At 39.9% G+C, this 110,456-nt stretch overlaps 10 protein-coding genes and 3 pseudogenes across 13 annotated transcripts; 3 read left to right on the plus strand and 10 right to left on the minus strand.

Annotated features, from left to right (window-relative positions):
* The first annotated feature begins 4,751 nt into the window (after window positions 1-4,751).
* Window positions 4,752-12,010, plus strand: pkmb (pyruvate kinase M1/2b). Its single transcript, XM_068723572.1, has 11 exons — window positions 4,752-4,818; window positions 6,145-6,322; window positions 6,448-6,539; window positions 7,835-7,966; window positions 8,100-8,286; window positions 8,405-8,675; window positions 8,759-8,909; window positions 8,992-9,144; window positions 10,038-10,204; window positions 11,089-11,270; window positions 11,421-12,010. Exons 2-11 carry the CDS (start codon window positions 6,172-6,174, stop codon window positions 11,525-11,527), a joined length of 1,593 nt encoding a protein of 530 aa, XP_068579673.1. The 5' UTR covers window positions 4,752-4,818; window positions 6,145-6,171; the 3' UTR covers window positions 11,528-12,010.
* Window positions 12,011-12,867: 857 nt separating this feature from the next.
* LOC137881801 (potassium/sodium hyperpolarization-activated cyclic nucleotide-gated channel 2-like) lies at window positions 12,868-28,451 on the minus strand. The gene is made up of 8 exons (XM_068723927.1): window positions 27,769-28,451; window positions 23,213-23,636; window positions 22,391-22,552; window positions 21,233-21,451; window positions 19,264-19,410; window positions 18,317-18,557; window positions 17,070-17,234; window positions 12,868-16,160 (listed from the first exon to the last, which is right to left on the minus strand). The coding sequence occupies exons 1-8, from the start codon at window positions 28,416-28,418 to the stop codon at window positions 14,602-14,604; spliced, it is 3,567 nt and encodes a 1,188-aa protein (XP_068580028.1). The 5' UTR covers window positions 28,419-28,451; the 3' UTR covers window positions 12,868-14,601.
* Window positions 28,452-32,408: 3,957 nt separating this feature from the next.
* LOC137881735 (neuroplastin-like) lies at window positions 32,409-45,086 on the minus strand. Of its 2 annotated transcripts, XM_068723812.1 has the most exons (8): window positions 44,598-45,086; window positions 38,294-38,462; window positions 38,068-38,162; window positions 36,909-37,042; window positions 35,512-36,684; window positions 34,769-34,790; window positions 33,508-33,584; window positions 32,409-33,346 (listed from the first exon to the last, which is right to left on the minus strand). In XM_068723812.1, exons 1-5 carry the CDS (start codon window positions 44,686-44,688, stop codon window positions 36,241-36,243), a joined length of 933 nt encoding a protein of 310 aa, XP_068579913.1. In that variant the 5' UTR covers window positions 44,689-45,086; the 3' UTR covers window positions 32,409-33,346; window positions 33,508-33,584; window positions 34,769-34,790; window positions 35,512-36,240. The 2 variants fall into 2 exon arrangements, with proteins under 2 accessions (XP_068579913.1, XP_068579912.1); XM_068723811.1 differs by having other exon boundaries at window positions 34,769-36,684.
* Window positions 39,017-39,900, minus strand: LOC137881737 (neuroplastin pseudogene; annotated as a pseudogene).
* Window positions 45,087-46,551: 1,465 nt separating the features above from the next.
* Window positions 46,552-50,698, minus strand: LOC137881734 (UDP-glucuronosyltransferase 2A1 pseudogene; annotated as a pseudogene).
* An 837-nt stretch (window positions 50,699-51,535) lies between these two features.
* LOC137881733 (UDP-glucuronosyltransferase 2A1 pseudogene) lies at window positions 51,536-53,911 on the minus strand (annotated as a pseudogene).
* A 4,042-nt stretch (window positions 53,912-57,953) lies between these two features.
* On the plus strand, window positions 57,954-65,794 carry LOC137881296 (ubiquitin-conjugating enzyme E2 Q2-like). Of its 2 annotated transcripts, none has more exons than XM_068723180.1 (13): window positions 57,954-58,183; window positions 60,031-60,135; window positions 60,273-60,395; window positions 60,490-60,546; window positions 60,652-60,804; window positions 61,509-61,593; window positions 61,692-61,752; window positions 61,845-61,935; window positions 62,027-62,085; window positions 62,590-62,638; window positions 62,724-62,819; window positions 63,312-63,378; window positions 63,464-65,794. In XM_068723180.1, the coding sequence occupies exons 1-13, from the start codon at window positions 58,025-58,027 to the stop codon at window positions 63,493-63,495; spliced, it is 1,137 nt and encodes a 378-aa protein (XP_068579281.1). In that variant the 5' UTR covers window positions 57,954-58,024; the 3' UTR covers window positions 63,496-65,794. The 2 variants fall into 2 exon arrangements, with proteins under 2 accessions (XP_068579281.1, XP_068579282.1); XM_068723181.1 differs by having other exon boundaries at window positions 60,655-60,804.
* Window positions 65,795-66,761: 967 nt separating this feature from the next.
* scamp5a (secretory carrier membrane protein 5a) lies at window positions 66,762-73,802 on the minus strand. Its single transcript, XM_068723767.1, has 7 exons — window positions 73,576-73,802; window positions 72,618-72,690; window positions 72,342-72,461; window positions 71,171-71,327; window positions 70,972-71,073; window positions 70,362-70,479; window positions 66,762-69,716 (listed from the first exon to the last, which is right to left on the minus strand). The coding sequence occupies exons 2-7, from the start codon at window positions 72,622-72,624 to the stop codon at window positions 69,528-69,530; spliced, it is 693 nt and encodes a 230-aa protein (XP_068579868.1). The 5' UTR covers window positions 72,625-72,690; window positions 73,576-73,802; the 3' UTR covers window positions 66,762-69,527.
* A 2,544-nt stretch (window positions 73,803-76,346) lies between these two features.
* On the plus strand, window positions 76,347-80,604 carry parp16 (poly (ADP-ribose) polymerase family, member 16). 2 transcript variants are annotated; one of them, XM_068723950.1, is made up of 8 exons: window positions 76,347-76,394; window positions 77,322-77,518; window positions 77,846-77,983; window positions 78,064-78,270; window positions 78,353-78,524; window positions 78,612-78,756; window positions 79,277-79,382; window positions 79,999-80,604. In XM_068723950.1, exons 2-8 carry the CDS (start codon window positions 77,330-77,332, stop codon window positions 80,041-80,043), a joined length of 1,002 nt encoding a protein of 333 aa, XP_068580051.1. In that variant the 5' UTR covers window positions 76,347-76,394; window positions 77,322-77,329; the 3' UTR covers window positions 80,044-80,604. The 2 variants fall into 2 exon arrangements, with proteins under 2 accessions (XP_068580051.1, XP_068580053.1); XM_068723952.1 differs by having other exon boundaries at window positions 79,277-80,604.
* A 1,889-nt stretch (window positions 80,605-82,493) lies between these two features.
* si:ch73-330k17.3 (IGFBP domain-containing protein) lies at window positions 82,494-84,520 on the minus strand. The gene is made up of 4 exons (XM_068723384.1): window positions 84,033-84,520; window positions 83,134-83,221; window positions 82,848-83,043; window positions 82,494-82,722 (listed from the first exon to the last, which is right to left on the minus strand). Exons 1-4 carry the CDS (start codon window positions 84,364-84,366, stop codon window positions 82,663-82,665), a joined length of 678 nt encoding a protein of 225 aa, XP_068579485.1. The 5' UTR covers window positions 84,367-84,520; the 3' UTR covers window positions 82,494-82,662.
* A 1,631-nt stretch (window positions 84,521-86,151) lies between these two features.
* ctdspl2a (CTD (carboxy-terminal domain, RNA polymerase II, polypeptide A) small phosphatase like 2a) lies at window positions 86,152-94,388 on the minus strand. The gene is made up of 13 exons (XM_068723622.1): window positions 93,974-94,388; window positions 92,396-92,607; window positions 91,620-91,755; window positions 91,337-91,483; window positions 90,998-91,225; window positions 90,611-90,704; window positions 89,238-89,349; window positions 89,045-89,131; window positions 88,895-88,957; window positions 88,706-88,785; window positions 87,749-87,875; window positions 87,558-87,653; window positions 86,152-87,325 (listed from the first exon to the last, which is right to left on the minus strand). The coding sequence occupies exons 2-13, from the start codon at window positions 92,582-92,584 to the stop codon at window positions 87,260-87,262; spliced, it is 1,425 nt and encodes a 474-aa protein (XP_068579723.1). The 5' UTR covers window positions 92,585-92,607; window positions 93,974-94,388; the 3' UTR covers window positions 86,152-87,259.
* Window positions 94,389-95,029: 641 nt separating this feature from the next.
* Window positions 95,030-99,698, minus strand: LOC137881613 (sulfide:quinone oxidoreductase, mitochondrial-like). The gene is made up of 10 exons (XM_068723624.1): window positions 99,521-99,698; window positions 98,633-98,831; window positions 98,250-98,420; window positions 98,070-98,123; window positions 97,457-97,651; window positions 97,149-97,358; window positions 96,829-97,012; window positions 95,842-95,909; window positions 95,574-95,752; window positions 95,030-95,481 (listed from the first exon to the last, which is right to left on the minus strand). Exons 2-10 carry the CDS (start codon window positions 98,828-98,830, stop codon window positions 95,424-95,426), a joined length of 1,317 nt encoding a protein of 438 aa, XP_068579725.1. The 5' UTR covers window position 98,831; window positions 99,521-99,698; the 3' UTR covers window positions 95,030-95,423.
* Window positions 99,699-99,763: 65 nt separating this feature from the next.
* Window positions 99,764-106,920, minus strand: LOC137881612 (sulfide:quinone oxidoreductase, mitochondrial-like). Its single transcript, XM_068723623.1, has 10 exons — window positions 106,731-106,920; window positions 106,059-106,257; window positions 105,670-105,840; window positions 105,490-105,543; window positions 104,888-105,082; window positions 104,580-104,789; window positions 104,260-104,443; window positions 102,215-102,282; window positions 101,947-102,125; window positions 99,764-101,854 (listed from the first exon to the last, which is right to left on the minus strand). The coding sequence occupies exons 2-10, from the start codon at window positions 106,254-106,256 to the stop codon at window positions 101,797-101,799; spliced, it is 1,317 nt and encodes a 438-aa protein (XP_068579724.1). The 5' UTR covers window position 106,257; window positions 106,731-106,920; the 3' UTR covers window positions 99,764-101,796.
* Window positions 106,921-110,456: the final 3,536 nt, after the last annotated feature.

Consider the following 110,456-nt stretch of genomic DNA (forward strand, 5'->3'; position numbering starts at 1 on the left):
TAGCCTTCTTTTTAAGGCTGAGTCTGGACCAGTCCATGAGGCTGTGATCTCTGGTGATCGTAGACTCTCTGGCTCTTCTCTCTAATGTTCGTGGTCTGGAAGCAAGAAGCGCTGAGAGTCGTTCAGTGTGTTCAGTGGACTGCTGTGGTGCTCGGGTGTCCTGGGATGATCGTCTGGTCCACATCCACTCTCAGATGCTCCAGGAATGCCAAAGACAGGAAGACTCCTGTCCTATGAAATCAACAACAAGTCATGAGTATTGTCATGAATATATTCAAACAGAATGAAGGCTGTTTAGTTATTTTAACAAATGTTATGGCACCTCTGCAAGTATAGTCTTAGTAAAGGCTTACTTACTTCGTAGACTAAATCACAGGTGACCATCGCTCTCCAGCTCGTCTTGTGGTCGGCCATCCTTCTCATCTGGTCAGGAGGACGAATTTCTTCTTTGTCATCAAGGAAACGGTTGGATGTACTAACACACACAAAGTGAGTAAGATACATCACTAGAGTTTTTAAATAAGTTGGACTTGGATGATGCTTTTGAAAATGTTAATTATTACCACACCTCAGTCAGAGAAAGACATGTGTCGTAATAAACTAAATAAAAACAAAAAAATAAGATGCAATATCCTGAGCAAGATAAATAATCACAAAAATATTAAATAACTGATAAAAAGAAATGACATCTTCTGTTACTGATTATCGTCTTGCCTTTGTCTGGTTCAGAAGTTGGTGGAATTGGTTCTCCAGAGCTTCCTTGCTCTCTGAGGTCTACTCACAAAACCTCCTTGGCCTCTTGTAACTTACCCGCTCCCAGCTTTCTTCTCTACTCCTCTTTGTGAAGGAGCTGCAGCCAGACGTTACAGAAAATGATTCTTTAGAAGAGTCATTTTTAAAAATAAATACACATATGGTTGCATACACACATTTAGAACCTAAAGAGTGGTAAAACAGTGTCTCTGACAGTTTTGTGGAAACCTCACGGTGTCAACAGAAGCAAAACTGATCACACAAACCAGTTGCTCGGGTGAATTCCATACAAAGTGGTTGGCTGTTAGCACTCTCTCTCATCATGCCGGAACGAAATCGACCATGGAATCCATTCCGCCGCTCTGGTGGTGCTTGTGTAACATTATGTATAATTCTTCTGATGTTATTGAACTGTCCTTGTCACATATTTTTGCAATATTGTGTGAATAGTGAATAATCTTAAGAGTGGAATGTAATGGTAAAAATATGCATAAACAACTGTGTCCTTGCTGTGAACCCAAAATTGGAAATAAATGTATCTTATTCATTTTTAATATTCATGATGAAGCGTTTTCAATGTCATAAGGCTTTCCTTACTAAATTTGAGACTAATCTGGTCAACTGGCTAGGAGGAGTAAATAAAAATATAAAATGTGACATTTCCTTTTGCCAGTAGGTGGCGCTAGGAGTTATTGGACATTTTGGCATTGATATATGCTCATTCTTGAATTAGCATCATGCATATGTAATTTTTTGCAGATTGAATAATGTACCTTGGAGTTATAACAACTTTATTGTTCATGCCGAATGAGACAAAATGGCCGCCATGTCAAGGTTCTTCCATGAAAACTCACCAATTTGATAACTTTTGACAAAAAAGCACAACATGGCAGGTTTACTGTAGTGCCCCCTAGTGGTTGAATTAAATAAAAATGTCAGGGTATATTACAGGATGCGATGTGCACATACGCTGCAAATTTGGTGATTTTAGGACAAATGGTTGAGAAGTTGTGTATTTTGATATATGAGCCACACCCCTATGAAGTGTATTGGTCCATATCTTGTAAACACAAAGAGATATCAAAAAGCTTTTGATAACTTTTGATGATGTAGATCCAATAATGATTCAGAGCAAATTTGGTATCAATCAAAATCAGCGTGTAGGAGAAGTTTGCAAAAATGGGTTTTTCACAAAATTCAAAATTGCAGAAAATCTAAGTAGGTGGAGTTTAAGGCTTTTTTTGTAGATCTAGAGGAGGTGGACATGTGTGTTGAATTTCAAGTAAATCGGACATACTGGTCCAAATTCTACGGGGCGCTAGAGAGCCATTTATTTACACACAAATATGCAACTTATATCAGATGGCTATATTCACCAGGCCTGACAAGTGTGCAAAATTTGGTGAGTTTTCGAGTATGCCAAGTCCCCCAAATATGCGACCGATGCACTATGTGTATTCAAATTTCAATAGGGCCTTCGCGGCCCGACGGTGTCGGTTGTTCGGGCCCTAATAATTTACTAAAACTGAACACAGTTGCAGTGAACACGCAGTTGAAGTGCAAGTGAACTGAAAACTTTGGCATGTTTCTGCCACCTGTAGCTCAACACAAACACTGACAAAACATAGCAGTACTGCAGAAGCAGTTAATTAATCAGTTTTATTGAACACAGCGTCGTGTTTCTCACAGCTGGTCACACATTCCCACTTCAGAAAGAGGAAGTGAAGACATAGTGTCTTCTTTTTCTGTTTGGCAAGTTTGAGAAAGACCATAAAACCATCACTGTCTCCCAGTTAACGCACCTGGCATGTGTTTAGATAAGAACGATAACCAGGGTACGAAAACGTCTACTCCCTGTCTATGTTTATCCCAAGGCGTGAACTCATGTGTGCATAAAATGGTTTGGTATCTTGTACGATGTTGAACTTTTCACCACAGACACTGACTGAGGTGGCTGTGGTGCATCTTTCCCTTGCAAGCGAAATAAAATAGAACAGGACAACTTTGAATCATTTGAAGACTTCATTATTTTCTTTGAATTTGTGAACAAAACTCTTCTATAATTTATATATAAATATTTATAATTAGAAGTTTTTCCAAAACACTCTACTGGCCTAAGCCCATCTTTGGGTTGTACATTGATTGTTACATAAGCTCACCTCATACGGGAGGAGGGTAAAAGGCAGTTTGGAGTCAGATGTCCGCCTCTTGAAGGATCACGACATCCACACGTTCCAAGAGTATTTAGGAGTCATACATGACAGATAGGTCCATGTGAAATATGACACCATTTATCTACAGTATTTCTAACAGCTTGTGGGGCACAAACTTTTATAGACAGTATTTAGTTGTTTAAAAACTTTTCTCTCAGGACTCACTCACCCAATTAAGGATATTATTTAAGGTTTGTTTAAAGCATTTTTTAGTTCAGGATAATTAGCTGCCTAGTCAGCAAATGAAGAATCCAGTATCTCTTTTTTAACAACTCCAGTAGAGCCTTCCAGTCAAAATAATGCACAGTGACAAATACGTTTTTGTAGAATCAATATGGCTATGACAACATGAGGAATTAAAGAAAAATATGCATCTGATAAAGAATTACACACCTAAACACAGAGAGAGACTAAAAAATGGACTATCCCTATCATTACATAAATCATTATTGGATTACCAAGCAGGGCTGAGAAAGCACATTTTGATTGTATTGAATAGCTTTGAGGTGAGCTTACATTCATGTTGAGCATGGCATTGCGTGGATCTAGTTCTATGTTTTTGTACAGTATGTTCCAATTATGTTCCTCATGCATGGAGCTGGACATGGCTCAACTATATATAGACCTTTACCATAACATACATTGGCAGACACATATGGTGGGGTTGCACTTATGTACTTTAATAGATGTGTGACATGGCTATACCTGACTAAGCATGCATTTGTGCATCTGTGTATGTGAGTAGGTGGATATTAAGTTTGCGTCTGTGCAAGCATTTACTGTTGTTTTTGACTCATCTGCTGTCATATCCTCTAATGCATGTAATTTTCAGCTTGGATGCACATTTTTTTCAAATTTTGGAACATCATAACTGTATATCAAGCTCTAAATTTGGACAGTGCAATAATGCTGACACGATCCCACCCCTACTGAGCTCATGAAACAACCTAAAATTATGCAGCCCTGCAGATCCAAGTTTAACATATGAAAATAAAAAATAAAGAGAAAATTTGTCAGCTTCAAAATGAAAGATTATAGGGCAAACAAAAAAAGAGGCGATATTATAATTACATTTAAGTAAAACATAAATAAAGTAAAAAATAATAAAATGCATGCAATTATAAATAAATTCTTCTTCTTCTTCTTCTTCTTCTTCTTCTTCTTTTTCTTCTTCTTATCTATACATCCTTTAGGTGTCGCATGATATTGATGGTAATGTATTCTGGAAAGGAAGCTAAAGGGGAACAAATCAAAAGTATGTGAATTTTGTTTTTCACACTCACAAAATGTCCTCAAAAGAACAGAAAACTGATAAATACATTTGCAATACACTTATTTAAAGAGCTTTAACATATTTACAAATTGTGTTTAATGTTCAAGTTAAAATTGGGAATATAAATTAGTATAAGAATTGTGTTTAAGCATGGGTCGAGAAGTTTGGGGTCAGAGGAAATAAAAGGCTGGTCCCGTATATATCAAAATATTTGCATCGGGTCCAAATTGCAGACCCAGGCTCATGTTCGGTCTTCAGCGGAGAGTTTTGGGATTGGCCAGGCGAACAACACACGCGCCTGCGCTGTGTCCTCTCACATTATTTGTACTTTTTTGATTTTATCTCGAATTTTGACATTCTGTTTATTATTATTTAAGTAATAGAAAACAACTTCCGTATGAAAAACATACGTTCAACTCGCTGTCAAAACGGTAAACGGTACTTTAACTCTCGCGCCCTATATCCTGAGTCACTGGGTGTTGTTCGCACAGGAAAGTAGTCCCGGTCGTTGAGGCGAATAAAACCTGTCGCTCCTACTGGGCCAGTGGCGTCTTGATCCCTGCAAAGTTCACCCAGTAGGTGAGTAGCAGCAAGAAGACTCAACTATATGACTGGAGAGGAGATTTTTACTTCAGTAGAAATGTAGTTTTAAGTGAATTTCTGAATCAAATTATCATTCTCTAACAGGTTTTTTAAAAACAACAACAATTAAAACTAATTTCAATCACTGATTAAACGTTTTCTTTGATAACTTATACAACATTATTAATATATTTGAAGTTGTTGTGCATTATAATAATAATAATAATAATAAATATGTAACGAAATTTAACTTTGATCTGAAATATGGGGAGAGTACACTGGTTTGCACTTACAGTTCGTTTATGCACACTGTACAAGGGTAAAGTCCCATACAGCTCTCTAATTTTGATTTATTTGTTAATTGTATGTATTTTATCTATTTATCAGTATCCTGTTTTGGTACATCTCCGCTTTGCTTCTTGTACAGACAAAGATACAATTTGTTTTTACTCAAACTGCATGTTTTTTAAAACTTTTCTTTCTTAATGAAATGAATAGCAGCCTAAAGTATGACCTGTGACTATGTAAATTATTACAAAACTATTAACTAGCAATTATATTTGTTACATAAAGCTTCTGTAGGCGGCACTAGTCACAAATACCTTGAGGTGGCTTTGGCCTTGTCTGGTGTATATTTATATAATAACTCTGCATTTTTTTCATGTAATTATGAATATGGTCATTTTCCTGATGTGTTTTTTCTGATATGTCTCTAAAGTCCATAAATGCTCTCAGCTGTCCGTGTTATTTTAGGTTAATGCTGGAGACAGGATTGGGTTCCCATGCACTGACTGACAATACACATATGTCATGCATGTTGCATACCTCCATCATAGTCGACTGTAATCTGAATCCTGATAACTATGCTGCTTTATACTTTTTAATGTCCACTGTTTGGCTTCTCAATAAGGATCACAATGTTTTTTAGCTTCCTCCTTGAGTCCTGGAGTTGTTCTTTTTTTGTGTAAATTACATTTAGCCTCTGTCAAGTGACCAGCTCCTCTTCTTCAGCTGCACATAAACTCCCATTGGAATGTGGGAGAGTGCAGTCAGATCAGGCGCATACTGTTGTTGTTTCTCTTTACACAGGCTGTTCGGTCACTCTGGAGAGGTCACACCTTCCTATAAGTGTACATTTCCCATTTAGATATTCATTAGAACCTTACTATAGTTTCTAATTTACCTTTCACACTCTTTCAATATGTATGTGCTCCCATTTATATGATAATGTATTATGTTACTTATTTTCAGGAGTGTTTGTGTCACCATTTAGATTCAAGACTCAAAGTATCAATCATCACGTGTTTCTTCTGTTTCCACAAGACATTTCCTGCAGACACAGATCCAGTCATGTCGAAGTCAAAAGATATGGGCTCTGCCATCATTCACACCCAGCAGATGCATGCTGCCATGGCGGACACTTTCCTTGAGCACATGTGCCTGCTGGACATCGACTCTGAACCCGCTGTGTCTCGCAACACCGGCATCATCTGCACAATCGGTCAGATTCATTAACAAACTCTGTTGATCCTTCTCTTGTTACACACTTGTGACAACACAAATTATCTCATTGTCATTTACAAACATCATATTTAGCCTTGCATTGATTCACCTGTCTTGATGCAGGACCTGCTTCCCGATCTGTGGACATGGCCAAGGAAATGATCAAGGCTGGGATGAACATTGCAAGAATGAACTTCTCTCATGGCACACATGAGGTGGGTCAATTCTTGCTTTTTAAACTATTTGCATCTCCAAAACGTCACCTTAGCTGTGTAGCCTGCTGAGCAACACAATCCTAAATGTTGAAATCACATTTAGTCAAAGCCAAAAACATCTGCTGTGACATCAATGATTCAAGTGTCTGCAGTGTTTGAACCCAGACGGAGCAGTACAGCAGTAGCTTCTTTACCCTCTGCAAGTAATTCAGAGTGGATTTGCCCTTTACAGCTACAGCCGTCAGTGTGACATTTCACTTGGCCTGGTAGCTGTCTGTGGCTGTAATGTGATCTATGAGCTTGTACTTGCCCCTTCAGTACTGGGTCTGTGTTGTAGCTTGAGATTTGGTGAGCCAACTGCATCACTGCCAACTGTTTGGGCGACCTTATGCTACTGCCCCATCACCTTTAAAAGTCATGCCTCTTTACCTTTTTCACTGTCACCTGAGTGGATGAGCCTTCAAATCTATCCTCAGCTGTAGTATGAACACCCACAGTTGATATTTGGATTTTCAAAGGTTTAAAGCAGTGCTTTTTTTCAGTGTAGCACAACTCTTAGAGTTGCTTTTGAGTTGTCTGTCCAGTCTATGTTTTGGTCAAAAATCAGAACTACAGAAAATCACTACTTAATTGATATATGATTTTGGACAAAATAGATCTGATTGTTTCATTGGTGTGTCAGTTGTCAGTTTAGCTATAAATAGTTCTTCTGTGAGAGTCAGCATTGCAGCAACAGTGCGAGTACAAGGCATGTAGCGAAACCACAAAGAGGGTTCATTATTTACTGAGGACAGTGGTATTGTGCAGATTAGACATTGAACTTGTTGTTTTTGCATGTATTATGCATTTACTAGATCCTAAGCTGTAGGCAGACAGCGTAGCAGTTCTACATGTCAATCACATGAAGTAGAAAATTAAAAGTATTGGGTTTTTATTGGATTTGTCAAACACCCCGCTTGAATTAAATCAAATCAAATCAAATAATATTTAATCAGATATTTTGGAAACTATTTATATAATCCCTGGCAGCTATTTGTGTACAGTAAAACTGTCATGGGCTAAAAATATGTTGCAGTTGTCATTCAAGATTTACTGCATACAGTTATGTGACCGTGCTGCCCTTGTGACTGCATGACTACGTTTGTCCACCTGTTGTATCTGCATTTTAGGAACCTAAATAAAACAAGGTATTATGACTTAGGTCACTAATGTAAATTCTGCCCCTTTTTATGCTATTCTAGATCTATTGAGGTTTTCAATGTGATAACATTTGTTTAACATCTCACGTCATGCAGTACCATGCTGAGACCATCAAGAATGTCCGTGAGGCAGCTGAGACCTTTATTCCCGGATCTGCTGACTACAGACCATTGGCCATCGCTTTGGACACCAAGGGACCAGAAATCAGGACTGGACTTATCAAGGGCGTGAGTTCTTGCCAAATTACCAAGGCTCAAATGAGGCCATTATTGATTAATTTCACAAACAATTGTATGAAGGCTTGATGCAGAGGTTTTCATCCTGAGAATAAACAAGCTCTCTCTCTCTGGTCTTGTTTAGAGTGGCACTGCTGAGGTTGAGCTCAAGAAGGGTGAAACCATCAAGCTCACACTCGACAACCAGTTCATGGAGAATTGTGACGAGAAAGTTCTGTGGCTCGACTACAAGAACATCACCAAGGTTGTGCAGAAAGGAAGCCACATCTACGTTGACGATGGTCTGATTTCCCTCAAGGTTAAAGAAGTTGGTAAGCACACAAACAATCATCTGTTTGGTTCATCTTTTCTAGCTTTCATGAAGATTTTGCTTTCACCTTTCTGCTTAATGGTGGAAATTAAGTTTTGCTTCATTGCGTTTGTCCTAAGGCAATGACTTCCTGATGTGTGACATTGAGAATGGCGGATTGCTGGGCAGCAAGAAGGGCGTCAACCTGCCTGGAGCTGCCGTTGACCTGCCTGCTTTGTCTGAGAAGGACATTCAGGACCTGGAGTTTGGTGTGGAGCAGGGTGTCGACATGGTCTTCGCCTCCTTCATCCGCAAGGCTGCTGACGTTCAGGCTGTCAGGAAAGCGCTGGGCGAGAAGGGCAAGGACATCAAGATCATCAGCAAGCTGGAGAACCACGAGGGTGTGCGCAGGTGGGTCACGTGACTGGTCACGCTTTAATCTGCATAAGTCTGAATCTTTGAAAAATTGTTAAACTGATTTTTCTGTCCTATAGATTCGATGAGATCCTGGAGGCTAGTGATGGCATCATGGTGGCCCGTGGAGACCTGGGCATTGAAATCCCAACAGAGAAGGTCTTCATCGCACAGAAGATGATGACTGGCAGGTGCATGAGGGTCGGCAAGCCCATCACCTGTGCAACACAGGTCTGTGACATCAGGTGGACAACTGTTTTGTTGAATGCATTTAAAAAAGAACAGTTTATCAGAGAGTCTTGATTCTCCTCAGATGCTGGAGAGCATGACCAAGAAACCCCGCCCCACTCGCGCCGAGGCTAGCGATGTCGCCAACGCCGTGCTGGACGGCAACGACTGCATCATGCTGAGTGGTGAGACCGCCAAGGGAGACTATCCCCTGGAGGCCGTGCGCACACAGCACATGGTAAGAGCACCATTGACTGGTCCCAGTCCTTAATTTGCATGGTTTGCTCAGTTTTCTTTTAATTCTTATTTGACATTAAAATTGTGCCAGCACACATGTGTCTCATCTGTTCATGCGTTTGAGGCTGTGAGAAAGCCTGCATAATCAGTATTAAAGTTGGCTGCTGCCAAACAGCAATGTTTTAATGACAAAAGCTACCAAATTCACATGATCAATACAACACATTGGTGCTGGTAAATTAATGGCTTTGCCCTCTTTGGCTTTATATGCATAGGCATATGTTTTGTGCCGACCTGAAGCAACTTTTTGCACTTATTTGTTTTAGCTCTTTTACTTGTCTAATTTGGTGTAATTTTGGTGGTATAGTTCCATATAGGTGCATGATCAACATCATGAATAAAAATAAAAAAATGGGATAAAATATGTTAAGCTAAAATGTACTACTCACGACAGTAAATATGAATAGTACATTTCTAAATTATGTAGAAGGAAGAGAAAATTGGCATTTACATCATTGGTACCAGCTTGGGTTTCACTGACAGCTTGTTTAGTGTTTGTTTAACTTGCTTTGTGTATCCCTGTTGCACTACCCCTCCCTCTGTCCATCTGCTGTCGTCTCGCATTGTGCTTCAACTGTGTGTGTTTAATTTACTCAGTTAGCATGTGTCTGAGGATCTGCAGTGCACAGCAACAGTCCCTGGACATCACAGCCGCCGCTGTTGTTTAGCTTCATGTCTCAGTGTGCTTTCAGGTATGCAGACCTCTGCTCTGAGGTTAACTGCCCCTTTGTTTTGTGCTTTGAAATACAAACTAACTCCTGCAGTTGAAACTGGCTGTGTGACTACAGCCTGACTTGACTGTAATCAGTTCTTTTTTTCTTTTCTCGTGTTCAGATTGCCCGTGAAGCCGAGGCAGCCATGTACCACAGGCAGATGTTCGAGGAGCTGCGTCGCACCACCCATCTGACCCGTGACCCCACAGAGTCCGTAGCTATCGGTGCCGTCGAGGCTTCCTTCAAGTGCTGCGCCAGCGCCATCATCGTGCTCACCAAGTCTGGCAGGTGAGACTTGAAAAAGAATAAATCCATCCTGTAAATCTCCTCTGTAAAGCTCTGACTCATAATATCCTACACGGTGCCCACTGTGAACAAAGAAACTGGTGCATTATAACATCTCTCTAGCTCGCCGCCTTCGCTCCTTCTCTAACACAAGCCCTTGGCTCAGATGAAGTGTGCCAACTTTCACAATCTGTGCTCCACTTGTGACCTTTTCAGATCTGAACCCTGACATTTTACAAGTTAATTTTAACTCCCTGTTCATTCCTCTCTACTTGAGAGATCATCCACACAACACATGATACAGAAGGCGTATTACTGTCAGCTGGATGGATTTCCTAATGATAATGGCATAATTAAAGCAGCTATAATTAACCTTTCCATATTCACAATGGATCACATGACTACTTATATGTAAAAGGAGTGGCACAGAGAATTATTACTCATCTCTACGGTTCACCTCAATACTTAGGGGCATTATAATGTCTTTCAGCTTATTGTTCAGCTGCATGTGTTCTGTGTTGGTTCATTTTCTCTGCCCTTATAACATCGTATACATCTGCGAAAAAGCTATAAAACCCAATGTACACGTCTACTCATCACTAAACAGCAGACGGACACATATAGAAACTAGCTGGTGAACATAGTGAACCATTTAGACAAAATCAGAGCTAAAAAAAAAAAAGTGAATATTGGACAATTGGACACAGACAAATTAATGCTAATGTAGCTATGTAGCTTCTGAATGTACAAATAAGCAACTGTTTACTATAACGTTCACCAAATCCATTTGAAAAGTGATATGGCAATGTTGTATTTTACGACTGGCTTCCACTGCCCACAAATTTTAGTTCTACGTATTTGAAATAACTTGTACCTCCGACCTGCAGATCTGCTCACATGCTGTCAAGGTACAGGCCCCGTGCCCCCATTATTGCTGTGACCCGCTGTGGCCAAACTGCTCGCCAGGCCCACCTGTACCGCGGTATCTACCCTGTGCTCTACACCAAACCTGCCAACGATGTCTGGGCCGAGGACGTTGACCTGCGTGTGAACTTTGCCCTGGAAGTTGGTAGGTGTTTAAAATTAGTCTCAAAATAGAGGATTGTAAGACTGTTATGGAGCAAGAGGAATGGGATACATTTGTTAATTGACAAGACTTTATATCTAATTAACGGAGTCCTTATTTTTCCACTAATGCCTCTCTTTCCTCTATCTATAGGCAAGCACCGCAAATTCTTCAAGTCTGGAGATGTTGCCCTTGTTGTGACTGGCTGGCGCCCAGGTACCGGTTACACCAACACCATGAGAGTTGTGCTGGTGCCTTGAACTTCATCAAAGGACATTAGTAACCGCTCCCCCTCCCCTCTCCTGTAACCTGGCTTGCCGTTTTGGACGTTTTTTTCCTCTCGGTCTTCATCACCAACAGAAAATCAAAATCAGGCCACTCCTTCAAAAGACTTTTGAAGGTGTCGTTCAAAGACATTAACTCCTTGCTTCCTTTATCCATAAATGACATTTATTGTCTAAATCCTGTTGCCAGAGACTGAACTCAAACCCTTTTAATGGAAACTCTTCTATCGTGTCTGTGCCGACTCTGTTTGCATGTTGAACAGAGTGGTAATCAGTGTTTCTCTGCATTCACTGTAAAGTACATGTTTTGTCATTTCCTTGATTTTTGGTTCATTAATTATCCAGGGATAAACATAAATATGTACTACTATTGTCTTTCCCAGTGTTTCATGCTGAACTGAGAGTTGGCACAAAGTCATCTGGCGGGTTTCAATCCATTAAAAGGAATTCTGGGGTCAACTGTGTTTGTTTTCCTCTCGTGATCACCGTCACATTAAACTGAAAAAAAGAGTCATTTTTTCATTCAGCATCTTCAATGCTAAATATTACAGCGAGTCATATTTGTATGCCTCATACTGAATAAAAAGTACAAAAGTATTAGTATAAAATCTACCTAAAGTACAAAGCGTAAAATGTAGAATTACCATTCCCGAACAATGTATATTATTGATGCATTCATGCATATCACTTTAATGTTCCATCTGGTAAATATGGGGCATATTGTTTACTGTATATATTGCCAGGAAGCGTGCAAATTTCATTAAGTGATCGATACATTTTTTTTTCTTATTCATAATAATATATCAGAATTTAGCTGATGATTATATTTTGTATTATTAATCTGAATCTGCAAAGTAACTGAAAAGTAACTAAAAGGTATCAAATAAATGCAGTAAATTAGAAAGCACAATATTTCCCCAGTTTAAAGTAGCTGAAAATGGAAATACTCAAGTAAAGATGAGTATCTCAGAATTGCACAGTGCTTGAGTAGATGTACAAGTTCTGTCTGCTTTGGATCAACCTTAAAATCTTAATCAATTTAATTTGAATCAAACCTTGCCGTAGCTCTAAATACTCACTAATCCAGCAGTTATCAACCCCATGAACATAACAAATAATGTTTGTACTGACGAGCCAAATATCTGACAGATTACAATCCTGGCTATTTTGAATTTCGGCATCATGTAGTTCTCAATTCATAATCCGGCTTAAAGTCTGAAACTTCACCAGGGTTTTATCAGATTCTCCTTAAATTCCACACTCTGCCCTTGAAAAGAAATCAACAGCTAAGACGAGCATCATTGACCATGTTATTTTATTGCACTGAATTCAGTAGCTAAAATAAAATATGCCTAACATACATAGGTGGTGGATTCCTCACATTTGTTGGTTGAAAGGCAGCAAAATGAGAAATAAATATATAAATAAATGAATGACACGTCCTCTCCTACACAAATTGAATGCACTCAAACTAGCACTCACACTCAACCCGAGCTGATGCCTCTGGCAGGCGGTGTGGTGGTGCGGGGTTGGAGGAGAATAGCGATGAGGAATTGATCCAGCCCATTGACAATGACTGGCTAGTGACTGATAGTATCTCTCTTTTCTCGGGGGTCAGAGTCACAGCATACGTCAGGTTCAATAACCAGGCAGCTAAAGCCACTGGACAGGATCCTCCGATGGTTTGACCTGCTCACAGTTCCTTGCCGGCAACAGGTCCACACAGAGAGAAAAAAGGGATCATCTAAACACATGAACATATTGACAAGAATAAGGATTTAAGAGTCTGGTTTTAAAAAAGCAGTCTGTGATACATGTCGTATTGATTCAGCATAGCATCACAAAGCAGCAATTGTTCAACAACAGATGTCAAATCTTACAATCAAATAATGTAAAATGAAAGAGGTAAATATGCAGCAATATGTGACCCATCAGGGCTTCTCGTTAACCACGTGTCCAAGTAACTGCTTTTAGCCCTTTGACTGGTGCAAGAAACATTCAGATCAGTCTTAGTGCATTGCTGGTTTCAGGATGTTTGATTATCCACAATTGCTTTTATTCCATTGAATTCCCTTGTTTTAATATGTTCTCACTAAAAACAGAATCTCACTCATTGACTCGAGTACTTCTATTCACAGTATCTTTGTATACCTATAAAAAAACACAATTATTGCATACTATGCTGATGGCACACAAACAAATGTTCTGTACCGAAGTTAGTGTCAGACTGAAATTAGTTGGCATCAGTGGTGCGTCTCGGAACGGCTGTGGAAATGTGTGTTTTCTCTTAAACTGGTTGCACCTTCCAGTTCTCTACAGAAAACCGTAAACGCCCTCGAGTTCAACACATTCAAAAATTAATCCTACTTTTCCCACTCAGACAAACAAACATTACATTACATTCATTACTTCAGTTTTTTTTTTAGTGAGATCTGATTTGTGTGACCCATTTGGGCGTGCAATATTGCTGAAAAGCTATCTTGGAAGACATGGCGTCATCAAACCATTATGTTAGGTGATCTCTGAAACAAGCAAAGTGCACCATCTCTCTATCCTCTAATCTCTTAGTAACTTTGCATTCACACGACACACTCGGGGGTGGGAAAGGACATAAATGAGGACAATAATTTTTGGTTTCAATCATAACGGGATACAGCTGTGGACAAATTTCCAACTAAACGGGTGTAGCTAAAAGGTTACACAAAATTGGCAGAACAATGAGGTTCAAACAAAATACTTAATAACAAAGAGTGGTTATAATACAATACACAGAACAATTTATATTTTAATGAGGTGCTATATATATCCATCAATAGGTTTTGGGATTTTATTACTATATTCAAAGATGCATTATCCTGTAGAAAAAATATCCATCATTGTCCATGATTATCCCCGATCCATTCAGTCTGATTAAAAATTAAACCACCAATCTCCAGTCTAAAATAACACACCCTCCTACTTTAAAATTTGACAAAGTAGTGGTTAAAACAATGCCAATAAGGAGGTGATCTTCCTTTTGTTCAGGCATTAAAGGAGGGTGTGTCTGAACCTCACAAGTTAGATGGAAGTTTGGACTGCTTGTGTTCGGTCTCTAAGATCTCAGCAGGGGATCTAGCCTGGGAAGAGTGAACACCAACGGACTGGTTCTGAGGTTCAGGCCCTGAATGTGTCCGACTGACAGGAGCAACTTGACCCAGAATTGGGCTGTAGGGTTTGCTGACAGCCATGGGGGAGGAGAAGGGGCTGGTTCCCCCTGCTACCCCTTCTGAGGAGCCGCTCATGGCCAAAGGCCTTTCCTGGTGTAAAGAGCTGTAAGAGCCTGAGATAGTCTTTATTTCCTGGGTAAAGAGATCCACCGAGGACTCGGCCCTCTCTTTGAGTGTACAGGCCACCCTGGCAGGGCATGAGGTCTGAAGGATTAGAGGGCTGCAAGAGCCCACAGCGCTGGGGAGCTCACTGTGGTAAACTGTCCTTCCCATCACAGGACTCTGTATGCAAGGACTATGAACTGGAGGTGTGTAGCAGGGCGAAGCTTCGGCGGAGCCATACTGGGCCAGGGAGGCGAGGGCCGAGTGCTCGGCGAGAACCTGGGGGAGGAAAACAGACTGGAGACCTGCAAGGCTTTGCTGCGCCAGGGAGGCTGCGGCCCCAGTTACAACTGCAGACCCTGGCTGAATAAATCCAGTGGGGGACTGAGTGCTGGTGATGAAGGGAAAATGTGGGAGGTTCAGACCACTGGATGTCCTGCCTGCTCTGTCATAACTGTACCCCATCTGCTGCACGGTGGCGTGAGAGGGCTGCTGCAGATGGCTTAGTATGGGGCTGACTGAGCTGGAGATGAGAGGGCTTATGGTGGAGGCAGAGGGGGCTGGGAATCTCACTGCAAGCCTACCTGTCGCCCCCTGCTGGAGTAAAGCTATTGGGTGTGGTGGGGTGGTCATAGCACCGTGGAAGGGCTGAGAATGGAGCTGAGCTGAGCAGGTGTAGGAGACAGTGGTCTGGCCAATGGGGAAGACTGAGGCCATGCCAGAGTAGGGAGGGTGGTGTGGGAGATGGTGTGAGGGCAGAGGGGCCAAAGGCTGCAGGCTGCTGGTGAAGATGGGCTGGGACGTCAGTGTGGGTGACACGGGCCCAGCTGCGAGATGCTGTCCCCTGAGCGACGCCAATGTGGGAGACTCAATCCCCGATCTGATTTTGTTGGAACTGACAGGAGAACTGGGCCCTGAACCACAGCTACTGGTCGTGTTCGCTCCAACATGGACTTTCTTTGGATGGCCGGTGGGGTCCTTCAGGGAGCCTGGAGCCAGAGGATGGTGGAAGAGGATGGGGGGCAGCTGGGAGTGATGGGCTAAGGCCAGAGCCAGCGGGGTGGTGGCAGCAGCAGCCTGAAGCGGGGCCTGAATCAGTGGGGCCCAGATGACCGGGGTGGGTGACGGGGGAGCGGGGAGAGGGTGAAGGCTCTGTGGGCTGGTCTGGATCAGCTGCGTGCATTGGGCCATGTCACGGTCATGTTGCACTATTCTTTGGATGATCTCGGTTTCTTGGAAGTTTAAAGTGCCAGAACTTTGGTGATGCTGGACTTTATTCTGCAGAACAGAGTTCCTCTTCCCTGTTAAGAAAACACAAATAAGGTCATGCAATCATCTTTGTAAATTATCTTTGCGTAATATGAGGATTACTCCCCAGCACCATTGCCTTGCGGCTTTCAACTAGAGAGTTTAAATGTGATACACATAAAATTTCCAAATATCAGCAACCAATTTACATGGATGTCCGGTTCTTATGTGAGGTGTTGCAGTACAATGTGGCTGAAACAGCAAAGACGGAGTGGGATCAAAAACTTAGTACAGAGTACAAACCATGAAATGCATCTTATTCTACACACACAGCTCAGACAACTCCTCCTCTAACTGAAAGAAAAATGTTTAATAATGAATTGTCCCTCATAAAGAATTAACTTGATAAAAACACTTTCAATGGAAAATGGTGACGTTTGTACTCCAAAACACAAAACACTGTTTCACAAAACAGTTGGAAAACTGTGTGGCTCAACTCTCTACCTGCAAGCATCTAACTACCATAAAGTGCTTGTTAGGTGTAGTAAAATTGCCACTTGGCCTCAAATGGGCATTCATGTTTTAAATCACCACAAAAAACAAAGAACAAAGAGATAGAATGTGAATTGTATGTATGAGTATGTTATTGTTTAGTATTGGATTCATAGTAAGTTTCTGTCTGAAGAAGATTGTTAATCCAAAGATTATGGATGCATTAATTATGCGAGAATAATGATAATCTGATTTACTTTAATCAATCGTGAGTTGTATGAATGGTAATATTTTCTTTGTAATATTTCATTTTCGTGTACCTTGACTGCTATAAACTATTTTTTATAGCGTTGTTTTTAAATGTAATATATGAAGAAGAAGAAAGCAAAGCAAAATATCAAACTTATATAATTAATAATATCTAACTGTAAAACATGAAACTAGCTTCTATGTACAGGCAAATGACTCACCGATGCGGTCCAGGCGGTCGAGAGCCACGGTCTCAAAGGCCCTCCTCATCATGGGATACTCCTCCAGCACCTCGTTGAAGTTGTCCACCGACAGAGAGTACAGCCGACAGTAGTTTTCGGCTCGCACGCTGGCCGTCCTCCTGCCTCGGGTGAGCAGGCAGATCTCTGCAGGGGGGAGAGGGGAAAAAGTTGAATTATTTGCACCATTTCTTTAAAACACGTCCTGCTGAGTGAAAGTCAGAAACATCAAGGATTTTTTTTAAATGGGTAATTAATATGAAGTAATGTATGAGGATTTTCCACTTCTCTCCGACATGTTCTGTGATATATTACAGACACATGTATATTTTTTTGATCCATTCATCAAAGGAAGGGCAAAAATAGTATTATTAGTGTGAGACGATAAAACATGAAACGGCCGATGCCTCTGAACCCCACAGATGGAGCACTTAATGCAATTTCTGCAGCTTACAGTTTGTCCTGACCTCATCTGTCGTGCCAGAGATCAGAAAAATAAAATAATGCCCCATTTAAAAAAAAAGAAAAAAAGTGGACATATTATTCAGGACGGACATATTGAGGATATAGACACACACAGACTCACACGCTCTCTCCTTTAAACACATTTCCTGTCCTCATTTACCATTGTCATATCAGTGTGTGTGTGTGTGTGTGTGTGTGTGTGTGTGTGTGTGTTCAGCTGCGTTGAGTAGCTGTAAGCCAAAATATTTAATGTTTTGTGATTACCATATCATCAGGTTGTATCAAAGTGTAAACATTAAACATAAAAATATGGTTAGAAATAATTGCTTGAGTTGTTGGATCACACCGCCTTAAAAGTAAATTATGCATTTATATTTCCTGATAGATATTTGATGATGACATTTCACTTTTCTACACGGTTGTCTACCGGTTAGACAATGAGACTATGTAACATGGGTGACAACAAATTGAAAGTTCTGGATTTCAGCTTTAAATATGGCATTAACAACGGGGAAAACCCCACAAATAGAATCAAAGATCACAAAGCTTTGCCCCTCTTAGTCCAGAGCCCTTTTAAGGAGATGATGTGGACAATTTTTCCCATCTGTAATAGTCAGGAAAGTTAATCTGCTGAGTGCCGGAGCAAAATAAATCAAAACAAATCACACTATCAGCACTCCTTCACATACATTCATACTGACTCAGTGTCAGCTACACAATATATTAGCATGCAGTCCACACAGCAGGTTGTGTGCAGACATTACCTCCAAAATAAGAGCCATCAGACAGCTTGGTGTCATTGCTGTTCTTGGTCAGGACACTGACGACACCGTGCTGGATGAAGTACATCTTCTTGCCGATGGTTCCCTCTCTGATGATGTAGTCGGCCGGCTGGAAGACCTCGAAGCGCAGTTTGGTCAGCATGGAGGTGACAAAGTTCGGATCAGCGTTGGCGAAAAGAGGCATGGAGGCCACCAGTTTGCGACAGTTAAAGTTGATGATCTCCTGCAGAAGATACAAAACAGTGTTTTAGCTGTTAATTAAGGCGAGGCCTTCGCATCAGAAATGTGTACATTTAAATCATAATCAAAGCAGGGCGGTTAACGGCTTAGCGTTCCGTTAATGAGGTTCTCTGTCCACATAAAGTCTCCAGCCATTACTAATCAGATTATATGACGATTAACATTATCGTGCAAAGTAAGGGAGGCATTATAGATTGAATAAATAACTAACTGTAAACCATTTAGATCAAGCATGCTCACTTCATAAAACTAAAATTCTATTTAGCATTTATAAGCTGTATGTACACACGTAATACATGTTTTAAGTGGATATATATAAGGACATTTGAAGTGGTGGTTAATGCACAGTGTTTCTCAGTAATTATAAATGATCCTATGAATAATAACCACTATACTTTACTATATTGTCATTCATTATCTGTTTATACGGCAGCCTCCATTTAAGGGTAACAACAGGAGGAGTTATAGTTGTTGACTAATATAGTAATTAACACTTCTATCTGCTGACACCTCCATCGCATTGTGTTATAAACCATTTACTGTTTTGTACTGCTTATAAATTTTAAATAGGAAAAGTAAAGTGTTACCAATCGTTTCTTTAGTCGTGATACATGTTGAAGCCAACATTACGATGACTCAGCACTATTATCATCAAGACAACAACCACAACAAGTTCGATGACTTCTGACCTCTCGCAGTGGCTCATTCAGCTCCTCCAAAATGCTTTCCTCGTCAAACATCTTGCCCTGATAACGGTGTTCGTAGTATTCGTGGATCCTCTGCCGCATGTCGGCAGGGAGCTTGTGGAAGGACATGTACTGCTCAACCTGCTTATACTGAAACAACAAAACAATTATTACATTTATAAAATAATAAATATAACAACAATAACAATCATAATAATTATTATATCACTTAAATAAGTATTAAAGTAAACAACTGCAAGAGAAAATGCAAAGTCATGTCAGAATGAATTATTAAAGTGATTGATGTGTTGGCTCAGAGGTGGACTGTAATGTGTCTCATTATGTTAACAGTCAACTGTCGGGCCATCTGTGAAACCTGCCCACAGAGCGATGTTGTGCCTCTGTCCCATCTGACAAATACAGTTGCGCTCTGCAGGCTGCAGCTAATAACATTAACTACTGTGTCCTTCAGCGGTGTACTCTACCGGCAAAGCACCACGAATGGTCCATGTATCCAATCTATGTAAGCTATGTCCTGCTGTAAGTTACTGTTTAGCTTTTATCAACTCGCTCTTTAACTCTCCCAAATGTCTCTCTGTTAGAAATCCCCAACAGCAGCTCACAAATCTTTCAGTGATCACTCTTATATGTTGCTCTATCCCTTCTCATCTATTTATAGTCTCCCTCTGTGGGGCTTTTTCTCACTTAAATGCCTAAAGATTTGTGACAGGTGGGTTAAGTATTCACACAAATACTTTGTCACTCACAATGTAACTTATCATTGTTACCATTTAAAGGTATAATATCTAACAATTTCCAAAAAATGTATGGACCGATATATAATATAAGTATAATCCCTCTCAATCATCCCTTCACTTGAAGTGCGTGGCAGTGTCTGTATCTGCCCTCTGCCTGTATTTTCTCTTTATTTCTTGTGTTGCATGTTTTCGGGACATTTCTGGGCGTCAGCAGAGAGCATTTGGACCCCAAGTGGAGGCGTAACCCCCAGCCAATAAGCAGGGTGTGCAGCCTGTTCTCATTCCAAGGTGAAACACCGCCGCTATGTCACGCTCCTCAGAGTACTGAGGCTCACAGAACTAACAGGCCTGACTCAGAGCAGACAGGCCACAGCAGGATGAAGCGTGCCGTGGGCTGCAGTCATTCCATATCCGGCACCTTCCCGCAGGTTTGTGAGGAGGTGTAGTTGTGGTTTTTTGTGTGCTTTGGAACATAAATGCCGTGACAATTCAGAAAATAACGTTTTATTCTTTTGATTCATGGCTTTGTTCTCACTAATGCCAGCCCCCGTCTCTTTATTCGCCCTCTAGCTCACGCAACCACTGCTGCTACTTACTTACTCACTCACTCACTCACTCACTCACTCACTCACTCACTCACTCACTCACTCACTCACTCACTCGTTAAGCTGGAGAGGAGGGGTGAATTTTCAATGCTGTATTTACAAACAGCAACCAATAATGTGAGTACTTATTATACCTTTAAACTGCATTTAAATTGCAATTAAAAAAGTTATAGTTACATAAAAGTAAAACACCTGCATTCAAAATCTTACTCAATTAAAAGTATAGAAGTACTGTCAGATGATTGTACTTAAATGATTGAAAATAAAAGTAATCATTAAGCAGAAAATGTGGCCCGTGTGACTGATGTATTGGTTTGCATTATATTATTGGATTATCAATATTGATGCATTAATGTATTGTAGCCAAATTTTAAATAATCATACTGTTGGGTAGTTAATGCATAAGATCATATAAACTGATCATATGTTTTTAAAAAGTAAATAAAGCTGTTAAATAAATGTAGGGGAGTCGAAGTAAAAAGCATAAAATGGAAATACTCCAGTGATGTACAAGTACATCAAAATACTTAAGTAAATGTTTTCCACCACCAATTTCAACTCACTTGGACCTAAAGAAAGATATAAGCTATGCAGAGAGCAAACACCAACCTTTTCTTGGTACTGCCTCCTGGAGGAGTCCAGAGACTGAATGAGTGCAGTTGCATGCCCCACAAACATGGCAAAGCAGGTTGCGCCCACAATCATGCTGAGGATGGTGAGCCACACGTCAGCCATGCCGATAGGGGGGTACAGGCCGTACCCGATGCACAGCATGTGACTCATGGCCTTGAACAGGGCGTAGGAGTATTGCTGACCCCAAGTGTCATTCTGTAAGAGACGAAGAGGAGGAAGGAGAAGGTTTATCACCGCAACATTAATGCTGCAGCAAATCTGTGTCAGCCTATTCACAGTTTAAGATCAAGACAACAGGTGATGACAACTTCAATTTCCTGGTTTGTTGGGTTTGAAGCGCTCTGCTTTGGGGCTCACACTGTCAGAAAACAACACCTTAAAAAATGCATGCTGACTTTTGCATTGACATAACTGTCCTGATTTATTCTTTGGCGTAAGTCTATTTCAGCTACTAGTATACCTAATAATATATTCTGTACGTAATACTGTATTGAATATGATGCAACTAATGATTATTTTCATTATCAATTAAATCTGCAGATTGTTTTCTCAAATAATCGATTGTTTGGTCAACAAAAAGTTGGAAAATTATAAATTATAATTTCCCACAGCCCAAAGACATGCACTAAAATACCTTGAAATGAATGTTCTAACAAATCGATAAATTGAATCATTGTATCTCCACACACAAAGACATCTGCAATATGTGCCTTGAACGCGATCTTTTTATTGTTCTTCTTATAAGGATCTCTTTATTAACCAACCAAAATAGTTTTTGTTTGGTTTTTAGGTACCTGAAGACTGGGTTTTCAAAACTTAAGTATTTCTCAACAAATTTTAAATATCCACAACAAAATAAGTTAGAGTTTGGAAAGAAAAAATACCATTAAATATTATTTATTAAGATTACCATTTAAAAACGCTGTCTTTGGACTGTGATCTAATTGTATTAACAGCAACCAAACAAGGTCGACAATTACGTCAGATTATTTTGATTTAAATGTTGCTAACTCCTGATTCATGGAAGCATGAGACATAAGAGACCCACCTACGTCTAACCAGCAAAACAAGCACAGAAAAAAACAAAAAGGTTTGTGTTCTTGCAGGACCCCATCGACTACTTAGACCACTTACCACCATCTTGTTTCTAGTGACCCAGCAGTCATGAGGGAAGTCCTGCAGCATGGGAACCAGGAACTGCAGACAGCCATCCCAGTGACACAGCAGCAGCATCATACCGATCAGGTTCATGATGCGCACCATGGCACTGGCCAAGTCATAGGTCATATGGAAAACCTGTCACACAGATTATCAGCATTAATAAAACTGAAACAACAAATTTTATTTCTCTCTCATGCAATCAGAGGATTTGAAATGTACAATAGGTGCTTTGTGGGCCGATGGACACAGTGGTCCTACATCAGACCATACTGTTCTTAATCTTCTATAGATCACCAGAGGCTGTTACAGTTACAGTGTTGCGTAACAATCTGCAAGCAACGTTAATGGCCTGTGGGTGCAGCCTCAGCTGGAATCATAAAAATAAGATAATGCAGAAAAAGATATGTTATTAAGTCAGTTGGTTGTGTATGAGCCTCAGAGGGGAACCAACAAATGAACTCTACAGCTTTAAGAACATGCACATTTGTTTTTACAATACACAGTATCAAGTGTTTGCCTTGAAATAGAAAAAAAAGAATTTAGTAATCCAGACGAGATTACAAAATTGGAGAAATCTGATAATGCAAGGGAAACCTCACTATGTACAGCACTTTAGTCAGAGGACAACATTATTTTGAATGAGAATTGAATTTGGGGCATTTTTCTTCTAATACAAATGACTAAAATGATTAACAAAATTGCTGCTGACTAATTTTGACTAAATGTTGCAGCTCTATTAGCCGGTGTAAAGTTGTGTATATGAAGATCCAGAGAGCCTTTCCATGCAGGATCTACCTCTTCCCACTGGTGGATGTAGCGGATGAGTCTGGAGAGGCGCAGCAGCCGCAGCAGACTGAGGATCTTGGTGAACCGGACAATCCTCAGGGCTCGGGCCGTCTTGTAAAAGTCTGAGTCGATGCGTGTCTCCACGATGAGAAAGATGTAGTCCACGGGTATGGACGAGATGAAATCCACCACAAACCAGGTCTTCAGGTATTTGACCTTAATCTGATGCGGGTCGAGGATGATCTCCGTGTTGTCCTCCTTGACGATGCCCGTGCGGAAGTTGAGGACCAGGTCCATGAGGAAGAAGGTGTCCGAGACCACGTTAAAGACGATCCAGGGCGGCGTATGCTCGTCCTTGAAGAAGGTGATGCCCACGGGGATGATGATGAGGTTCCCCACCATCAGCAGCAGCATGGTCAGATCCCAGTAGAACCTGTAACACACGGCCACACGCATAACTCACGTTGTAGAAAACAGCGGGCGAAGGCCATTCAGGGTCACTCCTACCTTTGACAAAATAACTGTGTTGAATGCTTTATGCATGGATTAATACGTTATTTTTGTCGGTTGTTTGTCATTTGTATGACTTTCATAGCGGTTAGAGCAAAAATAAAATGTTTTTCTTTCTCATGTGTGATCGTAAACTGAATATATTTGAGTTTTGATCTAAAACTTTTTAGACAAATTACATAGGGCATTTTTCACAATTTTTGTAGATTTTACTGACAAAATGATTAATAATCATCAGCAGATGAAAACGTTATGGTCTGTAAAGAGTGAAATGGTGGAAATATCCTGACATTGGAAATGTTCTGATTATGAACAGAAACCAATTTGATCAATGGTTGCCATTCGGTTCACACAGGAGACTTAAAGCCAGAGTCTGAATGTGTGTGTGCTTACTAAATATGTGCTGCATATTCAAAGCAATTCTGGACATGTAGGAACTTCAAATAGAAATAAATCTATGTGCAACTTGAGGTCTAATTCTGGAACTCAAAATCCAGTACATTTGAGTAGATTTAGACTGTTCAAATTATTAGAAACAATGCAAACAAACAGTTTGAGCATACACAGTAACAAAGCAAGAAATGACAAACAATCTCATTCAGTTCAACACTGGGTTTCTGGATGCAAGGATGGAGAGGAAAATGAGTTATTGGTATTCATCTGAATTGCTCATGAGGAAATATTGATTTTCACAACTAACTTAATCCTCGAGTACCAGCAGCAGAGTGTTCAATTTCATCAGGAATTGCTTGAAAAAAGGCGTTGTGTTAAGTTTTTGTTCACAGTTAAGTCACCAAATTGGATTTGAAAGTACTGCAAAATATTGATATTCAAATTCATAGCCTCATTAACAAATCTAACAAATATTTGCCAACAGCTTAATACCTAGCTGTTTCAATTACTCTCTTTACTATTGTGATATTTGCTATTTTCAGTTGTCTTTATTATTTATCTTTTTAGACTGCATTAAAATTCTCATTGCAGTAGCTGATGTATAGCAGAGGACGATATCAGAGCACTTCAATTCACAGGAAACATACAGCAATGAGCAGCTCGGCCAATCAAATGAAAGCCAAGAAACGCAGAGTGTTTCGTTTACCAATTACAATCTTAAGGGTGTGTATGTATGTGAGACGAGAAAGCATGCATTCATGTAATCACATTTTCTGATTTATTTCAGAGACTTTATTAACCACCGATCGATCCAGCAGGAGCCTGACACACCTACGAGGCCAGCACAAACTGTGTCGGGGGGGGGTGCATGCATTACACCAATTAACTAACTAAGGCCGCATACAGTAATCACACTGTATGAGCTGGACTAGAGCGGCAATCAATTTGTTGTCAACCATCGAATTAAAATTGCCAAACGATTAATCAGTTTGAGTATTTTTAAACTCTCTGTGACAGTAAACTGAATATCTTTGGGATCTTTAAGTGGATAAAACAAGACTGTTGAGGATGTCATCTTGGGCTTTGGGAAACACTGATGACGAGGGAATGCAACTTTTTCAAAAGTGTGGATTGGATAAACGCCTCACCATCTTGTCAACAGGTATAATTCAAAACTTCAGTTCATGATTGACTGAGAGAAAAGCATTTGACTAAATGTGAGTAGCGTGCTATAATTATTATGTCGATGGATGTTGCAGTTAAGAGCCACAGGGAGCTTATCTGTGTTCCTGTCAATTTGGTCAATGTGACACTTTCTGGGCTCAAATGGGTTTCCAGGAAGTATGCCACCAACAGTAGAGATGTGACCAACATAGTGTTACCTATTCTAGTTAATCACACCAAAGCTTCACAGATGAGGATCATGAAAAAGAGGGAACCAGTGAGAACATTGTGACCATTTGTTCTTATCAGCTTTCCGTTGTTCTCTGCCAAACAAAGCATTTGCGTTCCTCTCTTCATCTGCCTGTCTCTGTGGTGACACACTGGTCCTAATTGCACTTCCCCTCTCTCGCTAAATCCACCGTTATCTCCTGGGAATCCATGTCATCTCCAGAAGTCAGCTCCCATCAGCCAGATGTTGAGTAGTTAGCATTACCGCTCTGCACACGTCACCGTGCTGCAGAACCCTGGAACAGCTGGACCAAACAAAAAAAAATGAAAGGTCTGCACAGGGGACAGTGCATTACTGCCCCTGCAGAACATTTCACTGACTGTGATCAGCTGACTGTGCACACAGCATTCAGGCCACAAAGATCAGACAACTTGCTGGTACAATCTGGTGTTACCATCAAAATAAAGCTGACAGTTATGGGGTCTCAAGACCTCTACTGGTCCAGAAAGGAATCTTGCACTATTTGGGTCAGAGTGCAACTATGTTAAAGAGCATGAGAGCACAAAGAGAGGGGAGTTACAAGCAAAGTGAACACAAAAAGGCTTAAAATGGTGAAAGGAGCTTAGATCAATCAGGACAGCTGAAAAAGGGATCACATTTGTACTAGAGATACTTATCTCTTGATGCCAGAGCGCAGCTGAAGCACAACAGCCTGCATGCAGCTCAGTGGCTTAACACACACCTGTACTGTGGCTCAGGCCCACCAGCAATCATATTAACCATATTTACGCAGCGTGCCAGTTCAGTATGTCCGCTGCTCTATCCACGAACAGCTTTACTAAAAGACAGCAGTTACTTATGTTACAAACAACACAGACTTTTTATAAAAGATACAAGATGAGGGTACATGGATTTGCTGAGCCGATGCACAGTGGTCATGGAAACAGAGGGTGAAGATGACCGTTTTAATGATTGGTTACAACAGTTTCTCAGAAGCTAAAAAGACCCAAATAACCTTTAAGGTTACCGGTAACTTAAAATGGAAACTGCGGGATGAAGTGTCCTCCTTAAGAGGCCCAGAACCCTGCTACCTAAAGCTCAGAGAGTGACCCAAACTGAGCTTTAAGTAATGACACCTCATAACACATGTAACAGCTGGATGTCCTGATTCCTCTCAACATCATTTTCATTTCAACCTCTCAGTCTCTGTGTGTTCGGTGTTTTGTGGAGTGTCCCCTCCCTGTCCACACCATCTCTGCTCCATTAGACTAATTGTACTGTAATAATCTCCACTGATGTGTGCTTCTAATATCTCGAATGGTCATGTTACCCTATTTTGATTACCCCTTTTCCAAGCCCCTGCTGCACTCTTTGTAATCCATTGCCCTCGCTAAATGATCAAAAAAAAAAGTGTAATTCAGATGAGTGGAAAAAAACTGCAGTGACACACATCGGCATACAACTGGCCAGTGGAAATATGATGACAGTGAGCCTCAAGGTTAAATGTCATGAAAATCCCTTGATGGCGGTGATGAACAGAATGCTGGTTTGCATGCAGCGTTCCATGAAATGTAGAACATGCATGTATGCATAACACAGCACAGCGTGTGTTAAATTAGAGAATCCAGGTTGGCTTAGTTTGTTGTACAAATTAAATTTATAGACAGAGACAATTGGTTTGTTAGATTGTCATGAAGCCTATACTTATGGGAATGAAATCATGCACACAAACACTCCCAAAGGCCAAACAAAATATAGATTTATATTCCACATCTGTATGATTTAATTTGACTGTCATTGTGCTAATAGGACATTTTGTATGCCAGTCAACTCCTTTACGATACATCAGATGTTTCCCTGTAAGAATGGCCTGTACAGTGCGAGTGGTTAAGTTTTTAGAAAAGTATAATTTTTTAGAAATGAAGCCATTTATCTATTTAAGGCGTGTATGGATTAGCTTACCGAGGCACATTTAGCTTATGATATCTATTCTGCACAGGCTCACACACCTGATTATCATGTTATCATAACATCATCACAGTGATGAGAAAAAGGGGATCAGTGTGTGTCTATGATATTAAGTTAATAGTGACCTTATCATATTTGATGGCATTTTATGTTTAATCAAAATGTGGATGTTCTAAAAAAAATGTCTACATTTTTATGTCAAACAAGACTAAAAATGTGTGACAGGATCACTGCTGCACTTTTTTTTTTCCTTCCCAAGACTGCCCTGTTTGTAAAGAAAGGTTTTCTGCACACAAATTACCTAAAATCACTGTACGGATGGATTATCCAGAAGCCAGCAGACTTTACTCGCTCCCTCTCATGCTCCACGGCCCTCTCACTCCCCAACATCCGCAGGGAGAACTTGTTGACACCCGGTTGGAGCATCGCCCCAAACTGCCGATGCATGAAGCCGGCTTGGTACAGCCGGTCGTCCTCAGGTATGATTTGCTCGGTGCCCTCCAACTTAATAAAACTTGACTGGTCAAACACATATCCTTGCCCGGCTGCGCCACTCAGACCACCCGTTGCTCGCTGCTGGGCCCCGGGGCTGTGCTCACCGGGGTAACTCTCTCTGACGCCCGCCTCGGGGATGAGGCGCTGCTGCTCCGCCGGATCTGACCCGGGAGGATGCCGCCCGGTGATGGAAGAGAGGCTGCCCCGAAATAAGCGACAGTCCCCGTTCAAGTTGGTCTTCACAGTAACGTTTCTCTCAAAGTCTTCGCTCCTGGCCTCCTCAATACTCTTGCAACTGCTTGCAGGAGACAGAGAGGACAAATGTTTTAGCCGAATACTTTTCCTCTTAGTGTCCTTGTCGCCGTTGTCTCCTTCGTCAATCACGATGGCTTTTTGCCCAATGTTTTGCGGCAAGCTGTACAGCCGTTTGCGCATGGAAGACTGAAATATTTCCATTTTGAAGAAGGAGAAGAGAAGCGCTCTAAGGACAGTCCGTGAAAACAGAGGAATGAATCATGAATCTCGTAAGGGTGCCACTGGAGGCAAACAGTGACGGCGCATCCGCAGGACAGGTTGTATCTTATTTGACACTTGGGACGTGCCTCTCTCCCCCGGTTCAAACATTGAAATGCGTCAACGATATACGTGGCCGCTTCAATCCGAAGGTCATGTGAAAGCGGTAAACGGGAAACGCGTGTAAATCCAGGTAAACCCACAGCGTGCAGACGAGAGCGCATCAGGATGCAGCATGCTGAGCGTCGGACGTGCCGGAGTGGGAGAACGCTGCTGCTGAGTTCTTCAATGACAAAGCATGATCTCCACCTCCCCAAAATATGTGAGCTCTCTGTCAGTGCGAGGTGATGACACTCATGCACGCAGCCAGCACCGGCGTCCAAAGAGCGCTGACATCACTGATCCATCAGCCTCCCGCTTTCTAATAACGTGAATATCGATGGAGCTGATCCATCGGGTTGCCATATGAGTCTGGACGGTACATGCGCTCACCCCGCCCAGTCAGGACAGCTGGAGGAGGATTCAAGGATGCGATCCAGCCTTGGAGTTGATAGTTCACTAGCTGAGAGAAAGCGACGGGGACGCCAGAGAATAAAGTCATATGCATCATACCCAACAAATGTTTGTCGACAGGCCCTGCACACTGAAGAAACAATAATCGTGTCATAGTCTGCCAGACAAATTTGTATATTATTAATATTGTTTTAAGCTTTTAAGACACATTGCGATATAATAACACCAGTCAGCCTACAAGTGGTCATAATACTCAATAGTCTCAGAACTGGTTAAAATCCCAGACGAGCCCATAACTCTTTAGATTGACTACTATCATATATTTATCAAGTATCAAGAGCTGTGCTGACAAATACCCACACAGTGTTGTGTGTAGTGCCAGTGATTTAACACTATTTACATTATTTAAATCAGTCATGAACTCTTTTAAAATTAGGTTTTGGGGGGAGTTTTTCCTTTTGCGAATCGAGGGCCTTAGAATAAAGGGTGTCCTGCTGTACAGATTATAAAGCCCATTGAGGACAATTTGTGATATTGGGTTATATAAGTAAAATTGACTTGACAATATATACTACCTTTCTCCAGTGACCTACTATAGAGAACACGTTTTATCCATATGGTAGTCCTCATGGGCTGAAACATCTCCAATAAACTGAACAATTGTGTTCAAATTTATATTCCCACATCTTCTGATCAACTTTTGAACCTACAGCTTGAGGAGAGAAGTGAATGTGAATAATGTCCAATACTTTCCTTGTTAATGGGGGATTAGTTTCAACCTTCATTACTTACCGTGATAATATTACATCGAGGTACAACCTGTTTGGCCAACTACTCACTTTATTATGGCAGATGCATTAATACTCTTAGTGTCTGCAGTGTTTCATTTTTATTCCCCAAAGAAGACATTTTCAGTCGGGTAGAAAATAGATGAAATCCTTCCTGGCAAAGACCAATACTGCAAATTAATTTGGTGAAAGGTTGTTGACAGCTGGTTGCATTACTGTTGTATGATTCAATACAAACCATGTAGCAATTTCATATGGCCTAAAGCCATAAGAAAGAGGAAAGTGAACAGTTTGTTTCTGCTGTAATAATTCCTCACGATACAGTAATAAATTAAAATAAATGTTAATCCATCATAGGTCAAGAGTCTGTTACTATGCAACAGATACTTTCACCTATTTTATTTATTTTCATCAGTGGTCAAACAACATGGGAAAATAAAATTACATGAATTGAATAGAATACAATAGAAGTAAGAAAAAAGGGATTTGTCCTTATTAAAAAAATGAATGTAACCGCTTCTCTCTTCGGAAATGTTCCTACAGAGATCCAAACAATCTGTGTCTTGGCATCAGCACTTCAAGCTGTCAGTCTCCTGATCATGAACTACACAGATTAGGAGTTCACACTCTGTGCCTTATTTAGCACACTCCAGTCATCACTCTCCATTATGTTTGCAGGCCCGATTATCACCAAGTGTAGGACGCCATCTCAGATCACATGGCTGATTTGCACAAAGTTGCCAGTTTTTTTAGGTACACCTACAGTAAAACCAATGCAGTCAAACATAACCATGTTTTGTTTTTTAAACAGTTGTAACAATGGTTGAGTCAGCTTTAAGGTCATTTTGGATTGTGTAGTTTGTGGTGCTGTTGATCTGTGTTGTGCCATAGTGTCATGTATTTCACCCCTTTTATGTCAATGAGGGTAGAATAAATATTAGTTTTAGCTACGAGTACATAACAAACTGGTCACTGAATGTACATGTTGTGTTCCATGCTTTTCTTGTTGTCATGAACTACATGTGTAGTTTGAATGATTTGAACACTATCATGGGATATCTATTCACTAAAACGTGAAACACAGACTGTGTAGTAGTGAATCTCAATGCCCAGGTGGTGAACTGGTAATAGTCTTCATAATGTTCGGAACATCTGACAAGAACTGATTATTATGTTGTAATATTGCAGATGTTTGGTTATGTTGTAAAACATGACCGGAGATGATCTTTTAAAGTAGGCTCAGTCTGGTCACAGAGGAGGCAAGTAGTAGAACACGTCCAAAAAAGGGCTATGGTGAATTATTTACAACATAAATATTTCCAACAAAGTTTAAAATACCCTCTAAATTTGTTATTAAATACAACCCACTGGCCTGTTTAAGAACTAGACCATCAGATTTATTCAAACTTCACCTAACAACTCATCACCAGAATTAGAGATTAAACCACACAGACAGAAGCACAAATCTTTTTTGTCAAAAGTTGTGTTTTTTTTTCCGGGTTCACAAAGTCACAGATGTCTCTTTGCTTTAGAAATGGACTGTTCTTATTACTGTTTCAATCCTACTGGCATATTAATCGAGGTCACCATTACATCATGTGAATCAGATCCAGACAAATGAAAGACCAGCTTAAAAAAGGTATGAAAAACACATTACAATATTTCATTACTCTCCAGCTGGTAATAGTTAGAAATGTTGATGAAAGCCCAACAATGAGACATGACCACTTGTGTTTCCAGACAGCAGCCACAATAAAATAGCGCCTCCCTTTGCTGTGCTGCTGCAATTTCCTACATAATGTGTTGAATGTGCTGCCCACTACTGTTTGAGAATAACAGGAGGTGGACGTTTATTGGGTACACAGGGCTAAAACAGCCAGATGTAGGTAATATTGTGTCAAACCCATTTATCATATACCAGAGTACTAAATATAAAAGAACACCAGTATAAACAATTCATCAGCATTATAAACTACATTCTCCAAACTAACCATAAAGTTGAATAACACCTTTATAGAAGTATAACTTATAACAGGACTGTTTTAGACCGCATTAGTTTTAGGTAGACCTGATGAACTCAGTTATATGCAGTGTTGCTGCCTTTGTCAAACATTAAAATGGTAAAACTCCTCAGAATTAGTAAGTAATACTGCTACAGCATGGTACAAGTGTTTAAAGCATATTCTAAATTGCAAATGGAAATGCATCTGTTGCCGTGGATAAATTAGGATCCATATTCATATAGTACCTGCACTAATAATCACACATAGCTACTTATAGTGTTGATGATTTGTGAGTTTGTTCATAACTTCAGGCCCAAAGTTAGGATTTGAAATAATCCTAATGTTAAAAAGGGCTTGTGTGATTTTCCTTTTTTTAATACATATTTAATAATCTGAGATGCAAGATTTTCATTGCCAATGAACTGTAGTTGTATTGCATTTCATAATAATTCTCATCATATTTTGAGAAGCCTGAAGTGAGCAACTCAAAACCTCACTAGATGTCGCTGTTCTCAACATGTTGATATTTTTCAGCTTCCTGATGGGACGGCCTGTTTGCATCATTGATGGTACAACTGAATGTCTACTGTGCTCTACAAGGAAATCAACTCAACAGACACACTTCCTTTTTTGAGATATTTATTCTTAAAAATGAGTCGGGGATCTTTGAATTGCTTCACATGTATCAGTCCTGACGTTCGCCACCTCTTGCGTCAGCTATAGAGAATTCATGCAGCTGTGTAGTACGCCATCAACGCTCTACGGTGATCCTACTAGTTTAAAGCTTTGTCACAGAGAAATCAAAAGCTGCGATGGTTTTCAATATATTGATATGGATAATAATTGCATAGGATAATAGCCATGCTATACAATACACATGATTATAAAACAATATATTAGAATGGTTAGTACATATTTCCTAAAGTCGGTCTAAACAGTTTTTCATTATCCTCAACATTTAAGTGCATCATATCATATGAATAGTCTTTATATTAATGGTGATCTGATACATAGTTATAATGATTTAATACATACAGTAAAGAAAATCTTATTCAAATTTAGAGGGACATTGCAAAGCCCTTAAAATGCAATAGATATTTTCTGATAAAATGGTATGCAGTGGTATGATAAAACTGTACACAACTGTCATACCCAATTATGGTGGCATTTCATTTACATTGCCAAGTTTTGTTTTTCCTCTAGAACACACAGTACAGATTCTCTAAATGAAGCCACTCCCAGAGAAAGAGCAAAAAAAAAAGCCGTTTCTGTATCAAACAGAAGGTCAACATCTTGCATGCATTATTTTAGAAGTAGTAAAAATGTAAAATTAGTGGATAAGAGGGGGGGAAAAAAATCTTAACGTCAACAACTGCATGCACCAACAATGGTTATAATGTTAACAATTTCATATTCCATATTCGCACCCTCACACAATAAAATCATAAGGCATGCCTCATTGAACTCCTCCTCAACCATACTTGTAGTGGCAGATACATCCTCTTTACAACTGGTATGGACTCCCTTCTTGTTTACCTTCATATGGTCAATACATGTGTAATGAAACCTGCAAATAAAGAGAACATTCAACTCATTAGAGCAGACTGACAGTAGTCTTATTTCGGTTGAGCGCTTAGTGATCATATGGTGGATCATATTGTAACTTGTGGCCACAGGCTTGTAATACATATTTATCATCAGGCTTCCTCTTAATAATGTAATACTTACTCAGCAGACAGGCTGCTCAGTTTGTATTCCTCTGGCGGAGATTCTTGTCTTTGTGGTTGTTGGTTGAATTAGTTTTGCTTTAGCAGGAAGAAAACAACACTATCAGTTCATACCTCAAATAAAATCAGTCAAATGATTGGCAGAAAATAATTTGATCCCAATTCTAATAACTGTTGAATCATTGTAGTCATTTATCAACGAAAAACACAAAAGATTTGCTTTTCTCTGTTTTACATCATTAAGTCATGCCACCTCGTGATGGACCTTTAGCCTAATTTCTGTTATTTTATAGCATACATACGAATTCAATTAAGAAAAAAAAAAAAAGCGTAGATTAAAGGGGCACTGATTTTACACATAGCTATTAAGCCAATGAAAACAGTTGTATGTCTTCTGTGGCTAAGGGAGCTTTATAAAGTCTGAGAAAATTATCGGGTGGGATGCGCCTTTAAATCAATACTGGAAAAAAATACTTAGTTCAGCTCTAGTGTACACTGCATGAACACAAATTAAACTTTTCACTCTGGGGAAGTATAGCAGACCTGGGTCCAGTTACATATCTATTAAAAAATTCTTAACATTATTTGTATCCTTTAATGGTAACCCTTTACTTCAAGTCCCTTGTTTATAAGCAGAATAAAGACATCTAATAAATGGTTTATAACACACTATAATGTAGTTGTAAGAAGCTATAACAACATTTATAAATTTGTATTCATTTTAAGTATTGTCAACAATTATAAATTCTCCTTTGAACTGTATTTTCTAATAATTACTACAACTGTGTTTTATTACATCGCCATTTATTTTCTTAGTTCTTAGACTTATTTAGTTATAGTTGTTGACAAATATATTAACACTTATTCCTGCTTACAACTGCATTATAGTGTGTTATAACACAGTTATTAAATGTTTGCATACTGCATATGACTGATAATATGGTAAGTTAAAAGAAGTCTATTTTAAGTCTTAGAGCATCATGGGCAAGGCTTCACTCATCAGGACAATTCAGATGATAACTTGTCATTGAGGGCAACACATGTGCGTGCTCGACTTATTATATTTCTTTGGGATTTATATGAATACAGCAAAGCACTATCACATGATGCTCCCAGATATTTGGGACACAGATGTGGGGTGTACTGCACACTGAGCTCTAAAGACAGTCAGGAGTGGATGCATCATGATAAGATACAACAAAACACACACGTTATCAAGTTAAACACAGATAAGTTATTGAAGGTAAATTGTTTATACTTACACCGGACCTGAAGGGTCATCATCTGAGGCAACAAGGAAAAATATGGAGAAATGAAGACCAAAAAATAAAATAATCGCAAGAATGTTGCACACGTTGATGAAGTGTTTTTTTTACAGAAAGCACAAAGCATTAAGAACAGTAAGTTGTGACTGCCACATGGTGCTCTTCAGGTTTACACAACATTTTATGTTAAACTGTACTGCTTGTGCAGTTCGTGCTATGGGATGAAAACATCACCCAGATGAAGTAACAAAATAGTAAACAACAGGCTGTCATGCTGCAGGAAAAAAACACCACATGAAGTCACTCACAAAAACACAGAGTGCAGTTAAATCCAGCACAAGCCCACATTAAAACAATTACATACAGGCAAAATAAAAAAAAAAAAAAAAAAAAAATGCTGTTGTCATGCACAGACAGGCAGCGCTCACAAAGAACAGCTGTTCACTCAAAGAGATTAGTGAGGAGCAGCTCCATTAATATCAGGTAATAACGTCATTAAAGCAGTGTCAAGCAGCGGCAGCCAAAACGACTGATTGTGACTTGCATGCCATCTCACTGCTGCGGTTTGATGCAAAAACATGAAGTTACCGTATAAATAAAATCCTAAAAACTGAAGATATTGAAGGGCATTTGACACTAATGTTGAGGCTGAATAGAACCGTGTACTGTCCGGGGAACTGGAAGAAGATTAGGCTGAATGCTTATTAATATTCATGAAGCATGCAAAGTCTCACACTTACCACAAACATGGTTTTAGGTTATGCAATTTGGGGAGAAGGGGAACAATCTGTTAAAATATTCAACAGCCTAAGCTAACCTATGTAAAATATGAAGTATCAACATTTCATGTAAGAATTTGCTGAATGATTCACGCAATCCACATCCGTTTTGTAAGACTGTGCGGATTCTCAAGGGGACTTAAACACCATGTAACGTACCATAATGACAATATATTTCCCAAACTGAGTGAATGTCACAGCTCTGAGCTGTCAGTCATTCGCTGCACATTGCATCTGATTAGCGTGTGACAACATCAAAATTCAGTTTGAGAGGAAAAGGTCACCTAAATACCATTGATCCATAATTTATGATATAGCTTGACTCTTGGAAATTAAGCACTCAGTAGTATTAGAAAATCCCCAGGCTGGCATACACAGATTGTATAGCTAAATGATGTGTCTCGTGGTTAAGCTTGCAGCAGCTCGGGGACGGCACAAGGTCCCTGGAAAGCCGTTAATAATTGAAACTGTACACCACTGCAAAACTGCAGTATCATATTTCTCATGAATATTAAATGCATGAAATTGTCCTGACAAGGTGCGACCTCCTGCAACAGTGTCTGTCTGTTGGGTCAACCTCGCCAGACTGAATTATTGAATGCAGGCACAGCACAGTGTCAGGTGACTCTGTTAGTGTCTCCTGCTAAAGAATGACTTAAGCAGACAGCTAAAAATAAAGTGTGCCTACTCTCACAGTCGCCTCAGTGCCCAACAGCACACCGACAGGGGTTCGGGATGAAAAAAAAAAAATTTAACAGGAGAGATCCATGACAACTCTGAGCAATAAAACCAGTTTCTCCTCAGATATATTAAAAGCACTGGAATAATAACAGTCCTAAGCGCCACCGCCTGTGACTCACCGTCTTGTAAATCCTCTGGCTTCTTACGCTTCTCATAAACAACGATGATGACGATCAGGATGATGATCTCGGCCAAAACCCCCAGAAGAGGCCATAAGGGGGCCAAGTGGCTGCGAACCCTCAGCACGATCTTCTCGTCACGGCTGCCGAGCATGTTGGTGGCATTGCAGTGGTACTCGCCTGGATCTAAGGTAATGTCCAGGTTCACAATGTGGAGCTCGGTGTAGTTGTCTCTGCTGCTAATGAAGAAACGTCCGCTTGAGTTGTCAATTTCCTATTTAGGGAGAAGAAAGAAATGTACTTATTAATGTTTAGGATTGACGGTGGTTGTTTTTACATGGAAACTGTTGATTTTATGTTCTAGTTAAGGTCATGAGGTTTTAATACACTACACTGTATTTCATGCTATATTACAGCACCATGTAAGGACTTCCTAGACTGGCTCCTAAATTTCATTTATGTTGACTATATCAGGGAGTGTATATTCATATCACATACCCTGGGAATGCCGTTGTCGAACTTACGCCAGGTCCAGACCGGGTGAGGATAGCCCACAGACTTACAGTAGAGAACAGCAAGTTGGCCCTCGTTCTTATTCTCACTGCGCTTGTGGCCTGTAATGTCAGGAGCAGCTAAAACAAAATAACAAAGATCAGGTGTTATAATACATTCAAGAAATTCACAAAATAGAGTGTTACAGGTCTACTGTGGATTCAGTGATTCATGATTGTAGGTATTAGGGTTACAAATTTGTGCTTTTCTTTATTTAAGTATAAGCGGATAATAAATATAGTTCTTTTTATTGCATATATTGTTTACACAATAGTTAAGTAAGCAATGCTTATAGAATACAGCTACGTTTTTCGGGCAGTGAAAAGCTGCTTCACTGTGTTGAGATCATAAAAATTATTATTACTTACTTATTGAGTACTTTTCAAGCCAAATGCACAAAGCACTTCCCTGATTTAGGAAGATGACAGAAAATATAATTGGCATTAAAACAGCTGCAGGAGGGTAAAATAATGCAGCAAACTATATTGTAAAGTAGAGAAACATAAAAGAAATAAAACTCACAATAAAAGAATAATGTTGTTAAACTAATCCACCAAATAAAAGGTAATTCCATTGAAGTTTTTTTTTAGCCATGATCAACAAAGGGAAGACCCACTGACTTCTGAGTGAAAAGAGGTGAATTATAAATATTTCATTCACAACATTTCATCAATCAGGAACATGTGATCCAATTTAACATTGAGCTGCCTGTAGTAGTCTGTGTTTTCTGTATATTATGAATCTGCCTGGCCTGTAAATCTTTTTTCCTTCCCGGATGAAAAGAAATGCCCCATAAAATCCAATTTTCCTCCATAGCGATGCGTGTGACAGCAGAAAAGGCTGACCAGATTTTAACGTTGAGACGTAATCCCTTGCCATCAGACAAACAGGACACCATCTGCTGCCACTGAGCCGGGCATTGGTTGGATGGAGGTGTCAAGGGCGCAGGCTGCCCCCCGGGCAGCTAGCAGAGCCGTTTGAAATCACAGGTCCACACATGACAGCGCTGCTAGTGCTCAAGGCCATTTTTAATCAGGGGCATCTCTAATGTGCCCTTGAAACTGACAAAAAAAATCCCGCCTGCAGCTCACAAATCAACACCTACATTTAACTTCTATGGTGGCGTTTGCTGGAGGAGCCATCTCGAAGGTGTAGACACACATGTACCATCCGGCGTCATCTCCTCTTGGTTTCTTCAGCCTGCAGAGCAGAAACACACCTCACGTGAACCCACAACAGGCAGCTAAACTCTGTGTTTAACACACACACACACACACACACACACACACACACACACACAGAAGTTGCATAAAGTTTGCCGTGATGCCTACTTATACTCAGTGTTCCTATTTGGGCTGCGTGTATCCGGGATCTCCTCCCCGTTCTTCATCCAGTAGCTCTCCTCGTGCACACTGTGGGCGCTGGTCAGGTTGCACTGCAGTGTGTAAGAGTCACCTTCCACAGGAAGTGTGGCGTGTTCAGAGGCGGAAATGGACGGCTCTGTAAGAGAAACACAGATCAGCTTGGACAGAAGTGATGTTTGCTGGGACTCGTGGGTGGAGGATGGAAACGCACAAAGGGTTCGGACAGACACCACAGCCAGCCACACTTTATACAATATAGCACAGGAATAGAGTTGTGAAGTGGGAGGAATTATTTCAGGCATCCAGGGTTCCTTAAGTAGAAGTCATTTTCTGTGTTGGTAGGTGACTGGGAAATGGGAGCACTTCCAAGGTTCGGATGAAACTCCCTCAGTTGAATCATCAGTACAAAAGATATCCATCTATGTTAGAAAATATCTGGTTCTTTAATAAAACGTTATGCTACAGGTTTGTTGATGCTCTGAGCTACAGAAACATTTCGGTCTGTACCAAAAAAGTGTTGAGATTAAACACCCAAATTCAGCATCCGCATGTTTAAATCTTAATCTAGATTTCAGATTCTGGTACAGGATAGTTTGTGGTGAAATATACATCTGTATTAAAATACAACAAAAGCAAACAACAAACAAGTGTTAGAAACACAGAAATAATTCAGATTACTACAATAAAAAATAATAAAATTAAATTGAATATAATGTTATACAGTTCACAGAAATTAGAGGATGAGAGCTAAAGGGGGAGAAAAATCAAGTAAAAGGGAAATAGAGACGGGGAAGAGACTTAAGGCTGAAGGATGTACTGAACCAACGGATGAACACAAAATACTACTCAACTAACTGCTGGTAAAAGTACATAAAGACTAATTGGTGGTGCTTTTCTTCTAGTGGAGTGGAGTGTAGTGGAGGATGATACCGATGGAGGAAGCTAGAGACCCTCTGGAGAGGTTTTAGGGAGGCTGGATCACACAGGAACTGCTAAGTTTGGTTACTAACGGAAGGGAAGAGGGTGTGTCCTCTACAGTGACCACTCACTCTGCAGCACCGTTATAGTGGCCTGAGCACGGATCCAGGTGGTGGCTGGATTTTGGTGCAGGTCATTACGTCGTGGGTCATTGCTGGCTCTGCACTCATAGGTTCCAGCATCGTCCAGCGTGAGATGAGAGACACCCAACACGCTCGCGCCGTTGGAGCCGTAGGCCGTGCTGATGGACACTCGCCGCTTACGGGCGCCGTCCCACAGCTGCCTGAAGGAATCGACTCGGTTGATCTCAGAGTACCACCACTGGATTTCTGGGGTGGGGTTTCCCACCACATCACAGTACAGCTCAAAGGTGTCGCCCGTGAGCTTAGTCTCAGAAAACGGGGATTTCACAAAGCCCGCTAGTGGAGGTGGTGGAAGTTTAGGGGACAGCATGTCCAGAGATAAGCCCCCCGCAAAAAAGAAAAGCAGGTGGAGGATAGAAAAGCAAGAAAATAACAGGGTGAATTGAATGGGAAGAAGAAAAGGAAAGACAAACAGAAAAAAAGATGATATGAAATAATAATAATGATAATAAAAAAAAACACTGACAGACAAATTATCTTAAAGTGAAACAAAGGTTGATTTAAGTAAAACGAAGAGTAGAAAAAAAAACAAAGTTACAAACTCAAAGATATTGAATCAACCATCATAGAAGACTTAAATTACGAAAGTGGAAAAAGAAAATTTTGGCCATTATTTGCATTTAATTGTTGCTGATTAATTCTTTTTTTTCAATCAACTAATAGTTTCAGCTCTAACATACAACATAAAACCCAGAGAGAAAAGAGAGGCAACCTCAGCTCTGCCTAAAGCCATTATTGCTGCTATTTCTAGGAAGCGTTCATTCAAGTCCACTGGGACGTTATACCGAGGTGGCTCTCACTTGATTTTGTCCAATTAATGACATCATATAAATTCGGGCTTGCACAGCCCTCGCATCTAAAAGTCCTCCAACTGACCTTGTCATTTTCAGTGCATCTCGTCTGTGTAATGAAAACAACATTAGTGCTGGTTTATGTAATTATATAGTAATGGGACACAGACACCGGGCAAACTGTGCACTGTTGATTTTACTGGATTGAAATGTCTCCCTCTCTGAACTGAAAGCAAGACAAGTAAAACATTGATCACGGCTGCACAGATTGGACGTGGAGGAGGAGGAGGGGGGGGGGGTGTTGCTGTAATCATAAGCATGGTCTATATGCACATTGAGAAGAGATTTATAGAAACTGCAGCTCTGGGTCTCTGGGGAGCGTGTGGGCGCATGGTGATGGACCCCCTCCGTTTCCATAGAAGCACTCTACGGCAACAAAGTGGGAAGAGGAAGAGATGGCCAACCAGACCAGGCAAATCACCACAAGGCAGAGAGACATGTTTTTGTTTTTTTTGTCCAGCTGACATCATAACCCTGCTGTACAGCCTACAACTGGTGCATCAAGAGCAGAATATCTACTGTAGGCACAAATAGATTCCACCACACTCAGTTTATTAGGTACCCCATATTAAAGCAATGCAGTCTAATACAACAGTCCTGAAATAAATCCTCCCTTCATAAAGGCTATATTGTTGAATTATTGCATTACACTGACAGGTGTTCATTATTTAGCCTCATTGATACTGCTGTATGTGACTGCATCAGTCTTAGCTTGGTGTACCTAATAAACTGGCAACAGAGTGTTTATAAGTAGCAGTAAACAACCGGACTGGGTCTGAAAACTAAAACCAAAACCTCAGCTCTGAACACAGAACTGCTGAGAGACGGTTCCTGCCACCTCGGATAGTGTAGATGTGTCAAAAGTGCTGAGCGAGTAGCGCTGTGCTGCGCGCGCGCGCACACACACACACACACACACACACACACACACACACACACACACACACACACACACACACACACACACACACACACACACACACACACACACACACACACACACACACACATCACTCTCATGTCATGTTGATGTTAGTTTAGTGTTTTGTTGTGCATGTCTCACGTGTGTGATCTTAGAACTATAAAGGCTGCATTGCACTAGTCTTTTTATTTTTAATAGCTACCTGATTAATCTTAAATCGTCAACATATTCTTAAGCTTTGAATGTGCTGGGCTGCAACCAAGTGATCATTTTCTTTTTTCCAATTTATCCATCAATTATTTAAAATCAAGCTTAAAACCCTGTTATTTTCTACTGCCTTCTTATGCTGTTTATCACTTTTACTTTTCATTTCTATGTTTTCTTTTTTTTTGTCCACATATCACACTTCATAAATTCAATATTTATTGTTTCCAGATTGTTTCTTGACATTAAAATGTCTGTAAAGTTTATTCGATCTCTGTTTCTATATCCATGTTTGAAGCTGGATTTTGTTTATTTTCTTGTTTTCTTGGTGAATATTTAGAAGTGTGTGTGTAATAAAACAAAAACAAAAACCACACATAAGTGTTATTTCCACCACCTTTTAGAGTGATACACTGTATTTAGCAAGTTAGAAAGCTCTATCTAGTGAAAATCATTTGCATCATCATTTATAAGACTATCAAGTTTTTCTCTCCAATCAGACACTTTGATGTTTTAGTGAGGACCAATCAAAAGCTGCCTTTCAGTCACATCCTGTCAGCCCCTTGTGACTGTAAACTGAGAGAATGGTTAATATAGTGCGTGTACCAGAAAGTAGGAAATACATTCTCTGACAACAGAAGGCCTGGAATAGTCATGAGTCTTTCCTTGCAGATATTTTTTTTATATCTATATTATTCCTATGAATCCACTTAAACCAATTAATATAATATAGTTCTAGCCACTGTCCCAGTTACTGCAGCAATACATATTGAGTAGCTAATTGGATGCTAAATGAATATTCTATCAGAACAGAAGTGAGTCCTGATGAACAGACAACTATAGATTAGAAAAAGCATACAAGTATGGATTATTGCATATATTTAAGCGCTGAGTATTGAAATTTTCCATGAGTGACATTATTGTGATCTGATGTTGCAGAAAATAAAAGTGATTTTATGTAAAAGGAGTATAAACATTATTTCTAAATAAAATACTAAGATCAAAATACTCCGCAGCCATCTAGTTTTAATGTTCGTTAATAACCAACTTTATCATTTGATTTTAAAAGTTCTGCTCTTACAAACCACGTCTCTAATTGTCCGGGGGTTTTGATATTTTGTGTGCAGGGTATCAGGAAGCATGAGAAAAACCTGAGCTATAAAGAAAGAATTCAACACTCCGTATTAAGATGCCTTTGATTATAAATATGACAGAAACACTAATTAGAACTGAAACTATATTTCTATCAATTGACTAATTGAAAATAATTAAAATAATCTGCAGCAATTTTGATAAACAGTCTTTTTTTCTGACATTGTATTGACCAAACAATGAATCAACAAATTGAAAAGTAATCGGATAATTCAATAATTAAAATAATCAATATTTGTAGCCCCACTGCAAATGACAGATGAGAGCTTATAATTTAAAGCTTGTGATGTATGGTGATATCATATACTTCACTTGATGAACTCTATGTTGATTACAGAACAACTTAAAACCTTTACGCCTCAACTTTATACTCATTCTATAGTATTGAATAACATATCCCTTTAATATTTAAATTAAAGATGTGAGTAACCAATTGTTTGTCAGGATAATTGTACTCTGACCTGCTTAAACAATAATATGAACACAAGACTGATCATTTCCAAAAACTCATTACTGGAGCAACAAACTCCTCAGTTTGCATTGATCCGTTCATTAACTGAGACCTGCATTTATAGAAGTTTTTGTTGTGGCTTGTGCGTGACTTTTCAAAATAAAATAGTTTGAATGATGTAACCGCCTCCTTGGTAAGAGCCACCCTACTTCAGGTCAAACACACATCCTTAGGGAACTTTGGCAGGAATAGCTTCACAAGTGAGCAGCCATTAGCAGATAAAAATGGCTTCTGTGATGAGGCTTGCCGCTGTGCCCGTTAATAGCATTACCAGACTCAACTAATGGTATAATTATCAGTATTTAAAGTATACTGTAGCATTCTCTGAGCCATCCATCCTCTCTGGACTTTTAAGAAAATAAGACAAATTCACACTTACTAGCTGTCTGTCAGTTAAAAAGGCATCACATTTAAGCAGAACTTTATCTGCTGGCGTGCTGATTGAAGAGGAGATGTAATGAGTGGGTGTGCAGTATAGGAGATGTGTAATGCATGGTCAACTCAAGGGAAGGCCCGGGCTGAATAAATTCTCACTTACTGTTACACAATGTTTGTTAATCAGAATTACAGCATCCACCACCGAAGACTCAGCTGAGACGGGTTTACACTGTTTGGTGGGGGGGAGGGATTTATGAGCTGAGGGGTCAATTGGACAAGTAGAACCGTGCTGAGAAATCAATTCCATTCTGCAGTGCAGTACATCTCAGCGAAGAGTTAACAGATTCACTGTTGCAAGAGGACATTAAAGCCATGGTCTCAGTGCAGCATCTCCGCTCTAAAAATAGAAGCATGCAGCAAAACGGACTGGTGCCATTTACAGCACTTCTGAGGTCCTACATCTAATGACATGCATGTTGTGCTCGGTCACAAGGACCTGGACTGATGCAGGGAATGATCTCACCCTGTAGGAGGGGAATTTGGTGGTGCTGGATACTGAATTCCTGAGCCACATCCTGACATACCTCAGTAGACCCACGCGTGACAGACAGCATGATGATTGTGTGAGAACCAATCTCTTAGGAGAGCAGGGCAGGTTTTGAACTTCAGTGTGACACCATTTCCCTACATTCACCTATTGCTGTCCCCCGACCTAATGAGCAGAACTTGTCCTTGCTGCAATCAGCAACCGCTCATGTACATGCAGCTCCAACACTTCAAAGGACATTTTAGGGACACAGGCCTCCGCGTGGCCCACTTTAGCCCAACGAATAAGCCAATTATGTATTTACACTTCTTTTCAAATGCACATAATGCCAAAAACAGCGCTTTATTCGACTAATAGCAGTTTCTTACAGTGCAACGTTAAAGGGATTATGTAATGAAACCTGGTTGCTGGTGAGACACCCGTGATGGACAACGTTGTTAAAGAAAAGACACGTCTTGTAATGATTCATTAGAAATTCCCCACTGCAGAAATGCAGGCGACATCCCTTCCTAAAAGCCCCGCATTTTCGCCATGACGTGAGAATAACCGCCGTGTAGTTTTCTGTAGGAAGAGCTCGGTTCCTACCGTTCTGAGAGGAGACAGACTGCAGCATCAGGGCTCCAAATATCGCCACCGAGAAGGACATGACTGCAGCTCTTCGTTTGCCAGGTATCATCTTCGGAGACTGGGGGGGGAGTGGAAAATGCCGGTAGGACCGAGTGCTAAGGTGACCTGTGCGGGATGCGATGATGCGGCGTGGATTCACCTCCTCACACTCCAATGGTATCACGCAGAGACAGAAGTGTCGCTAGGTAGACTAGCGGGAAGCCCTTTGCTGGCTAGTTACCTGTGCGGCTCTCTGCTGTCAGCCCGGTGCAGCAAGGGAACCACCTTTTTTTTTTTTTTCTTTTTTTTTTTCTTAACCACCCGTTTAATCTTAAATCCCGCGAGATCTTGGAGAAGCGCATAGACAAGCGGGCACATCCACACAACGTCCCGTCATAAAGTAGAGCATAAATCAATTATATTAAAACAGACAAAATGGACGCTATTATTTCTCATTGAACAGTTAAAAACCAAGCAGGTACGAGTAATTCTCAGGTATTGATACAACTGTAACGGCACCCAGAGCTTTACAAACCACTACTAGGCCTGAAACTGTGGATCAAGCAGTCCCTCAGTCTGACATAAGCCCTGACCTTAACAGCACCTAGAGCTTTAAGTAGTAATCCTATTTCTCTTTGAACTAATATAGGGTAATGACAGCCTCACGCACCTTTGACACAGTGCTACCTTGTCCCGAAACTAAATTGAGCCTGTTAAGTGGCCTAAACATACTTTACTTGTGGTAAATGTCATTGGAATCATTTCATACTCATTGGTGTGACTCTTACTGGATGTGGATTCTGTGCAACTCAATGTGACAACATACATCATATGTAACGTTACATGGATCAGCAGACAGAATAAAGCAAAGTGAACAAACTGAGGCCACTGATACTGCAATACTGCATCCATTCCACTTAATTGATATACCGAGGTACAGGAGAAACACCAAACGCAAAAGTATATGGAGGAGGCAGAAGAGTTGCTTTGTATTAGTATGCAAATATTATGCAAGCTGGTCTAGCAGTGAGATTCAGTGCCTTGCTTTTGTAATCAATGAAGTAAATCATCTTTTTTTCAAATATGATGCAGTATGTGTAATAATGAAACGATTGAACATGTTTTTAGATCAATATATCAAGATAATAGAATATATTTTATATTGTAAATGTAAGGTGCATTTTTACAACGAAATAAGCAAGAATATTCTGATCTAGACCATTTCCCAATTCATGGTATTTAAACAAAGGTTATGTTAACTGATGCAAATTTCAAGCAAAAACTGCCAAGATGAAGCTTACTATCACCAGTTTTATATTTGTGTGCTGTATTATTTTATGAATCCTTTTTTTGAGAAATATCCATCTGTACAGAGGCCCTGAGAGGCAAGTGAGAAAAAAGATTCTGGTGATCCATTTTCTATGTCTGATCGAAATTGTTTTCTTTCATGTCTGACTTTCGCTATAGGATAATCTTTCTAAGTATCTTCATTTTTTTTCATTTGTTAAATCAGGGGAGAAAAAATCGTTTTGGCAGGTGAATGCTTTTTGTTAGGATAATTTTTGTAAGTGTTTGTTGTTGTAATACTCATTTCGGCCATAACAGGCTGAAGTGCATGTCTACCAAATGTCCTATATAAGACTAAAAGCATTAATGGTTTCTTCCACGTGTGTTTTAAATTTCCCATGCACTCTAAATAGAAGATATGTATATTGTGTTAGCAGGTTATGTCAAATTGCTGCCATGTCTTTCTTTTTGCAGAAATGTATTTTAATTGATGTTAATCTGCTGTTATGGAAAACATGAAAGCTTGAAGTCATATTTAGAACATGTGACAGTGGTGCACCTCAGACTCTTGTGGCAAAAGTGAGTTTTACAATAAGAAACCCTTCAGATTCTGACCAAAAAACATCCACCAGCCAAAACATTCATATCACCTTGGCAACATTTTTATTTCCACCTGTTTCACAGATAATGAAACAATTAAGGAACTTAAAAAGATTATCCTTTCAAAACTTTATTTTCACTTGTTCTCAAGTCAAAAATACAGAAAAAATAACAATATAGATGAGATGTAGAAACTCTATCACCAGATTTAAAAGCAAGAGCTGTAAACAGGAGTTGTAAAGGTAATGCTTATTGTCTCATTTTGTAAATATTACATAATCCCAAAACTGTCAAGGTAAGGTTTCTTCTAACTGGTCTCAATAAATGTTGTGCGGTGTATTTACCATTTGCATGACACTTTGGTCCTTACATAATGGAAGTTAATTCCGTCTAATGAAAACATATCAAACAAAGAAATAAAGTGAAATAATATGTAATATGCATTTCCTTCATGTATGCATTTACGGTTTCCTAATAAAATCAAACTGTTTTAATTTACAATCATTTAGTCTTTTGTCTGTGATAACTTAATGAATTGCTTCTAACTAATACATCAATTTATCTTCCATTAATAGTCCCCAGTTTGGAGAAACAGACAGAAGTATGGGCAAGAGAGCAAAGCAATATACTGCTGTGGATACGGGCAGCAGCAAAACGTATTTGAGGCACATAAAAGAAAAGCTCACCTAAAAAATAAATGTAAAAAAAAAAGAAATCCGTTTATGTAAATGTTATTTTTAGATTATTTTTTCCGCTTTATCTTGCCATCAGACAGCCTTTCCAATGGGGAACTGACCTGACAGTGAAATGTATTCAAGCTCTCTTCAAAGCCAGCAGACACAGAGACAAAAACAATAATGATAGCGTACACTTGACGTGGAATTTATGTTTTTAGGTGGGCCTTTCTTTTAGGTGGCTAAAATATGTTTTTGTACATATTTTTGTACCGCTAATACTATCTACTGCAGGTAAAACATTGATTATGGTTAAGTAACTCACACAATCCCACTTCAATATCCACACCATAATTCATTAGCTAGCACATATACATTCCTTATCTATGATCTGTTAACAAAAACATTATGGTAAATAGACTGAAGCAGTACAAAACCAGCTGACATTGACAGTTATCTGATAGTTAGACATTCTGTCAGTTATATCACTCCAAAGACAGATATTGCCTTGTGAATGTATTTCATATTACAAAACATATTGCACATACTGAATGGGTGATGCTTTCGGCGGTTCGATCCCCGGCCCCTGCTCTACTATTCTCATGTCAATGTGTCCTTGAGCAAGACACTTAACCCCAAAATTGCTCCCGTAGCTGCGTCTACGGTGCGTAGATAGATACTGAATTGTAAGTCGCTTTGGATAAAAGCGTCTGCTAAATGACTGTAATGTAACTATTTCTTCCAGTTAATTTAAGTTTTTATTAAGACTTTTCCAGATCAGTTTCTCATTTCCCCTTGCATCATTAATTACTCAAATTAAAACAATCAGCTTTAGCCTTCCTTATGTTTCTTTCTATCTTATTTCGAAGGGATGTCAAAGTGTGCCTGTCATTATATTTCCTGATTTAAGTGCTCTTTTCAGCACAGCATCTTCCTTTCGTATTTGTCACCAGAGGGTGTCATTGAGCCATGGTAAAGGGTTCTTTTGTCTAGGTTTGTATTGCACCTTTTTTCTGAAGGAGGATATCACTTTGTTAAAGGTAATCAAAAAAGTATTGCTGCGGTTATTTTTGTTGATCCTTGCACCAGTTGAGTAAGATTGAACTGGTCTGTTATCTTCTTAAGTTTCTTCCTATCTAATGGAATTTATTCTGCAGAATTTCCTGATTGCTGGGTTTAGCCCCTTTGATTTCTGTTTGGGAGGATTTGAATTGTCGGGGCTTGTATTTTCATTAGTATTCCCAAGTGACTAATTATACTAATGCCGTCAACTTTAGAAACATCACACACAGAGAACTGTTGGGTTAATGTTTGGTAAATCTTGAATTTTGCACACAAAACCAACATTTTATTTTTCATGTCATTCATGTTTAACTTTTTTCCCAACAAAAATAATTCTCCACAGTAACCTTACAATTGAAATGCAGGTGAATGTTACAAGCAAAACAACTGCCAACAAAGCAGCAATGACATCAAAACAGTTGTAAACAAACCAGGACATTTTGGTGGACTGAGTCTGCAGATGACGGGCTCCTTTATGTCTGATGACATATTCTATCCAAAACATTGCCTGGTCCAGTGGTTTCATGGGCTGATCTGTGTTCAGCCTTGAGAGCCTCTGCATGTTTTCTCTGTAAGAGGAATTGTAAAGAGCCGTCTTGAGGGCATCTGCAAAGATGTGTCTGTCAAGCTCGGCAATATCAACAATCACAGCTCCTCCCTTTGCTCTGATTCTGGAGAGGTTATCAGGCTGGTCAAAGAATAAAGGAAGTCCAACTACAGGAACTCCATGATAAATTGCTTCCTGAACCCCATTGGTGCCTCCGTGGGTCACAAACACTCTTGTTTTGGGATGTCCTAAGAGGTCTTTCTGTGGCAGCCAGTTGACCATTAATGTGTTGTTACCCAGGTTGGCTGGCCTTTGTCCCATATACCTCCATACGACCTTCTGTGGCAGCTGGGCGAATGCTGCAGCAATCTCCTCAGCGACATCTTCAGGGAGCTTCGCGACCAAAGTTCCTAAGGTCATCATAACGACCCCGTGATCTCCAGAGCTCTGGACAAACTCCTCCAAGTCTGCAGGGAGTGGCTTTGGGGGCTTGCACTGAAAACCACCCATGTAGATTATATTTGGCATTGTTGGACGTGGAAATTCAAAGACAAAATCATTCCTCATAAGCCAGATATCTGCATCCAGAAAAAACGTTGAGTAATCCACATCGGGACCAAAGTACTTTTTAACTACTGGTTTGTAATGAGGTTCCGTGATTAATGACATTGTGTACATCCCTAAAGTATAGCTCAAAATATTCTTTATTCTTTGTGGGAAGGTCATCTTATCTGTCAACTCTGTTGCAGTGAAAGGAATGTATGACAAAGGTGAGGGGGCCATAAGAAAATGAGCTTCACCTTGAATGGTCCACCTGACATTAAAAACAAGAGGAACTTGGAGCCGACGTGCCAGCATTGCCCCGACACCGACACCAGGGTCGGTCAAAACGACATCATATTTGGCTTCATGGAAAGACTGCATCAGGTTTTCATCTTCAAACATCTGAATGGCCACTTCACTCATTCCCTTGTGGAGCAGAGAGAACTGTCCGACAACCAGCTGCTCCATTTGAATTCGAGTCCAGATTTTAGACCAAAAAGATGCATGCCTACCCTGAAGCCGGATTTCCAGCTGTCGAGACAAAAAGTCTTCAAAGTAGTTTTGCTCAAATCCACCAGGGCTAGGAACAGTGACAGAAGTGTAGAGAGGAGACTTTTCACTGATGTACCAGCTATCGGACGCCCGAACCACAGTGACCTTGTGGCCTTTGGCATGCAGCTCCTCTATGATTACTTTCATATTTATCCAATGGCTTCCGTCCAATGGGAACACCAGGATTTTGCCTCCAGATGCACTGGAGAGTTGAATCAAGAGTAGAGCAAAGGTGATGAGAGACGAGGAAAACACCTTCATGGTGACGTCCCTCAGAGACCAAAAAAAAGCACAAAAGGAGATCAAAATGGAATTATTTTTCTTTACAATCACACTATAACATGACATACAGTGGTGGATAATGACTAAGTGCGTTAACTCAAGTCCTGTACTTGTAATTTTGATTTACTTTTACTTTAAGAAACATTTCCCCTCTTTAAACTTCTCAGATGGCCTCATTTATATAATAGCTTGAGGTCAAAATACACAAAACAATAGATTAAATAACATTTTCAAACATAAGTTTATAGACTGTTAACTAATATTATCGTTTGTTAAACTTTACACATACAGTACACGCAACTACCAAGACTTGCACTGACCATGTCTCAACAAAACACACATTCCACGGCTGTTTTACTGTACGTGTGCATAACAGAGCTTTTTATTAACACTTACCTTAATCCACAGGTACAGGAAAGACAATCCAACTTCAAAGTGTCAGTTCAACGACTGTATCGGTTATTTGATAAGGTGTTGTGCACAGTTGGAAAGAAGGAAAGGTGAATGAACCTCTTGGTATGTCCTTCAACTTCATGACTGGCTGGCATGTAGTAACATGTGATGTATTATGAACAGCTCTGTTGTATAAGAAGGTGTGTACTGCTGCAGAAAATGGCCCTGTTGCATAATATGTGTTTTGTACCGCAGCAAGAGTTAATATTTAGTTGTAAGCACAACACATTGATCTGTTGGGCCATCTAGTGTCAAGTTAGTGTAATTTATGTTAAATTGCTCTTGATTGTTTACCTGAAGAGAGCATTAATATGAACCAGTCCATTTTTTCAGAGCCTTCTTTGGGCTTCTCACCCCTTAAAACTAAATTACTTTGTAGACCTCGTCACAGGTTGCATACAGGGGATGGCCAAATCTAAGAGAGAGTTTTCCCTCCCAGAATGTTTTATCTGAATACTTGTCAGGGACTTGAAGATGTACAGTTACACAATATTCAAATGCAATAAGCAAAGAAAACAAGAACATTTATTAGGTAGAAATATAATAACTCTGTGCTTTAATGTCCTGTTAATCAATTCAAGGCCCCTAAGATTCATCTTGGGACTTTGTTGGGGGGGTCCCTGACCAATAAAGATAAATAAAGTAAAACGTTTTTTACAGTACTGTATCAGTAAACATTTGGATGGGTCTACCTCCTATGACAGAGTGCAGAAAGTACACTCTGTCGCTCCGAGTGTGGAGCTCTGAATAACTGAGCGGTGCATTCCAACAGCGTTCAAAATTTATGAGAAAAAGAATGTGCTCTTTGAACATTAAATCATGTGAACATAGTCTACTAGTAGATCTCGAAATACAAGTATACATGTGTAAATTAGCATGATATGTCCTCTTTAAATAAAAAAAGTTAGCAAAGAGGCTGCATTCCAAATGTATTTTTAATCAATGCCAAACATTACATATTACATTTGTGTTAGAAAACCATGACATATTAAGGTGAAATTTTATTTTATGAATCGAACAAATATCATTATCATACAGTATTTATACTAATGCTGTCAACTTTAGAAACATCACACACAGAGAACTGCTGGGTTAATGTTTGGTAAATCTTGAATTTTGCACACAAAACCAACATTTTATTTTTCATGTCATTCATGTTTAACTTTTTTCCCAACAAAAATAATTCTCCACAGTAACCTTACAATTGAAATGCAGGTGAATGTTACAAGCAAAACAACTGCCAACAAAGCAGCAATGACATCAAAACAGTTGTAAACAAACCAGGACATTTTGGTGGACTGAGTCTGCAGATGACGGGCTCCTTTATGTCTGATGACATATTCTATCCAAAACATTGCCTGGTCCAGTGGTTTCATGGGCTGATCTCTGTTCAGCCTTGAGAGCCTCTGCATGTTTTCTCTGTAAGAGGAATTGTAAAGAGCCGTCTTGAGGGCATCTGCAAAGATGTGTCTGTCAAGCTCGGCAATATCAACAATCACAGCTCCTCCCTTTGCTCTGATTCTGGAGAGGTTATCAGGCTGGTCAAAGAATAAAGGAAGTCCAACTACAGGAACTCCATGATAAATTGCTTCCTGAACCCCATTGGTGCCTCCGTGGGTCACAAACACTCTTGTTTTGGGATGTCCTAAGAGGTCTTTCTGTGGCAGCCAGTTGACCATTAATGTGTTGTTACCCAGGTTGGCTGGCCTTTGTCCCATATACCTCCATACGACCTTCTGTGGCAGCTGGGCGAATGCTGCAGCAATCTCCTCAGCGACATCTTCAGGGAGCTTCGCGACCAAAGTTCCTAAGGTCATCATAACGACCCCGTGATCTCCAGAGCTCTGGACAAACTCCTCCAAGTCTGCAGGGAGTGGCTTTGGGGGCTTGCACTGAAAACCACCCATGTAGATTATATTTGGCATTGTTGGACGTGGAAATTCAAAGACAAAATCATTCCTCATAAGCCAGATATCTGCATCCAGAAAAAACGTTGAGTAATCCACATCGGGACCAAAGTACTTTTTAACTACTGGTTTGTAATGAGGTTCCGTGATTAATGACATTGTGTACATCCCTAAAATATAGCTCAAAATATTCTTTATTCTTTGTGGGAAGGTCATCTTATCTGTCAACTCTGTTGCAGTGAAAGGAATGTATGACAAAGGTGAGGGGGCCATAAGAAAATGAGCTTCACCTTGAATGGTCCACCTGACATTAAAAACAAGAGGAACTTGGAGCCGACGTGCCAGCATTGCCCCGACACCGACACCAGGGTCGGTCAAAACGACATCATATTTGGCTTCATGGAAAGACTGCATCAGGTTTTCATCTTCAAACATCTGAATGGCCACTTCACTCATTCCCTTGTGGAGCAGAGAGAACTGTCCGACAACCAGCTGCTCCATTTGAATTCGAGTCCAGATTTTAGACCAAAAAGATGCATGCCTACCCTGAAGCCGGATTTCCAGCTGTCGAGACAAAAAGTCTTCAAAGTAGTTTTGCTCAAATCCACCAGGGCTAGGAACAGTGACAGAAGTGTAGAGAGGAGACTTTTCACTGATGTACCAGCTATCGGACGCCCGAACCACAGTGACCTTGTGGCCTTTGGCATGCAGCTCCTCTATGATTACTTTCATATTTATCCAATGGCTTCCGTCCAATGGGAACACCAGGATTTTGCCTCCAGATGCACTGGAGAGTTGAATCAAGAGTAGAGCAAAGGTGATGAGAGACGAGGAAAACACCTTCATGGTGACGTCCCTCAGAGACCAAAAAAAAGCACAAAAGGAGATCAAAATGGAATTATTTTTCTTTACAATCACACTATAACATGACATACAGTGGTGGATAATGACTAAGTGCGTTAACTCAAGTCCTGTACTTGTAATTTTGATTTACTTTTACTTTAAGAAACATTTCCCCTCTTTAAACTTCTCAGATGGCCTCATTTATATAACAGCTTGAGGTCAAAATACACAAAACAATAAATTAAATAACATTTTCAAACATAAGTTTATAGACTGTTAACTAATATTATCGTTTGTTAAACTTTACACATACAGTACACGCAACTACCAAGACTTGCACTGACCATGTCTCAACAAAACACACATTCCACGGCTGTTTTACTGTACGTGTGCATAACAGAGCTTTTTATTAACACTTACCTTAATCCACAGGTACAGGAAAGACAATCCAACTTCAAAGTGTCAGTTCAACGACTGTATCGGTTATTTGATAAGGTGTTGTGCACAGTTGGAAAGAAGGAAAGGTGAATGAACCTCTTGGTATGTCCTTCAACTTCATGACTGGCTGGCATAGTGTACTTTGAACAGCTCTGTTGTATAAGAAGTTGTGTACTGCTGCAGAAAATGGCCCTGTTGTATAATATGTGTTTTGTACCGCAACAAGAGTTAATATTTAGTTGTAAGCACAACACATTGATCTGTTGAGCCATCTAGTGTCAAGTACAATTGAAATGCAGGTGGATGTTACAAGCAACACAACTGCCAACAAAGCAGCAATGACATCAATACAGTTGTAAACAAACCAGGACATTTTGGTGGACTGATTTGCTCTAATTCTGGAGAGGTTATCAGGCTGGTCAAAGAATAAAGGAAGTCCAACTACAGGAACTCCATGATAAATTGCCTCCTGAACCCCGTTGGTGCCTCCATGGGTCACAAACACTCTTGTTTTGGGATGTCCTGAGGTCTTTCTGTGGCAGCCAGTTGACCATTAATGTGTTGTTACCCAGGTTGGCTGGCCTTTGTCCCATATACCTCCATACGACCTTCTGTGGCAGCTGGGCGAATGCTGCAGCAATCTCCTCAGCGACATCTTCAGGGAGCTTCCCGACCAAAGTTCCTAAGGTCATAATAACAACCCCGTGATCTCCAGAGCTCTGAACAAACTCCTCCAAGTCTACAGAGAGTGGCTTTGGGGGCTTGCACTGAAATCCAACCTTCTGGGCAAAACTACATTACTTTTTACCCCTCGTCACAGATTGCATTCAGGTGATGGCCAGGTCAAAGACACCCTCCCAGAATGTTTTTACCTGAATAATTTTTCAGGGACTTGAAGATGTACAATTATACATATGTATAATTGTACATCTTCAAATACAAATGCAAAAAAAGCAAGGATTAAAAAACATGAACATAATTATGTAGAAATAAATTACCTTGTGCTTTAATATTATTTTATTCAATTCATGACCCCTCAGATTTCTTTTTGGACTTTTTTGGGGGTCCTGACCCTCAGGTTGAAAACCACTGCTCCAATCTTTGCTTAGTTGTAATAACTTAATAATAAAAGGGATTTGAGGTCATCTGCTAAAGTTAGGATTTAGGTGTATATAGAATCAGCATCTGCATGACAAAAGTGTAAAGGCAAATTGAGAACTTATTTATAATGTTCTCTATAGGGTAGGAAGACAGTTGTCGATGTGGCACACACATGGATTTGTTTTTAGTTTTGCTTATAGAGAAAAATAGAATACTGGATCACACACAACTACAAAAGGGACCATGGATGACACAATTACCACTACTTCCTCCCTTCTCCCTGATGATTTTGCCAACTTCTTTGACAAGAAGGTAAACGATATCAGATCCTCCTTCTCTCAGCCCCTCTCTCCCTGTCCAATCCTGCCCCCACAGCTCTCCCTCCCATCTCCACGCCCCATCTTACCCTTTCTGGCTCCTCTCTCCCCTAACGAGATCCTCAACCTTGTTACGTCTAACCGCCCCACCACGTGCTCCCTTGACCCGATCCCTTCCCCTCTTCTTCAGTCTATTGCGACTGAACTCCTTCCTTTCCTCACCCACCTCATCAACACATCTCTTGTTTCAGGATGCTTTCCCACGGCCTTCAAGGCCGCCAGAGTCACCCCCCTTCTGAAGAAACCATCACTTGACCCCTCTGATGTCAAGAACTTCAGACCGGTTTCTCTTCTACCCTTTCTATCCAAAACACTTGAACGTGCTGTCTTTAACCAACTGTCTTCCTATCTCCACCAAAACAGCTTTTTGGACCCTCACCAGTCTGGGTTCAAAGTGGGTCACTCGACAGAGACGGCCCTCCTTGCGGTGACAGAGTCGCTTCACGCCGCGAGAGCTAACTCTCTCTCCTCTGTCCTGATTCTCCTGGACTTGTCTGCGGCGTTTGACACTGTGAACCATCAAATCCTCCTCTCATCCCTCGAGGGGATGGGCGTCTCAGGCTCTGCACTCTCCCTGTTTGCATCCTACCTGACGGGTCGATCCTACCAGGTGACCTGGAGGGGGGCCGTGTCGGAACCACGCACGCTGACTACGGGGGTTCCGCAAGGGTCAGTTCTGGGCCCCCTTCTCTTCTCGCTCTACACAACATCTCTGGGTTCTGTTATTCGCTCGCATGACTTCTCCTACCATTGTTATGCCGATGACACCCAGCTGGTCCTGTCATTTCCCCCCGGTGACACCCAAGTGGAGACGCGCATCGCTGCATGTTTGGCTGACATCTCGAAGTGGATGACGACACACCACCTCAAGCTCAACCTAGACAAAACTGAGCTACTGTTCCTCCTGGGGAAGGGTTGCCCGCACCGGGACCTGTCCATCACCATTGATGATACCGTGGTGACGCCAACTCGGACTGCGAGGAACCTGGGTGTGACCCTGGATGACCAACTGTCATTCTCGGCAAACATTTCATCCGTTACACGCTCCTGCAGATTCCTGCTCTACAACATCAGGAGGATTCGTCCCTTCCTGACTGACGAGACGGCGCAGGTTCTCATCCAGGCTCTTGTCATCTCCCGCCTGGACTACTGCAACTCTCTACTCGCCGGAGCCCCGGCGTCGGCCATCAGACCTCTGGAGCTTGTCCAGAAAGCCGCAGCTCGCCTGGTGTTCAATCGCCCCACGTTCTCCCACACAACTTCCTTTCTCCGTTCTGTACACTGGCTACCTGTAAGAGCTCGCATCCAGTTTAAGACTCTGGTGCTAGCCTACAGGGCAGTGAAAGGAACAGCTCCTTCCTATCTCAAGGCCATGGTCAAGCCTTACACCCCCGCCCGACTACTTCGCTCTGCTGCCTCGGGGCGATTGGTTGCCCCGTCGCTCAGAGGTCCTGGCAGCCGATCGACCCGGTCACGGCTGTTTTCTGTCCTGGCCCCACAGTGGTGGAATGAACTTCCCACTGACGTCAGGACAGCGGAGTCGCTGCCCATCTTTCGGCGCAGGCTGAAAACTCACCTCTTCAGGAAGTGCTACCCTGAGCCTTCCACTTAGCGCTTATTGTTTTCATACTAGCTTGTTGCACTTATTGTATTCGTATTACTTATAGCACTCAATGTTTTTCTTGTTTCTGTACTTTGGCTCTGAGTTATGCTCTGCTTCATGCTCTTAGATGCTTGTTTGGAAAAGGAAATGTACTTATGACTTCTGGTGACTAGTAGTTCTTTTGATTACCAATGTTGAATGCACTTATTGTAAGTCGCTTTGGATAAAAGCGTCTGCTAAATGACTGTAATGTAATGTAATGTAATGTAATGTAATTAAATCAAAGAATTATTTTGTTTGTGGTCCTTGTGAAGAGAACAAAGATGCAGGTGTTCAGGTGAAGAAGCATCATAACCTGAGCCAGCACAATACATACCTATATCATTACCACTCAAATCACTCCAAATCAAAACAGGCAAACAATTGTATATCTAGATTCCAGCCAAAAGTCAACTTAAGCCATGCAATTTGTCTTACTTCTGTTCTGGAGGGAGAAGGGACATGATGGAATGATGGAAAATTTGTGTATAAGCTTTGATCTATCAGTTTGGAGCTATAGAAGTTTTAGAGGCTGTAGTTTGCAGCATATTTAGTACTGCAACATAGGTATTCTGCTAACACCTCTATGACACAACTTTAAAAAATCTGAACTTGTTTGCTTCACAAAGGTAGAACAGGTTTGTGTTGGACTGCAATATACTGCTCGACATAGGACCACACAGTTATATAGCGCATTTTATATTGTTCTGTTGTGGTAAAAAAAAATTGCAATTAATCAAATATCCCTCAAAAAAACAACAAACACATAGAGGCCCTGGGGCTTTTGCGGCCCCTGGAGGTCTAGTGCCCCCGGGGCTGATGCTCACTTCAAAATAAAATGATGTCATGTCATGATAATAAAAATACACAATAAAAAACAATAAAATAGAACATAATTAAGTTATTTTAAATTTCAGTTGTACACTGTCAGTACTGTCAAATTCCAGTGACAGTGTTCACCAAAGACCTAACCCTCCAGCCCTTTGTTGTTGTTCTCACGCTAATGTGCGAGATCCGTAGACCCGACTCAACTGCGCGGTCACATTCCGCCCCGACTTCCCTTCTGCCAGCGGCCTGGTGGTTTGAGATGAGTAGAAGATGTCGGTTTCGGGGCTGAAGGCCGAATTGAAGTTTTTGGAGTCCATTTTTGACCCAAACCACGAACGATTCAGAATAATAGACTGGAAACCAGACGAACTCAGTTGCCAATTCAACGTAACAGGAGAGAAGCCGCTGATCATTCACTGCAACATCACGGTGAGTCCAGGCCAGCTCTCTGCGCACAAGCTAACCACCGACTATCGACTGGAACCAAATCATTCCGCGGAAGGTTCCGTGTTTACAAATTAACTACGATTTCAGTGTTCACTTTTTATTTTCATGTCTTGTTTAAAGCCACCAATATGTAAGAAACCGTGTGGATTAAAGAAAACAACACAGCACTGTTGTGCTAAATATACTTTGGAAAAGTGTAGAAGAATACGTCGTTTAGTAACGACGCTGCGGTAGCTCTCTGCTAGCCTGTTAGCTCGTCTTGTTAGCCTAAATAACTGCTACTGTTTGCTACAGCTGCTAACTTTCTAGTTACTGAACTGAACCCGTCTAATTTAACGTTAACATTATTTAACGTTAGGGGGGATTTCACAACATCATGGCTGTTTCAAAAATACATTTAATCTACACAGGCATACGGCTGAATGTTCCCGTTCGTATATATTTAACGTTAACGTTAAATAGAGGCGAGTGTTGTTCCACTGTATTTTTGTGCCTTTTCAGTAAATAGACGGATCCCTGTGGCGAACGTAAAATAACACTGACGTTAACGGTTTCTTTATCGGGACACCAAACTATGTAGAAAGCGACATAATGACGACAACAGCTAGTGTTCACTATATTATACTTAACAACTAAGAATGTGAGCTTAGCTGCAAACGTATTATGATTACGTAGAATTTATTTTTAAATGTATTTCAACACCAACTCTTTGAAGCGGTGTGTATACATTATTAGCATTGTAAATAATATTGGAGCGTGTGCAGAACGCATCAAGTCAACCGTCAGGTTGTGTAGGTGATGTCACTAACAACTGAGGCTCACTCTTTGTGTCATTGCAGCTGTATTTGTATGGTTCAGGGGGTGCAGATCACTCACACACAACCATCCTAACATCCTGACCACATCCTCCTCTCCTCCACACACACGCAGTTACACTTCTGCTCGATTTTTGAGACACACAGACATGGCCTGTTAAAATGTTTTTATAGGCCATGTCGTGTTGAGACTCAAGCTGTGTCAAGTCGTCCACATCGACGCAACCTCAAAGATGCCAGAGTGCATTCAGTATCGCAATATGAATTTAGGAAATAAGAAGTGAGTCAGTCAGTCAATCCGGTACCTCAAGCTCTGCACATTTCCCATGTCTGATTAGCTGGATCATGTGTGGTCACCAGCTCTTGAGTGGCTGAACCCACCTGATTTAGACAATCAGTTATAAGGAGAGCAGCTGGAGATACACCAGGTTGTACAGGGCCAGATCCAATGTAAGTGTCTTCTTTGAGTTTGGCTTTATGATGATTAGTGCTAGATCCCCAGAAAGATATAAAGATAGCTGAAATGTTGAATAGCGCTCACTTCAACAGACAAGTCATGATTATGCTTCCACTTTTTCTGAATGCTCTGATACACGATGCTTGGCGCTTGACAACGCATACGTGTCTGAAAACCAAACAATGATGCCACAGTCGTCATACAAGGTAATTAAAATCAAATTAAACGGTTATTGCACAGTACTTTAAACCCAACGTGACTAACATCATACTTATACAACTGCCTTTAGTTGTCAAATGACTTTTGTTGGCGAGTTGTAAACATGGGAGTCTTTCCCGTCTCTGACAACCGGTCCATATATAACATGACGCTATTATACACTCCCAGAGTCACAACCAACCCATCTGAAATACACTCTTAACATTTTATGTAGGTTAGATATCCCTGGGCAACATTTTGGTTTGGTGGTTCTTTGTTAAGCGTTAATATATCTGTAGACAATAAAACCATTGACATAAAAGCATGACTTGCTAAATTTCCATGTCCCTCTGTTGCAGGAATCTTATCCCTCAACACCCCCAATATGGTTTGTTGACTCCGATGATCCTAGCCTGGCTGAGGTGTTGGAGCGCTTAGAGGATGTGAGAAAAGGCAGCACGTTGGTAAGTGGGCTGATGTGGATCCAGCTTCAGAGAGGCCTGCTCAGAATGAGAATGTGGACAGTGGAAACTTGGTAGAATAGTGTAATCGCAGTTAGCTTTTGGCAATTGATGTCTTGTCTTCATGATTCCACCCACAGCTCCTTCAGCAGTTGAAGCGCCTCATCTGTGATCTCTGTCGGCTTTACAACCTGCCACAACATCCAGATGTGGAAATGCTGGACCAGCCTCTACCCACTGGACCGATTACCCAGGAGCGAAAGGTACTCACTTGAAAAAGAGTAAAATGCAAATGTCTTTGTGTTGCATTTTAAAACTCAATGTTTGTCAACTCACAACTGTTTCTCATCACTGCAGCATGGGCCGTCAGATGAGGTGACATCTGAAGAGGAGGAAGAGGAAGAAATGGGAGAGGTACCTATGTGTATTAATGACAGTTCACTGCATTCATACTCTTCATAGCTTAAAGGTCCACTTTGTTTTACGTCATGTTTCTAAACACAATTGATACTTTGACAGCAGGACATTGACCTGGACCAAGACCTGGACCATTACGACATGAAAGAAGAGGAGCCAGTTGATGGGAAAAAGTCAGAAGATGACGGGATAGAAAAAGAAAATCTGGCCATCTTGGAGAAGATTCGTAAGAACCAGAGGCAGGATCACTTGAATGTAAGTGCCCATTGAGGTCTTTTTTTTTCTTTTTTAAGTTGTGGTGGCTGTAATGCCACACATTGTGTTCGCTGAGAAGGTCGAAACACTGTACCTTCTAGTGTCAGCCCAAATACTCCAACTACAACTTGAAAATGACACGATAGGAAATGTTGATCACTGGACATAAAGTCTCTTTTTTTTTTTAATCCTTCTGTCAGTTTCATTATGTTCAGATCAACACTAACACTGCTTCCAAAATGCAGACTCATCGTTCCTTTCACTGCTGACACTGTGTGGCTGCTGCCGCAGAGAGAAAATCAAGGCCGTCCAGCAAAAAGTTTAGTTTGCATCGGGCCACGCAGAGGATAAAAGATGTCCGCTGAAATCAAGAACAAAACACGAGGCAGTGTGTTAAATGATCCAAAGTTAATGGAAAACTGAACTGATTCAAATTGCTGAATTTATTCAAATTATATAAAGGTCAACATCTTAAAATAGCTGTTATCATTACTACAGTGGAACACACACACAACTCTAATGTTTCTCTTATGTGCTCATAGAAGAAGAGTTTAGTAACTTGTAACATCGTCGATTGACAGAAATGCACAGGACTTCCACCGCGGGATGTCTTCATCCAGCCCACCTCTATAGTATTCTGCCTCTTCTTATTTGTCCAGGTGTCTTACTGTCGGTGTGACTTACTCTTGTGATTTGTGTTGCAGGGTGCAGTGTCTGGATCTGTGCAAGCCTCAGACCGCCTCATGAAGGAACTCAGGGAGATCTACAGATCACAGAGTTACAAGACAGGTGACTACAGTGACACGTTGCGCCACAGTGATGACTTTTAACGTTTGAACACCTCATCAGCAGATTGAAGTAACGCTCTGTGTTCCTGTCTTTCGCAGGTATTTATTCATGTGAACTAGTCGGTGACAGCCTTTATGAATGGCATGTCAAGTTAAGGATGTAAGTTCCCACATTCATTTGCTTTTACATTTTCAAATATTGTGTTAAATGTTGTTTTTCTGTTAGATTTGACTTCTTGTTCTGTATTACAGGGTAGACCCAGATAGTCCGTTACATAGTGACATGCAGGTCTTAAAAGAAAAAGAAGGAGTGGACTACATTCTGCTCAATTTCTCTTATAAAGTACGTCCTGTCATAATATTTGTCAATCGCTTTATTCGGGAAAAGAGTTTTCTCGAGACTCACGGTTTGTTTGTGTTTCTTCACATGACAGGATAATTTTCCTTTTGACCCACCTTTTGTCCGGGTTGTCTCACCTGTGCTCTCCGGAGGGTGAGTGTGTTGTGATCTCCCCTCTGTTTGTAAATGAAATGCTCTGATGAAAGTTCAGTCACTGGGACTTGGTCCACATTTGTTGTAGGCACAATTTTGAGAGGAATTTTTGGGACTTTGTTGGGAGAGATTTACTCACAATATTAATTTGTCCCACTGTGGATGAAATAACGCAAATGTGAAGCAAATGTTTCACATCGTATGTCTGACATTATGCCTAATTATTTGCCTAATCATTATGCCTAATGTCAGATCCTTTGGATCCTGGTTGAATTTCTTGGTACATTTAAAAGTTGCATTCACAACGGGTCCTAGATTTAAATCCCCTCTTTGCGAAAATCTCTCCCACAAGGCAAATCAAGATATTGTGAACTCAATTTGAAATGCAACAAATTTGTAAAAAGTCAAGTGAACACTTTCTTGATCAAATTAACATAGCTGGTTTATTTGTGTATATCATGCAACACTCAACCTTTATGCTAAATCTTTATCTTTTCATTGCAGTTATGTTCTAGGAGGAGGGGCCTTGTGCATGGAGCTTCTCACAAAACAGGTTTGTAAATGACTTTGATACATGGTATCGCATCATTTTCCTCAACTTACAACAGCAGGATGAATGTTTTTCTGTGTGTTTTCAGGGCTGGAGCAGTGCCTATTCCATAGAATCTGTCATTATGCAGATAAATGCAACTTTGGTGAAAGGAAAAGCCAGGGTGCAGTTTGGAGCCAATAAGGTAAGTGATGTCGTTAGTCCGGTCTCAGAGTGCTTTCAGGTTCTCTATCCGATATTCAGAGCATGGATATATGGAAATGTATTACAGTTGTCATATACATATACACATATATATATACAAAATTTAGATTCTGCATTTCACCCATCACCTGCTTATTGGAAGCAGTGGGCTGCTGAGAAGCGCCCGGGGAGCAGTTAGGGGTTCAGTGTCTTGCTCAGGGACACTTCGGCACAGGACATGTAGCAGCCAAGGATTGAACTGACCTTGCGGTTGCCGGACAACCCTCTCTACCCATTGAGCCACATATCATCAAACAACTATGTAAAGATATAGTGGAGTAATGTCTACCTAAGCAGAGAGCTGCAAGTTCAGCCAGGCACCAACCGGGAAAATTATATTTAGTGTTTTTCCGTTGATTGTAGTTGTTTATACAGTTCCTACCGCATACAGAGCAATTTCTGTGCACCTAACAAAACATTGTTTGTTTTTCAGAACCAGTACAATCTTGCCAGAGCACAACAGTCGTACAAATCCCTCGTGCAGATTCATGAAAAGAATGGTGAGTACATGTTTCTGTTGGGCCTCAGTAGACACACAGTGGTTTGGATCCATCGGCAAAGGGGTTTGTCTTTCTGTTTTTACAGGCTGGTACACACCACCTAAAGAGGACGGATAAGGAGCTGCTACCACTATGCACTGGGAACATGTCTTTGGGTCAAAGTATCTTGTTTTCTTTGGAATCTCCCCCCCTTCTGACTGAACTGGGAATATATCATCTTCCTGGCGGAAACCATCTTGTTGGCTCATCTGACAAGTTTTCCTTTTCCCCGGTCCAGTAAAGACTTTATTCTGGTGTCACTTTGCTTCTCCCCTCAGTGTTTTAGTAAGGAGGAGGATGTGCGGATATCACTAGTCCTGCTAAATATGCTCATTTGTCTTTAAAAAAAACATTTCTCCCTTTAATTTTGGGGAAGTGCTTTTTCTTTAGCTGCTTTGACAAAGTGGGCTTCACAAAGAGTCAGTCACCCCTCTAGATGGGAATTTTAACGGAAGTCTGATACTGAAGCTCTTGATGTGGCGCCTCCCTGCACCTGTTTTTATCAGCCACATTATCCCCCTTTTTTTCCTTTTGCAAACTAACTGGTACAGAATTGCAAATATTATAAAGATATTATTCAGCTATTTTTATTATTTGAGCATCCTAGACAATAAATCAATTTCATATTTTGGAAGCTCATCTTAAAACTGAGATGAACTACCACTCGGTGTCTTTTAGCTCTTACTTTTTAAAATATATGAAGAATATCGGGCCGAGCAGAATTAAAATGCTGGGATGTTGTTGAACTAAGATTAACTGTTGTCTGTGAACAAATCCACCAGTAGTTGATAATAAAGCGGGGCCAATGGGCATGAAATATCTCAGAATCTCCATGTTACATATCTTTGGAGGAGAAAATATTTTCACCAGATGTTAAGGTGGCCGTTAAGCCATAACTTTAGACGTTTTAACAGATCTAAAGAGCTTTTCTTTGCCTCATATCTGTTACTCCAACAGCCCCGCGAGCGCTCAGTTTGGTTATTGGTCGTTTTATTGATTAAAGCTGCAGAGGTTGATGCTGAAAATGAAGCCCTGTGTGTGTAAACAGCATATTGCAAATGGGCCTTTTCTCAACCGCTGTTCTAAAAGGTAGATGGATTTTAAGCAGTGGGATTGGCTTTACAGAAGGAATAAATGAAATTGTGTTTAGATGTGTTTGGATTTTTTTCCATAATATTGCTCAGTTTAGCAGCAAATTAGTTTTTCCTATCTTCCTGACATACATTCAGTTGGTTGGTTTGCCCCCTGCCCACTTTAGATTTGAAACTGATTCCCTGTTACATGACATCACACACAGCTGGCTTCATCTCCTCTCTGCTGTTTTCTCAGTCAACAGCTAAACATCCACCATTTGCAGGGCTTCCTTTGCCACAACATTCAGAACTGAACTGAAACTCTATGATATTGTACGTTTCAACTTTGACCATGCAATATACAGTAGTACTTCATCGCTACTACTGTTCCCCACACTGCAGGACACACTGTATCTATCAATCTGTTGGCTCTTTTGCAGTTTATTTGTTAACACTGTCTGCAAAAGTATGTTTGAATGGCAACTCAGGTAACAAACAATACTTAGGAGGGGAATCAGTACATGTTGAGTTTGTGGTTATTTCCTTGGGTTAATTAACGCTCTGTACTGCTGACGTTTAGGCTTACACACACACACACACTGATCTGATGTCAAAAACAGATGAACTTTACAATTTTATGGGCCACGTGTTTCTTTTAATTCAAGCAATGTTAGAGGAAGGACTTTAGCAGAATGATGCCATTTTAACAGGATTGCAGTAGCATGATGACCACCCCATGTCATGGCTCAATGATTTCCCACACTATTTAATGCTTTGTTTTTTTTTCCATCCCAAATACTGAAGTAGATTTGATTTCAGCATCTGATCTTTAAATATTCCTGATAAAAAACATTTGCACAACTGGCAACAACGTGCCTGTAGAGGTCAAATATAATAACAAACACATTCTGAGCTTAATATTTCAACATCAGGAGAAATAATTTTTTTCTCAGCATACAACTCGTTACATGTCTGATGAAGCTGAGCGGGGACGAATCGTCAGGTCTCAATAATAAGAAGTGTCCTAGTCTAAAGGGCCAAGACTCCCGTCAGATATCAGGGGATGATTCAGAGTTTCACGACGTGGTGAATAGACTTGCACGCTTATCAAACTGGGCTGTGTTTTGAAAATATTAATTTATCTCAACTGTCAATTCATTTTTCCAACAAAACATGATCAAGTCTGGCACCGTTGGCTCGATTTGATTTTCTTTTATTTCTCATTTTCCATTTGAAGAAATTTTGACCATGTACAGTAATTTGTAAACTTGCATCAAGTTTATGAATAAAGAATTTTAAGAGTATTGCTGTTTTACTGGTTTCCCTGTGTATTTTTTTCCCTGTTGCTTAATGGATTGCGGATGTACTGGGCCGATGTTGATATTTTATTTAATGAATAAAATAATTTACTGCTGACACAACTGTCATACTGATTTGATTTTGTATAAAAGTGTTGTTTCCTGTCTGACAGCCTTGCAAATCTGCATCAGAGACTTTCATCGGTCTGGGTTTCATTGAACTTTTGCATTTACAATCACATGGATGACGAAGCATAAAAAACAATTACCATTCAAGCACATGAAATTGAAATCAATATGCTATTAAATAATTATATATATATATATTATCCAGTTATTAAAACCAGTTGTCGTATTCTAATAAATATATTATTTTTGTTTTTGAATTGTTTATTATTAACAATCGATGTCTTCTTCCATATGGTTGAAGAAGTATTCATATCCTTAGTATAATTGGTACTACAACAACAATGGACAAATACCCCATTACAATTGTGTGATATCTTACAAAAAAAGTTGCTCATTTTTTGTTTGTTTTCCCAACACCTGTCTCTGAAGCAGAAGTCCATCCTCAGCTTGGTGAAATGCATTAAGTAACTGGATGCATTAAACCTCCTGCCTGAGTCAAACTACAACATGCAACATGTTTATTTTGAGGGAAAACACTTTTTGAATTATATTTAAATCGGTATTAATCACGAGTGTGAGCCACTCAGTTCAGAGTAGCTCACACTATGTAACCAAAGACACAATAAATGATTGAAATGTGGTTGGAGGGCAGATGAAGCTTAGAAACATTTTAAGAATAGAAGGGTTTTATATGTTCGCTGTATGCTCTTATCTGTTAATGTTTTAAGCTTTTTGGCAGGTTTTTTAAGTAGTTTTTTTTCATTCATGAAAAGTCACCTAATATAGAGGTTCATGTTCCTTCAACATCTACAGCAATGTACAAAGTCATCAAATAAACAGGATGCAACAATAACTGTTTAATATCTATTAGGGTAAGATCAAATAATACAAAAGTAATACACAAAAATGTATTTCTCATTTACTTCACTCATGGAGACACAGCCTCCTCGAACCTTTCATTCACCTAATTACAACATGTTTCTATTGAATGTGTTTTATCCATGGCAAATATTTACCTCACCTCAAGTCATATATTTATATCTAGTTATGATATAGTACATGATAATACATATCCAACAACATACAGTACATGTGGGAACATGGGGGAGTTCATGGGAAATGGCTTTCAGAAGCGTTGATACAGCAGCATGAAATGCAGAGTATTAGTAGTTGTATCCAATATGCACTGCAGCTCCTGCTGCATGTTAACTATACAGCTGTAGTTTCCATAATCACATGAGATGTGCTGTATGTACATATGGCAAAAAAAAAAAAAGTTTGGACTGATCCAAAATTCACCGTGATAACTCTGCTCTTTGTGCAGACTCCACACTTAATTTATAGAACCGATCAGCTAAACGTTGTGCATTTGCTAACAGAAGCGCATGTGGATGCTACGGTTTACAGGGTTATACTTCACTGTGTGTGCATCTGCTGGTGAAAATGTTATGCACTTGTTAAATTACACTAGTGGTGTCCAACTTGAAAACAGAACCATTTTGCAAGACATAACAATTTATGTTATGGTCGTTACTATTCACGTCTATATTTAAAGCCTGCACAACAGGACCCCACTTGATCCTAATTACTGTTTAATATATTTATGTTTAGTTTGCACTGATGTCAACAGGTAACCCAGAGCAAAACATACTTTTTTTTTTTTGATTTATAAAAAAACAAAACAAATTCAAAATCTGTTACCCACAGCCATGGAAAGACACAGAGGACATGTGCTTCAAACTCATCCACACATCGTCCAAAATACACAAAATAATAATAGATTGGTACAAAAAACAACAAACTAAAAAGTAAAACAACAGCCTATTGAATACCACATCATCACAATCAGACAAGACGACTCACAGGTTTTGAAGTAACGAGCATTCGGACACGAATCTTAACTTCTGTTTCAAGTCTAATACTGTATTACTGTAATAACCATCTACTGAATCTTGAGGACGTTTCCAAAGAAGACTTGAGTGACACTGAAATCAATATGACACTGTCTCTGACTGACTGGTGACACATAAATATTCTGTCTATCAATTTCACTTCATAAAGAAATGATTGGCTTGGATTTTATATTTTCTTTTATATAAATATCATATCACACCTACTCATAGAATAACACCAACAGCCACAAAATGACACACTAAGGCCTGAAATCCAGAGCTTCAGGAACAAGTAGTCATTAAGCATTTATATGTACGGGTAAGTGGAAGAATTTGCCAAAGGGGTGAAAATATCCATCACTTCATACAATGCGATGACCACCTACAACAATGATTATTAATATTTACTGCATGTCCAACCTGCAAGTGTTTTGGTTTTATTTCACTTTTAACCTGTACAACGTTGATTTGGAATGTTTTATCCAATGAACTGAAATCCTAAATACTGCATGTGCTTCACTTTAACATGTAATAATTATTCATTTGACTGAAATCAACTTGCTAAACACATAACCAATGCATAATAACTAAACCAAACAGAATGGTTGAATAAAGGTGATTAAAAGGAGACAAATGCCCGACATGTTGACACTTTCAGGGCTTTACTGGTAGAATTTTAAATCAGCTATCACATCTTTCCTGAGAATGTAACAAATATGCCGAATTTAACTGAGAGGTTCACTGATGCAACTTCTCATCAGTGAAGAAAACAACAACCAGGTCACCAAACATGAACTTTAAAATAACTTTTCAAAGATTAAAACGTTTTTTGAGTTGTGGAAATACCTGCTCGATACATTTTGTGCTAGATATCGCTTCCAACAAATGTCTTTGATTTAAATTATGTTTGAAGTTATTTCATTTTTTTATTCATCTTACTGTTAAATCTTATTATTTTTATATTTTGAAATGCTACTTCTGTTGTCAAGATTTAATTTTTTCAGCAAAAAAGTAACAAAGTTTACATACAAAGTAAGAAAATGATTGGCCGGTATCAAAAGGATAATATGCTCCTAAATAATGAACTTACGGTTTAACTGTACCCTAAACATAAAGGACTCGTTTGACATAGAAAGCAAAGAAGTGTATTTCCCAAATTGTTGACCCATCCCTTTAACAACACACGTCAGCTGAATATTAAGCAGCTACAGTGCATCAACTGAGGGTGGCAAATATTTTTAGCATTTGGTGACCTTCAAGGCTAATGAAAGTAAACACTGTTGACAATATAGCTACTACAGTACATGAAAAAACACATTAAACGTAATCAAAAGATGTTTTAAAAGTGTGACTCAGGCAGAGGCAGAGGTCACTCTGATGACCACAGATGAACCTACCTGAATAAACTGATGAAGCTCAGGGGATTGTTTTTAGCTATATTATGTGTCTTCGTTGGAAAGCAACACACACAGTGACCAGCTAAAATTGAGCAGCATAAGAGATAAAAAAAAGAGCCAGCTTAATAGCTGGCTGTTGATTTAAATGTGAAGTGACTTAAATATTAACTCCATGTATGTCAGAATTCAATAAGAGTACACTTCTGGTTGAATTCAGCGTGTACAGTGTTATAATGAAGGGCACCTAATTCTGAATTGTGTTCTTAATTGATCCCTTTTTATCTCTCCCACTCGGCAGCCCGGCCCCCTCCTCTGCCTGGCCTACATCGGGTCGTCGTAGTTGTAGGTGGGAGCTGCTGAGTATTGGTTCTGCTGCACGGCTCCCTGCGCGGCTCCCATGGCCGCCTGCTGAGCCGCCTGCTGGACGTGGGGGTTCTTCCAAGCCCCGCTGGCCCACTCCTCCTGGGCCTTACCCAGGCTGCCACCACTGCCACGGTAGAAGTTATGAACCTGCAAAAGAAGTAATTCAAAAATACATTTTCAGGAAGAAAAAAAACCTTGAGCTCAAATTAAAATACATGTTTGCTAAGAAGTGAAGAAGAAACTTGTTTTATTCCTTTTTCTGCAGTGATAGTGCCTCCTACATTAGTGTTCTCCAGGTGGCATGAATTTTTCTTAGTACCACTGATGATGTCAGGACTGTCAGTTAATTTGATTGGTGCAATATCTGTGCCGGGTGACCGACATTGTCAGCCATTGCTTGTTCCAATCACTCTATACTTCAGACTGCATACATCATGTTCGTTCATGTCATATGATTTGGATGGCAAAGATTGCTAACATTAGCCAGCTAGGTTAATTTGCTTTCACTTAACAAGTTGAAGATAGGTAACCTATTTTGCTAGCTTTGAGTGGAATACAAACTTAACAGCATGATGGGTTCATAACCAAAGCCATGTGGCCTGGAAAACGAATGGAAAATGTTTTGTATCAGAGCATGTAGGCTACAAGTCTACGACACAGGTTGTGTCCGAAATTCCATACTAACATGCTATTTAGTACGCTGAAACAGTTTTTAACAACAACGTTCATAGCAGATAATGGCTCTGTAACATCACAAATGTTTGCTTAAAGAAGAAGAAATGTATAAGTCACCTTTGTCAGGGCGATGAAGGAGAGTACAGCCACCGCAGTAAACATGATGGTGGGAATCAGCATCACCACAGCTGAGCCAATGTTGGTGCTGAAGAAGGTAATGGTAGCCAGCCAGCCACTGATGGGATCAACAACAGAGTTAATATCTCATGACCTCATGACCTATGACAATGCAAAATTGTTCGAAAATATGTGTGATTATTGGTTTAGGGCAGAGGTTTTCTAACTGTGCGGCACGCCTCCCCCGGTGGGAGTTTGGGAGAGTTCAAGAGGGGTACAGAGGGAGACACTTCAGGCAAACACATTGCATGATGTGAAAGAGAAGGGTGCATGCTGGTGCAGTTAAGGTACTTTAAAACCCTTAGTGCCAAAACTCTCACTCCTTACACTCATCTGACTCAGTCAAATCTGAACACTCAGATATGATAGATGTGTTTTTGGATTCAGTGTGACTTACGCTTCCCCAGAATAGCATTATCTCTCCATCGAAAAAATAATAAAAAATCCAAATATATATTTTAGAAGAATGGTGTTTTATATATCTTTTATTTGTCACCCATCTGTATTTACGCTTCATATCAAACATATCTGTGTTTGTCAAAGCTCTTACCACACTCCCCAGCCTGGAATGCCAACAGTCTGGATAATACTGATCACCACCTGCGCCATGAAGACGAAGAAGAAAGCCATGAAGTTGAAAGAGCTGTCGGTCCTGCATGGAGAGAATAATAATAAACATCAGGGCTGATGTGATCCAGCAGGACAGCGGGTAAAAGATGTTGAGTAAGCTCAACGTGGAACCAGCTCACTTGAAGGCCTTGTAGATGGGCCTGAACCAGCACACGTAGGAGCAGGGAGTGAAGAGGATGAGCCACAGGAAGGCCATGCCAAAGTTGGTCGCTCCACCTCCTCCACACATCCACGCCAGACAGCCAATCAGATTAACAGCCAGTGTGGCGCTATTCACTGTCAACATCACAGAGAAGAAGCGAGGATGACCAAAACAAGACAGACTGAAGACAACAGCCTCCATAGTGACTATCCCACAGGCTGCATTACTCATAAATGAATTCAGCAGGACTGACTCACTATGAATCTCAGCAACAACACCAGAAGTTCAGTTCTATACTAAAGCTATGATGTAGCACACACCGCACACAGTTTCTACTCTACAAGTACCAAACATTTTGTTGAGACTAATCTCCTTTTTCATCAGACTTACATTCCTGTTTTCAATTGGCAGAACCTATGTGGTGATGAAAAAGATACCATGATGCTCACATGAATACATTTTGACACATTACTATACTTTTATCACTAAGAGCTGTAACTATCATTTTTTTCTTAATTGATCTGCCAATTATTTTCTTTATTAATAGATAAGTCATTTAGTCTATTTAATGACTGAGATGTCTTCAGATGTCTTGATTTACTTCCAACCAAACCTTAAAGATATTCTTCAGTGATTTTCAACAAAGAAAAGCAGCAAATTCTCACATTTAAGAAGCTGAAGCCAGAGAAATATGCCATTTTTGCTTGAAAAATACCTCAAACTAGTACTTTTTTGCAGATTAACTTGATCAAAATCCACCTGAGCTCCCGTTTTAGATTTGTAAAGATTTAGTTTTTCAAAAGAAAGAGCAAAACGCAAATGTGTAAAACTAACTTAGACACAATATTTCAATCCATGCATACAATTGCACAAGATAACGTAAAATATATTCTCTGTGACAGTGAGACAATCTGAGTCAATCTGGTCTCACAGCTATACTGGAGTGTCTATGATGTTTGGCTCTCATGATGTTTTGGGTAAAACAAAGTGACACGGCATAAGAAACCCAGAAGCCGTGGACAGGTTTACAGTTTATACCATGACACCAGCAACACACATGAAACTTGAGTTGTGGTAAAAGATGTTGTACATGCAATACTGTACTGCAACTTAACAGTCAACACAAATTTCACTGCAAGTGCACTCACAGATCCATAGGTAGTAGAGCCTCTTGCACATGGTACGACGCTGGTCTGGGATCTCATTGAAGTCTTGATAAAAACATGGCCTGAGGGGGATGAATCGAGGCAGGGGAGGGAAGTTGTTTTCTAGGACACAAAGACACAGTTCAACAGAGCGTCCCACACACCAAATTCATAAAGAAATCAAGACAGCTGCATGAAGGATTACAATTTATAAATGGGTAGTTTTTGTGCAGAGACTCACATGCACACTATGGAGTTGAACAGAAAGGAAAAGCTTACCTGCCATGATGACTGTTCAGTATTTTCCTCCACAAGCACACAGACTTTGATCTTAGCTGCCTTGAAAACCAAACTGCAGAGAAATAACAGAGCTGTTTTATTAAGTGCAGCATCACTCACTCACACTGCTCTCCTTGTGGGCAACTGGGCCACAATCCTCCACAGGCCTTCCTGTGGATGCGTGCACTCACTTCACTGGAATAAAAGACTTTAAATCCCTGCATGGTTTTATTAGAGGTGGTGTCCAGCCCTATTGAAGCATCATTCATTAAATCGACAGACAAACACGTTTTATTGGTAGCATTTACAGCTGTGTAATCCGCGCGGGTGGGGGTGGTGGGGGGACAGTGTGGCCTTGTCGCGATTCCTAAAATGTAGGCTATTCATAACCTGAATCTATGGACGCAAAATAGGCGTTACACAGAGTTTACAGATTGCACTATCTATTATAGAGATGTTTGTCTAGCTCTTTAACCTGCAAACACGCTACAATGAATCACCCTAAACGTCACTTGAGTGGGTCTGTAAGCCACATTTCAATGCATATGATGGTGGATGGGGAAGATATAGTAGCTCTGAAGGGCATCTTTCGGCCACAGATGAAGCAATCTATGCCAAGTAAAAACAGCCTTATCCCGGTTGCTTTATATGATTTAGATCTTTAAACTGTCCGCTATGTGCATTTGTTTCCGCGGATGGCAGTGATGCTGCAGTAGGGCACAGTGCATCGTGATCACAGCCGGCGGAGGAGCGTCCTTCAGCCTGTGCGACACGGTGCATTTGGTGCTTCCTCTTCATCCCGACGCCGAGCAGGTCAAGCCCAAACTCCTCACAATAAACCACACAGGATACAGATTTCTAGGTTTTTCTGAAGCTAGAATCCGGTTTATTTGAATAGCCTTCATTCATTCCCCCCCCCATCCTGTAATGAATGAAAATGCCGTGATTAAAGCCTTACCTCCAGTTTAGTCAGTTTAGAATCCCTCCGTTCGTTTAAATAGCATCCTATGGATTAATCTGCATTAAAACACATTGGAGGAAACGGCCAGATCTGCAGCTGCTTTGACAGAAATATGTTACGTTATTCCTCAAATGACGGGTTTGGGAGTAAGGGGCGGTCACGTGACGTAAGGTCTTTTCTTTACGCGCATATCTCCCCTCCTCCCCATCCGCTGGTTTTACTAGCCCGGGCAGGACCAGGGCCTAGAAAACAAGGGTTGTGTTGCTGGCCTGATCCGACCAATCAGAAATCAGGAACATTTCAACAAGTCCCGCCCCCTGATGCTGTCCACAGTGCTGAAAATCAAAGAGGGCATTACACAATCTGATGTGATTGGTCGCCTGTTATCACTTTATCAAATAAACTAGGCATAAAATATGTATGACTATTACTCTGAGGGAAAATAATACAACTTAATGAACAGGATGCATAGCCTACAATAGCAGAGTATACATTTACTACTTTTTTAGACATTTTTTTTCTACTCAAGTAAGACGTTTAAGGCAGGTGTATTTTTGTTGCACATTTCAAAATCGAAGGCAATTTAAAGAACTTTCTGTGATGCAAAAAACATTGAAACACAAATTGAAAGTAAACAAACATTTTGAATCAAATAGGTAAAAAGATGTCAGTGCAAGGTAGGAAAAAGTGTTCATGGTTCAGTGGTTCAGGCGGTGGTAAAACATGGCTCTTCACTTCATCCTCCAGCATCTGGACTCCCCAGAAACCTACGCCAAGATCCTGTTTGTGGAATTCAGCTCTGTTTTCAACACAATCATCCCGTATCTACTGCATGACAAGGTCTCTCAGCTGCACGTGCCCGACTCCACCTGCAAGTGGTTCACAGACTTCCTGTCTGACAGGAAGCAGCATGTGAAGCTGGGAAAGCACGTCTCAGTCTCCCAGACCATCAGCACCGGTTCCTCCCAAGGCTGCGTTCTTTCCCCTCTTCTCTTCTCCCTGTACACCAACAGCTGCACCTCCAGTCACCAGTCCATCAAGCTCCTGAAGTTTGCGGATGACATCACCCTCATTGGACTCATCTCTGGTGGAGATGAGTCCGCCTACAGATGGGAGACTGACCATCTGGTGACCTGGTGTGGTCTGAACAACTTGGAGCTCAACGCTCTGAAGACAGTGGAGATGGTTGTGGATTTCAGGAAGAACGTAGCCCCACCTGCCCCTGTCACCCTGTGTGACTCCCCCGTCAACGCTGTGGAGTCCTTCCGCTTACTGGGCTCCACCACAACCCAGGACCTCAAGTGGGAGCTGAACATCAGCTCCATCACCAAGAAGACTCAGCAGAGGATGTACTTCCTGAGGCAGCTGAAGAAATTCAACCTGCCAAAGACTACGATGGTGCACTTCTACACAGCCATCATTGAGACCATCCTCTGCTCCTCCATCACCGTCTAGTAGCGCATCATTCGCTCTGCCGAGAGGGTGATTGGCTGCAATCTGCTGTCCCTCCAGGACTTGTTCACTTCAAGGACCCTGAAGCGAGGAAGAAAGATTGTAGCCGACCCCTGTCACCCTGGACATAAACTGTTTGTGTCCCTACCATCTGGCAGGAGGCTGCGGTCCATCAGGACCAAGACCTCACGCCACATGAACAGTTTCTTCCCGTCGTCAGTCGGGCTCATAAACAAAGCCTGGGACCCCCACTGACTGTCATCCCCAGGACAATTTCCTACCGGTCACTCCTACCAATCCCTATGTTTCTCTATTCAAACACACTCAACACATTTAACATTTCACTTACATTTCACTTGTTTACAGTCCTGTTATCTGTTTGTTGTGCACTTTATTTTATATTCTTTTATATTCTATTGTAAATTTTAATATGTTTCTATTTCTATTTCTTGCACTGTCTTGATTGTTGTTGATTGTTTGATGTTATTGTTTGTTTGTTATTGTTTAATGTTATGCACCTTCCGCTATGACAAATTCCTTAAACTTCCTTGGGAATAAATGGTTCTGATTCTGATTCTGATTCTGATTCCATAAATTCACACCACAAATCGGTATGGATGTGCACTTCCTTGTGGTGCGCAGCCAATGTTTTTAAATTAAGTTTTCCTGTGACCCATAACCCCATCTGAAACATTTTTTGTATGTCATGCTGGAAGAATTTTTTAAATAATTTTTAAGGTGTAAATTAAAACACACACACACACACACACACACACACACACACACACACACACACACACACACACACACACACACACTGCGTGCATCTACATCATGGCTACAAAAAGTGTGATGCAATGATACATATTTGCCTGAAAGTTTGTGCCTTCTTTCACAAAATGTACCGTGCACTTTTTGGTTGATCAGTTTTGTTGGTGAACCCCCTGTACCTGACAAAGCACGGCTCTGAGCAGCTGTTTTTGCAGTAGAAAGAGTGATATTTTGTTTCAGCAGTGAAATTGAAAAGGCTCTCTGGACATATGTTGAATGCTGCTTTGAATTTTCCTCGTAAATTTCTAGTTATCGGTTTCCCGCACATAATAGAACGAAGATTAAAAAAAACGTACACTAAACATGTATTGGCATTTTTACCAAAGATAGTTGTGTGCTCCTTCTCTATCTGTCTTTACTGACACACACCCCTTACGCCTTTCCACTCGCTTAAACTGCCACGTCTGTGCTTACTCTTTTCATCCATGCATGAAAATTTCATAATTCCTGCATTTCTACGGGTCATGAACGCAGCAGTTCGTTAAGCTAACGTTAGCGCTTCCTGCCGTGCTATGAGTTGAGCAAGACTGAAGGTAAGGGAAACACTTATATAAAACTAGTGTTTTTATTGTGAAATGGGTATGTGTGTCACGGGGGTGTATTCTTAATATGTTCATTCCGGTAATGCTGTATTTGTCATCAGTAACGTTATTCAGCGACAGGTATGTTAGCAGATCTTCACTTGTTGTAGCGTTAGCTCAGCTAATGTTAGCTAGCATAGCTTCCTCACACCCTGCTACACCAATCAAGAGTTAACTTTAACGTTACTAGCTAACCTAACGCAGGACTCATCCAGGAACTTCCGTTATTTAACGTTACAGCTCAGGAAAAATAACTAGCGTTTGTTGGACTTTTTGTATTCGTGTCAGTTTTTGTTTTGATGTTGATCTATAAAGTTAAAGGGACAGCAGACTATTGATAAAAGTAACAGAGCTTAATTTGGCTCGAGTTTATCTAGGTGTAATGACAAATTTAGTTTCTGTATCAGAAAATGTCTTCCCTTCAAAGTAAGAGAACCTGTAGTTAATCTACAGAAAATTAATCTGTTGTCATTTTGATATTAATTAATCATGTTAAGCCTTTTATTTCCCCTGTGGTTCCAGCTTCTTGAATGGGATGATTTGTTGTGTTTAATTGGCTAAGTAAATCTAATATTTGAGGAATTTGGTCTGTTGGTTTGAAAAAAACTAAGTGTTTTGTCCCCTTCGAAAATATGATTTGCATTTCTCACTATTTTTCAAAGATCATGCAATTCATGAGGGAAACAATCACCAGATTAACTGATAAAAACAATAATTTGTGGGGAAACACTCTTTAATGAGAGTGCACAGTTTGGCACAACACACCAGTGTTTAACTAATTTCTCTTCGCCCTCACATATGTTGTCATGAGGTATTTGCTGTGCGGTTAACACCTAATTTATTTTTTGGCGGTGTTATCTTATCTTATCTTGTCTTCAGTGCTGGGAATGCAGCCGCCGGTCCCACCTGAGGCCGTCAGAGAGCTGGTGTGCTCCTGTCTGCACAGAGACCCAGTAGCAGCAGACCTCCGCTGCAGCCTGTTTGTTGCTGCTGCACAGAACTACAAGAGGGACTCTTTGCTCAGACCCTTCCCACCTAGATACATAAGTGGTGACAATAAGAACTTTGAGGAGCTGGTGAGATACATACTGACAGCCACATGTTTTTAACACTCTCTATTGTAGCATTTTTGATCTAAAGGTGTTCAGGTGCTTTGCAGTATACATGTACTGTGTATTACAGATTTGTATCTTGGTTTCTGTGGGTATTGTCATGATATAGAAGGACGATGCCCACATTGACATTGACGCAGAGATGACCGCTCTGTTTCAGAGAGAGGCATGGTCCAAAGAAAATACAGCTTCACATGCAGTGAAAGGGAAGACGAGACCTTCTATGGACAAGTGTGACTACTCTTGTGGCAGTAAGATATATTTTTTTTAAAAGTGAATTTTCTTCTCTAGTTGGCAGATGTGCACTCTTTGCCTGGTGTGAGGGAGTTGGTGAGACTACGACCCAGAGACGGAGCTCATCATCTGGCTCTCACACACTGGATTCTCTCTTCAAAGAGCTTTGCTGTAAAGACACTACAGAAAGATGAGGTACACCACTACAAGTATAAAAGCAGATATGTCTACTTCCCACTTTTCTTTGTTTACAGTGTGTCTTTAAACTCTCCCAGTATGCCAAACTTTGTAACCTGACGGAAAACGATGGGCTTTCTGCGCCTGTGCCTGACTTCCTGTTTGAGTTGGAGTATTGTGATCAGATGAATGCCAGGTTTGAGAAGACGAGGGAAGGCAGAGACGTCTTCTATGCATTCCACGGGAGCCGCCTGGAAAACTTTCACTCCATCATTCACAATGGGCTGCACTGCCACCTCAACAAGGTCGGTGCAGTCACCACCGCTGTTGAGATGTTCTGTTGTTTCTGCCCGACACTCCGGTTTATTGTCTTCATATTGTTTGCAGAACTCGGTGTTTGGAGAGGGGACCTACCTCACCAGTGACCTCAGCATGGCTGTCCTCTACAGTCCACACAGCAGCGGCTGGAGAGAGAGTCTTCTGGGCCCCCTGCTCAGCTGTGTTGCCATGTGTGAAGTCATTGATCACCCGCATGTTAAGTGTCAGGTGAAGAAAAAAGGTGTGTGGACTGTGAGACTCGCAGAATAACAAAAAAATTGTAAATCCTGCAACACTGATTTTTACTCGCATTCATTTCCCAATTCAGATTCTGAGATCATTGACCGTCAGCGCTCAAGAGCAAAGAACAGCGAAGGAGGCGACGTACCGCAGAAGTACTTCGTAGTCACCAACAATCAGCTTTTGCGAGTCAAGTACCTGCTTGTGTACTCTCAGAGGAAGCACCTGTCTAGGTAAGAATTACTTGACAAATTACACTTTTTTTTTTTTTTTAGGGCTGTGCAAATGTCTACGACACTTTTTCATACATGTAAACCGAAACATTGGAGATGATGTTATTCATTATAAATTGAAAAACATGCTAGAGCTGCCCAGCAGGACTCAAATACTTAAAAGGCGCCCAGATGTGGGAAAGCTAAACTTTTTCAGTTCAACTTTATGTAAATGGCCCAAAAAGCACAATGTTGTTTTCTACTCGACGACGTAAAAGTTACTCAAACAAGATGAAGGAAAGCTTCTCATTGTGTTCAGTGGTGACGATGATAATTCCCTTTGACGTAACAATATCTCCTCTAAAATTAGTGATTGTTTGCTTACTGTCACTATGGCTCGAACTGAAACGGGCAAACAAGCTGAGTATATTAATTATGTACTTAATGCAAACACACTTGTGATCGTCAGGCTTGTGACAAACAAGAGACTTTTGGTTGGTGCTGGTAAACAAAAGGTTATTTTTGTGTTTTTCTTCTTCAGACGTTCCCGCAGCACCTCCTGGCTCCTCAGACACCATTTTGCCATCATGATGAGTCTCTACTTCCTGCTGCTCATCTTCATCGGTGCCTTTAACTCCACCGCTTTCGTATCCTTTTGGAACAGACTGTTTAGGTGACCAGAAAAAAAGTTTATTATCCACAGTGCCTTCCTGATCAGAGACTGACTAGAGGCCGGAGCAAAGATACAGTTTTATGCACCTTTTATACTGACTTCTCGCTACAATCATTGTTACTTCTACAAATAACCATAATTGCAGTTATTCTGTTATAACATACGTTTTCAAATAGCAAATATTGGGATCAATTTTCTTTAAATGGATAATAAGACCATTCTGCATTATGAAAATGTTATGCAATGTTTCACCTGTAATTAGTTTGTTTTAGTAAACAGCCTGTGTTTTAGATGAGATCTGTTGCTGTGTGCTTTTAGTCCTGTGAGGACACAGTCTTACTAAACCAAGTGTTCAAAGAAAAATTACAGGAATTTGTTTCAATAACAAGAGTCAAGCGATAAGATCTCTTTTTGGTTTATCATGTATTAAAGGTGCAGTGTGTAGGATTTGGCGGCATCTAGTGTTTAGGTTGCAGATTGCAAGCAACCGCAACTTCTCCCGGGGGGTGTGACGAGTAACATCGGTGGCCGACACGAAAACACAAATGTCTCTATCCAATGTTTGGTTTGTCCTTTATGGGCTACTGTAGAAACACGGCGGACGGCTCCATGAAGAGGACCGACTCTGTATGTAGATATAAACGGCTAATTCTAAGGTAACAAAAACACAAAACGATTGTCATTTATAGGTTGGGTCAGAACAATTTCACTTAGACTGCTGCATCTTAGAAAACAAAAGCAGGAAATGGTTCAGTTCATAAAAAACACTTGAAATATTATATTCCATTTCTGTCAATAGTTCCCATCTAAATGCTGCACACTGTTCCTTTTATGTACTGAGAATTTTTGTTGCAATTTAAATTCTTACTTTTTAATGATATGATTATGCATCAATCTGTCGTGGGTCGGGACAATTTTTTTTTTTTTTTATCACTCATGATTTTAGTGTAATTATAAGGTATTGAATATAACTGCTAGTCTTAAGAAAGAAAAGAATATATAAGGTGGCCATTTTATTTGTGCTGACATACTGTATTTATAATAATGGATCATAGAAAGGCCACTGATAATGATTTAAGATCTGCTGTTATATCCTTATATTGGTACATGAAATAAACTGTATTTCCGCTCAAAGGCATAAGGTTCTGAACATTTGTTACACTAATAAAGCAATACTTGATTTCTTTTCTTTTCAATGAGGTTAGTTTATTTGAAAGTTGACTTAAAGATCTTAGTGTGTTAGTGGTTGACTTTAAAGATATATCGCACATTATTCAGGTTCAGAGAAATCTCTGCAGCTGCATCTCATACGTCCAAACTCTACTTGAAGGTCTCTCTTTCATAATCATCTCTTGTACTTTTCTATTGTTTTGCATTTAACATGGGCTTCTTCTGACGGGGGCACATTTATTACCGCTGGCACGCAGACAGTCCTTTGTTATGCGTTGTTTTTATCAGTAAAAAAAAAAGTGAGACTGCGATATGGGATTGATAACAGAGGCGGCCTGCTTTGGTGACGGATCCTGTCCTTTTAATCGATGCCTGATATGCGGATGGGTTTCCACAGTTACAACAAGAAATGTACCAAAAGAAAGATGATTGTAATGGTTTTTTTTGTGGTTTTGTGCCATAAAACCTTATAAGAGGACAACTAATTAACTGAAATTATGAAATTAGCACTATATTTACAAATTTCACAAACAGGAAAGTTTGTGAAACTTTATTATTGAATATTTTATATATATTCTGGTAGGCTATTGTATCCAGATTTGTAAACAATTAGAGTACCTTGTATTTAACAATGATTTCATTAATCTAGTCATAAAGCTTGTATAATACTGACGGAGCAGACACAGGACAAGGAGCTACACATTCCTCTCTTCTGTCCGATCAAACAGCAGATATTAAGACGTCACAGTACTTTAGTGATGCAAATGACTAACAAGTGAAACGAAGATGAAAGAAAACGCAAGTCTTTGTTTTGGTATAAAAAAAATCCTTCAGATAAACTGCTTCTCCTCTTTAGAAATGTCTCACATTCAAAGGACACAGAACAAACTGTCCATTGTTGGTCCACACTTTATTCCCTTTCTGTACAAGCTTCATTATTGCTGCCTCATAAACCGTCTGTTATTCAATAACCATCAACCGTCAGGGGGGCAGCGATGACAGAGGTGATGACAGAGGTGATGACAGAGGGGACTCAAGAGAGACGCTTCCCTTCTTCTGTGAACCAGAAAAACTCCCAAAATAGAAACAATTCAAACAGAAGAGAGGCAGTTCTAGACTGATATGGTTTAATTTACTACATTGTTGTACCCAAATTATCCCACTTCATTTCTCAGCCTCATTGGTTCTTCTTTTTTTATTCTTGCATTGTTTCTGCTTATTCCAATGCAGGAGTCCAAATTGGTTCAATCATTCGTGGTTTAACATTCGCTGTAAATGGAGTTCTTTGTAGAAGACTACACTTGAGAAGAGGATGCTCTGCTTAAAATGCTAATACAACCATGCTAACATGCTGCAATGGCAATGTGCCTGGTGTTAAGCAGGTATAAGGTTTATCTTATTCACCATATGAGTTTTGCATGTTAGCATGCTAGCATTTGCTAAATAACACTAAACTTAAAGAACGGCTGAGGCTGATGGGAATACCGTTAGTTGTGCAGGTATTTGGTCATACATGTATTGGACACATTCATGTTGTGTCCTAATGATGGTTCTACATGAGAAGTAAGATGACTAATGGGACATGAATGTCTGAACTGAGTTTTCCAAGTTGTCGAGATATTTCAGTCTGACATCTTATATCATTGAATTGTGGGATTAATTGAGTCCACATACATGGGGGGGGGGAATCATTTTCAATAGACAACTTTTCAAAGCAGGTGGGTTTTTGTGTACAGATGACGTTAACCTTGTTATACTTTGGGTCCAAATGGACAAAAGGAAATATGTCTTGCAGGAAGGTAAAAACACACACCGATACACAAAAGATACAATCAACTATGTAAAAAGTACTGCTAAAACCCTCAACCCAATCAAAAACATCGCCATTGTTCCCTCTTGATTAATGAAATCAAAGTACAGTATGACATATTTTTATTTCTCATGATTTAATAATACATTACATTTCATAGGTTTTTATTCAGGTTTACATTGTATACAAAATGTTGAATAAAGACGTTTATAGATAGCTGCCCTTTTCTGTTTTGCTACATGAACTAGTGAAGATTTCCTCTCTACATAGAGAACTACTTCTCTGTGTTTGAACAGGCTGGCACCAAACACAGAAAGTGCCCCTCAGGATGACTCTACAGAAGGAAAAAAAGAAAGACAAAGTTTAGGATCAATGGGTGAAGTGCTTTGAGGCAGTACAGCATAATGAGGAAACACAGTTTATTGATGTAGCTGTTCGGTGCTTTTCCTCCCAAAATACCTGCAGGTTGTTGTGGCATACGGGATTATGAGTGGCTCCCAGGTGATTGTGCACACACTTTCCAAAGCGTTGCAGACAGGGGGAATCGGAGGGGGTGCAGGTCTGAGGGCATGATGGGGGTTTCAGCAGCAGACAGCTTGAACAGGAGGTGTGTTGGCAGGAGCCCTGGCATTCTGTCTTTTCCAGAGACACAGACCTAAAGAGCAGGAGATTTCGATTTCAGTTAAAAATGCAGCAGGAGAAGATACTAAGCGTATAATGCCTTTCTTTCTTATTTTTAAGTCACCTGGCAGAGCAGATTTCAGAGGGGTTGGCCTGACAGTATTCCCTGGTGCATTCTGGTTGACAGCTCTCTGGATCCAGCGATTCGATCACTGCACAAAAGAACAGTTTCAACACGGAGTAAGACACAGAAGTGATTCACAAGGCATATTAGATGTATCAAACTTAATATTTGCATCTTTTCCCGAGCAGCAACACATCATGAACATCTCTATAATCTCGTACTACGTCTGATACCGTATCTATAACAGTGACCACTTTGTTCCCCATGAGGAGATAAGAGGTGTAATTATGGCTTAGCTTTCAGCAGAAACCTTTGAATCAAAGGAAGCCTTGACCACACTATCAGTCTTCACAGCTCATAAACAAGATTTACCACATTGGCAGCGTTCCCCCTACAATGATACTAAATAATTCAGCTTTTCAGAGGAAAATCTTGTACTTTTTACTTACGTTTATTTCACAGCTATAGTTATTCACAAAACCAGTTTTTAAAATAGAAGGCATTGCTAAAGCTTACATTTTCCAACAGTATATAAAATAGTCAGCGACAACATTTAAATTAATCTGTAATATTAGTACGATGATATAATAAAAAAGCAACTCTACTGCATGATGGGTACTTTTAGTTTTGATACTTTAAGTACATTTCTCTGACAGTGCTTTTACATATTGACTGCAGGACTTTTACTTGTAAGGGAGTATTTATACGTTAGTGCTGTTAAAAACATGTGTTTTTGAGTTTATATTGAGTTTTTATGATGTTAAGATCTTTTTTTAAATAAAATAAATTAAACTGGTGATTAATTTAACAATAAATGTGGCTCACTGTGGCATAATATATTGATCAATGATTAAAAAGTCATCACATTACCTGCTCGTATATTATAAACGTAATCTCACCTGCTCTGCAGATGCCTTTGCGCTCTTCGTCTGGTTTGTCAGCTGTTGCGTCCTGGTAAACACACACCAGACCCTCATCGCACTTGCCCAGATAGTCCCACGTTCCTCCACAGGTCTCCCCCTCTGCTCTGGCACAGACGGGGCAGCAGCCGCACACACCTGTCGTGACACCCCCTTTACACTGGAGCTTCAGCGCCCGTCGGGAGGAGCAGTGTATCCGCTCGCAGGGCGGGCAGTGGAGAGCCTGAAGCTGCTGAGCTGCTCCAGAGGAAGTTTCCTGTTCCTGTGACCCCAACGCCCCCAGCAAGGCACTCAAAAAGAAGAGCATCCACATCCTCTATCAGCCTGACTGTTATCCTGAGGTGAGAACACTTGACAGCACCTTTTTATATATAGTTGTCTGCCCGTGGGATAACGCAGCAGCAAGGCTTCATAGTTTATGAGCCACAACCTCCACCCCCCACCAGCAGCCAATAGATGAGGCCAGAGGGGTTTTATCCCTCTAAAAACACAGTTAACTATCCCCACGCCTTATCTTCACACTATCAACAGTGTGATTTTGTTTTGACATAATTCTTCCTTTTGAACACCTGTTAGATAAGTCTGATGAAGACTGGCCCCCTTTGTATTTGGAGTCACATGACCTCTGGAAGGGGCAATTCAGTGCACACCTACAATCAGGTAATGACCTATTTCTTGAAAGAACAAAAGGATCAAGACATCAGCAGGTTATCTGATTAGGACATCTTGTAAGTTTCATATCAAACTCAGACAGGTTGTGTACTCAACAGTAAAAGATGGCTACTGTCACTATTAAGTTACACTGGAGGTTTTAACATTCTTCTTTTTATCTGGCTTCCTTCTTACAGGGCAGCACAGCGAGCAGCTGAAGAGTGTATCTCAGGCATGACGGGATTATAAGGTGATCAAATAATTACCACTTTATTCAACATGAAAAAGGCACATTTAATACGTTTTTATTTCTACAGCAACTAAAGAAAATATATAAAGAAAAAACATACTTGCTTTGCACTTAAAGAACAAAGCAAAGTATTATGTAGCAAAATTAAAGCCATAATATTACAAAGTAACCACTTGTTTTGCAACATTACACTATTCGATAAATAGAAATGTATCTGGTTTATTAAAGAATTGTGTATTGTAGATTCTGAGACTATATATTTGATGATGCACTAGAAACAGGCAGGCGAGCACCTGCCTTTGTTTACACTGTGACTATACAATACTTTTATCTATCCTACTTAAAATGTGTATTAATGTTTGCAAAATATGCACCTGTTTTTTAAGGTAACATGAGTTAAGAATGTTCCAGAAAAATAATAATATAATAGTAATAATTCCAAAAGCGTTTCATGGATTTGATCTTTACATAAGTAGTTTGTGGGAATTAATAATCATTGCAGTGCTTAAAACTTAAAATGAGGTGGCAGCGCGTTTACCCTAAACACCACAGGGTGCCGTTATATTACAATAAAAATCACATTTGAATGAGTTGAGTGGCTCAAAAGTGTTAAGTTTGTGTGAACTCTTTAAACATGTGCAAAGGGAGCTCCTTTAGGGTTCTGTAATGTGTCCCAATAGACACATTTTCACTGCAGACATTTTGTCGCAGCAGGAAAAGCACAGGTGTAAATAATAACATTAACGAGGGAGCGCTTTCAGGGACATCTTCAGTTCTTTGTACTTGGAACTCAAGTAAAAATAAAAAATGTTGTACTTCTTTAAGGTTTCCCAGAAGAACAGGAACAACAGCCGTGGATAGTGTTCATTTTAAAGTAAGTTTCAGCTTTTTCTATTAAGAGAAACCACATACACACATCCATTAAATCACTTGTTACACTGCATACATACATTTCATCATTATAGATCCACTTACTTACATGGTTGTTGTGGAACTATCAGCAAAATCACATGGTCCTCAATAGCAGACTATGTGCTGAAGAGGACAGTGTGATACAGTTAAAAGCCCAAAAACAAATGAGTAAGTGGCCTTCTTATAAACTACCAGTGGTCAAAATGAACACCCATTTTCATTATCAAAAATAAAGACATAAATGTAACCAATGTTATGCATTTAAATTATTGGTAGGAGTCTGAGTCGTATAAAAATGTATTTATTTTCAAGGAAACCATTGAGTAACACTGAATACAACAGGAGTGATCATTCAATAGTCAATAAAACTTGTGACTCCTACATCATAAAGATCCCACATACAAGACGTCTTGGAAAACAAGATTTCAAAGCAAACATGTTGGCAATTTGCTGGTGCTACAATTCCTTTCTCTTCCCCCTCCATCCCACATAACAAACTGAGGTGATTCACACCTGTATAGAAAAGTGACAAGATTTTACATCAACTTACAAAGGGCTGGATGTCAAAGTGCAAGATTCCTGAACCCCCCCCCAATGGACTGTCAAATACAAATCTCCAAATTTAAAATTCAGCCATTATGGCTTTGTATTCAGTTGAGACCTAAGTCTAGCTTACATTGTATAACTTTAAAATATTGTTTCAGAAACATTTCCCCCCCTCAAAGATACTTCATTTTTTTCTCTTTTTTTTTTTAAACTGCACCTTATTACAGACAACTGCATGTAATGAAGAAAAGCATCACAGGAATAATGCAGGCATACAACAGAAAAGCAGCTGTTTATCAACAACTTCAAACAAAACTCACTAACATTTTGTTGGTTTATAAAAGCAACCGAATCAAAAGAATACATACTAAAATCTGAAATGAAAATAAAATGACTTAAAACCCTCGAAGAAGAAAAAAAACCTATGTACATATATTTACAAGTAAATAGAGTGAATATTATACAGGTTTGACTGTCCGTTCATGGTCAGGCTGAAGCCACCAAAGGTCCATATGATCCAACACTGCATGACATTCAGTTTGGTTAATCCAAAATGGTTCTCAAAAGACAAAAGACCTTCCAGGAGGCCGCCTTCCAAGTCGCACTAGAAACAAACGAATGAAAAGTCCGCCGCAGCGAGCACATCTGCTTTTTTTCAGAATCTGGTTTGAGAGCGCGTGTGTATAAAAACATCCAGGGCTTTTTGACTCAATCATAACTTTCCATGTTTTGCATAATTTAAAAAATAACAATGGCAATGATTGCAAAGTTGAGTATATTCTTCTGGGAGTCATTTTATCTTCTTTCCAATGTTGATACCATCTCGAACTGAGAGACGAACACGAGGTCAGTCTGGAGGAAGGAGGTTGTGCAAACGAAACTGCTCTCGGATGTGCGGTCTGACATCTTCATTCTGTGATTAAAGAGAGAGACAAGAGATCAAGAAAAATACAAGAAAATGAAAATGTATGATGTATTTTACTCTTATATCTGCCTAAGTATCTGTATAATACTATAGGCACTGTGTGTCTGTGCATCCAATCTTGAGACTCAAAGGGAACGAGTAGGTCAGATATTCATAACACGCCAGCAGCAGCGTGGGAGTGTTTCCTTCAGTCTAACTAGACAGAAGTCGAGATACGTACCAGCTCCACAAGCTTCTCGAGGAACGGAACGAGCTTCAGAAGCTCATTGTCATTTCTATCCACGAACCAGCTCTCAATAGGAATTCCATTGGAAAGCTACAAAAGACACAAAGCCCATGATCTAGCATCACTTTAACACAGAAACATGATGAGACAGAAACAGTTCACTGGTTGGTGTGAAAAGGTTTTACCTGATAGGCAAAGGCTTGGGGTGAGTTGTCGATTATTATCGTCTTGGAAAGATCCCGTCCGAGAATGTTTAGGTCTTTAATGTAGTTTCCTTGAACACACACACAGTGCTCACGAAACAGCCTGTGTCTAAAACAAACGCAGAAAGAGAGAATGGTGAGGTTACGTGCAGTGATACATCTTTTCAACAGGTTCTTGAGATCAAACAAAGTCAACAAAGGAACTGGTAACATAATAATCATGGTAATCATAATCTGGAGTATAGAAAGACAAAAAGTTAATTTGAAAAAAGAGCACAAATACATTTGACAGAGGGTTTTAGGTTAAATGACGAGAAAGTACACTTCTAATGGCGGAGTGAAGAATGCTTCTTCAGATATTTGTACAAACTTGAAAAGCAGCATTAACCAGTTGTGTGTGATTACAGTCATTGTCTGCTTTCTATCAGCTAAACCAGTTCTTCCTCTCATTTGTTCATCTGACAAGAGGAAGAGGAAGCTTTCCGCCCAGACTATTGTACATATTGTATTCATGGCCTCAGAGCACCAGATCAGAAAGCGTAAGTGTGTGTGGAGGATTAATAAATACATAAATACATATGTTGATGCTTGTTTAACGGCAAACTTGATTAACTTGCAAACCAGCAACAGAGCTATGGAAACATCCATTACGAAATACCAATTGGACTTCATGTTTTATGTTAAGCAGCATTTTTTTTCCTCATTTATTTGTGAGACTGGTTAACAGGTTGGAAAAGAAAACATCAAAGAGCTCAGCCTTCTTTGTCCCACCGACAGACTATCTTTTATTACTTCCCAAGGCCGAGTGTAGAATAATACTCTTATTCCTTGTTGAATCATTAGGGACAATTTTCATCTGGCTTTATTGTAGTTGCACAAGCTGTTAAATCAATACCGTTTACTATAAAAGCTGCTTCAGAGTCTCGTTTTGTCACTGACCTGACCAACTGTTTTTTTGGATCAAGGATGTTGAGCAACTTGTCGGCGTACACTTTCTTTGAAGCCGTGAAGAGAATAATCTGAAATTGTAATAGACAGCAGCAATAAATGAATAATACGTACATTTAGAGCCGGTCAGATTAAACTGATGAGGTGTTGAGTCTCTTGGAAATAGAAGTTGCATCTCACCTCATACATTTGAGACATGCGCTCAAGAAACTCTCGGAAAAAGGGCCTCAACCGAACATACACCTTCAGATTGAAAATGAAGACATTAAAATCACAGCAGTGAGAAAATAGAGACCTTTAGAAGAGAGAATGACTTGGAACAGTTTGTACCTGGTATATAACATCTTGGAAGAGCACAGGGAATGTCAGGGCTGCGTCTTCTAGCTCATTCAAACTACAGTGGACCAGAGTTTCATCCTGACAACAGAAAAAAAAAAAAAAGAGAAATCTGTAGAAAAAAAATCCTTTGAAGTCTACTTACTTTTAATAGGAGACACAGCACAAGAAACCGTTCGGTGCTTACCAGATCCAAGACGAGAGAAAACTCTGGTGTGCTGCGTGTTTTCAGAGGTAACGCTGGCTTGCGTGTTAACTGCTCTTCTGTCAGTGGAGGCACGTGCTTGATGAAGAAGTACCTTAAAGCAGAGAAAACATAAAACGACCCTCATTCAACCAAAGCAAAGAAGAAGAGGTGTCCAAAAAACAGCAACGCATTTGGAACAACATACAGTGCATGTCATCCTGGTGAAGTAGTAATGTTACGGTGTTTGTCTTTTCACCACTTAATAAATAGGGAATGTCTGCTCCAATTTTAATACTACGGGGGTCTGAAGTGTTTACATTTTTAAACTAGTGAATCAACTGAACTGTTAAAAAAAAAAAAAAGTTGTCCAATGACGCACAGTAGAGGCGTAAACGTCTCATGTCCTCTTAGAGTGGTCACACAAAGGCTGGAAATCTTGTCTTTTTGTCGCCATCTAGTGGTTGAAAATGTCACATTGCAGCAAGTTCTTCCAACATGCAATGTCACCTTGGAAGTGAGACTATATAGAGCAGGGGTGTCAAACTCATTTTCACTCTGGGCCACATCAGCATTACGGTTGCCCTCTAAGGGCCGGTTGTAAATGTAAGACTGTATAAATGTAACTACTCCCTAACATATTGTTAAATAACTGTCTCTACATTTGATTATTGTTTATTCAAGTGTAAACATATTGTACATGCCGTTATAGAAATGTAAAAATATATTTAAGCACATTTCTGTTATTATGACTTAAATCCTTTTAATTTAGGGTTAAGAAACCCACATTACTCTGTCAAAGATCAAACTTTTAAAGAAAATAACAAAGACAAATATCAAACAAGTTATTACATTAACTTTGTTCAAAGCTTAAAATCCTTTCAAGGGTGCGTTTGCACAATCCCACGTGAAATATTTCTTCTGTTGTAAAGCCACGTTTATTAAAGTAGTCTTCAATGTACTCACAATCCATTTATATGTCAAATGTAGAGTAACCTGAGAAGAGCTGCTTCTAGGACTGTTGTGTTTAAGTATCTCATAATTTTAACTTTCTTTCTCATCATTATGACTTTCTATCTCATAACTTCGACTTTCTATCTCATAATTTCGACTATGGGGATATTTTTATTATGAAGTCTAACTTTTAATTATTTTTTTTGCTGGCGGATTCGCGGGCCACATAAAATGACGTGGCGGGCCTTGAGTTTGACACCCCTGATATAGAGGGTGCTGTCAAAAGTGCTGAGGTGAAACTTTACACAAAATCGGTCTAAAGTTCCTTATTTTGTATTCAACAGCTACTTTTTTTTTACTCGTTTTTAAATCTTTAAAAAAAAAAAGAGAAGCTATTGTTATAAGCTCCAATTTCAACTTACGGATCAAAAACTTCCCATTCCTCTTCGTATGAAGTTTCTGGAGGAGCTGAAGGTAGCGCATGAGGGTAACTGCCGTCTGGCATACAACCAGGAGCTGAAGAAGACAGAGAGATGGACAAGGAGTTCAAATTTTATAAATATAAACAATGAAGAGCCGGGCACACTTCAGTTCCACTAGCTTCTGTAAGTCAATCTCACATTCAACATCTCTGACGCCCGTTCTTGAGGTTGACTGTTCATATTCTAACACAAATCAGCAAACCATATCAAAGCCGGTTCAAATAAATAATCAGAGCTGTCTGCAGTTAGTATTGGTCTTCATGTGATGATGGTCAAGAAAAGTTTCCCAGATACAAAGAACGAGGTCTAATGTGAAAGTGGACGTACCCGTTAATGGTGGCATGTCGGTTTCAGTGACTATTTGTCCTTCTTCTATGGTTGTATCGGAGGTAATCTGAAGCCTCTGCGGTAACACCGGGGCCATGAGACACGGAGCGATGCCCTCTGTGGACGTGAGGGTGCTGCTCGGCATTTCTTCTGCCGGCTCGATGTCCAGCTGCTTGATGATTTCCTCCGCCTCCACCGCCTGGCCAGGAGAGTCTGAACCAGGAGTGGCTGAATACGAATGACAGGAGCAGTTCAATTCACATGTCACAAAAGGATCTTTTTGTCTTTTAATCAATCAAAAATATTAGACATGAATATTTAGGGATTCTTTTGCTTTACCAGTTTTAGTTGCTGGTGAGAAAAAGTTGAAGACTGGAGAGAAGATTGTGCCGAGCAGGGTGGTGCGTGGTGGGCTGCTCGCTGCCTCAACGGGGACCTCCAGTTTACCGTTCGGCTTCATGGGTTTACTGTTGCAGGTCATTGTGTCTAAAAAAAGACAACTCTTTAATAATAATCTCAAAAGAAAACATCTGGATAGATTCTACGTATAGATTTCTGTATATTTTGTTGTTACTTTGGAAAAGGCATATGATTTGTTACGCTGTTATTTCTTTCTGGGTACCTTTATCTGGAGTTTTCCGGCAAACTCTGGAGACTGTTTTGTTGGAAAGGCCTCTCGTCCGCGGTGTTGAAGTAATTAGATCGCTCTCAGGATTACAATCAATACGACTCCTCTTTGCAGGGATATCCGGCTCCACCTGAGAAAAAGAAAAGAAAACCTCCAATTTATTATAATGAGAAATACAATTAGTAGTGTTGTAAAAATAAGTTATGAGAACATATTTTGTCATAACAGCAATTACATCATGGTACCACTGTGTCTCCATCCACATCTAAATACATGTACTAAATATAGGAATTACACACATAAAAAAAATTACACCAAATAACAAATTTTTCTTTGACGCAAAAGAGATTAGATGATTTTTGCAGCGTTCAGTGTTGAAAGAGTAACAGAGAAGTTACTATGTCCAAGCTAGTAAGATTACCCGTAAGAGTTTTATGTAAAGTAACTCTGCAACTTATTCACTACGCAGACACCCATGTGATGAAGTAAATGAGGTAATCAGGTACATTTCTGATCTAATGTACAACAGCTGTAAGAATGAAAATAGAGGAAGTCCACAAAAACTTACAAAGAGCCAGTAGGAGACAGTGTTTGCTGTCTTAAGACTTTCTGTTAAGTGTCACTATTTCATATTACCAGCACAAAATGCAGCTGTGGCACTGCTTTCTCTGCATAAAGTCAGAGTGTGTGCTCATACACTGTATCAATATGTTACAGGAGCAAAAACAAATGTGTGGAAAGAGCAGCTGGGAATTCTCATGTAAGCCCACCTTGACAGCATTTCCACGGATGAATTTCTTGATCGTGGAGAAAAGGCCTGTTTCATTCTTCTGCATTTTGCCTCGGCCTCTCACCGGGGACGGCTCCACTTCACGGTGTTTCCGTTTGGCCTGGGACGGGTGTGTTCGACGGCCAAAGTTTGGCTGCTGAGGAGCTTTACGCACTCTCAGCTTCATCATGCTCCAACGTCACATAGAAAAATCTGACAAGTGGGTAGAACAAGAAGTTAGAAAACATTTTACTAATAACGAAAACAACCTTACTGTGAGAAATATAAACGTGGGTAAACAAAAGAACGAAGTTGTTCAATGTTACAGGTTGCTCAAACACAAGCAGCTTTACAAGAAATGTGACTGAATAAAATCTAAAACTGGCAAATTTGGACTAGAATCAGGAATTATATCATCAAATAAGTAAACAAGATTATGTATATGACTGGATATTTGATGCCAACTTACTGTAGTTGACAGTTTTTGATACTTAGTGCTGCGTACACATTTTCAGAAACATACTGAGCTACAAAACCATGCCCTATATGTTGCATCTTAAATTAATCAACGGTATACTATTACTCATTTTCAAATTATTTTTCTTTTCATATTTTGTAGTCGTGTAAAAGACTTTTGAACACGACTAAATTATCTATTATTTAAAAAAATATATGTTTTCAGACATTTTTATTAAAAAAGTCAGAATGTGAGGATCAGTAAATCAGATGAATTCATATTTCACATTATTATAAACAAAGTTAAGGGTACAAGTTGCTATCACCAATAGTGTGTGTCAGTGGAGTGGGCGGTGTAACGTTACGTGATAAACATGAATGATAAACGGAAATGCGAGGCCTTTAATACGTTCAAATTGAGCGGGTGTTCATTACAAAACGCGTAAAGAATGCACGTTTGGTCAATTAAACTGCAGCTTTGTTAGCCATTTGTTGCTAAATTAGATCTGGTAGCATAACAGTCTCGCTGTCTGTTACGTAACGTCGTTGTATAGCTGTAATAACACCAACGACGGAAGCTATCGCTAATGTTAGCCAGCTGCCAGCGTTTAGCATGAAAAGCCCAGCGTACAGCCACTACTGGTTTGATGCTGGTGTTCTAACTATGGTGGGACAGGACTAAGGTTCAGTGTGGATAAAGCTGACATTGTCAGCTAACTGTTAAATATGTCTATCAATCAGAAATCATTTGAACGTAACTTAAACCAGATGCGGTCGGTGGGTTCCGTCGCAAGTGAACAGAAGCGGCTACAGTTAGCCACCAGGCTACCACAACGCCAATGGCAGTAAAAGCAAGGCCGTGACATTATTCACTTCAGTTCTTATGGCACTTCTCACATGTGTCCCCGTACACATAGCTCTGTTTAACGTGGAAACTATCCGCCAATCCATCGGTAAAATAAAAATAATAAGTCGGTTGGCTACCGCGTCATTTTGTTAGCTTCCATAATTATTTTCAGCCATTAGACTACGCCCCCTAACGTTAGCCGCTAGCTAGCAGCAGTCAGGCTATCAGTGGGGGGGCAAACCTTTTTTGTTTACATGTTGACGTTTCGTTACTTACTGATGATCTAGGAAGCTCCTCAAAACAAGCCGCAGCGGCAGCTCTCGGCCGCGACCGTGGCGGCCACCGGTAGAGGTCGGCTCCGTGGTTGTTGCTGCCAGCAGTTGTGTCCGTCGCTCGGTAGCTAGTCACAGACCAAACATGTCTGCGGACGCCATTTCCCGCCTCATCACAAACATAACGTTGGTGATGCGCAGTGGAATGCGACACACACACACGTACGGTACGGGTAAACCAACGTGGCGGAGAGCGGAGTCAACAGAGAGATGGCTATGGAGGTGAATGAGCGATGCGATGCGCAGCTGGATCGAGACTCACTACTGCACTGTATCCCTGCTGGTATTGTTGTGCAATACCAGCAAGGAATCTAAAAAAAATATAGGATGTAGACTGGTGCTCGTATAGATCTTTTTACACCGTATTCTGTTGCATTGTTTGTTAATGCAGTAGCTGACTTGGACCAAAGTAGAATGCCAATGAAAAAGTATCTTGTCATTGTGTGCGTTACGTTTAAGAAGAAACAGACTGATGTTTAGCAGTTTTTTGCAGCTATTGTTTCAACTTTAAAGTGTTTGAGAATGACACTGGATCACAAACTTGCTGTTAGCTTTACTCAGTTCAGTGAGATGCAGCTCAGAGAGCCCTTGTAGGAGAGATACCTGCACAGTGACAATGATGAACTATGTTGTTAAAAAATAAAACGGGGAATACAAACAAGCAAACACTGTTGGTGGGACAGGTGATCTGAATTGTATGTCTTTTTATGGTAGATGGCCTTGGATCAAGTCCTGGCTGTCCAAACTGTGAACCAGCAATGAAGAGCCTTTGAAACACGCTGTGCATTCAGCTGCATGAGCAAGACAACTTAATTCAAACAAATTCCCAAGCAAGTTTCAGGTTTTGTTTTGTACACAGCAATTATGACTAAGCCCTTCAAAAAATTTAAACAGTATACAGAAATCACAGCAAAACTAAATCAAATATAACATTAAATATTTCAGTAAAACTGTTTGATGTAAAATAACATGCAACAAGGTGGAAACTATTCAGAGTATATTTTCTCAGCAAATTTTAGGTTTTAATTATCACCGTAATTTATACACAGTCATTTTATGATTAAAGAGCAATGAATACAACAATGAATTAAGCACCGACCAAGATGATATAACTACCAAGATGTTTATAACTCAGTTAAGCACTCATAGAAAAACAATGCACAAAACTCTATTTCCAGCATGAATGTTTAAGTGTAAGAAAAGCACCTTGTAATGGTCAAGCATCCCCAAAGACAATCACTGGTATAAAATGTTTGGTAGCACAAATGATTAACAAAAAAATACATTTTGCATTTAAGCTGGAGAATGTCAAGACCTGCATTTTACAATTATTTATTTACAAAATAAATTGAAATAAATTGAAAAGTTTAGGGATTATCACTGACAGTGAGGTTTCATTTCATTCCAAGATGAAGGAGTTTTCTGTATGGTCCTGGTCCACCCCACAGGCCCCTGATGCAAGACAAATACAGAACATTAATAAAATGTGGAATGATTAATTACTACCAACTGTTAACATGCTATTTAATTGACTTTATACATACCGCAGAAGCCCATGCCAATAGAGGTGAGGCATCACATCAGCTTTCATGTGGTACATAAGTCTTCTTTCTTTGGCTTGGTTGATGGGAAATGTTTCCAGCGGTTGTCCATTGTAGTCAAACTCTGCAAGAATCACTGTGTTGTAGCTTGTAACCAAGGGACACGAGGTGTAGCCATCATACTGTAAACAAGGAGGTTACTGATTATGTATTTGCATAATTTTCAAAACTCAAAGAGATGAATCAAGATTGATGTTTATTCGTCACTTACTATCTTATCTGGCTTCTCATTTTTCAGTACTTTGCTGATGGTTCTGTTCAAGATAGCAGTCTGTGCAGCTGAGAACGAGAAAAGAAATAGTAAACTTTTATAATACATGTGTAAGTTCTCTTTTTTACCACTAAAGATGTGACCCAAATCCATCCTACATACTAATTATGTACAGTGTGTACTACAAACTGTCATAGTACACTGTTTTAGCAGATAGTATAAGAAAAATAAACATACCTAACCTCTTTATACTAACAGGACATGACACATTATGTGCAATGTTTACAGACATGCTAGCGTAATAGTAATACACAGAAATAAGGAAAATTGTTGGATCGATAAAAAAAATAGAGGCAACATCAGGTGCCTACTAGTGGGACATACCATTTAAAGTTTGACATTTGGTGGTGTGAAATAAAATGCAATGTTTTTACCATCCACACATATTCATTAGCCACTTATCATGCAAGATGGCGGTGGGCTGGAGCCCTTCCTGGTACACACTGGGCAAGAGGCAGGGAGGGCACACATTGAACAGGCCACCAGCTTATCACTGAGCTGACAGACACTCACATCCAGGAACAATTTAGAGTTTCCAATTCACCTAACAGGCAAGTCTATGGACTGTGGATCCGGAGGAAAACAGGGAGACCATGCAAACGTAACATCAGCGTCGTACCACAACGTTTGGGGCTTCATACATTCAATGGGCCTTCATAGATTAGCTTTCACCTAATCAAAAGTGTATCCTCTGTATGGAAGCCACCATGTTGTCACAATGTTATCAGACTTGACATCATCCCGATGACACGTAATCCGTTATTACCAAACCCTGTGTGCAATACACTTACTGAGGAAAGAACTCTCTTCAAATTACAAAAAAGCACAGGAAGTTAACAATAAATGTAAGTGTATGAACTGTAAGCATCAATAGAGTGCATTCCAGAGTTGCGTTGGTGCAATGTTGAAACTAATTTACTAACTTACCGACAGCCGCAGCCGTTCTGACTGTGGGCAGGTTGGTACAGTCTCCAATCCCAAACACGTTTGGATATCTCTTATGTTGGAGGTTGTCTTTGTTGACATCCAACCAGCCAGTCTCATCTGCCAGAGGACTGCCTTTAATCACCAAATTGGGTCCCATTGGTGGTGTGACATGAAGCATTTCATACTAATAAAGAAAAACAAACATAAAAGGCACAACAGACAAAACCTTTTTAAGGATTTAAAGAGGAAGGAATGACATAGCACATAGTAGTAATACTGTATATGTAAAAGCTACTGTTGAGGGACAGTAACACAGTTACCTCAAGCACTTTGGTTTCGCCTGGTTTGTCAAGATTTTCAAACACAGCTTCTTGCTTTTCTGCCCGGACTTCAATCAGGTTTTGCCTCAGGTTCACTTGTAGGTCTCGTTGTTTCACAATGTCCCACAATGAGTCTGCATATTTCTTGATCCCAAAGAGTACAGGTAGCGACGTATTGTATATGACATTGGCTTTTGCCCTTTTTCTTGTCTTGGATAGAAACATAAAAACATCTTCCTTTACTTTGGAGAACCACACTTGAGTTTCAAAATGTCCTAAATTATCATTACATTCAGAAATGTAAGTACTTTTCTGAGATAGGCATCTGCTAGGTACATAATCTTCTGTGGAGCTCCAGCGCATTTCACAGGAGTGTTTGGGAAAGTGAACACAGCGTTGCCCTCTTTGAAGTCCTGCAGTGCTTTCCACGTTTTCTCCACAGTTTGGACCGAGTAGTTTGACCCAATCTTTGGATGTTCAAATCCTTCAGGCAGTCCTTTGATCTACACACAAGAAGAGTGTAAATTTCCTGGAATATAATTCTTTAAAATTAGATTAAATGGACCTTTATTAATCTAGAGGAAATATCTTGTGCCAGAAATTGATCAAAAATTACAAGAGGAAAAAACAAGAGGAAAAATATAAACATATATCAACAATAAATTAATAAATAAAAAGTGCATAAGAGGTTATACTAACACCAGTACAAAATAGAATAGCAAGTATAAGATACATTTAGTAAAATAAGTAAAAGACAATAGAAAAGTAAAACATGTGCATGATATTAAGAGTAATATTGGCAATGATATTGGAAAACATAATACAAAGTTATATTACACATGATATATGGAAACTAATATTGCCCAATGTTGACAAAGTAATATTGCACAGGATATGGGAATGAACAAAGCATTACCACACCTTCTCAAAATGGAGTTGTAAACCAAGAGCCACAATCAAATACTCGTAGGAGATCTGCAATGTGAAAGAAAGTCCAAGTAGGGCAAGATGCACATAGATCATAATCATTTAAAATGACAGTAAATGACACATGATTCAATATGAACACTGTAAGACAACAGTTCCCGAAAGCAAACATACTTCATTCCCGTCGTCTGTGAGGACAGTATTTGTGTCTGGGTTTATTTCCTGAACTGTAGATTTCACCCACTTCACTCCAGAGGGCATAACACTCGCAGTAGAACGACCTGATGAGGTTACGGTTTTTGCACCGGCACCAACCAGGGTCCAAATTGGCTGATAGTAGTGCATCTGTAGAAACAGAAAAGCTGTATGACACACTGGGAAAATACTCTCGTTTCTAAAAATGCAAACAGGAATTCACAGCTGGCTGAATGAAAGTCATCACATTTCATAATCTGTGGTTTGAGTTGTCTTCTAGTGATACACAAAGTGAGGTAAGGCAAATAATGATAAGGATGTTTATTATTATTATAATAATCATATTCCACCGGAATCCTCACCTCACTGGGCTCCACAACAGCCACATTCTCAGCTCCCATCATCCTCTTCATTCTTGCACTCATTGAAATGCCTCCACTTCCTCCTCCGACAACAAGCATTTTATAGTGCAGTTTGTCAGAGGCACGGCTGCTCGTGTGAAAATGAGAGATGGCAATGCCTGTGGAGTGGCACTGCCTCAGACAACGCAGTGCAGCCATTCTGTGTGAGAAACAACAACAAGGCATTGTTGTGGTTGGCAATAAACTCAGTTATGATGTCTCAGACTCAACTGTACAAATCTGTCAACAACCTGCACTTGTGTGATAGATAGATAGATAGATAGATAGATAGATAGATAGATAGATAGATAGATAGATAGATAGATACTTTATTAATCCCACAAGGGGACATTTTTTTGCTACAGCAGTATTTATGGTACAGGTAAAGCAATACAAAAAAACAGTACAAAATATTAAATATAAAAATGAAAATGCACAGTATATACACAATAAAGATAACAGAGTAAAAATATTAAATATAAAAATGCACAATATACTGTATACATTGAAATATAACAAAATTAACTAACTAAACAATAGTGCAAATATTTAACCAAACAAAACAAGCAAACAGTGTAACGGAGTTATAGTCTTGTGAATGATTTGGCCAGAGGTGATTTATTATAAAGTTGTATTGCAGTGGGCAGGAATGATCTCCTGTATCTGTCCTTGTGACAGCGGAGCTGGATCAATCTGTTGGAGAAAGTGCTCCGCTGTCCCCGCAGTAGGTGGTGAAGAGGGTGATCCGGGTTATCCAATATGGATAATAGTTACTTCGGTGTCCTCCTGTCCACCACCTTTTCCAGAGTGTCCAGTTTGCAGCCAACGATAGAGCCGGCCTTGCCATACCTTGAACAGCACTACAGCTCACCGCCCGTTGAACAGTCGGTCTGACCGGTAATTTAGACAAAATCCGGGAGAATTAAATTCGACCTGCCTCGACTCTGTACAGACCGCAGGACTTTCACTGATGTGTGACGAGTCACACGATGTGAACTTTAGCCCACCCTTCGAGGGGACGGACGAAATGCGGTTGAAGTTCAGAACGTTAGTCCCACCTCCTCCATCATTCGACCAATCAAAAGTCTCATCTGTCAGTAGCCTCGTTTATTGTTACTTAACAATTACACATGTACAATGTCACACATTGTCACTAAGAAATGGCAAAATACAGACATTTAAACTAACATGCCAGGGGGGCAACTGCAGAGAATAAAAGATATACAGAGTAAAAGCATAAAAAAACCTAAATAACTAATATAAAGGGAAAAAGCAGACACTAAGGCACAAACTTTGATTGTGTAATTACAAACATACATCACAGGCAATGCATGCCATTACTGTTCGTATGGCCTTTTTGTTAGAACAGCATTTCGTTTTTTATTTCAAACACTTTGTAAAAATCACAAAAACTAATCAATAAATGTATGATATATGCCCTTTTCCTAACATTTTCTGTCATAGCTAAATAATCCAACTATAATATGTTCACAGAAGGCAAAATAGTTGTGTAAAAAAAAAAATTAAAAAAAAAAAAAAATCGCTAATACATTGACACATTTTCCCATAACTTTTTAGAGTATTATGTTGTTCCTTCTGTACACATGACATCTATTGCATTCCATCCTGAGAGAGGAATGAATCCCTCCTCTGTTGCTCTGCTTAAGGTTTCTTCCTTTTTTTCTCCCTGTTAAAACCTCTTGGAGCCGAGCGCCCCCGCCGGTGGGGGCGGAGCATGCATCCAAAAATGAATCCACTCATAACGTGCATTCATCAGTAACGAATATAATGATGCCGCACACCTGCTCAAACTGCAGCTCCTGCGCTACAAAGTCATCTCAGCTGTTTGTACACACTCCTAACACAACATATGACAAAGCTACGTATAATACCAAGTAACACAATCGATATAGCGCCACCTAGGCAGTCCCACTCGCCACATTTATGCCAATAACGTTTTGAAAAATGAATTCAATGCCAACACCCGTTAGCTCCGGAGATCGCTAGCGACCAGACGATCGCAGCCATTTTTTCACGTTCCGCAACGACACAGCCTCGCAGTTTTACTTACAAAACAAAGCCATCGTCATAATCCGCATAATCGATCACATCATAAACCAGCTCCTTACTTTGAGATGTTCTGCAGCAAAAAAAAAAAATGAATCCGTTCATGTATAGTATCTATCTGCGCAGCTCATTATACGCCTCAGCAAATCGGATTTGAGAAATTTAACACTCGGGTAGTTTTTATTTTATGATTGGCTAACGGATTCTGTCATTCAAAGTCACGTTAGGGTGTTTCAACAGAGCAGGCTGTGACAAGTCTATGGAACGTTCATTGGGTCAAATTGGCCTTTCGCACAGGCTTTAAGGCTCTGGAGGTTAAAAAAAAAACTGGAATTCAGATGATAAAATCCCATGGATGACAAACATTAACAGTCTCGGAGAAGATCCAGGCTCTCAAAATGATGCCAAACTGCTGCATATGGATACATTGAACACTATTAGTGATAAAAGAAGTGAAATATATAATTATATAGTATATAAAATTACAATGAAACAGCTGGAACAAAATTACATTTGGTTGACCTCATTTGACCTCTCTGTACTAGATCAAGATGTACTAGATAAAGCTTCACTTTATCAAAGTAAAAATTTGTTTAGAGACCCTCAACATATAGTTCTATGATCTGGGAGAGCTGGAAAGCTCGGATCTACATGATTTCTAATAAAGAAATATCCTGAAATTGCTTTTTTTTTCCCCATTCGAAAATTAGAATTTTCAATTTGTGCTGTGTTACATCTTAATCTACTCTTAACCCGTAACATATATACTGATATTTACATATATCAACACATCTCACAAGCGTTAGGGTTATTTTACTACCAAAAGTATTAAAATAGCCCTTACAGTTGCAACGCTACACTCATTATTGTATGGGTATGCTATTTTCGAGCTAAGGGCCTAAAAATCGGTCTAGGCTCCAAGAGGTTAAAGGGTCCTGTGACAGAGGATGTCGTATGTGTACAGATTGCAAATTTGTGATTTTGGGCCATACAAAATAAATTGAATTGAAAAGTGTAGGGATGATCATTGATAGTGATGCTTCATTCATTTTCATTTTTCATTTCATTCCAAGATGAAGGAGTTTTCTGTATGGTCCTGGTCCACCCCACAGGCCCCTGATGCAAGACAAATGCAGAACATTAATAAAATGTGGAATGATTAATTACTACCAACTGTTAACATGCTATTTAATTGACTTTATACATACCGCAGAAGCCCATGCCAATAGAGGTGAGGCATCACATCAGCTTTCATGTGGTACATAAGTCTTCTTTCTTTGGCTTGGTTGATGGGAAATGTTTCCAGCGGTTGTCCATTGTAGTCAAACTCTGCAAGAATCACTGTGTTGTAGCTTGTAACCAAGGGACACGAGGTGTAGCCATCATACTGTAAACAAGGAGGTTACTGATTATGTATTTGCATAATTTTCTAAATTCAAAGAGATGAATCAAGATTGATGTTTATGCGTCACTTACTATCTTATCTGGCTTCTCATTTTTCAGTACTTTGCTGATGGTTCTGTTCAAGATAGCAGTCTGTGCAGCTGAGAACGAGAAAAGAAATAGTAAACTTTTATAATACATGTGTAAGTTCTCTTTTTTATCACTAAAGATGTGACCCAAATCCATATTATGTTGCAAGATGTCGGTGGGCTGGAGCCCTTCCTGGCACACATTGAACAGGCCACCAGCTTATCACTGAGCTGACAGACACTCACATCCAGGTACAATTTAGAGTTTCCAATTCACCTAACAGGCAAGTCTATGGACTGTGGATCCGGAGGAAAACAGGGAGACCATGCAAACGTAACATCAGCGGCGTACCACAACGTTTGGGGCTTCATACATTCAATGGGCCTTCATCAACGCCTGTACAGAAAGTCCCCAGTAGATTTGAGCCTAAGATTTTCTTACTGCGAGGCAACAGTGCTAACCACTAAAGCAACACGTTGCCCTGTCATGCTTTCACCTAATCAAAAGTGTATCCTCTGTATGTAAGCCACAATGCTGTCAGACTTGGGTTGCATTCGATGCAATTACTGTAAAATTGGTGTACAACTTCCCTTGAATTGAGAGGCAAAGTACATTTAGTTTACAGCTTGACTACAGCATCTTTATATTTTAATCAGGAGAAGTCTGTGATTGCAACATGTCCTAATGTCGGATTAGATAGCGGTTTGATTTTAGAAAGGTGCTAACACTCAGCCACTAGAGGTCTCACTCTCCCCCCTGTTCCATTGCATTCACTTCACAACAAGTGGTTGCCAGTTCTGGAAAGGATGTACATGAGAGTGTGCATCTTTACTTATAGCACAGCTATGTTGTGCATCCGGGGTTTGACAGGATTGTCATTTACTGAACCGTCAAATTCAGCCATTTATTTGTTTTTTAACTGACAACTTGATCGCTGACGACACAGAGAGACTAATTATACTATTGGCACACAATCCTTGTTAGAAGCGACAACCAAATGTCAAATATCTTCCCCAGAGGGGATCATGAATGTCTGTGCCATATGTCACAGCTGTCCTTCAATAACTAACTGCTTGGATGTCTGAGGCAGTTGTTGCTCATTTGGTGTTTACTATCTATTTTTAGATACATTTCATGACACAGATACTTTAAATCCTGACTAATTTAAAACAGTATATGGTACCATTTTGAACCCATGAAATACAGACTTTTATATATTTGGAAAGAAAAGCATTGATGTGCATCATCACAGTACAGTCATACCATTTAGTTTACAGTTTAATAAATACGTTCAAGAGTGTAGTACCTCTTTAAACTAAATGCTTTACTGCCATTAAATTGCAGTTGGATACAAAGTGATAAGTACTAATTGATTTACAACCCGATATCATAATCATTGATGTGAATTTGCCAGAAACTTCCCATCATTTAAGAGTTAACAAACAAGAAATGACACAAACACAGGACATTTGAATTTAGCTAGGCACAGAGAGTTACTTTGGTAAATCAAATGTGCAATCAGGGTTGGGTCAGATTACTTTGAAATGTCGGCAGTTATTGAATACAAATTACATTGTTTTTGAATTAGTAACAATCCATTGGATTACGAAAGGAATGTAAACTAATCTGAATACATTTGGATTACTGTAATATCAAATTTGGAGTTCCACAAATATATTTTTTCCTCTCTAAATGTCTCAAAACATTTTCAATGCAAGTAAAATGCATTTTGCATAGTAAGCATTTACAGTTGGTCAGAACAAACCGTTACAAAACACTAGTAAAATGTGTGTATTCCACGACATGTGGGATGCGGTTTCTTTGGTGTTTATTTCCTGTAATATGATTGCATAATCCCGATGACATGTAATCCGTTATTACAAAACCCTGTGTGCAATACACTTACTGAGGAAAGAACTCTCTTCTAATTACAGAAAATCACAAGCAGTTAACAATAAATGTAAGTGCATGAACTGTAAGCATCAATAGAGTGCATTCCAGAGTTGCGTTGCTGCAATGTTGAAACTAAGGACACAAAAATCACTTACCGACAGCAGCACCCGTTTTGGCTGTGGGCAGGTTGGTACAGTCTCCAATCCCAAACACGTTTGGATATCTCTTATGTTGGAGGTTGTCTTTGTTGACATCCAACCAGCCAGTCTCATCTGCCAGAGGACTGCCTTTAATCACCAAATTGGGTCCCATTGGTGGTGTGACATGAAGCATTTCATACTAATAAAGAAAAACAAACATAAAAGGCACAACAGACAAAACCTTTTTAAGGATTTAAAGAGGAAGGAATGACATAGCACATAGTAGTAATACTGTATATGTAAAAGCTACTGTTGAGGGACAGTAACACAGTTACCTCAAGCACTTTGGTTTCGCCTGGTTTGTCAAGATTTTCAAACACAGCTTCTTGCTTTTCTGCCCGGACTTCAATCAGGTTTTGCCTCAGGTTCACTTGTAGGTCTCGTTGTTTCACAATGTCCCACAATGAGTCTGCATATTTCTTGATCCCAAAGAGTACAGGTAGCGACGTATTGTATATGACATTGGCTTTTGCCCTTTTTCCTGTCTTGGATAGAAACATAAAAACATCTTCCTTTACTTTGGAGAACCACACTTGAGTTTCAAAATGTCCTAAATTATCATTACATTCAGAAATGTAAGTACTTTTCTGAGATAGGCATCTGCTAGGTACATAATCTTCTGTGGAGCTCCAGCGCATTTCACAGGAGTGTTTGGGAAAGTGAACACAGCGTTGCCCTCTTTGAAGTCCTGCAGTGCTTTCCACGTTTTCCCCACAGTTTGGACCGAGTAGTTTGACCCAATCTTTGGATGTTCAAATCCTTCAGGCAGTCCTTTGATCTACACACAAGAAGAGTGTAAGTTTCCTGGAATATAATTCTTTAACATTTGATTAAATGGACTTTTATTAATCTAGAGGAAATATCTTGTGCCAGAAATTGATCAAAAATTACAAGAGGAAAAAACAAGAGGAAAAATATAAACATATATCAACAATAAATTAATAAATAAAAAGTGCATAAGAGGTTATACTAACACCAGTACAAAATAGAATAGCAAGTATAAGATACATTTAGTAAAATAAGTAAAAGACAATAGAAAAGTAAAGCATGTGCATGATATTAAGAGTAATATTGGAAAAACATAATACAAAGTTATATTACACATGATATATGGAAACTAATATTGCCCAATGTTGACAAAGTAATATTGCACAGGATATGGGAATGAACAAAGCATTACCACACCTTCTCAAAATGGAGTTGTAAACCAAGAGCCACAATCAAATACTCGTAGGAGATCTGCAATGTGAAAGAAAGTCCAAGTAGGGCAAGATGCACATAGATCATAATCATTTAAAATGACAGTAAATGACACATGATTCAATATGAACACTGTAAGACAACAGTTCCCGAAAGCAAACATACTTCATTCCCGTCGTCTGTGAGGACAGTATTTGTGTCTGGGTTTATTTCCTGAACTGTAGATTTCACCCACTTCACTCCAGAGGGCATAACACTCGCAGTAGAACGACCTGATGAGGTTACGGTTTTTGCACCGGCACCAACCAGGGTCCAAATTGGCTGATAGTAGTGCATCTGTAGAAACAGAAAAGCTGTATGACACACTGGGAAAATACTCTCGTTTCTAAAAATGCAAACAGGAATTCACAGCTGGCTGAATGAAAGTCATCACATTTCATAATCTGTGGTTTGAGTTGTCTTCTAGTGATACACAAAGTGAGGTAAGGCAAATAATGATAAGGATGTTTATTATTATTATTATTATAATAATCATATTCCACCGGAATCCTCACCTCACTGGGCTCCACAACAGCCACATTCTCAGCTCCCATCATCCTCTTCATTCTTGCACTCATTGAAATGCCTCCACTTCCTCCTCCGACAACAAGCATTTTATAGTGCAGTTTGTCAGAGGCACGGCTGCTCGTGTGAAAATGAGAGATGGCAATGCCTGTGGAGTGGCACTGCCTCAGACAACGCAGTGCAGCCATTCTGTGTGAGAAACAACAACAAGGCATTGTTGTGGTTGGCAATAAACTCAGTTATGATGTCTCAGACTCTGTCAACAACCCACACTTCCTGCTTTGGCTGCTCCAAATTTACAATTTGACTATCAGAAGGTAGAAAGGAACTAGTTTCGCGTTTTAGAGAAATGAGTAGTGTAAATAACCTAAGTGCGGATGTGTGGGGATTAGATTAGACATGTCGTGTCGTGTCGTGTCCTGACATGCACTGAAGACAACAAGATCATGGATTTGATAGTAGCTTCACCGCCCATAGCTAATGCAAAAGGGACCATCCCAGATAAATGAGATGACAAAACACAGACACCAGAATATCTTCTTTATTAAGGTAACTTTATCTGACACGTTGCAGAATAAAAGTTTGCATAATAAGAGCACTGCTGCTGCTGCGTCACTGAGCCACTGCAATGTCGATAGAGACAGGACTTGTGTGATATTTACCTTGAACAGCGCTACAGCTCACCGCCCGTTGAACAGTCGGTCTGACCGGTAATTTAGACAAACTCCGGGTGAATTAAATCCGACCTTCCGCGACTCTGTACAGACCGCAGAACCTTCACAGATGCATGAAGAGTCACACGATGTGAACTCTAAACCACCCTCCGAGGGGACGTGCGAAATGCTGTTGAAGTTCAGAACGTTCGTCCCGCCTCCTCCATCATTCGACCAATCAAATGTCTGAACAGTCTCACCTGGCAGCGTTCACACTCGCAGCGTCATTTTTAGGAAAGTCGGTAACATGATGCTGTCATTTTGACTGCCGCTGTGACGGGCGTGACCCGCAGCAAGTTATACTTAAGCTGGCCTCAACCTTTATTAAGCACTGCAATGACGCGGAAAAGTGTTAACCAATCACGTGTTGTTGTTTTACAATTGTTCCGTTTCATCCCAAAAAGTGCACTTAACCAGAACATCCTCACATTTATATGTACATTTGCAATATTGTTGAATACCAGTTATAGATCTTTGAACAGAGGGTGATTTTATTCAAATTACTTTTAAGAAAAGGAACAGTAGCAAGACTGGGATAGTAATGGATCCAGATATTTAAATATAGCAGTCTAGAGCTGACTTGCAGTAAGTGCTTTAACTTAAAAAATAATGAATTTATTGCTGGGTGTTACAATCATATCAGAAATTCTATTGACGCAAAGCTAACATGAGTGGGAGTAATGGACACAATGTGCTTGTTTTAATGGAAAATTACTTGCTGACCCACTTTGAGAATCACTGATCTATACTAGCCTACTACTAAATAGCAACAGGGCCGAGAATAGGCCATTCAAATGTTGACCAATTCTGCTAAAAACTTTGAGAGCCGGTCAAAATTACTCTGCTATCTTATAATCTTCATGTGTGGTGTCGCCCTATAGTTTACATTATCAAACTGAACACTGCAGTGACTCACTATCACCTCTCAAGCTACAAGTGGTATTACAAGACATTACGCTGTAACCTCTTCACTTTTTGTGTATAATGTTACTTCATAACAAGCCAGACCAACAACAGTGTGTAAGCCAGACCTTACACAGTGCACCTTTAAACTTCATAACAAAATAAACTTCAACTAGTAGTTGCTTCCCTTTGTCCGCAAGAGGATTATGGTCACTGAGTTTTTATTATAGAATTCTGACTTTAAACTCAGGACTCAGACAAACATTTTTCACGTGTGGCCCTGATTCTCTCAGCTAGTAGTGAAACAGACATCAAGCAACCATTCAGTGATTGCGAATGTCAGATTTTCCAGCTTTACATTAATGCAGCAAACTGGACTATAGGCATCAATCTAATTATTACATATAGCCATAGTGTCTTGATAGTTGTATATGATTAGGTCTCCAATGTAAAAAAATGTTAACTGTCACAGTTTCCGCACACATACTGTAATGCAGAGTAATTGGAGAATGAGCCTTTGTGCAATAATGAATAGACAGTCATGGCCTTTGGAACAGTTTAATGTGTTTGTTACGAGAACATCAGGTGGTTTTATGTTCCTGCAGGCTCAGCCGCACCCTCTGCACACATGTTTATGTAATAAACAGTAAAGAAACTAGTTCTGTTTTTAGAAAAGAATGCACAAGTTATATTCTAAATTGGTGCTTAAAGTAGAGGCTCCTATTTACAATATACTCAGGCGTTACACTTAAAAGATTACAGTTCGAGATAGTTCCACATTTAGAAATTAATCTTATTTTACATAGTATGCATAGCTTGTAGTTTTTAACATTTGTTTTGTTATTTTGAAAGTGTGATTGCTGTAGTCAAAAACAGTTGAATGGCAGCACCTGCAGACAGAGATCTGGATGTGTGTTTCCACGTTGTTATCTGGTTTACCATATGGTGTCATCTAACAGAGAAGACTGTGCAGCTGTTAAAATGAGAATACTATAGGGAGGAGCCCAATGGCAATTTAGTTTACAGTTTTTTGAAGAATTACCTCGTATAAATATGAGTGGAGTCTCGTTCTTCATGCCTGTTGTATTGTGGGACCAAACTGATATGGTGAGGCTGAAGGACAGATCAACTGAACTGCTCTCTCTCCTCGATAAAACATTGATATTATTCAAAGCTCCATGAAGGAATTTAAGTATAGTGGTGCCAGTAAAGGTATATTTGACTGGGTGTTTTCTAGAAACAAAATCCATGGTTCATAACAAGTCTTCATCAATTCATTTCATTTTATACCAGAAATGACAAAATAAAAAGACTTTATATGAACCAAATGATCTTAATACAACACTGTTTAATATGAGATTGAGAGAGCATTTAGACAGTGGAGTTGGTTAAGATAAGATGTATAAGAAAATAGATCAATTCATACAATTATATAAATAAATAGAAAGAAGAAACAAAAAACAACTAATTTCCTATTCAATCACTCATTTGTATTATTGTAATTCCTAAACACACATGTACAACTTGTTATAGCATTTGAGGGTTTTAACCTCAGATGACTTCTCACTATTATTTCCCACAGTGAATCAGCACATTTGTGATGTCTTACATTAATCTTTGTCCTTATCTCCCATCTTAAGTTTGGAATTCACCAAGTGTTTGCAGGAATAACAATCTACCTCTAGCTCACCCGGTCAAGCGTGGCCTTGCGTTGCTATGTGTCTTCCTCTGAGTCTGAAGCATGACAAAAGAAAGATAAGTTCCTTTGTAAGAAGTTATCATTTGAAGAGTTCTCATCCTTTGAATATGTGTCGTTTAAATTGACAAGTATAGTTACATACAGTCCCCCAATATACTCACCACATTTCCTTGAGGATTTTACAGCGACGCCTTCAATTACCTGCACTGAATTTGACTATTTAGTCATTACAGGGCATTTCATTGTAGATAATCTTTTGTGGATGCGTCTTATGTGTGCAGGTGGATTGGCAGCAGGAGAGCAATTGAGTGCCACGCCCACCCACCCACACATGCCTACACACAAACACAAACACACACACACAGAGAGAGAGAGAGAGAGAGAGAGAGAGAGAGAGAGAGAGAGAGAGAGAGAGAGAGAGAGAGAGAGAGAGAGAGAGAGAGTACAAACAGTGGACCAAACAAAAAGCACAAGTGGGGTAACACACAACAAATGACACAGAGAGACACAGCCTGATCATGATACTCGGTGGTGGAGAAGTACTCAGTTGTATACTTAAGTGAATCTAGCAATACCACTGTGTAAAAAATACTCTGTTACAAGTAAAAGTCCTGCATTCACAATTACTTAAGTACAAAAGTATCAGCATCAAATTATACCTAAAGTACAAAAAGTAAAAGTAGCCTAGAAACGACCATTTCAGAATAAAAATGAATACAAATGTTATATTGAACTATGCATTAATATAACACTTTACTTTATACTTTATCAAGTAAATGTAGTGGAGTCAAAATTACTATATTCCCTCTGAAATGTACAGTGCAAGCATGTAGCCAATTTAAATGTTTCCACAGCTCATAATTTTTGCATCATCAAGTGGTCTGATTTTTAATTGTTTGTGAAGGAATCAGTTGGGATATGTTTTTCATATGGAGAGAGAGAGAGAGAGAGAGAGAGAGAGAGAGAGGCTTATTGCGGCCAGCACACACGCGCGCGCGCACACACACACACACACACACACACACACACACACACACACACACACACATCATGTCCGTTTCCAGCCTCAGCTC

This window comes from Cebidichthys violaceus, unplaced genomic scaffold, assembly GCF_023349555.1.
Source record: "Cebidichthys violaceus isolate CVI_PGR_0920_01 unplaced genomic scaffold, fCebVio1.0.p SCAF_3, whole genome shotgun sequence".
Classification (NCBI taxonomy): domain Eukaryota; kingdom Metazoa; phylum Chordata; class Actinopteri; order Perciformes; family Stichaeidae; genus Cebidichthys; species Cebidichthys violaceus.

Excerpts from the sequence above, each read along its gene's own strand:
- LOC137881296 (XM_068723180.1), top strand. The coding sequence starts at position 58,025 with ATGTCGGTTTCGGGGCTGAAGGCCGAATTGAAGTTTTTGGAGTCCATT. Across the intron at positions 60,396-60,489 it reads CGATTACCCAGGAGCGAAAG|CATGGGCCGTCAGATGAGGT; the intron begins GTACTCACTTGA and ends TCATCACTGCAG. Across the intron at positions 60,805-61,508 it reads AGAGGCAGGATCACTTGAAT|GGTGCAGTGTCTGGATCTGT; the intron begins GTAAGTGCCCAT and ends TTTGTGTTGCAG.
- scamp5a (XM_068723767.1), bottom strand. Across the intron at positions 71,328-72,341 it reads GCTCTACTACCTATGGATCT|TGAATAGCGCCACACTGGCT; the intron begins GTGAGTGCACTT and ends TGATGTTGACAG. Across the intron at positions 71,074-71,170 it reads CCCATCTACAAGGCCTTCAA|GACCGACAGCTCTTTCAACT; the intron begins GTGAGCTGGTTC and ends CTCTCCATGCAG.
- LOC137881613 (XM_068723624.1), bottom strand. The coding sequence starts at position 98,830 with ATGGCTGCACTGCGTTGTCTGAGGCAGTGCCACTCCACAGGCATTGCC. Across the intron at positions 98,421-98,632 it reads CTGTTGTGGAGCCCAGTGAG|ATGCACTACTATCAGCCAAT; the intron begins GTGAGGATTCCG and ends CTGTTTCTACAG. Across the intron at positions 97,013-97,148 it reads GCGAAACCAAAGTGCTTGAG|TATGAAATGCTTCATGTCAC; the intron begins GTAACTGTGTTA and ends TTTCTTTATTAG.
- ctdspl2a (XM_068723622.1), bottom strand. The coding sequence starts at position 92,584 with ATGATGAAGCTGAGAGTGCGTAAAGCTCCTCAGCAGCCAAACTTTGGC. Across the intron at positions 91,226-91,336 it reads CTCACCAGCAACTAAAACTG|CCACTCCTGGTTCAGACTCT; the intron begins GTAAAGCAAAAG and ends ATTCGTATTCAG. Across the intron at positions 87,326-87,557 it reads TCGAGAAGCTTGTGGAGCTG|AATGAAGATGTCAGACCGCA; the intron begins GTACGTATCTCG and ends CTTTAATCACAG.
- si:ch73-330k17.3 (XM_068723384.1), bottom strand. The coding sequence starts at position 84,366 with ATGTGGATGCTCTTCTTTTTGAGTGCCTTGCTGGGGGCGTTGGGGTCA. Across the intron at positions 83,044-83,133 it reads TCTGAAATCTGCTCTGCCAG|GTCTGTGTCTCTGGAAAAGA; the intron begins GTGACTTAAAAA and ends CCTGCTCTTTAG. Across the intron at positions 82,723-82,847 it reads TATGCCACAACAACCTGCAG|AGTCATCCTGAGGGGCACTT; the intron begins GTATTTTGGGAG and ends TTCCTTCTGTAG.
- LOC137881735 (XM_068723812.1), bottom strand. The coding sequence starts at position 44,688 with ATGATACCTGGCAAACGAAGAGCTGCAGTCATGTCCTTCTCGGTGGCG. Across the intron at positions 38,463-44,597 it reads GTCTGTCTCCTCTCAGAACG|AGCCGTCCATTTCCGCCTCT; the intron begins GTAGGAACCGAG and ends TTTCTCTTACAG. Across the intron at positions 36,685-36,908 it reads TCGACAACGGCATTCCCAGG|GAAATTGACAACTCAAGCGG; the intron begins GTATGTGATATG and ends CTCCCTAAATAG.
- LOC137881801 (XM_068723927.1), bottom strand. The coding sequence starts at position 28,418 with ATGGAAATATTTCAGTCTTCCATGCGCAAACGGCTGTACAGCTTGCCG. Across the intron at positions 19,411-21,232 it reads GGAGGCAGTACCAAGAAAAG|TATAAGCAGGTTGAGCAGTA; the intron begins GTTGGTGTTTGC and ends TTGTTGTTTCAG. Across the intron at positions 18,558-19,263 it reads TGAATGAGCCACTGCGAGAG|GAGATCATCAACTTTAACTG; the intron begins GTCAGAAGTCAT and ends TATCTTCTGCAG.
- pkmb (XM_068723572.1), top strand. The coding sequence starts at position 6,172 with ATGTCGAAGTCAAAAGATATGGGCTCTGCCATCATTCACACCCAGCAG. Across the intron at positions 6,540-7,834 it reads TCTCTCATGGCACACATGAG|TACCATGCTGAGACCATCAA; the intron begins GTGGGTCAATTC and ends CACGTCATGCAG. Across the intron at positions 8,676-8,758 it reads AACCACGAGGGTGTGCGCAG|ATTCGATGAGATCCTGGAGG; the intron begins GTGGGTCACGTG and ends TCTGTCCTATAG.
- LOC137881612 (XM_068723623.1), bottom strand. The coding sequence starts at position 106,256 with ATGGCTGCACTGCGTTGTCTGAGGCAGTGCCACTCCACAGGCATTGCC. Across the intron at positions 105,544-105,669 it reads TCACAGACGACGGGAATGAA|ATCTCCTACGAGTATTTGAT; the intron begins GTATGTTTGCTT and ends TTCACATTGCAG. Across the intron at positions 102,126-102,214 it reads ATGAGAAGCCAGATAAGATA|TATGATGGCTACACCTCGTG; the intron begins GTAAGTGACGCA and ends CCTTGTTTACAG.
- parp16 (XM_068723950.1), top strand. The coding sequence starts at position 77,330 with ATGCAGCCGCCGGTCCCACCTGAGGCCGTCAGAGAGCTGGTGTGCTCC. Across the intron at positions 78,757-79,276 it reads CAGAGGAAGCACCTGTCTAG|ACGTTCCCGCAGCACCTCCT; the intron begins GTAAGAATTACT and ends TTTCTTCTTCAG. Across the intron at positions 79,383-79,998 it reads CCTTTAACTCCACCGCTTTC|AAACACGGCGGACGGCTCCA; the intron begins GTATCCTTTTGG and ends GGGCTACTGTAG.